The sequence below is a fragment of the Camarhynchus parvulus genome, chromosome 4 (genome assembly GCF_901933205.1).
Source record: "Camarhynchus parvulus chromosome 4, STF_HiC, whole genome shotgun sequence".
NCBI classification, from domain to species: domain Eukaryota; kingdom Metazoa; phylum Chordata; class Aves; order Passeriformes; family Thraupidae; genus Camarhynchus; species Camarhynchus parvulus.
The window spans coordinates 24823297-24967475 of NC_044574.1; the positions used below are offsets into that span (position 1 = coordinate 24823297).

General features: G+C 37.6%; 1 protein-coding gene across 1 annotated transcript; it reads right to left on the reverse strand.

Annotated features, from left to right (window-relative positions):
• Positions 1-12593: 12593 nt before the first annotated feature.
• Positions 12594-104971, reverse strand: KCTD8 (potassium channel tetramerization domain containing 8). The gene is made up of 2 exons (XM_030947453.1): positions 104078-104971; positions 12594-13914 (listed from the first exon to the last, which is right to left on the reverse strand). Exons 1-2 carry the CDS (start codon positions 104919-104921, stop codon positions 13454-13456), a joined length of 1305 nt encoding a protein of 434 aa, XP_030803313.1. The 5' UTR covers positions 104922-104971; the 3' UTR covers positions 12594-13453.
• Positions 104972-144179: the final 39208 nt, after the last annotated feature.

Consider the following 144179-nt stretch of genomic DNA (forward strand, 5'->3'; position numbering starts at 1 on the left):
GGGATTCTGTTTTAATAAGCTTTTTTTGATTTGGAAAATATTTCTCTGGTTATAAGAACCTTGCATAAGACTTCTGTTTGCGCTCTCAGGTTCAGCTATACCAGCTTCATAGCCCATTAAACTGAATGCCCCTGCTTTTATAGATGTAGTGTAAGGTTAGGGAACTCTAAAAAATATCTAGAAAACATATTAAAATCTGAAGATCAGAAACACTCTACATAGAGCATGTTCATCAGTCCATGTCTTCCAGCACCTGTGACAGCCAACACACTGTGTGCAAGGCCAGCATGCACAGCACAAAAGAGAAAGGAGTTAAGTGAGGCAGGAAAGCAGAGCAGCCAAAAGAAAGCTGCCCATTTAGCATTTCCTGATTTATATGCTCATATTGGGAACTCCTTAATTTAAAATCTTATTTGAAGATCCCCTGCTGAAGTCCCTGGGTGTTCCTAGAAATGAATGGAAACAGGTTTAAAATGGTAATCTTCATTGGCTAGGAATTATCAAATAAATTATTTGTATTTTCTATAGATAGGCATATTCTTTCAGAACACACATCTATTATAAGTCCTTTCAATTTGTTATTTACTGCCTGCTCACAGGTCAGGTCAACAAATTCAATTTTTTAATGTCTGATTTTAGGTCATTTAATTTAGGGCAATTAGGAAGTTGCCAGGAATTTCAGCACATTCCAGGTCAATTCATTAAGTTTTATAATTCTTCTGAAGTTTAAATTAACACTTTTCTGCCAAATTACAACTCTAATTAATTATCTTCTATGCTACTCATCAAAAGGACTCCTCCTATCTTAACCTGCTAATAAACGCCAGTGTTTATGAAGAGAAAGGTGCCAGATTCTCATTTGCAGTAAGGCTCATCACAAGGAATGACAGTAAAAGAGGCCAAAAAGGCGTGCAAGTTGCTTTGTCTCCAGTTTTAAAAACCTGTCTCTACTGATAGAATGGACAGTTTTTCTGACAGTGTCCAAATGTGCAAAGATATAAGATTTTGTGAGTAGAAAAGCAAACAGGCAGTGAATGACAAATGCTGGTTCTAGGATTTAGAACTCATTACATGTACATACACTATATTTCATTTGCTAAACTGTTCAGTTATTACAATAAGAATAAGGTTTTTTGTCAATAACCCTAGTGACATGCCTAATGCTCTCCCTGTTGATAAGACTTTTTAAGGCCTGTATTTTTTCTTCTACCAGCTCCACTGCTTTTAAAAGTCAGTCTCAGCAGTTACAGAAATTGAACGGGAGAGGGGCAGGGAAGTGATTTTGGTTTTTTTTGTTTCTCTGACAAACAGGTATTTCCAGAAGCATGCTGACATTTTATCATCTGCTGGACTATTGTATCCTGGAAGAAGGGCTATATTTTGTGGGTGATTGCTTCCAAGACACAGAGTTAGAGCTTCATTGCTGTCCTGTATTAGCTGAAGAAAATAACCTATTTGTCCCAAACAAAATTATTATGAGCTGTTTCAAATGCAAAGAAGTAGAAATGAGCAGTAAGCAGAACTGTCCAAGGCAGATATTTGCACAGCTTCTGTTCCTTGACCTGAAAAATGTAGAAAACTTGCAGGAAAGATATTACTTTTAATCAACCACAACTGTAATGACAGAGATGTCACTGTTACTCCTGCATTTTTGTGAATATTCCTTTATATTTTTTACTGCTTTAGTATTCCAATCTTAGTTCTCTTCCTAAGAACATATCTAGTAGAACAGCTGCTGTATGCATATCCACTGTTAAGAACCATGATGGCTCCCTGGGGAGGAGCAGGAATGGGCAGCCAGGACTTGTCCCCCATCCCAGAAGAGCAGCCAGGGCACAGGGACAGCCCTGGCCCTGAGCAGTGTGCACCTCCCTGGGGATGGAGATGGACAGAGGCCAGGGCATCAGTCCACAGAGGGGCATTTATAAAGAGGCAGACTGGCAGCTTTGCTTACAATCCACAAATCCTAAATGTCTGTCAAACTGTAGCTCACCTTCAGGTATCTGTCCATCCATCATCACCCACCTACCCAAATGCTGCAACCTCAGTACACACCAAACAGTCACACCCCAGGTCTTGTAGACAGGAACCATCCCCAGCTCATCTAGCAGAACATCTGGACAGTCACATCTGTCACATCCTGGAACTGCTTTGCTGCTCTGCATTTCCCTGAGGCCTACATTTTTATTTTTCTTTTTAATAGCTGTGAATGACACAGCTATTATGCTGCCAGGGGTGGCTCAGTGAGTGATGCTAGAGCTGAGCAGCTGTTTTCCATCATGAATCCGTGTCCAATTGCAATGCAACTGGTCAAAAGGCATCTGGTGAAGAAAGCACTATGAGCCTCTGGGAAAGGAGGGGAAAGGCAAGGTCTGTGCTGGGAAGCAGTTATCAGTTCTGTGAAAAGGTGGATTAATAAGAGAGAAAATTTTCTGGACCAGACAAGGCTGGCAGAACTCGGAAATGCCTCTCCTCCTTTTCCTACTCTTCAACTTTATTTCCTTCCGAAGGCATTTTTCTATCCTCCACAGCTTGTAAGGGATGAAATCACTGCTTCCCATTCCACCCTCATCATTGCCTTACTGAGCAGCCACTGCTTTTCTTTATGGCCTTGACTCCAGCCTCAGCTCCCTTTTGCAGACTCTCACAAATGGCACAGAGGTGGTCCTGGCCTCCCCACAGTGAATACGCTGATGATACCCACTCATCCTAGGAAAATCGTGATCTCTGAGCACACTGTGCCTGTTTCTGCTGCCTCCAGGATCCTCCTCAGCCTGTCTCACGCAGGCATTATGGCAGGCAGGGAGAGCCTGGACCCAGCTGGTGCAGGGGCTCTAGCCCTCCCATCCTGCAGCTCTGCTCCTGTAAGTTCAGGAAAAGCTGAGATCAGTTTATTGCCATCACCACCTGGCCTCTGCTTGGCAAGGGGCTGCACATCTGCAGGTTTCTGTGTCTGCTTGGATGTTGTTAAGGCTCCTCCTCTGGGGCAGCATTGCTGCATCTTGGGGGTTCATTGCATGGTTGATATAAGTTGCTGTGTGATCTTCCTCTGTCCTCTCTGCACTTCCCACTAGCTCTGTCTTATTTTTGTTCAAGGAGAGACAAAGTTGAATTCCAGCCCAGATTTGCAGCTGGTGTCTCTAGAAGAAAGCTTACAGAGGGAAAAAAACCCCCACAAACCAGTAAACAAATAACCCAAATTCCATGCTGAATCTGCAGACTATGCAGTTGGATTCATTCAGCCTTATAAGAGGTAGAGAGACTGAGAGGAGGTGAAGGCTGTAAGTGCTTTCTCCTGTGATGGGAAGAGCAGCAGTAGTTGCTCTCTCTCCTCCAGTGGTGTCCAATAAACTGAGAATTCCAGGTGGGAGCAATGATTTTAGCAATGCTGTGCAGTGCAGGAGATAGAGCCTGTCAAAGGAGAAAGAAAAAAGGAATTTGCTGCGATGGCTTAGAGAAAATACACTCTGCTACTGACAAAAAATATCCCTACTGCCAGAAATGGTTCTCTCTTTCAAAAAACTTTGAAAAAAAGTAGCTCATTTCCCCACCTGACTTGCATACAGAACAGCACAGCACAGAAGGTACAGATATGGTTATTCTCCACAGAGGAGAATGCACCTTTTCTACCATGCAGCACTGCACTTGGGTAACATAAACAGACTTGCAACATTAAATGTTGAAACAATTAATGGCAGCGATGGGTCAGCAAATTATTTCAGACAAGTGCCTTCTAAGGAGTCTGCGCAGCATCTTTTCAGGCTTTCCTTTGAGGAACTTTAGGTGGAACATCTGTTACAAAGAGCAGAAAATTGCACCTCCAGCCACCTACCCCAGTACTTTTGCCTGATGAATGGATTTGCAGAATTCAGCTGTGTGGCATTAAGATAGAAACACTCTGCCTTGAACCTCTGGAAATGTCTGGCTCTCTATTCTTAGAGGTAGATGAGCTTTTATGTTTCTTGTTAGAACTGTTTAACCAGTCTTTCTGAGGAACATGGTGCTCTTCCATCTACCCCTATTCCATGAGATAAGATTCCCTGGCTACCAGCTGCATCAGAATATTGCTCTGTACTGCTAGCACTTGAACTTAGAGGGCAGAAGGGTAAACTTAAGGGCTCAGTTTTAAGACATTAATCTTGCAATTGGATATCCATGGAAAAGAACCCAATTCATATGAACAGACCTTTGACAAAGCACAGGATCTTACTCAAACATTAGGCTTCAGGGCCAAAGCCTGTGAGGAAACACCCCTGGCCATTCAGGAGCTTTCCTGCCTAGTGCCACAAGATAAAACTTCTCAGCTACCACACACCAACCAGAATCCTCTGCAGGGGAATTGGTTATACATGAGAACCTTTTTTTCTATTTTGCATTCTCATTGTATGATTTCTAAGTTAGTTGATCACACAGTTGATGAGCAAACAATAGAGCAAACTAATTTGATAAATCTTACAAATACGGAGGTGTCAAAAAGGAAGATGGGAAATCAGGAAGATTTGGCGCAGGAAAAGCATACTCCAGACATGGCTTGATTTAATTCACAGGGGGTTTAATTGATGTAAAAACAAAAGAATATTAAGAGATTGTGAGATACTGTAATAAAATTTAAACAGAAGTATTCTAAGGAATACCACTAAGAATTACAATCTCTGCATTTATGTTACACTCATTTCAATGGTCTCAGTTCTTGTTTTGCCATTTTAAATTGCCTTGGGACAGGAGACAAGTCTTTATGCTTAACTGTACAGCATTAAACATGCAGCTCATGCAAAATGAATATAAAAGTAAATCATGACAGGCATTCTGGGATATTAAGCAAATCAACACATACCTACTGCGTAGTCATTGAATATGTGCGGATGACTGAGGAGCCTGAAGAAAATGAGACATTTTCAGACCTGTGAGAAAGCATCAACTGGATAATCCTATAAGCATGGGACAGCTTAAGACCCTGGTATCTTACCAGCTGAAAAGAATCCTTTGATCATTTAATATACAGTAAATACAAGATATAATTCTGGACATGGGCCCCGCATAATATTGCAGTTTTGCTGAAATTTTCTACCGTCAAGATCATGATGGGATGTAACACACATCCAATAAAATATATTTGTGGGAGTAATATGATCCATGAATTTACAGCTACACTTCCTAAGATGGGGCATTGATGCAGTTCTGGAGATGAGGCCCTTGATGGCTGCTATGAATTCAAGCAGGATCTCAGCTCCTGAGCACCAGCTAGGAACAACTCATTGGTTTGGGAGTCTCAGTTCCCAGGATGGCCATCAGCAGACCATCAAGGTAATCATGTGGGGATGACGAATTTAAAGCACATAAAGATCACATTGATCCCCAGGTACTTGAAGATGGGAGGAAACCACTCAAATCACTTTCAAAGCCATAGAAAAGTTTTTTTTTAAATTCTGTTCTTGACATAATTTCCCTCTCTTTCCTCCATGACATTTTCACTGTGTGTGAAGACTTACAGAGGGACACAGAAGGCTTTGGAAAACTTCCTTAGCTTTTCAGAAACACTGATGTACAGCTAATTTATTGAAATTTTGTATGTGTAAGAGTTCTTCTTTCTCCTGTAGCTGACAGAGCAGCATCATTACTTGCCACCTGCTGAGATGCCTATCACAGATTGGCTCAGACAATTGCTGTTTACCACTGTCTGGGATTAAGACAGACTCACAACAAGTATTAAAACATAGCTCTTGTCAGACAAACTTGATTCATTATTCCTTTCAAATGCACTAAAGAATTAGTGGAAGAAAGGAATGGGACAGCATAATAATTCCTGATTTCAATGTCAAGAAAGCATACTTGTAAATTAATTCAAATTGATTTGGAGTGGAAGTAGGAAGCTGTGGTAAAGATGATGATCAGTCTTATTGAGATGAGGGGAAGGGCATAGGGATCACTGCAAAGATAACATGAGTTTTTCAGAAATAAAAGAAAAAAAGAGTTACATGCTCAAGTCTCAGTAAATGCCACAGGGAATTTGAGATCTCTTTGTGCCTTTGAAGATCTTATTCATATGTTTTGCTTGCCATCTTCTCAAAGTTAAAGTAAATGGAATGTTCATGAAATTTGATTAAAAAAAAGACTCAAAAGTAATTAGAAATAGAGAGAAAAGTAAAATATGACTGAATATTTGAATAAAGCAGCCTGGTTAGAAATAATTGAAAATCTGGGCTGTATATTTCCAGGAAAAAGCAATGGGGCGAAAAATGAAAAAAAAAAGGCGACAAAATTTGCAATATAAAAGCAATTAATAATTCTATATATGGAAAGACCCCACCATGTTGCAGGAAGGGAATAATGTTTTTTCCTTTCTCTGTCCTTTCATTACTGACCAAAACTAGAATATGTGCATCCTCTTTCCCAAAACACTACTGAACAGTTGGAAGAAGTTCAACAAGAGTCATGAGACCTATTTGAAACAACAGTCCTTAAATTGGCATGGAAGCTTCAGGTAAGTGTTCACATAAATGTGGAGACTTCAGTGACAAAAATAGAAGTCAAACCCACATTTTCATCAGAGAGCAAGAAGGTGCACTTTAATTTTTCCACGGGGACATTCAGGACTGGCATCATAAAATCTGTGAAAGAGCAACTTTTTTCCTGAAGACTGGTCTTAGTTCTGCAAGATGGTGAAAGCAAGCTTGCCCTTGGCACAGGATACACAAGGGCCCCTCATCCCTCCTGCGACAGAGATTGAAGCATCGCGTGACATGTCCTAGAGGGACTGGGGCTTTCAATCCTTTGGGATGCCTCCAAATCCACAGTGGCATGGAGGACTACTCTTACCCCTATCTTCTATGAGCTCATTTCTCAACTGTGTGGCAGGTGTTCAATCACTCAGCAGCCACCTAAACTGCTCGTGTCAGAAGCTTACTAATGTAATTTAAATCAGGGGTAGGTATAAATCAGAACAATTCAGGGCCACATTGTCAGAGACTATTTTGTGCTGCATTGAAACAAATGCTACCTTCAACAGAAAAATGACACCATATGAAACACACAATTCACCTAAATAGGAAGAGAAACAGGGAATAAAGCTTTTAAGGGTCATTGATTGATAGTTTTCACAATTCCTCCTAGGACAAACTAGCAATCCAGTAGGGATGAAAAATATTCTATCAGGTGTTGCCTGCTCTCAAAACTTTACATTTACTATGTACAGTATATATTTATTAAGAAAACAATCTTTCAGCAATATATCAGGAGAAATCTAAGTTTGGAGCACATTATCAATTGATTGGTGTTAAAATAATGAATGGAATGCATGCTAAGCACATAAGAGGTAAGTGATAGTATTTCAGAATTAAATGTTGCTTTGGAATCTGGAAAATTATTTATTGCATATTTATGATTTCCATTCCTTCTATGTAAATTTAATTTACTTCTTGTTACCGGCACTCATCTATTCTGGGGTGACTGCTTGCTAAAAATTATACTGCACTGTAATTGAAACACTTAACATGCTCACTGCTAGAACTTCATCTATCTGTGGAGGATTATATGAACTAGGGTCTTAGAACGAATTCCATCAAGCTATTTCTACATTTCCCTTTTATGTATATAAAAGAACATAAAGTAACATTAACATGGTGAAGAAACAGAAACTTTAATAGGCAATACAACATAGAGACATAGATATTCCCACTATATCCATCTGGTCAATTATTGGTTTTTGTAATTCCTTTTTCTTATTATCTGAGGCAAAGTGATGGCCCAGTAAGAACAGGAAGAGTCCCTAGGGGAGGAGAAAACTCTCAAATACTTTTTCTGTTATATTCATCACTAACTGTATTGAGTCCATTTGTGCTTTTCCCCAGTGTGCCTTACACAACCTAATGCCTGCAGCTGAGGATCGCCAGGGTGCCAGGCTCCAAACAGATGGGAACACAGTCGGTGCTGTTTCTGTTCTGGGCACCATTTGTACTCTCTTTTCTCAGCGCCCAATTTCATGCTGTCACAAGCCCAATTTCAAAGAAGGAAGAGTTTGCTAAAGCAGGAGAGATTGCCATCTTCTGCTATGGTTCTACACACGCGAATACTGGGATTTGGTCCCACTGAATGGCTGTTTTCTGTGCAAACAGTAATGATCCACCAGAATAAAACAAGAATCCCACTTCAGATAGTGATGCAAGGTGTTTTGGTATGAAGGCAAGTACCAACTACAACAGCCTGCAACAAACTTGATATCCCCATGAATGGGTGTATGGTGTGAGGAAAAGCTCCCCCAGCTCTTGCCTCACCAGCCTCGTGCAGCCCAGCAGCACCATCTCTGAACTGGGGTGTCCAGTTTAGCTGCAGTACCAACACACAGCAGGTGTAGGTGGCCAACAGGACACTGACAGCAGCAGTGGTTCATTTATCAGTGAATAATGACTTTGTGGCTTGTTTCACTGGAGGACTGGTCTTTGCTAAAGGAAGGTGCCACCTGACAGTCTGAAACAGACCACAAGCTGTAGGGCAATGTGACTTTGCCTTCCAGCTTATGCTTTATAGCATCTTCTTGCCAGCAGTGATGAAGTTATTCAAACCAATAACACTGCCAGTGTGTCCAGCTTCCCCCACCAATTTCCAGTGTAGTCTAGTCTCTTCTGAATTTGAATACGTGTCTTCAGGCAAGAAACAGATAAGCTCTTAAATAAAAGTGACTCTATGGATGACCATGGTAACAATGAAAAAGAGAGGGGCGGAGTGTAAAATATGAAGCAGGGTGAAAGCCTCTTCTAGATAACAGATCCTGGAAAATGAGAAACTACTTGCTGGCCTGTAATATATAAGCTGAAGTAATGAGTGAATGTTATTTTTATGATGAGCCCATCAGTGGTACAATCCTGCAGAAACCTGAAGTATTCTTGATAATTTCTGAGCATCCCAAAAAGCCTGGTTCAGGACATGAGTCACTTGTAAAAGGAACTCAACATTGCCCTCTCGTTACTAATTTGGGTTTTCCACCTCCAGTAGGAAGCTTATTTTTAAATATCATTACTTGAACAAAGACAACATTAGCAAGTCAAACTATATTGCATAAGCACTATTTTTTTTACAGGAGGCCATAAAATTATGCATTTTATGCAATTTTTCATATTGTATTCATTCAAAGGAAATCAAAGTGAATTCTAAAATTCTATTTTAGAATTAATTTCAATTATTCTAATACTTAAACATTTTTGTTAATGCAATAATCCTTCAGTAATAGACTAGTCGAGCATGTCATTCTGAGCTTTGTTCACACATTTTCAAAGGTAAACATCACTGTATGGCAAAACTATCTCTAGTCCCCATAATTCAGTTACAACAATAAAAACTGCTGCATGTAACATTTATGATGAGGGCTTAAAACTCACTTGTCTAGCAAATAAGTATGAGCAATAATAACAACATTACTGTAGCATCAGATTCTAATTAATTACTCTCATTAAATATTAGCTTAACTGTGAGATTACTTATAAAGGAAGATTTTTTTTATCAGTTTCAAATGTTTAGTCTAGTCTATACCAATCCATATTTCTGACCATGTTAAATATTAAGAATTAAACTCATTGAAAAAACATAATGGATACGTATTCCACGTTGAATTTTCAATAAGACCAAAATGTAAGGAGCTGTGTTGATTTAGACAGAAAATCTGCAGAAGCAAGAATTCTATTGCTTTCCTGCCAGAAATATGCTTGCTTAATTTACATGTTAAATTACTTCTTTGTATTTTTTCTTATTTAATTTTTAAAATAATTTTTATCAAAGCAGTTACCGCCTAAACCTACCACTAAATCATTCACTTAAACTACTTAGTCTTTAATTACACTAAACAAAATTGACACCCATCTTTGAAAAGGATGGAAAGAGGATCATGGGAACTACTGACCTGTCAGCCTCACCTCTGTGTCCAGGAAGATCATGGGACAGATCCTCTTAGAAGCTGTGCTATGGTAGACAGCCAGCACAGCTTCACCAAGGGAGAGTCCTCCTGAACTTCCAGGGGTCTTCTATGATGGAGTGACTGCATCAGTGGAAGGGAAGAGCTACAGATCTATCAGCACTTACGTAAGGCCTTGACACAGTACCCACAACATCCTCCCCTCTGACCTGGAGAGACACAGATCTGATAATAAGAAAATACAAGATTATAAGAAAGACTTGGACAAATGCTTAGTAGGGCCTGTTGTGAAAGGAAAAGGCTTAATGGTTTTAAACTAAGAAGGTAGACTCAGACTAGTTATCAGTAAGATATTTTTTATGATGAGGGTGGTAAGACTCTGGAAGAGGTTTCCAAACAACCTGATTTATTTGAAGATGTCTGTGATCATCGCAGGAGGGTTGGACTAGATGACCTTTGAAAGGTCCCTTCCAACCCAAACCATTCTGTGATTATAATTGAGGATCAACCAATATCAGCATTTGGATTTATTTCAGGTTCTCTTTTTCCGAAAAACATTATCTTCATAAACTTCAAATGGAGTGGATATTTAGTGTGCTGACTGTCTCTGCTGAAACCCAATAAAACGCGCAGATTGCAATGGTAGACTATTCCAGTGCGTAACAAATTGAACAGCTGAAAAGAGAAAAAGAAGACTAAAATGAAAGAAGAAAAAGCAGCTATCATTGGAACATAGGAAGAACGTAAGACAATAGGAAACAATCAACCCTCCAAGTGCTTTTAATATACAATTCTCTTGTAACACCTGGGAGCCTTCAACCAACTGTAGCCATCTCAACACCCACAGCATCCACTGAATGTCTCAGCTTGTGTTCTCCCTAATTGTCTGAAAACTGTAGAATAATAATTACATAGATAGGGTTAGAGCTTTAACTGGGTGAAAAGTGTGACAGGAATTAGAGAATACAACTGAGGGATTGTCATGACCTGTGGTTCCTCCCCCCTCTTTCTGACTACAACACATTGGAATTTTTCACTCTGAAAGAAGGACAGTATACACTGTCTAATTCCATAACCAAATAATTTTGTCTTAAGATGACACTGTGGTTACCAAGTAGCAGTAATGTCATTCACCTGCCACATCACTCACGCCTCATGAACACACGGAAAGTGGTTATCAAAAGTCTTACAAGTACTTACGTATTAAAAACACATATCAACGTATCTGTTCTCCACAAGAATGAATCAATATGTTTTGAGAAATTTTAGGCAGTATAATAATAGAAAAAAATAGCTCATAAAAATATTTATATACTGACAAATTAAAACCAATAGATACGTGAAAAAATCACCTAAGCATTCCTCAGGCAGTCATTTCCTGGAATACTGAGAATAACTAGGAAGGCAAAGCAAAACCTCCAAATTCAACAACAAGGGTTACTAGGAATGCTCAAGATGCTGTCTATATCTAAAATGTATTATCCCAGGTGGAAACAGAGCTCTCAGTCTAACTTTGGAGTAAGTAAAACTAGAATTGTATCCACTGGAGGATAAGTGATGATTAAACATTTGGAAGCTTCATCAGGTAAAGAATAGGAATCCAAAGATTAGAAAAGATAGAAAGTAAAGTATAACCTTGTCTAAGAAGTATTAAACTTTCAAAAGAAAGAATGGGTCTTTGGGACCAGGAAGAAGCAAGCAAGGAACATGAAGGCAAACCTGAGATGCCAAATGGTCTCATACTGGTCTGCATCAGCTCAGACTAGAATTACGCCAGATGTGGTCCTTCAAGTTATTAAAATGTTGTCAAAATATGTTGAAGCCAACTATCTGAATAGGAGAACAACTAGTTAGATGGGTTAAGAAAAGAATTAGTGAATGATGTTGCTTCTAAAAAACTATTAGAAATTTTTTAAAGTGGCCTTTTAGAGGACTAAAAAGTAATACAGGTATCAGGAATAACCCTGGAAATTATAATTCAAGACGTCCTCTTTACTTTATCTAAAACCATTTAAAAACAACAAACCATTTTAGCTAAACCATTTAAAATTACCATAAGGTGGAAACCACCTATTCTTATACAACTGTGCAGTTTGTGCTATAGAGCATGTATGGAGATTAACCCTTCTAAATGTGGATGTGTACATTTGTGTGCTCACAGTAATAATTTGAAATCTGTAAGAACTCAGCAGCTCTTTTGTGAACTCCAGCAGTCCTTATCCATTTCAGCTGTGGCTGTCTGAACCACAGTTGTCTTCTTGGTGTTTCTGTAATGAGAAAGGAATTTATTTTCCCGTATCTGGGCTGAGATAACAGGTTTGCCATATAGAGCTGACTATTCACAGAAACTTTTCATTTGTAAATGTAGCACACTCTGCTGTGGTATTCTAAATTTTCTATTTCTAAGCTGATTTTTGTGAACTTGTCAAATTGGAACTGCTTTCCGCTCTGCTAGTAAAACGACTCAGTTTTTTAGTTCATCCTCTTCTGCTTCTTAGCATAACTCTCTTTCTCTTAGGGTCTGTATGGCAGTTCCAATTAAACTGCACTACCCTAAATATTTTTTCTCACTCTTGAGATATGTTTTTGTTTTGTTTTTTTATTTCCAGCAGAGTAGTTACAAAAACACTGAACAAAAGTAAAAACTTGTTTGACTCTATTTAAAAAGGAGAGGCAACAACAGCCAAGAAAATCTACTAGATGGTTCTTTTAATAAATACATTAAAGTTTCTTTTATTTTTCTCCATTTTTAGCGACTAACATAACAAAAACTTTCAGACCATCAAACCAGTTTTCACAATCTGCCATAAATTCGCATTTCACAGAAATAATCCTGACAAGCACTAATAGATGAACGTTGTTGGTGCAATAATAAAACAATATAAGGCATATTTACACCATCCTTACATACAGAAAGAACACTGTACACACAAAAAAATCACAGATCCAGAACAAATAAATTCAATCCCTTAGACATTTTACGTTTATAGGCTTGGTATCAAACAAGTAATTCTCCAAGCAACAGACAACCTCTTGCTCTTGTGTGATTTATGTGTAATATTGTGCTCATGCAAAATAGGTATTTGATTTATTGCATTAACATTGAGAGAATGTTGGGAATTAGTTCCAAAACCAGTTCAATTGAATTTTAAACCCTGTATGTCTTCATCCTTAGTAAGTCTGAGTCATTTTTAATGGTGACATAAAATGAGGTGTTAACTGATGATTGAGATTTTTTATTTGTTATGTTCCAAAATAATAATGAAGCTCAACAGACTGTGGTTCAAAAACCATCTTTCTTGACCATGCAATTTTTTTCTTTGCTACTATGAAGTGGTTTAGATGAGACACCTTTTGCATTTTTAAAATTTCTATCTTTATATATATATATATTTAAAGAAAAACATGTACTATCCAACATCCACTGTTCACAGAAAGAAATAAGCAGCAGGAATAGCTCTGGTGGCAGAGTTGGCCAGGAGGAGGACATCAGTAAGAGGCAATGTAACAAACATCAAATGCCTCAGAGATACGTCAGGAAACAGTTGATTACTATAACCCATATTTCTGTAAGAGTTCAGACTGCCAGGGACGTTTGCGCTCTGGAAAGTAATCTGGAATGTGGATTTTTTTAAAATCTTGAATACATTTTCTCATTTCTTCCTCAACGCTCAGCTTCTCACACACCTTCTTTTTGGAAAGGTTTGTTTCTCTGGACTTGCTAATGAGAGTTTGAAAGAGTTCACTGTTCCTGCGTTTGTCTGGCGCTGGCATCCACTGCACCGGGGCCTTCTTAGATGGGCGATCCAGCGTCAGAGTGTTTGGCTGGTGGGCTGTGGATGGCTGAGTGCTGGAGGCATTTTCTTGAGGGGTGCTCGCTTCCGAGTGGCTGTCACAGCTTGAGGTGGACAACTCGTTACAGGAAGTCCCACTTTCACTGCCCTTGTCCAAAACTTTGTCGTGCTTCCTTTCTTCATGGTCTTGTTTGGGGGAAACTGTTCGCTGAGGGGGCCCTAATAAAAAGTAGGAGAAAAAAAGTATTAAGCAAGCACTGCTTTACACATAAAACTGATCAAATACCATTTAGAAAAACATGATTCAGAATCTCAGCTAGCAAAAGTTGGTTTCATTTCCTTGTAGGCAACAAAAACTATACCCAACTGGTAAACAAATTGAAGGTCCGGTCCTCAAAATTCTCACTCCTAAAAATGTTTACAGCAAGAATAACTTCACTGCCTGTGTCAGAATCCAGGTAATGGAGCGTGCACGATGGCCATAAATTAGCTGCACTGGAAATCCTCGCACACAAGTTTAAATGAACTAGTTTGCTATTACACTGCAAGAAGTTTATTGTGATAAATTAGATTTGGTTGTATAAAGGAAATACTACTGTACAATTTGCAAGCTCTTCACTTGAATAAAAATATTCCAAGGACTTTGAATTTAATTTTTTTTGGAAGCTCTTAATTCACTTTCCCTGAACAATCTACTGATACTGTGCTCTGCAGATGTCAAGTCTGCAGAAGCTCTAGACAGAAAAAGGAGTATTAAACCTAGGATAACAGAGAGATCACTCACTGCTGACAGAGTCTTTAGGGTTTTGGGGTTTTTTATCCTATAATTATCTCACCACACTTCTTACTGTCAGTTGTTACCCAGACTTGGTGCAAGCTCAGAATTCAGCTGTACGCCTCCTGCTGCACAGGTTGGCAGGGAAAAGGAGATTATGAAGTTTTGGGTAAAGAGGCACTCTGCCACGGCAGGGGGAGTAGCCCACCAGCCTCTTGGCAGGCACTGCTCAGCAATTCACATGCATGAAAATCAGATCTAGGCTCTTATTCCCTCCATATATAATTTTTGTTTTGAAGTCTTATGCAGAATATGAATGTGAAAAATAAGTGGTAGCCACTAAATCTGTACAATAATTTTCAGTTTTGAAGTCTTATTTGAAAACTCCAGCTGTGAAGTGAAATGATGCTATGCTGACATCATATAAATGTCACAATCTTAATTTAGGACACTATCTAAAGATGACAGAAATATCTATGGAGTTTAGGGGTTTTGAAATGGACTAAAGTATTCACTAAAGAGAAAAAATTCAAAGATATCTAAGGATCTAAACGAAAACAGAGTGAGGATTTAGTGGCACTTGTTTTTTTCCTACAAATCCTAAAGGCATCCAAACAGGTTGGGTATCTAAATATCTTTTGAAAACTTGGTTATCCCTACAGTTTATCCAGACACCAGCATCAGTTTACTGCCATTGCCAGTACCAAAACTCAGAGTATGACAGCTCTACCTCGGGTCACAGGGACAGAGTTGCAAGATTTTTGATTCACTTAGCATTTTGTTGCTCAGAATTACAAATAAGAAATGCAATTACAATTACAAAAAATGCAGAAGCAATTTGAACACCCCAGTGGTCTTTTTGACAGTGCAGTTTTGTGACTCAAAGGAACCTAAGAAGATTGCAGTATTTTATATGAGACAGGGAAAAACAAAACAAAGCAACACACAAAGGAAAAGAAAGATTAGTCAAACAATAGCAGCATTCAACAACCTGCTTTTCTTTTGTTTTAGCCAGCATCCCAGGATGTTGTGCCCCATTTCTGTAGTCCATCTAGAGAAACCCATGAATAATCAAGAGCCAAAGAGAGACAACAATCCTACAGGGCTAGTAGTTACATTATGCAGAGTGAAAAACAGAAGCAATTTTCTACTTCATTATATTCAACCCAAATATTTAACACATGGCTGCAGCGATTTCCCTCCTCCTTCTCTTTCATAAGTTTGATCACCTTCTTAAATAGATTTACATGCCTTCCTTCTATTGTTGTATCTAGCATTTCATTTCATACCTCAAACGATTATATGAATATGCTAAATTGAGAGTCAGCTGGCATTATTGAACTACTCTGGCTTTGCAGCATGCAATTATCAAACTGAGTCGTTAATCAGACAGTGATTTCAGTATTGTTACTCTGATTTTCAGTAACATGATTAACATCAATATCTAATCTAGTTTACAATCTCAGCTTCTTCAAATATAACAACACACTCTATGACTAAGAAACTAAAGCTTTTTGTTTGCAGTACTCAGTAGTCTTTAAATCTCTTTCCTGCCCATTTCTTTTGCTGCAACTTCATATATCAAGATGTTATTTCTTGTTGGTTGCTTTGTACTTAGTTCTTTATTGGTACTCCTCGCTTCTCATGGGCTCAAACCCACAATGTACTAAGGACCTATTTCAGAAAAGCACATTGAAATACACCTTCAAGAATATAAAAAAGATCCATTTCCTCCTATAAGATTATTCAGGAGCATGACAGTAGGCAGGTATTTAAATGCTTTTTTGGATCACAGCCCTTAGGTTCAGTATCTTACAGCACTGAGTTCTGTATGCTCCACTGAGTTGCCTAAATTCACAATGACTTGAATTGAAACACAAGTTTGTCCCACATCTCCCCTTTTAAAAATTAACAAATCCTCCCTCACAAAGAATTCTTTATATACCTATGCACTGCTTTCTCAGTAGTGTGTTATTAACAGAAGCAACAGTTCTGCTAGAGGGGGGATTTTCCTCACAGTGTTTTCTGCCTGCTGAAACCCAATAGAATTTTAAAATATATACAGAAGGATCTACAAAAGATTTATTGAATTTTCAACACCAGGCATTATTGGATAAATTTAGCTACATTTCTAATTCAAAAATCATCTAGTTATTGACCTTTTTGCTGCCACACTTTTCACTGTGCCTCCTCAGCCATTCCAAGATAACACCAAAGACATTCAAGTAGTTCAGTCTACCTGAAACTACTTATTTTCCAGGAGTGCAGAATAGCTCTTAAAAACTCAGAGAAGGTATATTTGCTTCACTGTGCACACAGAATCATAGGATCATTTAGGTTGGAAAAAACCTTTAAGATCATCAAGTCTAATCCTACCCTGACACTGCCAAGTCCACATGTAACACTAAAAAAATCGCTGACTTGCAACCTGTCTCTCCTGCTCCTGTCTGTTCCAGGACCTCCACCAGCTGCTGGTTCCCCAACTTGGAGAGGCTGAAGTGAGTCACTGCATCTCAGTCCACTCCACCTCATTCTCCTCTGCAAAGATACAGAGGATACAAAAAGATTCCTTTTGCCCTCTCCACTGCCCAGTTCTCCAAACAGCTCCCAGGTAGCACTTCTCCTCCAGGCAGTTCCAACAGACACTTCTTTTTCCTATAATGGTCCTATCTGGCTGCGTCTCTCATAGAAAATTAGAAAGTGAGCTAGCTCTTTACCTGGGCTTACTCATCACCTCTGCTATGGTGGTATCATGGTTTAACCTCAGCCAGCATCCAAGTACCACACAGCCACTTGCTCACTACCCCACGAGCAGGATCTGTGAGAGAACCAGAAAGGCAAAAGCCAGGGAACTCATGGGTTGAGATACAGACAGTTCAATAGGGAGAGCAAAAGCTGTGCACACAAGCGAAGCAAAACAAGGAATTAATTCCCTGCTTCCCATTGGCAGGCAGGTGTTCAGCCACCTCCAGGAAAGCAGGGCTCCATCACATGCAGCGGTGACTTGGGAAGACAAATACCATTGTTTCCAATGCAGACCCCCTTCCTCTTTCTTCCCAGCACTTTACATACTGAGCATGATGTCACATGGTCTGGAATATCCCTCTGGTCAGTTTGGGTCACCTGTCCTGGCTGTGTCTCCTCCCAGCCACCCACACACCGCCAGTCCCCTCACCAGTGTGGCACTATGAAAAGCACAAAAGGCTTTGGCTCTGTGTAAGCCCTGCTCAGCAATAAAAAAAACATGTTATCTACCCTGTGTTCACCACAAATCCAAAACACAGTTCAAGCCCCTGGGAGGAAAAATCAATTCTACCCCAGCCAAATCCAGGGTAGCTGGGGGCTACTAGACTCCGAAATCTAATAGACTTGAAAGAATATCTCAAAGACATTTCTATGATCAGGAAGGCATATTATATTTACTTTGACTGTATTTACTCCTCATCTGTGTTGCTCTCTGTGCAGATTTTAGCCAACATTTCCTGAGAACCAACTAATAAAAGAATCACTCTCAATCGCTAGAAAATATGCATAGGAAATTATCTAGAAACTTATAAACTTAATTCTCTGACGTGAAAGCCTGTTTCTATCAGTAATGACAACCAAAACAGAAACCAGAAGAAATTCTCTCAGACTTCCTGGTCAAACAGTAACTGAGCAATAGAGCTCCAGTCAGAGAAAGAACAGGCCAAAACCACAGCAAATCATACAGTGGCCAAAAACTATTGGCTGAAAATTGTAACCATATATTTACATAAATTGCTGCAGATATTCATAAAGTGCAGTCTGAATAACTATTTTAACCAATTTTAGCTCTATCTCCTGCATCAGAGAAAAATACCACACTGGAAACATTAAAAACATAAAATAATGATATTCTGCTTGTCTATATTTCAGTTTTTGTATACATTTATTTTCTTAAATAATTGTACAGCAGTTTTAACACAAAAGAAATTATATTCAAGCACTGTTACCACAGAAGGACCTTGCCAAGAGATAAGAACAGGATGGAGTGATGACAGGATGGTGCTGACTCCAGGCCTGGTGGAGGAAGATCTGGTTAGCACATCCTGGGTAATGTGTCCAGGCAAGAATTCCTGCTGGGGCAAACTGTGTAAAGAAGCAACTTGTCATATGCATATCACATACGTGCATCAAAGATGACCCCAAGTTATGGGGCAGATGGTATCTCTGACCACCAATAATCACTGAATCCCCCTGCCAAATATGCCTCCATGGATACCTGGAGCTTGGATAGTAAAATAAGCCACCATGGTGGGATCTTGAGATAAGATAAACGTGGTTCTCCTGTCCAGGTGTTACCTCAGACTCAGGGGCAGGCTAACAAGGCTGGGGGAGAAGGATGTATCACTAACAAAGGACAAAGAGAATGCAGAATTTGGAGGCCACAGGGCAAGCCTACTCAGCAGTTATGTTGAAGTCAGCTCCAATGGGGTAAAAGTTCTGGCAGGGGGAAATTGTGACTGCCAACTCATGTCCCACCAACCCAAAAGAGAAAGACTGAGCATGGGACTAATTAGCATTAGAAGTGAGGAAATAATTTAACCAATAGAATAAGAGAACTGTGTAGACAATAAAAAGTTTTTAACCACCTTGGGACCCTCACCACCAAGAAGTCCAGGGTGTAGAATGGCCAAGAGGATGATGCTGGATTTATGGGTGGTGACTGTCTTCTGCTTGTTCTCTCTCTCTCCACTCCCCTTTCCTGTTTATATCTATATCTCTCTACCTCACATTTACTGCTAAATTAAATCTGTATTACTGACTTTGGCATATGGACTCATGTGCATCTTAATTCGGGCAGAGGCATCTCTCATCGGATCTTAACAGGCTTGTAGCTCAGAAAGTCAACTACATCCTGGGCTGCATCCAAAGCAGCATGGGCAGCAGGGCCAGGCAGGGAATTGTGCCCCTCTGCTCTGCTGAGACCCCACCTGCAGTGCTGTGTCCAGCTCTGGGACCCCCAGCACAGGAAGAACATGGACCTACAGGAGCAAGTGCAGAGGAGGCCTCAAGGATGCTCAGAGGGATGAAGCACCTCTCCTAGGGAGTCAGGCTGAGAGAGTTAGGGGTGTTCAGCCTAGAGAACTGAAGCCTCTGGGGAGACCTTTGCAGACTTCCAGTTCTAAAGGGACTACAAGACAGATGAGGAGAGGCTTTTTAGCAGAGCCTGTTGCAATTTGACAAGGAATAATTATTTTAAACTAAAGAGGGTAAAATTAGAAAGGAAGTTTTTGCAATGAGGGTGATGAGGCACTGGAACAGGTTGCCCAGAGAGGTGATGGATGCCCCATCCATGGAAACATTTAAGGGACTGGGACTGTTGTTTAACATTTAAGCTGGATGGGACTCTGAGCAATTCAATGCAGTTGAAGATGTCCAACCTTCACTGCAGGGTGGGGTTGGACCCTTTCAACCCAAATAATTCTTTAGGATTCTCCTTTCTTTGGTCAAATACCTGGTTTCCTGTATGCACAGTGTCAGATGCATGAATTAATTTCCTCACTCAGCTACTTTATTCCTACAGTGTCTCAAAGATAATTTTTTTTGTTTATAATTCAGTTTATTTTTACTGCAAAATGTAAAAAAAAGTTGTGAACATATGCATAGACTGCTGCAGTTAGCTATTTTAGTAATTACTGTGTTGAAATGAATAATGGAAAATCTTAGCTCTGGAGTACAATAGTTATAGCTGGATGCAAGACATGCAGATGAGTTGAAGATGATATAAAAAGGGTCATTTGGGAAAAAACCATAACCAACACTTTATATGTGTTCAATATGCACCACCTCAATCAAAAAGGATGAAATCTACTGGAAACATGTTATCTTTCACTGTTGTTTCAGAAAATATGCATAAAAGAAGTGAACTAATTTGAGTTTTATGAATTCCCTTGCTAGCACTATAAAATAAAGCCTGTTTGTTGATTTAAGTAAAAACCCAAACCAAATAAAAATCAAACCAACAAACCCAAAATCTTGAGTCTTTCTGTGATGTAATTTTAGTAAAAAAAAGTTCTTGAGGGTATTTTTTCTTCACACTTTCCTGTTTCTTCAAATGTACTTAAAAACCCAAACTCAGCTCTACTTGATAGTCTATTGAATTAATTAAACAATCCAATTAATTAAATCAGGTCATTTGAAATGACACAGTCATAAACAAAACTAACTCCTGCATAAGCAATACATGTTTTGTAAATATGTTATATTTATTGAGAATTTCAACAAACATCTTTAAGAACATTTTTTCTTTCAAGAGTATCTTCAAAAAATTGCAGCAAAATTGTTATCAAAATAATGATGTAAAATACTGAAACAGTAAATAAATTTCATGTTTCTAGTAGATTGAATAAAAATGAAAATAGGAGCGCAACAGGGTTTTAAACTGACAGTATATTGGATGGTTCAGGAACATAACAGCAATGAGAACAAAAGTTATTTTTATTTTTATCTGCAGAAGAAATAATATCTAATTCAACAATATTATTTGCAATTTGATTCATAATTTTTTCAGTATGTGAATTATACATGACTTTGTTTAAAATGTGATTTTTTCCACATTAGGAAAAGACATTTCACATAAGGAAAAGTCCTTATTTTCAGAGGCTACACGGGACCTTTAGTCTGGAACACAGATATGTTAAACCCCTGAATGAATTTCTCCTCCACCTCTTGTCTCAAAATTACCTTATAGACAGAGTGAATGTAAGATGAAACCTATTGTGTTTTATGATTTAATCTTTAAAATCTAAATAAAATTAACTATAATTAATATACAATTACAGAAAAGAATACTCATCTAATCTCACATTGATGACTTGCTCATCTAACATATCTACGTTTTTTATTACCTTTCACCAAGACTGGAAGTATAACATTAAACTGAAAGCTTAGAGAGAAGTCACCTGTGAAATCTGATGACAGATTATGGCTACTGTGGGAACACTTTCATTACCATAAGTTTGAGTACTTAATATCACACTTCAATGCTAAATTATTACCTTTTATGTCTAATTTCACTTTATTTATAAAAAAGATTACTTATAAGAGCTCTGAAAGGATAGCTCTAAACCCCTGACATTTTCAGTGGCATATTAATGGTATTTCCAGTTTTAGAAGAAAATCCTGTTCTTAAGAGCTCAGCTCAACACATGAATTCACTTTGAGACCTGCACAGGACTCAGCTGGACTCTTACCACTAGATCTGTAGGTTAAAACTGTACCTTTATGGCTGGCAAATTTACAAGGTGTTTCCTGACTACTGCAATCTGTCTTATTTATCAAAAATCAAAGCTAAATCCACTTCTTGGACCTAGCAGTAAGAGTTTATGTGGGTTCAACTCCATTCAGTTCGTCAAGAAAATTTCACTACTAAGTTTAGTTATCACAATTTACATCTCACTCAGTTCTGGGGGACAAGGGATGAGGGGAGAAGGCCATGTCCCATTGAATGTCTATTTTAAGGCTAATATGCAGGCCTACATATGAATTAGGTGGTGTGCAGTCCTCAGCTGTCCCTCTGGCCATGGATGAACTTCATCCATTATGAACACAACAAACAAACAGTGCTAAGAACCGAATATACAGTGTGAGAAATATCTAAATGCTCTTGACAAGCTCTGCTCTAGACAGCTTGCACTTATGGGAAAAATTGAAGAGCTCAGCATAGAAATTTCCACGAAATAAAACTCTGCGTAGGAGTCCTTATGCTGTGTGGCATCAAATTGCTTCAAGTAAAAAAGCATTCAGTTTCCAAATTGGGTTTCATCTGGTACAAAATTCCAAACCACTTCTTAAATTAAAGGCTTGATCCAAAGAATGCTTAGTACATAATAGCAAAGTAATTTTGAGAAAGGAGGATTGAAATTTAGCCTTTCCTATTTTCTTCCTCCTTTGAGATGAGTGACACATTGCTATGGATAGCCAAATGCTCACCCTTTCACATTTTTTGACCCAACTGGGTCTTGGCAATAGTCAATGCAAAGTAGAATAGCTTCAAAAAACCTGAAAATAATGTCCCTTTCACTTTCAATTACTTCAGGGTAAAGTATCCATTTGAAGAAGCAAGTTGACTTCCCTCAGGCATAAGGGAGAATTAGTATCTGTGAGGCTTTGACTTATTACTGTGCTAAGTTCTGAACTCTTGGGTAAAAGGCCAGTGCTGTTGACATACCAACTTCAGCACTTTGAGCAGAACCTGAATTTTATGTGATTTAGGAAAGCCAAGCATGTTGGCCTGCAAATGAGACTGCTACAGAGAGGCTTGTGAATCTCAGCAGGGCTTCTCTGACATGAATAGCACTTAGGTTACTCATACTTCATCAAAACAGTTTTGTAAACATGCTCTGTGTTCTGGCAAAACTTCAAATTCATATCTTCAGGCCATGTGAATTGGTTTGGCCTCACTAATAAGATGATTCTGAGCAGTGAGTCCAAAACTGCAAAAAATTTAAAGAAAGTTTTAGACATAACTGTTGATCGCATTTAAATCAAAGACAACACACTCTGTGACCTTAAGTTAAACAAAATTAATTTTTAAAAAAAGGTGGTTCATTCTAGTGTGAATGAAACAAAGACCTTATAAGAAAAACAGTTTAACAGAGAAAATAAGGTGAAAAAATACTGTCTCTTCTTGAAGAAAAAAAAAAAGAATTATTTGTATAACTTTTCTGTACTTTACTCAGAAAGCATATTTTTATCGGCCTCCCTAGACAATTCATCTTAAGATGAAACGATGCAAAATTACTGCAGATAGAATTTTAGTCCAAATATTTGAGAAAAAGCATATGAATATTATGTTCTAAAGAATACTTCACCACAGACTTAATTATCAATTTTGATAGAATACAGAACCCATAATAATAAGCTAAAGAAATTATGAGAAAATTACAAAGAAATCATGATGATTATAAGAGATGAAGGCAAAATATACTCCTTGATTACTTGGAACTGCTTTACTACATTCAGAATTTAATAGGACATGCAAATTATCCCACAATATTTTCTGTCCTCTACAAGCCCATGATGCATCTCACATGCTTTGATTTCAACCCAGAATTTCAAAGTGTGAACTGTACACCAAAGACTTCTTGATAATATTTCAGAGTACTGAGATTTTTAGGAGTGTTTATTTTCTACTTCATGGATATTTCAATAGGAAGAATACGTCTGTGATTGCACTCTTGATGAAGCCTCTTATTTAAATCTCCTTACCTGCCATGGAAAGATAAAAGACACTGTGTAGCGACAGCATCTGTACTGGGCATAGCTCCCACAGGGGAAATTACCCTTTAATAGTGTTAAGCTTGATGGTGTGTGAATGGTTATGTGGTACTTGAAGTGAATGAACCAATTCATCTTTCAGATTAGAGCCACATGCCTGTAAGTGATAAGTGCTTTGTCTCAAAAGAAAAAAAAAGAACACAACAACATAAAAATATTTTACTGTCACATTTACTACCACCTGATGTTAAACTAACTTCTAGAAAGGGTGCAGTAGAATGAGTGAAATAAATCAATGAGGAAAATTTCTTTGCTTCTTTCCAGTTAAGCCATATTCTCAATATTATCATTATTCATGACATAGACTAATTAATATATAGAGAAGGAACTATTTTTGTTATATGGAATGACAGAATAATAAATAACAAATCCTCTGTGCCCAGCCTGAATTCATGAGATATTTCACCTGAATCTTGTTTTGAACCAACACACATTCTTCCATTTGTTACTTTTCCAGCTCAGTTTTGTGCTAGCCCAAACAGTACTTAAATAGGAGAGAGACAGGGAAATTCTGACATAGGCAATTTATTGCATTCCAGTAAAACCAATGAAGAGATCACAATTTTTTATTAAATACATTAATCTGAAAATTCTGAAGTCATTCTGCAAAGTGTCTTGTCTAGGCAGATAAGCTAAAGATGACAGGAAAGACCACTGGTTTTCATACCCAACTGCAAACAGAGTCCAGTATTGAAGATGGTATTTTTATTTGTGAAGTTAGAGATGGCTATGACATTAAGGCACTGCTGGATATACAAGAAGAAAATGAAAAGTTTGGAATAGGAAAGTTTGGGATAGATAAGACAAGCTGAATCTGTAGCAAAATATTCAAAGTCAGGAAACCACCAATACTGCCAATATCCACTCAGTAAGTATTGTGCGTGACAGATTTAGCCATTTCTGGATTACATCACTAGGTCAATATTTTCCAGCCAAAGATGTCAAACCTCCTGTTTACCCTTGAAGAAAGCACTGTTTAGCAAACAGATTGCAAAATCTTCTGCAAAATCCTAGAAGCAAAATTAAAAAATCTATCCCAGCTAAAGGAATATTGTAAGGTCACCTGCCAATTTCCTAGCAGGCAACACAAACTTCCAGAGTCAACCAGATGGTTCACATTTTCTATGTTACATTCAGGGTAAATCATCACATTCTTCAGTGGTGGTTATATGCTATATCACTCTTCATTAACAGCAGAGCAATAGCAATAAAATACACCCTTTTTTTTTATTATACTAGCAGCAGTATGGTTGAATGATTTGACTATTTTAGAATATAAGTAATTTGATATAAAAGTATTTGACATTTAGAATGGTTGAATTTTTTTCTCTCTCCACCTATAAAAATATTTTTCCCTTTCCCAAAATCTGAAAATGTAGGTACTTAAAATAATTTTGATGCTTGAAGGAGAATCTCAGAATTGAATGCATTGGTATACATGACGAATGAATACAGCTTTTATAAAAACATGCTTCTTTCATAACTTTACTTGTTACAGTGAATAGGCCCAAATGCTTTATTTCAGTAACATCTTGGCAACATCTGGCAGATGTGCTTGTCATTCATTTACAAACTGTAGTCAGTTAATGTTCAGCTCTGAACTTGTATTTTTTTGACTCATTATTTTTGACTGGTTTTCAGTTAAGAACTAAAATATTTTGTTCTGACCATGAGCAATGCTTATTAGTTACCTTTTAGATGCAGTATTTTCCCTAAAAGAAATAGCTAATTGATATTAAATGCCACCAAATTTTAAATTTGGCCTTTGAAAGTCAGCAAGACTTATCTAGTGATGCTCTCAAAACACCACAAAAAGGAGTTAGTGGAATGATCAAAGGCAGGATATTTGATTGTGTTGCTATTGTAAATTCCCTTAAGGCTTTGGTGCTTCTTTCCTTAACTAGTGCTGGGAGTAAGTTTACTTTGCTATTGCCAATCACTTGGAGAGTTCCATGACACAGACCCGTCTTCCAGTTTCTACTTTAGCCCTTGCAGCTAAAAGCAGAAGTACCTTCTTTTTATTTCAACACCTAGGATACTGGACAGTACCAGAGAATCTCAGTGGCAAGAATGCTCAGTGTTTTTAAGCTGCTCTTTCATAACCATTTTCTTCATCTCAGATGCAGGCTTGAGTTACAAAAAGGAAAAAAAAAATTGATTAAAAGCTGACAGCATACTTGCAAAAGCTCTAAAAGGGCAGAAGCAACAAAAAGAAAGACAATCACTCCACATTACAGAAATATGTCCCAAATGCATCTCCCTCCCATGACTCACAGGACAAACTATAAATGACTGCTTAACCTGTGGGATTAGATTCTCAGTTCTATTTCTTATTCTATTTGGTATCCTCAGATAACATTCAGACAAAGTAGCTGTTGAGCTGGGGAGTGATACTGACTTCTATATCCCTGTTTATCCCTGATATAGGCCCCCATTCCCTGGGGGTCCCTCTGAGGTTGCCCACTGCTATCATTCCCCTTTCTCACCTTCCCCTTTCTTCTAAGAACATATTTATCTGCTGGTCAATCAGGCATTTCAGTCTGTAGTCAACCACATTACTGGCTGCTGCATCCTGCTTTGTAAATATTAATATTGGTTGGGCATCTGCTCAAGTGTGAAATAGTCTTTTAGCCACCAGGTCTGTGTTTGGCAAAGCCCTTATCAGACTTCTAAGCAATGTGAAGCTGAATCTCTTTCCACTCAGATAAGCAACACTCTTCTTTGAGCCACTAACATTTCTTTTTTCCTAAATTAATTTTAAATTCTCAGCTGTCAGATGTGGCTCCCTATGTGGCCACATAAATGTTTGTGCCAGAACAACGAGCACCGGAGGGACGATGGGAAAGTGCATTGATGGGAAAGGACTGTACCTCCCAGCGATGGCTTACAGCAATGTGAAACATGCATGAAGCAGTTACTCGCCGCCTTCTCTCTCACACACACATGTTAAATATATCGACTTTATAATGTGCCCAACAAATACAGTTTACTTTCAATAAAACTACACATGGAATGTAAAAAATGCCATCTCAAATAAGGTCTACCAGTCAGAAACATATTTCAGTGGAACTTCAGGGATTCAGTCACATCCACAATCACTGCTTCTCTTAGAGGTTGCAGCATGAGTTAAAGCAGAGGGAGAGTGACCAACACAAATTTCAGAAATATTTATTTTGACAGTTTCTTTGTAGGAAAGTTTATTCCTAACTTATTGGCACAAACTCTCCTCTTTGGGGATGGCCAGTGGCCTCAGATACCTTGTTCTAACAGTATGAGCAAGAGGAAAAAAAAAAACCAATAAAAAAGACAGGATCAACCATGATGTTTGTGCCTTGTTTCCCCATTCAATTCCAGATACTACACTAGCAGTTTTCACTGATAATTTTTATTTCTGTTTTGCTGAGTATCATCTCACATAACTTTTCTGCGTCAATTACACTGTCATTTGCTTTAAAAAAACAGGAAATCTTCATTTCTTTCTTCCAGCTCTTTCAATTTTCTTTTTTGTCTTTCCTTCTGGCATGCAAAATATGTGACTTCAGAGAATGTGTATAAGACATGACAATAGGAAGTTGTCAAAACACCACGCACTGTCTTTGGCCTTAAAAAAAGTCATATGTTAAAGAATTATTTCAGACTTCAGCCACCTTGGTGGCTGAAACAGAATGATAACAGGCAATAAGCAAGAGCAAAACAATGGGAAATGCAGACTCAGTAACGTTTGGTTACCAAGAATTGGGCAAAATTGGGCAAAAATCCACAGTGAATTACCCTAAGGATTGAAGCATTAAGACCAAAACAATTCAGAATATACTCAAGGTCATATTTGTACAGTTTATGCCTTTTCTTGCTGGTCCCTGGGATAACAGAAAGTTCTCAACCTGCAAGAATTCTGTGAAAATACCAGACATGCTTGCTGAAAGCTTTCCTTAAGTAACAGCTCTGGTCATCAGTGAGGTCCTTCTCACTTCAGTGTATGCAGCATGAAGCACATTTGAGACTTACATTTCAACTACAGCAGTGCCATTCCCCTATTTTATCATTCAGGTCTGGTACATGAAAAACTATAAAGTAACACAAAATTATACATGTGGGGCAGTCCATCCTAAACCATGTAAACACATGCCAGTAATAGCAACTCACTGTTTTAGATCCAAATTCCTAGATCACCCTAATGGTATAATTCAAAGCATTTGTTTAAAGCTAAGGAAAGTATGAATATACATGCAGAAAACAAAAATTATTTGTGATCTCTTTTTAAGTAAAAAAACCTACTCAATATGTAAGGGATAACGAATTCACTTTGCACAGAACACTTCATTTTGACTCTGCAAAAAGCAGAATAGTTTGTAAATCAGTTGTATGTTAAAGTATTATATATGCGTATGAACAAAGTATTATGACTATATAACATAAGCCCATAAACAGATAAAAAACCCTGGAGGATGAATTCATCAAATGAATTCTTCTTGGGAAGCAGTGAAACAACACAGCCAAGCAAATTGAAATCTGTTTGTGATGACAGTTGAGGTGGTACTTCTTTCCTGTCACCATCCAGCCAAAAAAAAAAACCAAAAAATGACCAGTGTATGTGCCTTAGGACTGGCAGGGGAGAACAATGTAACTTCAGTGACTCAGATTTCCAAGTGCAATCTGTACAGTGATATATCAGGGAAAGGGATATCTGTGCCCTGCTCATTTTTAGTATTCCCCAGAAAGGAACCTATGATAAAAATACTCCTCTCTTGCTATATTCACTGGCCTCAGTCTTCCTGTAGTGTAATATTTTGCTTCCTACGTACTTGTTTTTCCTCTATTTTGATTCCCTTATAAGCTAAAAAAATTTAACCAGCTTTACCAATGGTAGTGTATCTTTCCTATTCAGCTCTACATTGAGCTTTTAAATTCAAGGCAGTTACCCTGAACAAATTGGTTTTCTTGCCTGAAAATGTAATTTTCTTTTGCTTTTCAATGTCAATATTAAAGTCAGGGTTCTTCTGTCTCACTTCCCAAGTTTCTCCACCTGTAAAATGTAAGTTGTCCCTTCGGTAAAAAGCTTCAAGACCTGCTGCTGAAAATATTAAATGACAACTGGATACTAATAATTTATTAGATTAAATTGTGCTGGTTTCTTACAGAATAAATTCCAAATTTATTTTGGGGTTATAGATTAAAGTACAGCTGGACCAAGAGAAATTAAAATCAAACTATAAACTAGGTAACAGTTTAATCTCATGTGACTGTAGAAGATGTCCCTCTTTTATATTCTTACTATTTCTGGTCTGCTAATGTGTGTGGTATGCCACAGTACTATTGTGCATTGACAAATTTAGGAGAGCAAAGGAAGTCAAAATTCTTAGTAGAAAAAATTAATGGAAGCCCAGGGATTACAAATTTAGTTCTCCAGGATACTTCTGACTGACTTTGATTTTCACTCTACAGTCAAAAGTTTATTAAATTCTCCCTTCCATTTTTTTTTTTAACTTAGACTTAAAAATTGTAAACAAATGTTGATAAAAGGAAGAAAAATATGCTGATATAGAGTCCTACATTCTTCTCACAAGATGCTGTAACTTGCACATTTCAGATCTAGCTTTTGTGTGATGCTTAGTGTGCCCAAAGGGCAGAGCTTTAGAGCTGCCTGTATTCCAGGAAAGGTCACGGATGGCAGATTCGCACCGGCACGGACTCTTAGCGACAGAAGGAAAACTCTGATATATCCTTTTATTTCCCCATGCTCAAGCTTCAGGGATCCACAAGTGGGAATGGTGCCTGCACTACAGTGCTATTCCATTGCTCTAGCTGTGTGGTTTTGTTAATTATACTAACATGAATTAAGGGTCACAGTCTTGGCTATAAGTTCTATTTCTTTAGTGGAATTTTAAACTGGATTTTGTGAACCAGTCATGAAGTGCTTTCTGACACAAACATCACCAACTGTTCCTTGTGTTAGAACAAAGATCATTCTTCACAGAAAACTCAATACCTTTTTGACTGTACTTTTCAACCTACTGTCAATTATATCATTTATATTTTACACTCCTCAGTAGATGTTCATAATAAGAAAACAGAAAACACAGGGTTTTTTTTATTATCTAATCATAGTTGAGATATTACATTTTTTAAAATATATTAGGGTCAAGAGGACAATTGTTTCTTCTCTTGCTTAGGGTAGGTTTTGACTTCTTTTGTTTTAAGATATGTTTTTTCTTTCCAGTAAGTGAAATGCTTGTATTTTTAAAAAATAATGTAAAATAAATGAGGAAATCCATATAAGTTAAAGAAAAAAATCATCAAAGCTTTTAAGAACTTTCCACACTTTTGGAAATCACCTGTTTTTCTTCTTAAAACTACCTTTCTAAGAAAAAAAATCCATGTACTTAAAATACTTTAACTTTTGATGAAACATATTTCACTGAAAAAATATTACAGTGTTTTTTTGTGAACACAACCTGTGCTTTAAATATATTTTCCACATCTTGCATCACTTTACAGTAGTTTCTGACACAACTGAAACAATAATTCCACAGATTCCTTTTGTGATATTTGTCTGAAGCTATTTCAAAGTCTTCAAATGAAAGAATAGAAGGCAGAAAGTGGAAAAAAATGGAGTAATTTTAATGTGTATGATAAGGTAGTTAGAATAAGGGTATCTCTAGATTATGCAGCATCTGTGGTTAATACAGATGCAGTACTAGAAGTACAGATACAGAAATACATTCCTACTAATGGCAAAATATCATATAATATATCCATACAACAAAAAATGACACTTATTTCCTCAGCAGGTAGAGGCAGCCAATATTTCACAATCATCACCTCCTTTGCTTCCTACTGCTATTGTTGCACTCAATAATGAGATTTTCAGTTCTGCTATTCATATGGTTGCCTTTCTTATAGCACAGCTCAGATTCTGAACACAGTTACACTGCTGTGAATCCAGCTTCACACCAGCTGTGTTGATGAAGGTGCTCTGGTCTTCATCATGCTCACACATAAGAAGACAAGTCAGGTTCTGTTGTCTCTCTTATTCCTACACATTAACCTGGATATGTGCAGGACAGACATACTCCTACATTCAGCAATGCTACAGCTGGACTTGGAGGTTCTCAGCTCCCTTTTAGCATCTGCTAAAACCTCTTGGTTTCCAAAAAGTTGGAAATGTTTTCACGGCCATCAGCAGAAAAATTTGTTAGATTTATGTTCTGTACTGGAACTGTCGCGTTTCCCTTGCAGTTCATTTTTTATAGTTTCTTTATTTAGATATGTTTTTTAAAACATAGCTGTTAGAAAAGGATTCATAATTTTTAGATGATGAATTATTTTCTGCTTTGTAGAACAACCTCAGTAGGCAATCCAGGCACAGACACATGCTGACAGCTAAAAGCCTGGAAGCAGGGAAACTCTGCTAGAATTTGCAAGTGTTTCCAGAGTGAAGTGATAGCTGAGTTGAGTTTCTTAGGATGACATGCTGCACTTAGCTATCTAAGTTCAACAACATACGCCTAAATCTTCTCTTCTTGATGTGGATTTCAGTTTTACCTTAGCTGGAATACAGCTTAGAGATATTTGCCACTCTCCTGTCATGTAAGCAATGAAAAATTTCAAGTTTTATCCTCCTCATGTTTCTTTGATAAGGACTTTACTAAGCACATCAAACATTTCAGTTTAATGATAAAGTACAAGCAAAAGCTTATGGCTGGCAAGTGAATGGGTGACTGCAAATGGTACATGCAGTATCTGACCTGAGACAGAGCTAACAAAAATAACACTGGGTGAAATCCACACAAAAATCCTTCTTTAACCAGGACATAAGTGTCCACAAGAGTGTGCCATGCTCCTTTTCTGCCCTGCCTGCCACTGCAGGTTCCTCATGTCACTGGCGGTGCCTGTCCAACGCTGCTCTGATGAACATCCATGCAGGACAAGGGGCACCTGCTTCCTGCAAAGAGGTCCACGAGGGTGGTGGGGCCAGACATCCTGCTCATGTTTGACACATGGCTCAATGTGCCAGGTCAGCATCACCCAAGGCAAGAGCTCTTAGGGAAGGGGTGGGAGCTAACACTCTCTAGGGAGAAGCATCCATGCTGACCTCAAGACAAGCTGCAAACCTGCTTCCCACTGCCTTCTGCTCAGGGACACAAGCTAGACCACCATGTCAGTTATACTTATTATTTTCACTTGAGCATTTTTTCAGAAATAAATTAAACCCTTGCTTGTATCAAGGGACACCCTGAGAACGGGCTCAATTTATAGAGAAGTAAGTATTGTCTGATGTGCATGGCTTCAAACAAAAGAAACAGTGATAGTCACCGAATGTCAGTCTGCAGCATTAAACCTGCCCCCTCTGTGAGCAGCATGTCTTTTCAGGATTAACAATTTATGAAGTTAACGCACATGTAAGTATGCAGCCGTCCTTTTCTATTTTTAATAACCAAAAAGAAAATGTCACCAAGTAAAGGAGAAAAAAGCTGTTTCTCAGTTGGGACTGTACAGAAAACAGTGGCAGAGTTATTCTCTGTGCTGTAAAATGGTACTAACCAATTTTATCATAGAGCTTAAAAATACCAGATAGACCAAACAATTTAAACTCTCTTTATTTTGCTTTTACATTATTATTGAAGTTTTCTTTGAAAGAACTTATTTTAACTTGGATTATAAAATGATTCTTACTCCGTGTGTAGCTTTGTATAAAAAAGCATTAAAAAAACCTACTTGAGATATTTCACTATTTAATTGCATTTTTTTTCTGTTTTACACAAGACTTAATACAAACAATCCCTTACTTTTCTGGGCATTTATGTATGAAGAATCTGTAAGTGCTTTGCAAAACTACATACATGAAGGAAAAGCATTCAGTGTTTAAACGCAGTAGTCCTCTGAGGAGGTTTATATGTAAATGTGTATTTTTCTGCTCGCCACCAATTTCTTGGACTTTGGTAATGGATGTGCTATAAATACTTTGATAGGAATAGAATCTGCAGCTGCATGGAAAGATGAATTTTGAGCAATAAATATTTTGCTAAAATATCAGTACAATTTCTCACTCATTTGAAAAGTATTGTGAAACTTGTGCAGTAATGATCTGTAAAAAGCCAGACAAGAAGAGGACTTATACAGGAATACAAAGGTGGCCACAGATTTGACTACATGGGAGATGAAGATGAAAATTGAATCACTGAACTAGAGAAAAGTGGGTTCTTTTGTTCAGAATCATACTTGAGATGAGTCTCATTTAATATCTGTAGTGATGACCTTCGCAAAGAAACATGACGCAGAAATGTGGTGACACAAAGTTGTAAAACATTACAAAAGTCATACTGAAAATGAGGTGATGCTGAAGATCTAAACAACAGAAACAGGATGAAAAGTAATGGTACAAAAATGCATCTTGGAAATTATCAACAAGAATTTCTTCTTTAAGCATCTGTGTGGATAGAAAAGGAGAGCAAAGAATTGGTTGAGTTAATTGATCATAGCTCCCCTGAACAAAGTAATACAGTCATTAAAGAAGAAGTTGTATGCAATTCCAGAACATAACAAGTGAGGAATACCCAGAAGGAAAAACTGTACCGCACTGCAAGGTACAGGTAAGACCTGACCTAGAATACTGTGTTTAATTATGGCTTCTCACACTTATGAAAGACAATTCAAATTAAAGAAAGTGCTTCTAGCTTTTTTCCTCTTTTTGTTTTACTATTTTTTATTTGAAAGTCCAAAAGAAGAAAAAGCAATGAAAACAGAAATGACAGTGTTTGTACAAAAATAGGTTGATTTTAACCAATTGTGAGTTCAGAAGCTTTATAACAAGCCAGAACAACAAGGTTTTGCAGTTTGATTCGTTTATACACATGTGGCTGTTTGAGATAGTACATATTCAGTAAATTGGGAATTGCCTTCCAGACACATCTATGATGAGATCCTCAAATTAGCTCCAGTTTTGGTTAGGATCTGCATAGATAATTTTCTTATAGGTACTTCTCAAAATCATTTGATAAATTAAGGCGAAAGAAACGAACAAAATCAAAACCACATTTTCCTTAAATTGCTTGTGTTGTGGGCTGACAGATTTTCTTTCTGGGAGTTGCACACTTAGAGCTTTGCAGCTCAAACCCACTCAGTACACCAGTGAGGGCACCAGGCAGAATTAATCTTTCCCCCCTTTGCCCAACATACGTTGCCTACAGTGCAATGCACCAGCTTACAGAAAAATGAATGCAACCTGCTTTCTGTCATGACTCACAATGAAGCTGGTCAGTTATACAAAACCCAGAATTTTATAAATCCTGCATTCTGCCCAGAAAAACAAACAAAAAACCCCAACCTAGCAGGTCTTCCTAGGAATGTGTTCTACAGCTGGAAGTAGCACAGGCATTGTATACATGGTGCTACAAACATGGTGATTAACAGCCAAGCTCTCAGAAGAGCATGTGGAATCAAGACACTGCGCCATTCTGACAAGACAGGGCTGCAAAATATTTTGGATGCAGATAACAATAATTTTCCAAACCAAAAAAATATTGCACAGACTTTATACTGGTAGGAGACAGGCTGAGACTGTGTGAGAAGATCTGCTAGATTGAAACAACTTTTATCATCTATTTAAAACTATATATGCTGCTCTTGATCTTTTGGAAACTGTCTTAACAGCTCTGTTTATGTGTAATGATAGCAGATCCACCTTTTAGTGAAACCCTGCCATCATAATTGGAGAGTATGTACCCAACATGCTGTTGATTTCATAAGACTTCATCACTTCCTTGGCTGTCAGTCTCAGCAATTGCAGTGTTATGTTCCTTCCTCCCACACTGTAATTTCTTTAGCACAGGGCAGGCAGTGGAGCATGATGTTTATGCTGCTATCTCCACTGCTGCTGCTACTTCATCGAATGCATCTGTGATACAAGTTGCTCAACCATTATGAGAATAATAATGTATTATGAAGCAGGCTACTTAATATGCTAGAATTATTCAGTAATGGTATTTTTAATGAATATTTAATTTCCATCATCACCACAATTTGCATAGAGCTGCCTATAAGTCCCAAATAAAAACAAATAATTGTAATCCAGAGTCATTAGTGCTACAGTTATGAAGTCAGCTCATACATATGAAAACCTTTACTGTTTCAGAAAGGTAAGTCTTTTGGGGTTATGTTAATAACCTCCTTCCTGAGCTTATCTGCATTAAGGATCAATTACTGTGTTTAGAAAAAATTGTATACTGTGTTTACTTCTGGGACAACATGTAACATACTTGTCTCCTTTGAAGGTCTCAGCAGCAACTGCATAGAATATTCACTGCCACCAGACCCTGAATATCTGTCCATTGAAGAAGAACATTTAAACTTTCTTCCATATTCCTCTTGAAAAACACACATTTATATTTATACACCTGTGCTATGGTTCCAGGAGGGAAACTTAAGACTTAAAATCCCTTTGGAAGCCAAAACAACATACCTTTTTTGTAATATATTTATAAGGCAGATACCTGCATTGGCATACACCAACACGAGTGGTCATTAAGAGGAGCAAAATTCGAGGGACATACATAAACAGCAAGGGCAGACACTGTCTGATAGATTTTGCTGAAGGGGGACAAACGATCTAAAGTTTAAACTCTCTACTGTTCCCTTTGCACCTCTGGAAGAGGTTATTGCTCCCTGAGACAGTAAAGAAAATAATGTGCTGGCACCTCTGGTGCCTCAATTCACAGCCTGATAACCAAATCTATAAATAAAACAACATTTCAGTGTTGCATTAATAGATATCCCTTTTGTTTGGTTCTGACATTGTAGATCAGAGATGTTCCTTTTATCAGTGAGATACCATGTATTTCTAATGTAAACAACAGTGCAGCCTTTTAATTCATATTTTAGAAGTTGTTTTGCTCAATAATCCTGTAGTTCATAGATAATATTCTTGGTGAGCAGGTTTCCTGATATGTAGCAAATATTCTACCCATAACAGAATATATGTAATATGATGATTTTATATTCTCTATAATTTCATCATTAACACTTACTGAAAATTAAGAGAAAATGTAGATAAGTATAGCACCTAATTAATTAGCATCACAGTGTGTGCAGAAAACACGACATAAATGCAACATATCATATATACTATGGAAAGCTATTGTGGAGATTATCTCTTATGACTTCTATTGGGACACTACATATAGTATACAAGATTGTGCCCAGGTAAAGTAGTTTTCATTGATTTCACTGATATCAGTGCTGTTATAACTGTTGAAAATATCCATTTGGACTTATTTTTATTTTTCAAAATTTAGGTAGCCCAGTCCCCCATTCACTACTCCGCACAGTGTCAATTTTCTTCAGCCTACAACCTAAATTATTGGAATACTGTGAAATCTTTGAACTGTGGCATAAGGCTGAACTGTGCAAAGAAAACCTCTACAGAAAAATACATGTTAATAAATAAAAGAAAACTCATAAAAAACTCTACCGGGTCAAGGATTGGCCAGATGCTGTAATTTTTGGCAGTGTCCCCTGAACAATGATATGCAATGTCAACAAGCTCTTTTTCAGACAGTGTTTGGGCACAGCTTTAAAGAGAGTGTGGGTCAGGGTCTGTTCTCACAAGGTCAGTTGCACATGGCCACAGTGGTTTTGGGTGAAAAGATGTTTAGTGTATAAATGGGGACCTTTTGTTTCAGAAACAACTTGGGTTTTTTAAAGTTGGTACAAAGAACACAGTACAGACAGCCAAAATTGACTTAGCACTTGCTTCTGCTTAGCTTTCTTCTATTTCTTTGCTGAGAAGCCTAAGAAATAGTTCATGAGGGATCAAAACCACACAACCTAACTGGTGTTGGACAAGCACTTCTGCCTGTATCTGCTTTGCTGTGTTCTTCACTAGTGACCAGCTGCAGAGACAGAGCTAACAGGCATTACATAACTCTACAGTAGCTCTGACACTGAGTTAAGCTTTCCATAACAGCCCCCATACCTTTAGTGCTGCAGCGTGCTGCAGTCCCTCTTCTGAAGTCTAAAGATACCTACAGGTACAAGACACTTGGGACAAGAAGTGAGGGAACAGTAATTTCTCCAGTGGTATCTCCAAATGCAACACATGTGCATCACAGTTTAGCAAGACATTACAGTTGAAATCATTAGGAGTTTCTCGTTGCAAAAGGGTTGGGAAAAAAGAAAGCAATTCTAGCTTGAATGCAGATTTGCATACAGGAACCTAATTTATCAAACTGTGGGATGTATTTTGGAAGAAGAGAGAATACAAATGAAGAAAAGGAGAAGCAAATTTAAGATTATTGTGCCTTGCAATTACATACATCTTTATGTCCTGTACTTATCTTCTGACATGTAGAGCTTCTATTTTCCAAATAAAACACCTCAATATCTTAATTGAAAACAAATATTTTGAAAAACAGAGGAAGAAGCATTCCCTAATCCTGTAAAGTGATATAAAGCCAGCTAAGAGCACAATAAGATAAGGAATACAGACTAATTGGTGATAAAATATCAATATTCCAATAGATGTATGCCTGCAGTCCATTAGATTTAATTAGGCTCTCTCAGCAAGCAATAAATCATGTAAAAGATGAATTGAGAAAGAAGTCAACTGACTGCTGGGAAACACTCATAGTTTGATGTACCAAGGCTAATCTTTAGAGTAAATTAAGAACTAGCCCAGACACGTTAAACTGAGAATTTGAAAAAAAGAGCAACGTCTAATATTAGTACAAGATTAAGAGATTACACAAAGGCACTGTTGATCTACTCAGGTTTTAATTATGATATCACTTACTGATATAATTAAAAAGTATTAAGAAAGACTCAAATGAAAGGAAGCACTAGACTGGAAAACTGGGCTGGTTACACACAGCCCCATTCTGAAAACCAGTAACAAATACTGTGCAGCACGTGGACACTGCAGCTTCACCCTGTTCAGCAGGGCTCCATGGAGCTGCCCCTCTGCACTCCATCAACTGGACCAAAACCTGCAGTTTACACGCTGTGCATGGAAAATGAAACACAAATGACCTGGTGGTCACATCTGCAGGATCAGGGCAGAAGAGCAGCAGGTGCAACACACACTGGCTGAGCACACAAAACCAAACAGGAAAAGGGAAGATGACAATGAGAAAATAAAAGCAGTAGTTCTTGCAGCACTGAAGAGTGAAAATGTAACATAATTTAATGCATCTGTTGGAATAAAAACTATGCTTTTTTTGCTGACATCAGTGATGGGATTTTATTTTTTCCTTGGCTCTTCTCAGTTCTTCATTAAAAAGATACTTGAAAAAGCTAATGACACTTTAAAAAACTTTAAAAGCATCTGAAATACAGAGCACATGAAGCAAAAGAAGGGGAGGTTTTGGGTTAATTTTTGGTGGAAGCCAAGGCACAATAGAAATAAGATGATACAAGGAAACATATTTTTAGATTTGCTCAGAAAGTAACAACTATTTTTTAAAATTGTTTTGTTTTGTTTTTGCAACCTAATCACAATAGATGTCAATTCTACTTATTTAAAATTGATCGGATGAAACTTGGATAGAACTGGCACAAAGTGCCATTTCCCACAGGACAGACCTTCTCTTGTCATGTGTAAAAAGCAATAAATAGTCTTCTTTTACTCAAAAGTGATGCTCTGACAGTTTGCATTATGCCTTGAGACAGGCATTTAGTTGCATATTACAAATAGAATGGGACTCAGGAGAGCAGAAGGTTGAAGACCAAGTTTCTATGATTTTTGGCTTTCAGGAAAAATCCTGTATTTTTCTAAACTTCTGCTTCTAATCTGCCCTTGTAAGATTTTAAAGAGGAAGGGAAGAGAGAGTGGAAAAGTTCTCCAGGTGTTTGTAGATTTAACCACTATTTTCCATTTGCCATTTTAAGCTGTATATTATTACTCTATGAAATTAGCTCAGAGGTAGGTAGGTTGGTGGGTAGCCAGGAGCAGGGATTTAGTCTCTTAGGTACAAAACCCTGGCTTGTTCCATGCTACTCCTCAGTTTGAGTCCATCCAAGTTACTGACAGCGAACACATTACATCAAGAATTATCCATCGCACATTTTCAGAGCTGCACCTGAGCACCAGGGCAGCACTAACACACATCAAGTGCATCACTTCTGGCATCAGACAAGCTTCATCAGCACTTGCTGGAGATGTGCTCCACTGCCCTGCGTAGACCTGTCCTGTGGGAGGTACAGAGTGTCCAAGATCCACTATGCCTTCAGCAGCTCATTCTTCTTAATTATGTTTTTCGTTAATTTGGAGATGTCCTTTTTATTTTCAATTTTTAGAAATGGTGGCATATCCATGCAACCTCTGCATGTTTGCTGTGTTTAAATGCACTCTTACTGTGACAACATCCAATGAGTGCACACAGCAAGGGGAAATTTGCTCAATGATTTCTTTTGTATTGTGCAGGTTTTGGTAGACTGGAGCCTTTCCCTGGCATTTTCTAATGAATAAGAGCTGCTAAACATCTATTTTTCAATAAATTTCCTGGTAAAAATTGGCAGGGTTTCCCCTATTGGGTAAATATTTCAGAAAGGTGTAAATCTCCACGTAAATTTATTTGTTGGAATTTTTTTTATTATTACCCCTTAGAATGTAATTTAGATGTTAGATCATAGCCTTCTGGCAGTACTAAAGCACTTACTGTTTGGATTCTTTAGTGAAACAACCCTCAACCCATCACTTAGCGCCTGCAACACACATGCAGCCACATCCTCAGACTCATACAGAATGTATACAGAGATAGGATATTTTTGGTAATAACTTGAAGATTTGTTTGATTAGCTAATTCCAGTTCAGAAGAGTTGACCTTGCTGTGACAGAGTGCTTCATATTTGTTCAGTTTAAAATTATGTACAGCAGCCTAGGTTTGCTGATGTGTTTTTGTGTTTTATTAAAGCCTACTAATACTGTCACATTGTGTAAAATAAATAATTTGCTTTATAAATTTTGAGAAAAGGACATCAAACTCTCACCCAAATTAGTCTTTGTTTCCTGCAACAACCTTGCACTGAAATTTTGACAAACCTACAGAACAAGAATTAATATAATTTGATTCTTGCAAACCATCCTGTACATTAATTTAAAAAAATTATCATTACAAATCTATATGTCTAGTGGAAATTGGTTATTTAAGGGAGAATTTTGCATTTAAATTTTGTTTCAAGCTGTTTGTATAGAAGAAAAAAAATGAAAACAAACAGCACCAGACATGATCAATACAGAATAAAGTAACCCAGCTGAAGAAGCACTTTAGTGATGGTTACCCAAAACTGCCCATACACTTCTGTTGATGCATACATGGAATCTTTTCATAATCACAGAAAAATAAAGTTTATTTGGTGTTTTCTCACACTGAGTCTATATTTGGACAATAAAGAGCATCTACCTCCCACATCACCTGTGTTGGTATCTTTAAAGCATTTGCTGGTAATAGAAGAAAAGCTGTTTATGCTACAAAAAGCTTGACGCTGAATGAAAAGTGTGTCTGTATGACCCAGAGCTATTTGGCTACCCTTAGGTCTTACCTTCACAATCCTTGGCAAGGCTAAAGTAGACATACAGGATTGCTGAGGTTAGAAAGGATCTGGGGATCACCCAACCCAAACTCCCACTCAAACCAAGACCAACTGCAGCAGGTTGCCTGGGACCATGCCCAGTCAAGTTCTGAGTATCTCACAGGATGGAGACTCCACAACCTCTCAGGGCAACCTATTTCAACTATGCCCACAATAACAGGGGGTTTTGTATGTTTAAATAGAATTCCTTCTACTCCCAGTTGTGCTCATTGCCCCTATCCTGTCACTGGGCACCACTTGGAAGGATCTGGCTCCATCTTCTTCACTTTTTCCCAAAGATATTTATAAAACATTGATAAGGTAAATTGAGTTTTTTATTCTCCAGACTAAATAGTCCCAGCTCTCTCTGAGTCTTCCTATGTGACACTTGCTCTAAGCCTTTAATAATTTTTGTGTCTCCAGTATGTCCATGTCTTGCTAGTATTGGGGAGCCCACCACAAAACACAGCACTCCAGATGTGTCTCACAGGGCTGTGCAGCTGAGCAGTTCCCAGTAGGTATCCTGGATATTCAAGTATGGAAGAGGCCTGATATTGTCTTTTTTCAAAAGAACACCTTTGAATCTCTTGATGTTACAGGAGACAATAGCTGGTTCACTGGGGACTCTGAAACAATGCTTAACAAGTGTGAAGATGCAGTCATTAATAGATTTTATTCTGTATCCTGCTCTTTCATTTGTTTTGCAGTTTGATTGAATTAATTTCAAACTAAATTACTGAAAGCATATTATACTTCTTTTACCCATGTTGCCTAAATTCTGTATCACTGTGGCAAGAAATTTTAGATTCTCTGAACTAAGCAGAAAAGGTACGGGAGCGGGGCACTACTTTTCTTACATAGAATGGGAATCATCTAAAAGTATCATACAAACAACTTCCCAAAATTGATAATAACTTGTTATTACATTTTCTCTATCAAGAGCTTTGCACAGGATCCTTCCAGAGAGAACCATGTGAAAAACCAGAAACGACTCAAGGAAGAGCTGTCAAAGCTACCCAGGTAACACCTGAATCACACAATCACAGTTAATGCTTCCCAATCACCTTCTGGGTTAGAATGTGGCTTACTGAAATTATTTTTAGAAGGAGCTGTGTTGTGGGAGGAGGGTGGGTGCACACTGCCCCTGTGTCTAGCCTGATCTGACTCTCATAGTGAGGATGAGTGCCTGGACTGTAGCCTGGCTGAAGGCAGGCAGTGAAAACCAGGGCACACAGTGGTATCAGCCAGCCTCAGGGCCACCCTTGGGGCACAGACACGGAGCCTTTGCATCCCCAGAGCAGAAGATGCACCCAGAGCTGCCATTTGTGCGAGAGCTTGGACAGGAGAGAGAAATGAGAGCTTCACTGACTCCTTTCTCATGGAGATTCACAACATAGTTGGCCACCAAAACAGCAGCTTCTTACCATTTTTTGGGCTGCTGGAAATTCATCAAACTTTAATTAATGTATGTTATTTTTGGGGAAAAGGGAGAAACAGATTATTTTAATCTCCATTTCCAGTATGGAACACGGGAAAGGGTAGAATATATAGGAGTGTTGCAATAGGTTATTACCTCAAGAACTTAACAACTGCATACATAGGGTCAGAGTTACTGTGTCTACTTCAAAGATTTCTGTACTTAGTATACTCTCCATTATCTGTGCTTTCCTTACACTTTCCTTCAGATAAAGAAGTAAAATGCATTGATACTTCTAGTAACTAACAGGTATAAAGCAGAAAAACTTCTTTCAAATTGTCATTTCTAACAAAATATTAAACCATTTGTAAAAGACATGCCTGATAAACACAAAGATGAGGAAGATTATGTATTTTCCTACCTGTACATTTCTGTGTTTCATCAGAAATTTGTTCTTCAGGAAAGAATTCAAAGTATCTCTGATTGAAGTATCTTTTTTTGCTATCTATCATACCATGTGTCACTGCATCATGGCCTATATGGCATTACTACTATACTGTGAAGAAAAGTGATTTATTTACTAACAGAGGAACATGGGTAATAAACATCTATTTAGAAAATGGAAAATAGGTGACTGAATTCAGCGCCTATTAGAAATATTTTGAATGTTACACATACCAGTTCATTTCTTTTATTCATCGACTGTTCATCCAGATAATATGAGTATGTTCTAATGAAGCTAAATTTAACACCTCTAAGTGTTCAGAAAGAAAGTGCTTTTCCTTTGGGATGCATATTCATTAATTTTTTCTACCTAACTACTAGCAGCATCCAGACAAATTCCATGATGAGAAATTGATACTAACCGTGTGTGGCATAAAGTTGGTGATTTGTGACTGAATACTGATTTGAGTTTTGCAGATATGAGACATCAATCTCCCAGTAGTGGATCTTCTATAAGAAGCTAAAGAATTCTGAAGGTTAGTACTTTCTGAAGTTCAGCAGATTTTAAAGCTTAAAGAATTTTTATTTTTTTAATTGTAGGGTACAGGAAACCCGAAGGAGGTTTTTTAGGCTGGATGACACAAATCAGGCTGTGGACCATGACTTCAAAGTTCTACATACAAGGCTGTATGTACTTAAAGATCACTGTTGCCTGTCTCGAAACACAGCCAAGGCTACAAGAGGAACTTGTCATAAGATAAGCCCTGACAGCAGGAACTTGAGATAAGCACAGCTAGGAGAAATTTTCAACAGGAAGGCACTAATTCCAGGTCTAGCGGATGTGAGGTCTGGTTAGCACATTCTGGTTAATGCATGAGGCAAAAAGCTCCCACTGTGGCAAACTGTGGGAAAGAGAGCAACAGTCTTTGCTTAAAAAACCGATAAATTGAAGAAGTAAGAAATCTCAGTCCCTCACAGCACAAACCAAGAAAAAATAATATTTAATAACAGCAACAACTAAATCTCCTCTAAGGGGCTGATAAACTGTCTGATAATAGAAACTTATAGAATGAATCCTAGTGAGCTTAAATTACTGAATCTATGAATTATGAATTATAGTGAATACTATCTATGAAAAAAAAATCTAGTGTCCAGTAATAATAATTTGGTCTCCTCCTCAGGAATATTACAGTTACTATGGTTATGTTCTGGATGCTGAAAACAGCAAAATAATAAAACCTAATTGGACTGAAAGGCAAAAATGCTAAGTCTTTTATTATAACAGCTGAACTCAGTAGCATGAAAAGCACCAACATATCCTAAAGGCATATTCTGGAAATAATTATTTCACTTCTGTATAAAACAAAGTAATTAAAAGTTCTTTTCAAATGATTTCACTTACACACACTTATCCATTTCATTCCTGCCACTGTATTGTGCCAGTAATGGGTAGTGGCAATCACATGTTTTCTGTTTCCATTTAGATGCAGAACATTTTCAGCCTATTTGATCAGATTGTGTGAAATACAACCTTTTCCTCACCTGAAAACCATGTAATCCCAACAGAGAAGCTTTATCACCCTCTCAAGAAAAAGAAATGTGCTTGTCCATATGCTTGTCTTTGATAGCACTTGGTCACAATAGGATTTATTAATGAAGAGTCAGAGAACATCAGTCTCCTTCTAGACCACTGCAGATGCGGAAATTACGCTCAAAAATCATATGCTTTTTGGAGTCACCAAAATGCTTAATTCTGTTTCTCCCCACTATTCTACTGGTTGCCAGAGTTCACTCGCCGCAAGAAAGCTGTCAGGAAATAAGAATATGAGTGGGGAAACAAGTACTGAATCTCTTCTTGAAGAGTGGCTACAAGTGAAAGTAAAAGGTACTTTGCTTCCTTCAAGATCAGGTTATTAATGCAGTACTAAAAGAGAGTTTGAATTTTCTGCACAGAGCTCCAAATTCTAAATTCCCTGTTCTTTGAATTCCATGAGCTCCAGTCATGGAACAATCTCTCCAGAACAGGAGAACACGTTTCTTCAGCTATATTTGCAAATATACATCCATGTGAACAAAAAAAACAACCAACCAAAAATAACCCCACCTTTTCTACCTGATGTAACCTAATAGCAAACACGACTTACAGACTCAGCTGTCAGGCTGACTCAAGCAACTTTGCCTAACACACAGGTGATGCTCAACACTGCAAGGTGATGGGGAAGCTGCTATTAAGAGATCAATACCAAAGTCAGCAGTGACTTCACTGTGATGCAGAAGCAGAGTTTATCTTTAGTTAATTTAAAGCTACCAAGATCCTATTCCACTAGACATTTAATTACATGTAGAGCTGAGCCCAGGCTCACACCAAAGTGTTCCTTGAATAATGCTGTGAACCTCACAGCTACAAACCCTGTCTTGCAGCCAGGGCAAGCAACAGCAAAGACTGCAAAAGAAAAAAATGCTATTCCTGGAAGGAGGCACTGAAGGTGTTAAGTTTACTAGAGCAATGAAGAGAGAGATAAATCTTGCAGTTTCATCTCAACATCTTCAGTTTGAGAGACAGGGAAAAAAATGAATTTATCCTGAACTTCCTCTTGCTCTTCTTTCTGGTGCGGAAGAAACAACTGTTGACTTCAGAGTGCTGATAAATGAAGGAGTAGTTAGGTTGAAGTCTCTGAAATTACACTTTCTGAAGTAAATTCCAACTTGTATTGCAGTCGGAGGCAAAAGAGCTGTCAGAGAGATTTACCTCTCAAGAAGCAGTGCTTGGTAGGATGGTAGATCAAGTTTTATGTTCTTATCAAAACACATGAATTCAAAACTGCTTTACACTTTAGGGATGAAAATTTATAGACAAAGAATGTTTAAATTATCATAAGTAAATAAAAACCATAAAAGATGAATAATTCACTTTCATTAATGCTTTAGGCTGTCTTTCTCTTGAGAATTCATTCAGGAAGAATAGCTATTTGTCCACTCCAGCCCAGTACTACTGAATTGGTTCTTACTATTCAAGCAGTAAGGAAGCATCCTCTCAGATCAGCCAGTACAATCAACTGTCTTTTGGAAAAAAAATAAAAATCATTAGTGCCAGTTTGTATGGGCAAGTTTTACAGAGCAAATGAAAAATTGATTTTTTTTTTCTAAAATTCTAAATAAGGAAATTGTCATGTACAATTTATAGCCCAAATGATCAAGTACTTGGTAGACAGCTCTAAAACAGTGTTTCCAGGTCTTTCTCAACTTAGTTTTCCTGATATCCATTGTACCTCAACCCCAAACACAGAACAGTCTTTCAGATCACCAACACATTTTCTCTCTTAAGTCACAGTCTTCATGAATGCCTACTGCTGCTACCTCCCCTTAAGGAACACAGTCAATACATATTCAAATTATATTTTAAAAAATGAATTCTAAGCCAATATTCACATAATCAAGCAGTTATGTAATTTTACCAGCTCAAGAAATGTATTTTACTTCTTTCTATAAATTATTATCATTACTATTAATTATTATTATTATTATTATCTTTAAAGAAGGTCTAGAAAAAGTCACTAAGTGGCAAACTTCAGAAAGTCTCACCATTTTTATTTATAGTTAAAAGCCCTGATGGCTACAGGTACTGTAATCATAGAGTCCAATTAATAAAACTCTTTTTATCTCTTACCAAAAAATATTATGGCAATTTTTAGGAACTTCATTCTACGGAGGAATATTAACAGAGTGCATGATTTTTGGTCTGTGAATTCATCTAAAAATAATTTTTATTGCAAGTGGAATGAGACATATTTCACATGTTCTGCTGTACCATGAGAGGAATAACATTATAAAGGAAAAAACATATACACCCAAGGAAATAATTTCCTAAAGAGAAAGAACAAAAAACCAAACAAAAGCCTCAAACCATTAAAATAAAACAGGTATTAACTGAAACTTAGACAGGATTATATTCATAACTCTTGAATGGATGATTCTGGAGTTCATTGCCTGTAAAGAAGGCAACAAACCACCAAAAGCCCAAATACTGGTATCTCCAGCAAAGCCAAAGTGCTATGAATTTGTTACTATAGAAATAAGCCATTAGATATTGATTTTCAATACACTATATGACTTGCAAATTTTCTCATGTGAAGCCTCCCTGTAAGAAATCAAGATAGAAATCAAATCACTAATGACAGACTGGGGAATTTCCCACTATCTCATACACACACACACACACACACACACACACACACACACACACACACACAGCACCTGTCACCTGTGTTCTGAGCCAAAACCAGGCAGGAACTGAGGCATGAGAGGAGCACACATCCCAGGTAAAGAGCTTTGCTGACAGAGTGGGCATTCCTTGAAAAGCAGGCTCAGCACATGCTGCAATGCCCAACTCTGAGCAATGTTTGGATCAGAGGTTGCTCAAAACCTGGGCTGGTTTCATCTGCATCAGCCTGAAATGCAGCACCTCTGGCCTCAGAGGGGAAACTACCCTGGCACAGAGACCACCTGCAATAGGGTGTGCAGACTAGAGGCTCTTTAATGCATCTTGCAGGGGCCTCAAGCTTCTCAAGTACCTGAGTCACCACCAGCTGCCTTTGAACAGCAGCTTCTGAAAATCAGCACCTCTACCTGTACAACTTTCAATACCAAAATACACAGTGGTAAAGATTTTTCTGTCAGAGCAGTTATGTGAGTATTTCTTCACAGAAGATTAAGAAGTCCCAACTGAACAGCAGCAAAAGCTATAAATGGAGACCAAGATGTTAACCCTAAAGTCTTCTTATGCTTTATTTCACTAAAGTCTTAGTATTTTTCTCTTCATTTTATGAGAAGATTTATGTGCACTCCTGAAAAAATAATATCATTTTCAGAAAAATTCTATCTTTATCTACTGGAACCAGAAGACAAATAAATTTTAAAATACTAATTACAGGAAGAGAGATACTAGTCTAGATGCCAAATCAAACCCAAAAAAGCAATAGGGGCAGATGGCCTGAAATAAGAATACTTTCATGCAATGAAAGATCTCTTTAATCCTTAAAATGGAAAAACCCCTAGGGTTTCTAAAAGTTTTTGGCCTAAAGAGTTATATTTTTAATGTGTTAACTACTGGTGTTTTTCTTTATACAGTGTTCAGCGTAGGTTGTAATGCATTTTCAAATATCTGTATGCTAAAGTGGGAGAATACTTTACTGAAAACATTTTCTCTGCAGTAAGAGGTTCACCACCACTTCATTGTATTAAAAAAGCTCCACCTCTGAGAGCCTTTGTTAAAACTGCATTTCCTTTTTGGTAAGATTTCCTATATAACTTCTTTTTAACCTCTTCCATTTGGTGACATCATATTAAAATTGCAAAATATGTCATGAAGACAAGGCAAGATGCATTCTTGAAAATTCAGGATTTTCCCTAAGAAATGTACACAGTGGATGGAGGCAAAACATAAAAGAAGACCACTGTTTTCTGTGTCCAGCTTGGGACAAGCTTGGGAGAGGTAACTGATCCTTAATACAATGGAATAGAACGGTGTAATATTTTTGTTAAAAAGCCATACATTGCTAGAAAATCATGGCCTAGAGATTTTCAAGCTTTTCAATCCATACCATATGGCTCTGGATTCCCAAAAAACTTCCAAGGAAGTTTTAGGTGAATCCAAGTTCTTATCAGGGTCTGAAGTTTATGACAGCAAAATCTCCATAAATAAACCCCAATTTACAAGTCCTGTTATATTAACTAAATAAAGTTAATAGAAATTACAACTGCTTGCTTAGCTAGGATCTGCTCTATTGAGTCCTTCCATCTCTTGAAACAAATGGCTGTGATGTGGTAAATATGAATCAAAAAGGTACATGACTGTTTCAGATAATGAGAGGGTTTAAATGCTTAAAAAACCTCAACTGATCCTGTGACCTCAGGTATTTGTCTTTTCAGGACTGAATCCAGCATGTCTAGAAAAGCTGATTCAACTCCTACCACCATCAATTGGCAGGATTAGGTGAAAATGAATACCTGGCAGAGATATTTTGTTTATTTTACATTATTTCCTTAAACATATATACATAAACAAATCACCACAGCTCTTTAGAAAATAGGAGGTTTCAATATTGGACTCAGAAACTGACTTCTTTGACCTTATTTTGTAGGGAACAATCCAGACAGTATAACCTTGCTGTTGGCAGCATTAGAGATGAAGCTGATCTTAATTCCAGTTAAAGTCTTGCTTGCTCTTTGATCACATGAAACAAGGTCAAACTTATTTTACCTGAAGGTGTACCCTGTAAAACTCAGAAAAGTGCTACAAAGAAGCAATAGAATCATTCATAATTTAAATGACAGCATGTTTTATACAAAGGACTGTCAAGGAATATGATAAGGCTATGAAGTAAATTGAATAGAATTCAAGGAATCAGTTGAAGGTGGTAGAGCTAAATGAGAAGGATTAAAATCATAGTTAAAAGAAAGGGCACTGGAAATGAAAGTAGTTAGAGACAGATGTAAAATCACTTTAGTAACTGCCTATCATATTTCTAGTATTTTACAAAGAAAAAATAATTGCCTATTAGGAGAAAATAGTTATTAACAGCTTAATGAAAAAGAGAATGGAAAGACAGAAACTTGAAGAACAAAAACACTCAATAAAGAAGATGGGGCAGCCTGCAAACACACTTCAGTTGTAAGTTGAGGTCCTTTTAGTGATTGATTGAAGTTTTCTTACTAATGAAAACATTTAGAGCCTCTTACACAGCTCACATTGCCTTGTGTAAATGTCAGCATAAAGATATCATGCCAGTGAAAATGGAGTAGCTAAAATTCTGCTTTTCCCACTAATTTCTTCAGGATTTTTTTGTGCAATACTCAGGAATATTGTCTCAGGTGTTTTATTTGACTTTTTAATGGTATATAAATCAAATTCTTTTTCCTCTCTCCAATGCACGCACACATACAGCAGTCTTATAAAACATTAAAACAGCAGAAGAAATAATGTAATGTTGCCCAATTGTTTATCTCAATATAAAGCTTTATGCTCTAATTACCAGCAAGCTTATAAGAGATGAAAATAAAGTAGGGAAAATGAGAAGACCCACTGAAATGAAGCCCTGAGACATCCCAGGTTTCTATCGGTATCTGTGCCCCTGAAATGTTCTTATTGCCTGGCAGTATCTCATTAAGATGAATGGGTCACTTCACAAGTCTTTGGAGACTTTCTGAAAGGGCATAGAGACATGAAAGGGAGAAATAATAGCATTTCCATTCTGCATAATTTAATAGATATTTACTGGCATGGCAATCAGGTGGTTTACATTTTAAAAAATGACACAGAGAACCAGTCAAGTTTTTTGAGATTTTCCACTTTTCCTGAACAAGCTTTCACACTTGAAACACATACACCCTTTTTTTGTTCTTTTTCTTCTAATTAACTAGCTTAAAGTTTCAAATTCTTGGCAGTTAAAAGCTCCTATTCATATTGGTACCTCTCAAATACAGCTTCATGGCAGGTAAGTGCTAACATACCTTCAGTGTGTGTAGGTTTCTGTCAAAGCCTGTTAATGCAGCCCTCTTCCTTTTTAGTACAGGTGTGCCTAATGTACCTTCTCCAGCTGCTCTGAAAGTTGTTAGTTTGTCTTCAGAGTTCACACTGACTGAAATAAAAGTAACCCTAAAAGCAGCAGGATAAGCCTGCTATTAGCCTAGCTTAACAGAAATTTCAACCTGATCAAAGAAATGGGAGTAGGTAGAAAGACATGGTGTTAACTGAAGATCTGGTATGCCTCCAATTAGGCCAATGTAATTTCCCAGGGAGCTGAGTAAAGGCTTAGACAATTTAATGTCAGTCTCCTGTTCAAAATTTGCTGAGATGGTACACTTCATCCACCACATGGTGGGGATCTAGCCAAGCTCCTTCCCCCTTGAACCAAACTGCCTCATGATAAGGTAAAGTTTCCCTTGGTGCCCAAGAGAAGTGAAACAGAGTCACTGCTGCATCTGCTCCTCATCCTGTATGGATTCTTTCTCTGCCTTCCTTCAAGGAATTCTAAAAGTCAGTCATGGTGCTATGCCTTCACTGCTGGTTAGTGGAGATGAAGGATTTTAGCAACACCTGCCATCTTATCCAACACCTGTAAAGGAGAAGAGATTGGTTAACCCCACAGCTAGTTGATGGGTAGGTATCCATGTGATGGAACAAAACTCTTCCCAATAGAGACAGACAATGTAATAACATGATGTAATCTTGTAGCAACACCTTGGGAAATTCAGGCTGGACATTGGGAGAAACTTTCACACAGCCCAAGCTGCTCAAAGAAGCTGTGGAAGCCTTTCCTTGGCAGTTTTCAAGATTCACCTGAGCAAAGCTGGCTGAGCTGTGAGGTGGGTGACTGTCCTGCTTGAGGGAGCAGGCTGGACTCGATGACCTTGGGAGGTTCCTGCCAACCAATACTCACAACATTCAGTGAGCACTGTACACTTAGAAAGGCCAGGCTGGATGCCTTGAGGCAACAAAAGGAACTGAATCTGTGGAAGTGCCAGATGGTACAGAGGTATTTGAACCTGCTCCTTATCTGTGGGACCTTTGGGATTATGGATTTATCTCTAACTAGGTCTTTTAAGCATATCCTGATATTCTTCAAAGAGTCAAAATGGTCTATTAACTTTGTTAGCATAATAAAGCTTTAGCTTTAAGGAATCTGTAGCTTCCTTAGTGGCTTTGAGAACATGAAGTCTATATTCGTCTCTCACATCTTTAAAATAATTGCCAATGCCAAAGTGTGTTACAATGCTAAAAAGTACCAGAGAAGCTTCATTATCCTGAATTAGAATTTTCCATATCCATATTTTGACAATTACTTGATATAACATAGCAGACAAAGCCTCAGCTGATAATACCACCATTTGATGGCATATTTATCACTATATTAAATTTGCACAAAAGCAATTATTTAAACAGCTATATAAATAATAGGTTAGCTGAAATTTATCTATATTACTGGACATTAAAACTTTTTGGCATTTTTAGATTTGCTCTGGAGGATCAAGTCTCAATACCAGAAGATTTTGTGACATACACTGCAAACAAAAATAAGGAAAATGCAGAAAACATATTCTGTATTTTACAGTTATTTCAGGAAGCATTTAAAAGATTCAGATTTTTCTTGAAGCATTTTCAGTTAATTGGTAGTATTTTTAAAATAATCTGAAGAAGCTAATATGTTGTGAAGTTAGATGCTTCATAAAATTCCATTTCATAAAGAAAAATAATCCACAAGATCATTTCTCTTATTCTACTATTTTTCTTCACTAATTTATATTTTGCTCTGGAAATCTACAGTTACTTTTTTTCTTAAAAGAAAGTGAATTTCAGCAATATTTTTTAGTTTATTCTTTTGAGTAAATAATTTTTAAACTGATCTGTAGTGAAAAGCTGTTCATGCAAACAATTTTCCAACTAAATTTATTGAAAATATCACTTGCTGTTATGAAAAAGTGTTGTTCCCAAGGCCTACATTCCAGCAGTTTTATAAATACAAATTCACCTTACATAAACTCCAAAGAAATATTTTAAGAGATACTTTTAAATTATATTTTACATAGAATGTTTTTAACAAATGGGATTTTTTCTCATCTCCCAAATCTGATACAGTATTTCTAATACCCAAGTATTATTTTTTTATTAAAATACAGACTACATGAAGATTGCTCATCAGATCTGTTCATTTTTTAATCACCACTTCCAATGTATCAGTCTTCTCTGTTAAAGAACTGAAACAAAAAATCAAAATATGCACATTAATCCAGTTCGGTTTAAGGCACCTTTGCCTGATTAACTGTTAGACTAGAGAAATTAGCATGCCTTAAGCAACTGAAGAAACCTTTCATTTTAAGGACACAAAGCCATATATCTATGGACAGTAATTTAAAAAACTGACAGTAACATTGTAAAGCCAAGGGACACTGTTTACTAAAAGGGTGGTTTTAGTAACTCACAGATAAAGGAAGCAAAGTTGGCATTATCTTTTCTTCCTGTCTTTCAAAAATTCTAGTGAAAAGAACAGCTCATATGGAGCCATTTAACTTTTCTTTTCCTATGTTGATGTCAGCTTTGCAGTTATACTTGGCATAACAGCTTTGATTAAACATTTTATATAATTGTAAGCTTCCTGAGGGGACTCAGAATGGAACTATCAGGTGCTTGGGTTACATTCCAGATGGCAAGAGATTTGCTCAGCTTCACACTCCTCTTCCCACTGATGATACTAAACCACAGTGGAATTCATTTGCAAGTAATTCCAGGAACCATCAGGCTGAATTTCAAAGAATTAAAAAAAATCAGCAACTCCGCTCTTAAAACAAAGCAGATGATTTGCAGTATCTGTTTTATAAACAAGTCCAAGGCTTTCCCTTGAGTAATTTTTAAACCTGAGTCTGCAAGGGCTAGGTTCCAAAAGTGCTGCTGTTGCACTAAGGTGACCCGTGATCTGAAATGGCTTTCCAGAGTTAATCCTTTCCCACTCCTGATCTGATTGTAGCTAAATGGATACTTGAGTCAATAACCTCTAGAAGCAGACAGGTTTGGTAAGGGCATGCTGAGAAGTCAGCCCACAATCAGGTTCATTTGGGCTACCATCACAAATGGCCACCACTTAGACAAACTCCATTTACCACAGCAAGTTAGCTTCTGCAAGCAGCTGGGAGGGATCCAACCTCACCTGCAGAAATAGCAGTACCAAGGCACACCTTCAGGACATTCAGAAACAAACCTGAGGACACTGCTGCCCTATATTCTAGGAAGCATCAGATGTGGAGGGCTTGGAGAACAATCACAATGACCACTCTCAGAAACCCCTAATGCACCTGGACCTGCTGTTTGCCATTTCCCTGTTTCCAGCAAGCTGTCAGTTGTTCATACTTGTATCTCTGTCTGCATACATGCAGACAGAATGTTTTAAAGTGTGGTTATACATGAATAATGATCGAACTGGACTGGCTTCAGGAGTTTTTCTATCCCATTAAAGTGACATCTAGAATGGGACTTGAGCACTGTGGAAGTATTTCCACTCAAATATTTCATCCCAAAATATTTCATCCCAAAAATTCTCTCTGGCTACTGAACACTCCTAAGGTCACTATTCTGAGTTCAGACCCAAGACCAAAGCAAGACTGCTTCTTGTCATGCACAAAACTGAACCAGGCTTAACTAAACGCCTGCCACAATAACTAAATACTGAATTGAACTTTGTCTCATTTTAGCATCCTAGAAGACTTTATCTGCTGGATTTTAGGCTCAACACCCAGCAGCAGACTGGCTTTCTGCTTCCCATTCTCAGTAACACAAAGCTGTGACAGCTTGAGGATGCCTGAGGAAGAACATGCAGCCATGGGGAAATGAGTACTGGTTTTGTATTTCATCAAAAGACAATAACAACAATGATGTGATTGTCCCCCTAGAATACACTGAAAGAGTGGTTACAGATACAAAGTCAGAGGAGAGGAGTTTGAAAAGATACTTTTTTCTAACCTGAAACCAAAGTTTTGTTTTGTGTGTGGAGCACAACTGTAATGCAGAATGAGAACTGAACAACTACAAGGAATTACTGGCTAAAAATAAAGGCTCATCAGAGAGTATGTGCAGATTCACTCAAAGTTAGAGCAACAAGTAGCAGAGGTGGTAACTGCAGCAGAATTAATGCCTGATTTGTTGATCCCAATTCCTTTTACTCACTCTGTATTATCCACTTTTTTACTGCTAACAAGGAAAGGTAGAAGAGCAAATACACAAAATTGTATAACTTGATTCTTGTCAAAAGCTACAGAGAAAATGGAATACCTTGGAATGGGCTTCCCTGTTCTGCAGTAAATCATCGTTTTCAAATGAAGATTCATCAAAATACTGTCAGAATTCATCATCCTCTAAAAAACAATCAAGGAATTTAACTGTGGGTAGTAATTTGAAAAATTAACATCAGTAATCTAATGTTGGACTGTCTTAGGAATGTAAGGTATGATTAAGTAACTCTTGGATGTCAGGTTATTTCAGGACACAGTTTTTTCTATCCCCACTTTGTTCTGAGTAAGCAGAATATAGAAACATTGCACTGGAGCATCTCAACATAATAACAATATGAACATGAAAAAATTAATTTTGTGGAATGACCTCTGCTTTATTATCAATATAGTTTGCAAATATTCCTTTGACTGATGGGATGTAAAAGTTAAAGCAGTATTTCACTATAAGGGATTCTTTGAATCAAAGAATTAAAAGTAATGTGAAACAGAATAAAGGTCAGATATATCTGACCTTGAAAGATAAGAACAAACTGCAGCTCTTTAAAGCTTCTGAAATCATAAAAATAAATTTAAAAGGAAGGTCATAAAGGATTTAGTTAATTTGCTTATGAATAACACTTTAATGAAAAGTAAAACTTCTGGTTTATCACATGAGCAAAATGTCATGCCTGAACTATATCACAGATCTAGCAACATAAATGAGAATTGAAAAGAACATTCTTTCATCTCATATATATAGAAAAACTATTAAAAGATGTAAACAGCAATATATAGGTTTAAACATTTTTTCATTAAAATATTGCTTGGGAAATAACATTGTAATAATAGGAAAAGTCACATAAAGTTAATTTAAAAATTAATATACAGCCTAAAGATGTAACTTCAATTCCATTTTAAGCTTGAACCCTGTTTTAAAACTACCATGACAGGCATTTAGAAGTATTTTTTTATGATACTGGTATTTTTGGTGTAGTTATATTTAAACCTTAGTTCTGAAATTTGATCAATCAGTTTGTTAGAGGGTTTTTTTAAATATTAAAATAGTAGTCCTGAGTTTGAATAGAGTGAAGTCTTCAGGACATAAGCATCAATTATAAACCACTGTTCTGACTGTCCTATTGATTTAAAAATAAAAGTGGAAAAAACATTCAAGTCATAGCATAGTCTTATGGGACAGGAAGCAACCCAAAAGCAGAGCTACAAAAATTACTATTTTATGCCACTTCAGAGACCTGAACTTGTAAAAATTCAGAATCCATTCAAGGAACAACTACTTGAATTTAAATAACAAAGGATTTTATCTTCTGTAGCTCTTACAGAAATCTTTGTGCAGGAGAAGAGTCAAAAATGGACAGTACAACATTAGTCAGGAAGGAAATCTTCAGAAACACAATCCCACATCACTTCTGCAAGGGATGATTTTGCTTACAGTTCACTTGATTTAAATCTACTCATTTCCTTTTCTGTCCTCTACTTAGAAAATTCTTTATAAGACAAGCACTTTCAAAAGAATCTCGGGAATCATTCTCTTTCCATAAATAAAACTGCCAATAAATATCTCATACCTGCTACAAATTGATGTGTCATTATGTAACATCCCAAATTTTGGAAAGTTACATTTCAATGTCATAATGTCTGAGATTACTTGGATGTTCATGGACTTCTAATCTGTCAATGATATAACAGAAAAAAGTAGCTATTATTACTCTGTTCATGCAAAATATTAATCTCAGTTCTTATTAGGGTAGAAGTACTCATAAAGTAGAGACAAAAAAATCAGTTTAAGATATAGTAATTCTTCACATAAAGCTATTTCTGGAACCTGTGAACTACATAGCTATTCATAGTCACATTTTGTCCCTGCCAATACTTGTCACAAAAGTATTCTAGGAAAGCTCAGCTCAGAGCAATCTTCATAATTTTTATGAATTTATGTTTTTTCAGTCCTTCTAAAATGCTGCAAAGTAACAAAGTTCCTCTATTCTTCTTGAATGGATTAACAAATAGGTATTTGGAGAGGTTTGAAAGCATGTGGAATACCAGGAAGTTAGGATGACAGGATAACATTATTTGCAGCTATAGTGATATTACCATACTGATGTCTACTTAAGAAACAGCTTTGTCATACTGTTTAAGTACTTATTTAAACAATAAATACCTGAAACACCAATAATTTTTAAAACCTTAGCCATCTATTGCATGTATTCTACATTTTTAATCTAGCAAGGTCTCCTCTGTTGAGTTTTACAACCTTCTCCCTGCTCCTGAAGCAGAAAATAGGACTATTATCTATGGAGAGATAACATGGAAAGTTCCATCAAGAAATTATTTATCACGTGAGTAATTTTATACATAGGTAAAATAGATTCCTCCTTTTCTAAGAACTGTGAGCAATCTGAGGCCAATACTGCCTGCCTGGCATGCTAGTCATTACAAGTAATCAGAAAATTTGTAAGGAAAGATGCATTGATGATGACACCATTTTAATGCTTCCATTTTTTTTTTTTCTTTTAGCACAGACTTGTATTGCCTGTTACTTTTAGATGTTTCAGGAGACACATGTGAATATTTCAAATAAAAATGTGGCAGCTTAGAAATCTGCATTACATATGTTTCACAAAGCAGTTGTGGGTCTGATGATGGCTGGCTGCATAGAGCTGCAGAAGGGAATAAATGCTCCTCTTGTGCACCCCTCTGGGAAGAACAGCAGCTTGGACTCAATAACACACCTGTTCTTTCTGCATTTTTGCCCCGAGAGAAGATTCTGGACTGATTGAAACATACTTGGGAAGGCAGAAGGATGTGAATGTTGTGGTCTCTTTCAGCACATGTTCCTTAAGGTGTATATTATCTGCACACTGTGCCTTTCTGAGGTCACTGAAAGGACATGGATTTTTCCAAAGGAATCTAAAGGAAAAAGGAAAGTAAATTGGCATGCTTGGTTTGTTAACATACTGTTCCTTGTAACAGTCAAGTGTAAATACACCTGACCTTCCCCTTTAGCTTGTTCCTCTGTAAAGCAATCAGAAATAAAAGTAAATTTCCAGGTACACTAAAACAGGGAAATTTTGAAGATGATGAAAGAGGCAATTTTTTGGTTTCTGACTGAATGAAATAAGGGGAAAGTCATCACTTCTAAATATTAGCATAGTACTTACCCTGAAGGCAAATGAGACAGCTCAGATCGACAAAAAAACCCTCCCACAGCAACCAGTAAAAGCAGGTTTGGCATTTTTAGGACAGAGGTTCTGGGACTGCCTACACAAAAGATTCATCAAAAATTTACTGAAGCTGGTAATAGGGCAGCTTTTTCCTCATATGGGACCAGAGTGAAAATCCACAAATATCCAAACCTTTCTAAGAAAGGCAACAATGTACGTTTGTTTCTGAATGGACTATTGCATCTGTATCATCTTCATATGTCAAAAATAATTTGATTATAACAATTTTTACAATGAATAGAAAGATTTAAAAGACAAGGAGAAAATACAGCGAAGTGTAATACAGCCAGGAAAGGGAGAGCAAGGCACTTTGGGATTCTATTTTAGGGCAATGTTTTTATTAATTAATCTCACAATCACATAGCATCTGTCAGCCATGGAAAAACATTAAGGAAGAATGAATGAAAATTGTACTAGAGAGAAAAAAATAATGCATAATAAGCTGATTACAAAATTATCTCCTGTAGACCCTCAGAAGAATAGTAGTTTGAATTGTACAAGGAACAAACTAAATGCGTTCATACAACCTGTGCTGGGAGTGAACAGAGCCACATCTGGCTGAGACAAGGGAAAAATGCTACCTGTGCTTTTATTCTCATGGGCAGAACAGACTGACACTATGGGTGGCTGAACCCACAGAGCTAAATATTCATTAGAAAAGACATGCATTGCAAATGCAGGTAAGCCTCTTTTGACACAATGAACCATTTGCAGGTGTATGTTTCCCAAATGTGTTCATTTTTTTCATGATTCAGACAATTTAGCTGGATACACTTTTACTGGGAAAAAAATAAAGAACAGACTGCCTGGACTGTTTTTGCTCCTCATTTTTGGCATAAGTCTTGGAATCAATAAAATGAAATAAAGAATCAGAAAACAGAGAATGGTTTTCAAGAGGTACCTATCAAAATGCATTCTGAAATTAAGGTTTAAGATGTGCATATTCCCCTGTATAGACCTCCCCTGTATAATAAATAACAGATACAAGTAATGGGATTTTGATATGAAATTTAAACAACAAACATTCTAAAAGTATTCTCAAGTCCCAAGAATTTTCACATGCAAATGGAAATTTTCTGTGTAATTATGTATAATTAATATTTTGACACAAAAATCACAACAGTAAAGCTTTAATTTATGGAGGTGTTTTACATTTTACTTGTATCGCTAACCACATAACTATTCCCTGTGCATCCCAGAGGTCTCTAGGAATCACCTTTTAATTACTTCTCATTTACTAAGAACTACAAAGAAGGTTAATGTTGCCCTTTCATATTCCGTGCACTTCCTTTTTTCAGGAATAGAGAGTGATTTTAGTGATTTCCTTCAGCTGAGTCCCTGGCCATATTGCTGTGGTGTGTGGGTATCCACAGTGCAGTGCCAGAAGGATTCCCACTGTCAGTTATGTCACACATTGATTCTATACCATTAAAAATATACAGCATCATTGTCAGCTGAAGAAGATAATGAACTGAAAAGCTCCAATGCATTCTTAAAGGATGGCTCTAGTAAAGGACCTCTAAATCTCAGTAACTGCTATGTGGTTATGACCAGGAAAACTGGTTCCATGGACTAAATCCATGGTGACATGGTGGTGAATGGGACTGCTCAACTGGCTCCTCTTCCTTTCTGCCAGCTAAGAACAGCTGGTTTATTTTTGTATTTCTATTCTCTTTATTCTCTAATACATTGGATATCAAAACATATGGGAAAAACATTTCCTTACCAAATCAACTATTAAAACTGAAGTTGTTTTATTTGTCTTGGCCTCAAATACAAAGCAGATAAATTTCCCTTAATTGCACCTGAGGAATTAGAACTGTGCTGCTAATGTGCAATTCTGCTTTTAACGTACTTTATCTAATGATATTTAAATGAAATATTTGGTGTGCACTTTGTCCCTAAAAATCAGGCTTATTTTTAATTTTCCAAGATAAAGAAATACTAGTTTTACATTCCATTAAAAGCAGTCATTGTAGCAGACAGTTTCCAGCTGAACACTTCCCTCTCTGCCTTGGTGTTTACATGTCCCTTCGTGTATGTCTGTTTTCTTGTAGCAGCTCAACATTTCTCCAATCTATGGTATATGCCACAGCAGGTTATCAAGTACTGTGACTTGGAGCTACAAAGGCAAAAAAGTAAAAGATAAGGAAGTTCTTGTCTGTATTTATATTTCTTCTTATTGCATTCTTTCTGTATTTCCTCTTTCCCATCTCACAAAATCATAATAAACTCATCATCCACCCTGGGCCCACAGATGCTGGGAAGCAGATAGAAGCAAACCAAGGAGTCTCAGGAGAGGCTGTCCCCAGACACGCCATCAGTGTTTCTGTCCAACAGGCCAACACTGCTTGGCACAAAATGCTTCTGAGCCACTTCTGCCATAGAAAAACTCTACGTTCAAAAAGGCTCCCATGAGCTCTCATGCAGAATTCACTGAGGGTGTTGAACAAAATATAAAGGAGTCTGACTTAAAAATTACTCATGCAAGCAACTTGTGACTGCGTACAATGTTCTCCCAGCCAATCAAGCTTTCTCTACAGATCTTTTCTTCCATACAGATGAAACATCTTCCATTCCTAGCGTGATTTGTTTTGAACACCTCATTATATATGATTAAAAGTTTAATGATGTTTTGATACAAAAGAGCTTTTGCATAATTACAAGAAAATGACATGAAGCTAATACTAAATATAAAATTTTGTCTCTCATTCTATACATGAAACTTAGTTAAGCTTTTACAGAGCATCTGCAAAGGTTTCCATGAATTCTCCCAGTGTTTGCTTTGGTGTGAAGAGGGTTCATCCCTCTAAATTATGATAGCTGCCAGTAACTTGAAATTATTCACAGCTAATGACATAGAGGAAAGCCCTCAGCACTCTTGAGGTTAGAAGGACAGATGTGGTGTTAAACTGGTATTCTGTCAGCTGCGAAGGCATGATGCCTGTACAGACACTAAAACAGCCTTAACCTGCTAATATGCAATGATAGCACTGAAAAGTAAAGGCTCTGAAGCCCAGGGTTTAGGCCATCATGTTCTGAGAATCCTGTAAAAAGTGAAGTGGATACAGTTCCTGCTACAAAGACAACACTCTAGTACTCTAATAAGCTAACAGGTTACCATATGCAATCTTTTAAAAAATGACCACTTTCTGGCCTCAGTTATACTGCTACTGAGCACCTGTAACTTCCCTGTAATTCATTTGTGAGTAGTTTGGGCTTTTTTACAAGGTTCCAGAGTAGGTATGAAATACATCTTTTAAAGCATGTTATATAATTAGCAAATATGATCAATTTCCCAATAATTCCCATTAATTTCAAATACAACTATTTGGTTCTCTACCAAAATTGGTTTAGAAAGCATAATCCTGCATATATTTTGACGGACCTAGCCACTTTTAAATCAGTCAGTTCAATCTGGATTTCAGGATGCTAACAAGACATCTAGATATCCATAGCAGGAAAGAAAGTGCTCATTGCTAAATATGAGTTCATGCTAGATATGAGTGCTCTGGTAACAAACACCTTATGTGTCACATCATCTACTGGTGACAGTGTCCAGCCATAGCTCTGGGCTGCAGATTTAGTGATCCCAATAATGTACAAGCTTTGTATTGGAATACAAGACCATGAAGATACTATGATAATCATTTGTTCCCTGTGTGCAACCTTGAGTGAACAGTGTCTCTGTCATCTACAGTCTCCCAGCATCTAAGAATTGTTGTAGGACTTTTCCCACCTTTCCCCTTCTTCCCTTCCCAGGAATGTGCATTTTGTACAATAGTTCTTCTTCCCTGAAATTGTGAAATTGTACAGTAAAGGAAAAGTATTTTGAATACAAGATATTACAAATGCACTACACCCTTAAAAAGACAAGTGAACTCACTGTATGAAGAAAGACAAAATGATGGTGGGACATACTGAGAAGGAAACTATAAAATCAGCTTTTTCTTGGTTGATCATTGTCTCCACATCCATGTGGAAACACCTGTTGCAATAAACAGACATAAAAGTATGTGCAAACAAGATTGCTTGCAGTTTCTTGTAAAAAACCTGCATTCTAAAAAAGTGATGACCAAGGAATGAAGTATATGATTTTACAGGTGACTCTTTTTTTTACAGTAATAGAGATTTAATTTTTTAATTTAATTTTTACCTGTATTGCAACTTGCAGTAAGATTGAGAATGTCTCTTAAGGAGAATCCTCAGCTTACCATGTAGGATACCTTAACTATCTAAAACGGCCACAAAAATCACCCTTTTCCAATTAGGGTTGTTACAAGTTCTTTGCAATATTTCCATAGGTCTTGAAATTACAATTATGCATTAGAGAAAGATTGTAAAAAAGAACCTACATTTTCCTATACATGAATCATTCAGCTGAAACAGATTTTTTGTTCCATTCATAGATGCAAAGTTTAGCAGAAACCACCAGGCTGAAAACTTATACATTAAGAAGAAATTAAAAAAACAATATGTAATAGTACCAGCCAATAATGCCTTTTAAATCATGTCCCAATGACAGCAACCTTACTACAGTTCCTCAACACAAGCCAAACATTTCATCAATAAAAATTACAAATCTCATATCCCATTTAATCTTACTACTCTTATTTACACTGTTTTATAATAAAGCCATTTCCTTTTGCTATAATTTTTCTAAAGAAGTGAATGATGCTTCTTTATGATACATTAGATACATGCACTGTATTTTTGTTTTCCATTATGTTAGTATTTTATCCTGAAATAATGCCCAAAGGCCTGCTAGCAGGGGACCGCAGATGGAACTTTATTCATTTTAGTGGCTGCAAAACTTTCCAAAGTAATATATGCCTTGTTCATGTATTCATCACTCAGCTCTGATGTATGCTGACTAGTTCTCAAGTTAGAAACATACCTACACAGAAATGGAACTGAATATACATTCTCTTTCTAGTAAAGATTTACTCTTCTGAGAGGTACAAAGGAAGCCCTGAGACCATTCCTTCAGCACTGCTGAACACTGCCTGTGAGGATGTGATCTCAGTGTCTATGAAGATCCTCTAGACTTTGAAGCTAAAATAGATGTTTATAATTAGTCAGAAGAAGAAAAAAGAAGCAATCTATTACATGTCTGAATAACCTAATACTAATTGCCAGCAAATGAAACCAGCTTTTTCTTTTAATGCCTCAGTCTTCTACATGTTCACCATAAAAAGCTGAATTTGTGGTACTTGAAGGTCAAAGAAACCAATTAAGAGCAGTAGAACCAATTGGACTCATTTTGACTCAGGCAAGGACAAACAGTGAAACAGTAAATGCTTTGATGGGAACCTCAGCTGGAGTAAAAGGATATGACATGTCATTACAAAGCACTGAATATGGCACTAAAGTTGCCAAGAGAAGGAGACTGGGTTCCATTCACCTTGGCAAAAATGGGAGGATCAGTATTGTGCCAATTGGAGATTTTAGTTTATTTCCACATTTGTCTCTAGAATGAAATGAGCTGATTCTGTGACATTAACAGAACATTCAAATAAATTTTAATTAATTTGGAAAAGTCCTATTTTGACTTCAGAACCTGCTGGTTTTTCTGCACTTTTCATTCATCACAGGAGTTTGTGACAAGTTGAGTTCCTCTGTGCTCTTTTATAGGATTGTGTGTAACAGCCTTGATTTTGAGCAGGTTTTCCGGAATGCCATTTCTTAAGTTTTATATTTCCTTTCCAAGAACTTTTCTTAATACTGTTCTCTTCTCTCTATATATCCAGTTATGTTTCCATGTGCATGCCTTCCTGAAACCCCTTAGTTTCAGAAGCCATATGAATATGGTTGCTTTTCAAGTAACTTTCAGTTTAATAAGAATTTAAAAATTTCACAGCCGTGTTTGCTGTTTCAGCTTGGGGCAGGCTGCTTGAACTTTCCCACACAGACCTCCTGGATTATACTAAACTACAAGTAGGTTCTTCATCCCCTTAGTGAGGAAAGCCAGAAGCAAAAAGAGAAGGAAAAGACAGAAAACAGAAAAAGATGCCTGCAGCTAAATTTTACCTCTTGTTGCTTTCAAGCAACCCAGCACAATTTCACCAAGGTTTTCAAGGGGGTGACAGGTAGCTGGTATTACTCACGGCTCACTACATTGTCAAAAAAGCAGGGGGGAGGCTGAAAGCCAAAGAACTGTAGCACTAAGAAAGGTTAATAACATGACAATTTTCAGAAAAAAAACAACCTGAGCTCTAAATTTTCACTACCTTTGTTGCAACTTAAGACAGTTTGCCAATTCTACAGAATGAGAGACATCACTAAACACACACCTCCTCATCTGTTCTAGTAAAATCGAAGAGTTTCTCCTTACAGGTGTATCTACTCTCTAATAACTACTGTTCTTCCACAGCGGTTTGCCCATTTTGGATTATGAAAAGATTGTGGAATATTTCAATTCTCCATACAGTGTTCAGAAATGATTTAGCTATTGTAATATATTTTAACAGATGGACTTATTCAATAGCTGAACGTTTAGGTTCTATCTCCCTTGTGAAACATAAGGGAATATAAGTCCACAAAGGTGAACTGTACTTAATGGCTAGTCTAGGGAGACAAAGAAATTTTATACAAATAATAATAATTCCAAGCATTCAAATTCAAAAGACAAGACCACAATCATAACATTGGCTTTAAAATCTTGAAAGGAAGAAGGGAAAAGGATTCATTGTCTTCATTTCATCCTACTATGGTGAACTTGTCAATAATTTCTTTCTACCTTACAAATGCCAGTAACCACTTTAAAATAAAATAATAATATTAATAATAATAACAACAACAACAAGAAACAAAGCTTAAATTCTGAATTATAAGGTGAACCCAGGAGTCTCCTTGAAAGTTTTTGAGAAAGAATACCAAAATTGAGTGGTATATGAGGATTCTTGGTAAATCAAGGAAACTGTCATAGAATTTAGAGTAGGTAAAATGTTACATTACTTGATTTTTTTAATGAGGAGATATATTCAAGTATGTTATAGGGTACTAACTGTATGTGGCTTCTAAAGACAGCATCTCATAAATAGATATCAAAACACTTCTTGACAACAATCAGAATCAGTACAGCTACTTCACAGATGTAAAAACTGGAACAGATGGAAAAACCAGGACACAAAGGACTGAAACTACCAGACAAAGGGAGCAGCCAGTAAAACCCCTGCATTGACCTTATAGCTTAAAAACCCAACAGAAGTATTCCTTCCCCAACAATATCCCAAAAGAGGCATTTCTACACTTACACATTTTACTCGTAGACAATAAAATGTCCAAGATGAACAAAATGCAGCTTGCTGTTATGTCTAGTATTGTGCAATTTTCTCATTCTTTTTTTTTCTAAAATTCCTATTTCTATGCTTAGCATCACCACCTGGTAAGAGCCATTGCTTGAGGGCTTCAGATCTGACCTAAACATAAATACTTGCTCATTTTGTCTTTCTGAATATGTAAAGCTTTCTTAAATTAGAGTGAAAACATACCAAATAAATTCAAATTGCTTTGACTCTGTCTTTGACAACCAAAAAATTAAGTAAAGGCAAAGTATAAAAAGAGAAAAGAAGAAAGGATGATTTCAAGGTAATATCAATGTCTTTGCCCTATGAATGGAAAAAAATCAAGGGGTGGCATATGATTAAGTATAGTTTACCAAGTACAACACTTTTGTTGCTATTTACTGCAAATATTTGGCAGTCAGCACCTAAATTTTATGATTTAATCCTGGGAAGACTTATGTGCAAACTTAAATTTACTTCAATGCCTAAAGTTTATTGTGCACATAAATCTTCAGTATCACATCTGAGTCATCCATTTAATCCTTGTGATATAAAACAGTGTGCCACCATATAAAGTAATGCATAACTCATTATTTTTGGAATAGGAATTTTGTCTGGGAAGATCACTCTGACTACATGGAATAACAAGGCATCATTTCCAAAACTGCACAAGAACACTTCACATGGGAAATGCTGGACATGCAAATAATGAGATATTCAGAATTACAGCTCATGTTTACAAATCTCAGAGACTTCAAAATACAAGATCATTTGGATGATAATTCACAGATTACAACTCTTGCCTCATTTTGACCTCTCACATACGACAAGCTATTATGTTTTGAAAATGAAAAAAAAAATTTTTGAAACGAAGCATGGCCCTATAAAATAAAGCATAAAAATCAACTTATACTTGCAAACGCTCTGAACTGGAAAAAGGCTGTATTCACAAACAGCTTCCGTTCATTATGGAGCATGTTTCTAATTTCCTACTGCTGACTCACAGCAATTAAGCCAGAAAACATAGTCAAGATAGAAAGACAGGCAATTCACTATTGGCAGATAAGCTTATTCACAGCGTGAATTTGGCTCTCAGGACGAGAAATGAGGTGTCACAAAATCCTAGAAAAGCAAAGTTTCGGTGAATTTTAATTTAAAAATTACAGCAAATGGAAAGAGGTATATGGAATAATTAGGCTGACAACATTATGGTTTTAGTTACAGCAGGCATAGCAAAAACAGGCAGCTAAAAACAGAAGGAATATAAAGCCCTGAATATTATTTTAGTGATGGAATAATCTGTCACCGACATCAAAGAAAATGTTTGGGTAAAAAAGGCATTGCTCTGACAATATTAAGCACCACATGCAAACAAAGAAATAAACAAACCAAATGTAAAGTTACAGCAGACCAAAGAACAAAAGAATCAGAGTCATAAATGAGGCTTTTGCATGCAATCTCATGAGCTAAGTATTCAGAGACAACAAGTTTTCAATAGCAGGGCAAATACGCATGAACAGAGGCTTGGTTAATACTCTACTATAGTAATATCAGGCATATTTCAAACACATAAACTTCAATAATGAGTTTTTATCTCTTTTATTAATTTAAACCAGCTGTGAAACTAACTGTGCTCAGTACCAAATGAGAGTTCAGAGATGTTTCTCATAGTCAATTGCAGCCACTCATACAAGTGTTTGCATAATGCCACTTGACACCTGGCTGTAGAACAACAGAGGACTCCCAAATCCCCAGGGAACTGCTGGTAACCAGAAAGCTGGGATAAAACACTGGTACCATCTTCATCACAATCTCACAAGCACAACCATGGCAAGAATAAATAGTGGAAAGAGCTACTTCAACTTTTTCAGCCATCTACCCAAAAGTTACTTGTTAAGTTCTTTATCTGTATCTGCAAAGGGAGGAGGAGAGTGGGTGATCTTTAAGGTACATTCCAACCCCTCAACATTCTACGATTCTGCATTTTAATATATTCTCATCTGCAACCAGTTGCCAAGACATGCACTTTTCATAAAAAGTCTTTTAAACTGTGAGAGAGAACACCTTGCTTAATTTGCTTCATACAGCTAATTCTTCAAAAGTCACTTTGTCTTCTATTTCCAGACCTGGCTTTTTCAAAATAGGTTTAGTTTTCAATGAAGGGCATTTCACAAAGGAGCAAATGCCCTGCATGTTACTGCTATTTCAGAACACCAGCAGTACAGAGTATTTATGTTTTAAGATCAACATGTTGAAGAACACCAAGGTTAGATCATGTTACAATGGTCCTTGCAAGAGCTGCTGCCGCTGCATTCATCATTAAAGCAAAAAGTGCAAACTATTGGTCTGGGCAAGCCTTCCAGCACAGATGGGCTGCCCCAGAAGGCAGGGATCTTCAGCTAGCTGAAACAAGATAAAATTATTTTCCACTTTGCCCCTGGGCATTTAGAACCAAACAAAAAAAAATCAATCTTTGATTGGTAGTTAAGTGAAGAAACACTCGTTACTAGCGGAAACACAGGACAGGAGCAAACACTGTGCTTAGTTTTCTAACTAAAAGTAGGTGTCTGAAAAAAGATGCATAAAATTTACATAACTACATATATAAGACTAGAGTTTAAAAATATTTTTACAATCAAATGCAGAGAGTGTTATAAATTTTTTTCTTATGCTGGTGATGTTAATGTCCTTCACCATCTTCACGCCATTTAAAACTTGGAGTACATAGCAACATTGTAAAGAATTTGGCAACTATTTCTCATTCTCAAGGTCAGATGCTTATCTATAACCACAATACTTCAATCAGCACCATTTCTCTTTAAGAATAAATATCTCAGACCATGGATTATCTTTCATAAGATGAAAAAAACCTGAGAGTAGGAAATTCCATGTCTCCTGCATTGTATAAAAGCACTTCTATCTCCATCTTTGAGCATTATTTTTTCTCTTCTACTTTTCATGTTGTCATTGACCAATAAAAAAACTTAATTCTAAGTTTATAAACATGTATATTTAGTACTCCTTTTCATTGTCACAAACCTTATAGCATTTCATTTTCAGCAGAAATTATAATATATTCTATTTTACATGAGCATTCTCCAATGAAAGAATTTCAGTATCAGGGGTTCTCAGAACTCCAGACAGGAAATTACAGAGACAACTGAAGACTGAGATCCTAATGTTCACAAAAAGAAATTTTTATTTATTCTTATTTCTTCTAGAAGAGGGGTGTACAGAGTCCCAGCTAAGGGTCAAAAATATCCTACCAGTCCAAAGATGTTCAACATTAGTAAATTTCATAATGGTTAACAAAAAAAAAGGCATACCAGCTCAAAATCATTAACTTAAGCCTAACTCAATTATCAACATCTGAATTTTGATACTGAGAAAGTGTTTGATATGAAGTATTCATGAAGGAGAGAAAAAAAAATCCTGCAGATAAATTATGAATTATTTTCTCAGCTCTTTTTCAGGACACCAAGTGACGTTCTTTGGTGTCTCCAAGTTTCCTCTGCTTTAAACATAAAACATTATCATATTTTAAAATTTCATTATCAAGTCATAAAGATATTACAAAGGATCTGTGAATAATAGTTACTTCAAGAGTTTTTTTAGATAGTTAAAGTTTAATGTTGACTTTAAAATGAATAGTTTTTTTATTTGCCAACAAAATTGTCTACCTTTTCCTGCTCAAGTTTCTTTTGGACAAGATATAATAAATTATAGGGAAAATACATAGTTCGCAAAATTATTTCCCAAAGTGTATCCACACATCTATTTTCAGGCTTCATGCTTTGGTGTACCAGTATCTACATTTCAAATATTAACAGCCAAATATTTTTTGCACATTTATATACAAGTAAAGGAATACCACTATAGGATCATCAGAATTCATACACCTTTCTGGGCATTTGCTATTTGACATTGATCTTACCTATTCTTCACGACTCTCTCTTTTGCAGCATAAGCTTTAAGGCCACGTGTACTTCCTTTTACTACATGACACCTTCTGCCAGCAGATCTTAATTTTGATACTTTCAAACTCTGTTTCTTATAAATGGTTAAACAGCTCATTTTGTATTGCAACATTATAATTAGTTTCATATCACCTCTTAAAAACATTTTAGACCTATTAAAAATTACAGTTTTATTCAGATGCAGTTTTAATTTTAAGAGAATGAACTTAGCCCCAGCTGAAATCAAGGTAACATTAAAGGAGGTCATGCCATTACCTTAAAATATAGATTGTGCTGGTTTTGGCTGGGGTAGAGCTAATTTTCTTAACAGTGGCTGGTGTGGAGCTGTGTTTTGGATTTGTGCTGAACACAGGGTTGATGACCTAGAAATGGTTTTGTTATTTCTGAGCAGGGCTTACACAGAGCCAAGGCCTTTTGTGTTTTTCATAGTGCTGCACTGGTGGTGTGTGGCAGGCTGGGAGGAGACACAGCCAGGACAGGTGGCTCAAACTGACCAAAGGGATATTCCAGACCATGTGAGATTGTGCTCACTGTATAAAGAGGGGGGAAGGAGGAGGAAGAGGGAATGTTTGAAGTGACAGCATTTGTCTTCCCAAGTCACCATTATTTGTGAGGAAGCCCTTCTCTCCTGGAGATGGCTTGAAATTACAAGTGAAGAAGGTCCTATGTGAAATGTGATCTAAATGCAACAATATCATAGCTCCAAAGACATCGATTTGCACTTGGAAATCTTTATTTCAATTCATTAAAATTGCATCTATATATCTAAAAAACAAATTATTGGGGTGTGTTTGAAAAATTGCTTCTGGATAAATAGTTTAGATATTAATAATATATTATGACTTCTGTTTAGATTTTGTATATTGTGTTATGCATTAGTATTTCTTAATTATGTTTTGGCACCAGCAAGTAATTAATTTTCCTCATACTTTTTATTTGAAAGACTTCAAGAACCTTAAGGCATTCTGCGAAAGCTTTGAACTTTAGATTTCCTTTGTACTTTCCATTTTTCTCCCTATTCTGCTGGTTCATACTTTAATTCTGAAAAACATTGCAAAAAAGGTCACAAGTGAAAAAGAGAGCTGTAGCAGTACTAAAATAATACAGCATCCGAGTAAACAGAATGAAAAGTTAATCTTTATAAACACACTTTATGAAGGCAACAGAAATTCTTGTTGAAACAATTCAGTAAATTGGTTTTTTAGTTGCACTGTTAATCACTAGAACTTGCATCTCAAATCTGAAGCTACTATAGAATTGAACAGCCTTGGTATTCAAGTTTTCTAAACCATGAGTTAAATTAATTTTGAGTCATCTAAGCCCTGATGTGTTTCAAATGTCCCCAGGTATCTCATACTTTCCACACAAGAACCTCTTTATTTATTATAGACCTCTTGGAAACAGAAACCATTAGTTATTCTCAACTAGGACTGTCATTTCATATATAAACAAGTAAAATCAGCCAAGTACCTTGAGTTTAGTCTTCTAAAAGGAAAAGGCCACTAAGTATTTCAGACCATTTCCAGACAGTCAGAAGTACATGACACCCATGTGGAATAATTAGGTTTCTGTAGCAACAATTCCACAAAGCATGTGCAATGTCTTCCTAAAATATTGTTATTTAGGAACAGGGTGTAGTTTTGAAACACCAATGGCAAGACTTGACATCAGCCTAATTTATTGTAAGGATCACTGTTTATGATACACTTAAGGTTACATTGTGTACTACCTCAGTTGTATTTTGTATCTTCTTTAATTCTGTAGTGTTATTTTTCATGCAGAACATGCGTCCAGCTGTAGCAATATACTGGTGTTGTTAGCTAAGCATCTAAAAAAAGCAGCGTCATTAATATCGACAACAGTAAATTGTTTTCATTAATTTATTAAAATATTGTAAAATTTCAAGAATTACAAAAGGCAATTAGTAACCAGCAAATTTATCTATTGCAAAGAATCTCTCTCTTCAGTGCCAGAAATGCCATAAGTGCAAAGAAATGACATATGGTCATAAAACCAGACAGGCTGATAGCTGGCAACTGGGTAAGTGAACCGTAAAAAGGACAAAGTACAACAACCTAAGTCAGTACTTTCCATGACAGGCTGTCGGTTCCGTTTCTAAAGAGATGCAATGACTAAAGAAAGAAAGCTTAAGAAAAATCTCAGTATTGACAAATGCAAAGAAAGAAGTAATAGCAGTAGTGGTCATGATGGACTTGTTGATTTTCTCTCTGAAAAAGACATCAGATTCCTACATAGTCATGGAAATGAAAGCAGAAGGCAGAAAACTGTATGTATGCATAAAAGACCACTTAAACTATATGGGGTATAAATATCCAGGTAAGATGCCATTACTGCATATGCAAAATATTGTTTCTGAGCCATGACAACATTCTATCACACACAGCTCCTCCCTGTGAAGGTGATTTTGTTCATACTACTAACCACCAGAAGCTGCACTTGTTTGCTGCTGGCTTCTTCACCAAGACATGTCCCACTCCACAAATACAGCCCTGGGGCTCTGGTAGGAAGAGTGCAATCCTGCAGAAGAATGAGCAGAATCAGTAGGAGTGTGCTCCTGGGAGAAGGAAGCAGCAGTCCTTAGAACATGCAGCAAGCACTCACAGCCTGAAGAGTTGCTCCAGTCACTGAAAAAGAGCTCTTGGAAATTGGATCAGTGTACCTGAGATGCATTGAGCAACTCAATATAAGTGCTTCTGCACTTTTAATTTGATTTCCAAATTCAAGAATAATTTTGAAACAAGAGAGAATCTTCCCAAAATAAACATGCTCTTGTTTCAACTGGCCACATTTACCGTTATGGGCACTTATTGCACCTGATGTATGGAAGAACAAATTACAAGAAGACATCATAGCCAGTTTTCTGTCTAGACATTTCTATCTACATCCTCTGTCATTGACTGGATATTTCAGTTCCACAAATTCAGCAAACTGGTAAGGGTACTGCTGCTTCCATTGCTGAGCTGTGAGGAATCTGAATGCTGCAACATTGGCCATTCCTTCAACCACATGTTGTGGGTCTGCCCTTCCTCTGTGCAGTAGCTCAATCACCATCCTTGTGATGTGCCACTGCAACATGCTGCTGGATTGTGCCATTTCCCCTGCAGCAAGTCTGGATATTCATTTCCCTCCTTGGCCAATCAAGTCCTAGAAATTACCACCACATAGCCACCACCAGAACATGTTCTTCCTGAATATTAAGAGAAAAGAACTGTTGGAAAAATTATTCAGAAGAAAAAATCATGTCACTATATTCTTGAAGAGATGGTTGTTGAGTAACATTAGCCATGTTACACCATACCCCAAAAATTCTGCGTTTCAGAGCATATCCAGGAGAAAGTGTTAAATGAGTGAATCACTCGACTGATTACTGTGTGTGAGACGCGAGATGCTATCCAAGAAGCTGTTGTCTCGAATCTGTATTGATGCCTCTGTGCTTTTCAAAAAAGAACACCCAGACTGTGGCACATTATTACTTGAAATGAGTCAAGATCACAAACAACTAGTGCAGCAGTCTCTGCTCTTTGTCTGGTGTGACTAATGAATTACCAGGTCCTGTCATATCCAGCAACAGACCGTCATTTCTAATGAATTAGAGGACTTTGCTAGGAATCTCACTCATTTAAGCTTCAAATGATCAGGCTGAATAAATGATGTAGACAGTTAAAGCTGCCTTACAAAGAACTGCCAAGGGAGACCAGCCAACGAGACTTGTCAGATCCCTCATCTGTAGCAGGTCACATCCACAGCTGGGCAAAGACAACCTCTGAGCAGCAGTACTACAACACAGACTGCACTTCTCTCTCTGTTGAAGGTGAGGGATTTTATTCCACCACCAAGCAGCCCCCATTCACAGTCCAACTCTCCTTACTCTCGTTACTCAAGAAAGACACAGTGCTGCTGTGCTTGTGGTACAGGGGGACTTGTAGTCTCCCAGAAAACTTGCCCAGTTGAGGGAGGTAGATATATTTGCAGATATGTGCTACATGTGCATGTTATAGAGATGGGTATTACATATAAGGAGAAGGAATGTGTATGTACAAGAGAGACTACAATTTTGGTGAATAGAATGAAAGCTTACACAGCTTGCAGGGAGATAATAGAAATACAGATGAAAGACTAAAATCTGGATTTAAAGATTGTCCCAGAAACCTCATAGACAGACAAGGCAGTAGAGGCAGGAAATGGGAAGTTACACATACCTGGTACGTGTATTTTTTCATGCTGTGAGTAATTGTACAATTGCTAACCATCTCAGTGGTGGTGTAAAGCATGGAATAATCCTGTATTTGAGCCTCATTGAGCCTCATTACTGCTCTAGTAAAACAGCTCCATGTATCTGCTGCAGAGACACTGTCATCAGTGGACAAGGTCCTGGCTAAGAGGGAACAGGCGAGAGATGGGAAGGTTTTATTCTCACTACTGCAGGAAACCTGTCAGCATGTGCACTGCAAGTTTCAAAGAATCTAAGAGTGTAGGGAAAGAATTTTAGGAAAATTAATTTCTTCATATAGTTTGGTTTAGAGGAATGAAAGACTGTCCAGATAATTTGCATCCTTCTTCTGTACTTTTGTTGAGTGTGGGAATATTCAGGGCAAAGATGGCAAGAATGTTGTCTCTTCTTAGTCCCACATGCTTTTCTTTCAGCAAGGGGCCTCTGACAAACATGCACTGGTGAGAGATACAGTTTTCAGCCCCATATATAGTTTCAGAGCCAGGGGGGATGAGCAGAGTTGAATGCTGAATGCATCCCTCAGCTGTTGGCAGGCAGAGGATTATTGCACGCCCAAGTAGACAGAAACAGCAGACAATTGCAAATCAAGTCATCTGTGCAGAACCCTGCAGCAGGCTTGAAAAGTTGCAGCTAAAGGTGAAGATATGAGTACAGAGAGAAAGTGCAAGAAATAAGAAACAAAAGTCATTGTTTAAAAGGCTTGCTATTGATGGTAGCTTTTGATAAATTTATATCTTCATTAATTTTATCTGGGCTGCTTCTAAAGACTGGGAAACTGGTTCAGGGTCCTTAGAGCTCTTATTCCAACCCTGCCTTGTCCCTCCTCTTTCTGTTCTGTTTCTCCTATTCCTATCAGCTTGGCCGTATTCTGTATGCTTCTGGTGACATCATCAAGGTGTGGAGCTCACCAGTCTGCCAGGGCAGAGTCCAAAAGGTGAAGATGATCAGTAAGAACACAGTACAACCCTCACTACATAACTGCTGAGACAGAGAGCTGCACCCTTGCTTTCTACAGCAAGAGTGCAGTGTTTTGTGCAAACTTTACAGGCTTTTAGCTGCTTCTGCATTTCGGTGCTCCTAAAGGATGAGGTTTGCTCCAGATGGATGCCCAGATCTCTCAAGTACATCTTGTGTACTGTAAAATTAACCTGTCTTGTCTTGTCTGAAGCAGCTGCATAAGGATCAAATGTAGCACTCGACTTGTGTGGATTTTAATTGCATCTTAGACATCTAATTTCCCATCTTACAACACAGAGACATATAGAGGCCACAAGAAGTTGGAAATACTCATGCTGGAAATACTCACTGTTGAGGACAGTGCTTGAAAATTGATCTTAATGGGAGAGAAGGGCACAGGAAGGTGCAAAATATTACACATGGGAATGGAAAGGCTGAAGCTAGAAGAGCAGTCCCTAATGCTGACAGACTGTAAATAGGGATGGAAGAGAAAAGGCAGATTAAACAAATGGGCATAGATGAAAGGCAGCTGGTTGTGCCTGGGAAGGATGATGATTCAACAGCTCAGTGCTACTCAGCAAGGGACAATCTTTGTGAACACACAGCTAAAGTGAACTTATTATTTATACTAAAGCTGCTTGAAACAAGTGTGAAAATAGGTCACAACTTCAACAGCCTAAAGTACCATGGGAAAAACAAGCAGAGCATGTTCTTCTGTGAAGCAGAGTCAGAAGTCTGAAATCTGAGCAGCTGTATGAGTGAGAATTACCAGGGAAGTGCTCTCAGAACAGAAGTATCTTCACTCAATTCTCCTTTTTACATATAGTAATTTGCTAAAGATCATGACGGATGCATCTAGGAAGTTGAAGACAAGTAAGGGCAGAAATTTTACTTGTGGTTGTATGCTGTTAATGAGAAATCTTGAAAACTGAAGATTTAAATATGAAACACCTACTTATCTTTATTGCCATATGTTTCAAAAACAAATCCAACCTATGATGCTATTAGCAACATCAAAGCTTTTGAAATTTTTCTGGAAGAATTACATTTTCCATTTGGCTCAAAGACACAGAGGAAGGCTTTTCAAAGCCCTTGGGAATATATCACAAGAACAGTTACATATATTAATAAGAAAATGCCCTGGCCTTGTAACAAAAAGACCAGCTTGCACATTATAGCCAAGTCCAGAGGGACATATGCAGGTGGGCTGAAATACAGGTGGACTAATAAGCAAAAATACTGATACCAGCTCATTTCCATTTCAACAGGAGCTTGATATTACATATTAATGAAAAACTTGGAAATCTTTCAAAGAAAAATGTGCTTGGTATTTCAAAAGCAGCTATCATTTTAGCATATTGTGTGGAACTAAAGGCCAGAGGAAAAGATTACTTTTCAAAACGCTCGCTCTTATTTTTTTTTTTCTTGCTTAGCTACTCCCCAGCAGAAATAGTGGAAATGTAGATTTTAACCTTTCAGATATGTACTTCACATGATTTCACTGATTGTAATGTTACACTTTCATATTTCTCTGTCAGGCAGTTGATGACAGTGATGAAACAAACAGCATTGCATGATTACAGGCATCAAGCCTTTGATTGACCAAGGATTCAATTATAGACATTTCACAGAAAGAGTACGAAAGATTGCAAAGCTTTAACCTGGTAGGTGAAGTCATGCTGTGCAGTGTTTTGACACACTTTCCATCAGGAAAGTAATAAAAAAAATGTAAAGCTTTTTACATGGACTTGGTGAGATCATATATGGACTATAACTCAAACATAAATGGCCATGCTAAGTACTTGAAATATTGGCCTTAGAAAAAAAGACAGTTAAAAACCTATGTATTATTAGTAAAATATACAATTTCATTTAAAAGCAATGCAAGTACTTCTCATAAGTAGATTTCCATTAGACTACTCCCAAATGACTCTGTCTATTATAGTCTATAAATAGAATGCCAACTCACAAGACAAAGACTGGATTTTGTGCTTGAGAATCAATTGGTTCAACAGTGCCAATGATGCCTTCTGTTATTGTTAAATATAGTTCACAGCCAAAAATTACATATGTGAACATATGTGTGGAACTGGCATTCCAAAATGCACCGCATGTTATGGTGAAGAATTGGAAACAACTGATGATAAAGTTTTAAATTCTGAATGTAGATGTGGAAATGTCACAAAATGGGACTTGTGGTGAAAAAGAGGTGAATAAAACCACATAAAATTTAAATCTCACACTACGTCCTATTTATTGCAGAATGCATCTACTCCATGCAAAGTTCTGAAGTGGACAGTCAGGATTTTTGTGCAGAAGAACCACATTACAGGAATGCTTTAAATTCACCACGTACCAAAGGCGCAAAGCAAACAAAATGTCTAAGTAAATAGTAGTAGGAATGTCTTTTTGACTCTAGAAGAGATAATGAATCCTATCACTAAAACACAGCAGTAAGCCTCATTTTAAAGTCACATGTAAGTTAAAACTTTGAAATTAGCATTTTTTATTTCACTCCTACTCTTAATATAGTCTCCTAGCAAATTGGTACATAAAAAATGTCAAGAGAAAACAGCAGGAAACCATCAGGTCTTCCTTATACACTCAGACTGATAACCTGGGTAACTCAAACTCAAGTATGATGCAAGACAAATGCAAAACTTGGTCATAAGAATACACTGCAAGTGGGCAGAGGGAGAAGGGCAGTGTTGGTGATGAGTGTGGAGTGGTGAAATCCCCCAGCTGGCACCCGGCAAGCAGTCAAGAACATACTGCACACTCAGGCTGGGCATGTCTGCACTCCTCCTGAAATGAAACCAGCTCATGCAGAGCCAGCTCCAGTGTCTCCTCATCCACAGCAGACTGAACCCTGAGTCTGAAAGATCTATCCTTGGATAATCAAGAGCTGACTGTATCTGGATGAGCTCAGCCCATCCATTAAACACATCACCTCTAAGAGTAGCTACAACAAACAAAGGGAAGCTTTTCCTTGCCATATGCTATTTACTGAACAAGGTTCAAGTGCTCGAAATCTCCAGTGTGTTAGCTGCTTGTTCAGCTAAGATAACACTTCTCATAATGATTTTCCCAGTATTATGGATGTTGCTTTAGCCTGTCATTTTGCTACTGTTAGTTTTCAATTTTTTACAAAAGCTCAGCATGGAGAACTAGTTTGCTCTGAAAAGACTAAAAGTACTTTTCTTCTTTCCTTTTTTTTTCTCTTTCAAGCACTTAGGTTTATTCATGTAATTCCTCACCTGTGATTTGATTCTGCAAAGCACTACAATCTCCAGTTTCTCACATGTTTAGTGTAGCCCTTAAAAATGCTTTGCAGATTTGCATTTTATTCTCTGATTGCATTACACTTTATTTAAAGGAAAAGGTAATCTCACATATTCTAGAGATGGTACGAGCACTAAATCATATATTGAAAGTGCATTAAAATCTCAACTGTGATGGACTAAACAAGTCTGAAAATAATATTACTAATAGTCACCAGGAGAAATAAGACTAATTGCTGGTTTTTACCTTCTCATATCATTGCACTTTCATGGTCTCTGATGACAGACATTGCTGTCAGCCTACCTGTTTAGCTTCAATCATAGGATCTAGAAATATTTTTACTATAAACTTTGGGAACCACTATGAAACACACAATATGACTGAAGACTGCTGCTGAAGTTTCAGCTAATTTAACTAAATAGTCTTTTAATGTTTTTATTTACTCCTGGGAAAAGCAGAATTCTGACAGACTATAACCGAAAGTGCTCATTTCACTCTAACATATGCTAAATTTATAACTTCTCCTTCAAACTACTAATTTTTAAAAAAATAATGTAATTAGTATCATTCTTGAACTCACCAAGAAAGCATACTTTGCTTCTAAAACATTCAAATGTTCAAGAATTCTATGCAGCTAATTATCTTGAATCACTACAATAAAGTTCATTAACAACAATATCCAAATTCAAGGAAACAGGCTATTATGTAAAAATTTTAAAATATATTTGAATTCAGAACAATTTAGAGCCAAATATGTAATGTAAAATCATTTTAACCCCAATGTATGTAGTTGTATGGCTGCCATTGTTAAAAACACAGTTAAAAACATAATTAGACCAATCATTTTCTACAAAGAAATATGCTGCTATTATCTCAGTGGGAGATAACCCTGGCCTTTAACTTGAAATAACCCTGCAAGTTACCTTCCTGATAAACAATGCAATATTAATATCACAGCTGGGAGCAGTTTTCTGAACACTCACAGCAGGTATCAAATTTGTTGCTTAATTTTTGTCAGAATTGTAGCATCTCTTTCTAATGAATATCTTTAGCATCAGGTAAGAGGAAAAAGTAGAGTTCAAGATACAATTAAAGAAATTTCATATTAAGCTAAGGGACAAAATTATCCACAGAGCAGCAAGTATTAAATCATGAAAAGCATGAACGTAACAAATTATTCAAGTGACATTTTAATGGTGTGATTAAAGATTCTTAGTTACCAGTAACAGAAAAATAAGTGTACAAAAATTGAAAAAAACCCAAATACCTGGGGGAACCCTTGTGTCTGTGTTCAGCTATATTGAGATTCCAAGTCAAACTGCATGATTTATTATGGTGTCATAGATAAATTTCTGGAGGGCCTGTTGCAACAGGACAAGGGTAATTGTTTTACACTGAAGAAGGGTCAAATTAGATTAGAGATTTTTTTTTTATCATGAGGGTGGTGAAACACTGAAACAGGTGGTGGATCTCACAACACCCAGAGAGGTGGTGGATGCCCGGTACCCTGGAAGCATTCCAGGTTAGGCTGGACAGGCTCTGAGCAACCTGATTTGGTTGAAGATGTCTCTTCTCATTGCATGGGGGTTGTAGTAGATGTCCTTTAAAAGATCCTCTCCAACCCAAACTATTCTACGATTCTATAAAAAAAGAGATCTCTATTAAAAAAAAAATATATCAGTAACAATATGAAGCACTTTCTAGATTCTTAGAACTCAAGAAACATCACTTTGACTAGAAAAGGACAAAAGCCTGACAGCTATTTCTTCCACTTTGAACACCACTAATCCCAACCAAACCATTCCACACTTCTTAGTATGCACCAAGGTGAGAGGCTCTCTTTTTGACAAAAACCACGTTATTTGGTAACAGACTGAAAATCAAACGTAACATAGATGCATAGTAGGCTACTGTGCTCAGTTATGAGATTATTCCAGATTGTATAACCAAGGAATTATCTTGAAAAAAAACAAAAACAAAAAAACCCTGTACTTACAGTAAGATTTCCATAAGTAACATAATTGTCAATTAGGAAGTTGTAATAAATGACAGAGAGTGTTCTGCTGTTCTTTACTCTCAGCTTAATCTTACCCACAGTTCATTCTGGCATTCATTGCGGCTTCTCTAACCTTCTGCTAACACTTGAGATACAAGATCAGGAGTTTGGCCTAATGAAAAAAAAAATCAAAACAGAAAACTATGTTTCCCAAGGAAAAACAAAACTGCACTCAAAATTTGAAAAATATTTGTTTTGTGTTTGATGCTTATGACAATCACATTGTAAGGAATTTTCTTTTACAGTATTTAGTTGTTTGGAGTTTTGGGGGGTTTTTAAAGTTTCTTTTCCATTGTTTCTATAGTAGCTCTGGCAATTTCAAAGAGCAAGGAGATTTTATAGCTACAGAGTGCTCAGCAGTTTATGCATCCGAACAGTCAAAAAGAAACTTCTGAAATCCCAAAGTCAGCAGCTCTTATCTACATTTCCTTTTAATTCTACATAAAATAAAGTGAGATTAATGAGAATGTCAGCTGTCACACCTGTCAGTGTTAAATGCTGATGGAATAAAAACATCAAAAGTAGAGCCTGTGTGTTATAACATATTGATGTTCTGCTACACAACCAAAAAATGCCAATCAGTGATTTTCTGTTGCCTTTCACAGAATCCTTCCTCCCAAACTTCTTTTGTAAACTTTGCTGTTGAGGTAAGATATATATGTTTACATGCACACACATACACAGATATTTACATATATGATGTCCAGAAGTTATTCTTAAATGCATTCCCCAACACTAAACCTTTATTTTTTTAACAAATATAGGTTTTCATTCTTATAAAAATAATTCAGAAAATCCCCAGTGAACAATGGCTGTCAAAACATCTGCACAGTATGACAAACAACAGTGGATCTAAAGCTAGATGAAAAAGTAGCTGGACTACCCCACTCAAGTAGCCACTAGAACTACATGTTAAAAAATAGTTTATAGAAAGGGAAGGACTTGCACTGAGGCCACACCTCAAATCCTGTGTATAGTTCGGGTTCCCCACTACAAGAAGGACATTGAGGAGCTGTAGTGTGTCCAGAGAAAGGCAACAGAGCTGGGAAGGCTCATGAGGACCAGCTGAGGCAGCTGGGATTTTTTGGCCTGGAGAAAAGGAAGCTTTTTTTATCACTCTCTACAACTACCTGAAAGGAGGCTGTAGCCAAGGTAGGATCAGTCTCTTCTCCCAGGCAGCCAGCAATAGGATGGGAGGATGTGGCCTCACGTGAGGCCAGGAGAGGTTCAGGTTAGACATCAAAAGAAATTTCTTCACAAAAAGGGTTATTAAGGATTGGAATGGACTGCCCAGGGATGTGGTGGAGTCACCATCCCTGCAGGTATTCAAGAAATAACTGGATGTGGCACTTAGTGCCATGGAGTAGTTGACAAAGTGGTTGTCAGTCTAAGGTTGGATTCAATGATCTTGGAGGTCTTTTACAACCTAAATGATGCTGTGATTCTGTGAATTTGATACTTAAAAGCAAAAAAGAGCAGCTTTGCATTTACCTTGGCACACTGTCCCGTATCTCTCGGTTGTGAGGGTTGCAGCATGGTTGCAACATGGTGGTAAAAAGACACAGCTAGACAAGAAAAAACACCCAGAAACAGAAGAGATCAAGAAAAACCTTCCCAACAATAGAGGGTTCAGACAATTTAACAAGCTGAGACCAAAAGATCATCAAAGAATCAAAGTGGTGTGAAATGTAATGGGGTGAAATGTAATACTACTACCAAGTCAACTGATTGCTGCACTAATGACAAGAAATTTCTCATCTGAAGAAAACAAGGCATGTGAAAGACATGACCATCTTAATCAGATCAAATAATGTCTGCATGATTTGGCTTTGTAAAAATAATGAATGTTATCCTAAAATGTGTAAAAGCCACAGCAACAATAAAAACTCATTAAATGTAATGTATACAATTCTCTCTTTCTTCAGAAAATTAAAGTTAAACAGAATCAGATGCAGAAAATAAATCTAGTAGTGATCAGAGAAATCAAGTAATAGCACACAAAAAAATCATATCTTGTGGATCCTAGCAAGCCAAAACACATAAAATATCCGATTGTTCTTTTAGTGGAAGAAGACCTATGTGAACTGTAGCAGTAGCAGCACTTAAAAAGAATAAATTGTCTAAAGCAGAGGCTGGACATTTTAAAGTGTTTTCTAACCAAAAAAAGTAGTGATAGTGAACAAAGTGATAGTTCTTAAATTCATGCAGATGTACATTTATTACTAATGCAAAAGATCAGCTCTTTAGAATTTGGAACACCACTCCCACACTTGCATCCTACTTTCCTACAAGCCAACTAGTAAAGCTGGAAGTTGCATAGAGAGAACAGTAAAAGAAAAAGCTAAAGGTCCCTCAATGGGTTACTAGAGGAAATCTCTTATCTTCACCCTTGGTCTTTAAGATACAGAATGTATTCTTAAATGAGGATTGAGAGAAAAAATAATCTACCTTACTCAATTCTGTATGATAATTGATTGCTTTCCTATAAAAGGAAATGCATTATTATATATAAAATTAAGATTCACTACTAACCTGCAGAACAGAAGACCCAGCCTGTGATAAGAGGAATATCCATCACTCCACTCCCACACAGCCACATTAGAAAGACCTAAGAATCTCTAATCTTTGCAGACCACATTATGATATGATCAATTATATTTTAGCTCACAGAAATAAAATTATTATTGTATGCCATTAATTTAAATACTCTTTAAAGCAAAAATGAAGCAGACTGAGACTGATTTGTGGCAGACCTCAGTTAGAGCTAATCCTTCATAGTCCTCCTCAGCAGAACTACTTAAGCAGCCATGAATGCGTGGGTTTATGGCTCACTGCTGTATTTGTACCAGGAATTGGACCAGACCCAGAGTTGTTACTTTACAGGGATTGCACTTCCAGAAAACAGAATAAGGAGCCTCCTTACATCACCAACTGGGCAACAAATATTAGCAGTTTTGTAGGGAGAATTGTAGGGGGGCACAGTAGGTAATCTTATCCCCCAATGAGTTGCAGCTGGGGCCAATTAAGAACCACACCTGTAGCCAATTAAGAATAAGTGGCATAAAAGAGAAGAGGCGTTAGAGGAGGAGTTAGAAGGCTGTCACAAGGAGAAGGCTGCTGCAAGGACCAGGAGAGTCCCCCAGGAGAAGATAACCCCAGGAGAAGATGGAAAGCTCCTGGAGGGTTGGAGAATCTCAGAAAAGGGTAGACCCCAGGAGAGGGTTGGAGAATCCCAGAAGAGGATGGACTCTGAAACTATGGAATAGAACTGTGTTGTAATGTATTGTTGTAATGTATGAGACAACACAGTTTTGAAACACAAAGATATACAACACCAATAGTTAAGGAAAATAAATAGGTTTTCAAGCCTTACATATAATGGTATGTTTTTCATAAAAGAACTGTAACAACATGAAGCTAAAGGCTGCAGCCCTCTTCACTAGGCTCTTCCATTAAATACAGTAATTTAATAAAACTTCTGTGACAACACAAAGCCAAACTTCCTTCATCTGCACATCACACTGACTGCTGCCTGTATTGCCATGACGAGTCAGAGCCCAGTAATACGTGAAGCAAAATTCATTATGCCAGATTGATCTATTCATACCAGATAACAGGAGCATGCAATAAAATCAAACTTTTGCAAATATTCTGTACATGTTACTATGGAAACTTAATAGGAGGTGTTTTTTTTTTTTTCCTTTTTCTTGTCACACATTGTAATTTACTAGAAAATCAAACAATGTCATAATATCACTTAATCATTTTGGTTGGTAAAGACCTTTTCTTAAAGGTCTTCTCTTCATGAAGTTAACCTGACACTGCCAAATCCACCACTGAGCCAAGTCTTTCACGAGGATTCAAAATCTTTTGTAAGCTGAGAGGAGGTGTGAGGTAGCATTCATTATTTATTTTCCTAAAAACCATTATAGTCAGAAACAAGTTCCACCCTCCAGTCAGGGAAAGGAGAATTACACACTCAGAGTACAAATTCAGCAACCCTTGCCTAAGGATTTTTGGCAAATGCTTCAAATAAAAATTAACATCACCCCCAACTTAAATGATTTTAAAAATGCAAACAAAAAGGAGGAAAAATACATGATATGTGGTTTAAGAATGGAGGAAAATCTATAATGTGATTTGGGAAGAACACACAGGAATTGGGGTTTTGCCTCCTCATTGCGTCGAACAAATTTTCTCTAGCTGTTGTGAAAGATTTTTTAATTGCTCTCCCTGATACAGTAAATAAATAGTGACTGGTACTAAAAGGTATAGATTAAAGCTAATGGAAGAGAATGTTTTAGGGTGGATGTTTCATTTTACAAGACTTAATTCCACTGATACTTTAAATGTCAGAAAGGAAAGTGAGTACACTAAGACCCAAAATGATAAATATCAGGCACGTCCATCAAAGTCCAACAGGAATGTACTTGTGACTCCACCATGTTCTGGGTTTTGTATTAGCAGTTGATCAATTAAGTCATTCTTAGCCATTCAGAAAATAAAAATGCTTTCTCTCACCTTGCCTTACTCTTGTTTCCAGCCTTCTGTGTCAGCCCTGACCTTTTGTCTCTAAGAAGTATCTCACAACCCCTCCTTGGACACCAGCCTGCTTTGCCTATTCCCACCCCAGGAAGAACAGCACCACCTCAGCTACCCACTGTATCCAAATGTCAGAAATAGAGATCTGGGGAGCAGCACAGCCAATGACAACACGCAGCATCCCAGACTGTAACAAGCTTCCAAAGGAAGAAAAGGAATAATTTTAATAGTGGCAAACAAGTTCCACAGGACCAGCCATTTTGAATATTTAAACTAAAATGCCAGATCCGTTTTTGCCTTCTGTCTGTATACACTGCTGTGATCATTTCAGATAAATATCCTGTGTCTTTTGTTGTTGACTTCTTAAGAAATAGCATGATTGAATATGATGTTCCCTTCCCCCTCAGACAACTCCTTTTGAATTTTAATGCTTCATGATTCTCTTGTCATCTTTGTAGAGAACAGTATTTTCCATAAACACTCACTTCAATATAAAATTTCACAAAGCTAAAATGGCAATGAGGCAATGCTAAAATTACATACCTAAACTGGAAAATCAAGTCCACAGGACACAGTACAAGTAATCGAAATAGCCAATAGATGTTTAATTTTTAGGATAGCTTTTAAAATTCTTTTAATAGAATAACCTTCAAGTTGAGTAAAATTGGCCATTTTCCCTTTTATTTCTTAGAAACTTTTTAAAGATAAGAAAATTCATTACACAATGATGTAGCAATATTAGCACAGATACCATTACATTTCAGTTTACAAGTTATTGCCTCTAACAGTAGGAAGGACATCTACCTCAGTGCTTGTGCTCCAATCATGAGACAGCACACTTACATAAATTCTGGTGACTTTCTGAAATGAGGCAGAAAGTTTAAAAACCAAAAAAAGAAAAAAATATAGACTCCAACATCTTATTAGCTGCTATTTATTCATTTGCCTACTTTTTTTATGCGTGTCTGCCTTAAGAAGTAAAAATGCTTAGAGCTTTATTACTTGTGCACTGCAAGGCCAGCCACAATTTACCACATGCACCAACTTTTGAGCAGTATGCTGTACCAATCCTCAGGTTTCCACACTAAAAAAGTGACATAACTGCTCCACATCTGAAGGAAACAGGCACTTGCTAAATAAACAAAAAAGACCCCTACAGAGATTTCAAGAGTAGCCACAGCCTATATGGGAAACTAGAGGGCCAAACTTGCCTTGACTTAGCTGGTGCAGGCATCTGCAAGAAAACATTCACCAGAGAGCTGGGTTGGTGGGAACTTGGACATCCCAAGGTATCTTGCTGCCCATCATCTCCCTTTTAAATTTCTTAGAGAAGTGGCTGCATCTGATGAGAAAGTGTCCTTACCATCAGTGAGGGACCTGCACAAGCTGCTGACCAAGTTCACTGACTGTGAATAAGCCAGGGCAGCTGAAATGACAGCGTGAAAAATGCTGATCTGGCTATTGTTGTAGATCCCCCAGCAGAACATAGTCACAGAGCTCTGCAGACTACAGAAGAAGTTTCTCACTTCTCCAGTTGAATCTGAACCTTTTCTCTAGCAAACAACTCAGTTTTTTTTCCAGATGAACTGAGGATTTGAATCTACAGCAGCAAACAAAAGTAGTAAATAATTCTGAGTATGCTGCAGAATTTTACTCATAAATGCAATAAATTAAATCAGCATAAACAGTGAAATTATGTAATTCATCCCCTATTAAAAAAATGAATTGAAAGAAAAAGAAGGAAGCATAGCATTTTATAAAGAAAATACCAATCTCTTGTTTGTATTGTGCCACCCAAAGGACTTGCATTTATTTAAACCAGCATGTGACTGTAGGAAGCAACAGTTAAGGAATGCCAACAAGGGAACCAGCTGTTTTCCATATGTGTGGCATGATGGAAATGAGAAAACAAAGACAATTAAGAAACAACCAAAGCTGATGTCTCCTAAAGGTTTTAATTTTGCTACAGATGAAATAAAATGTGATAGAGTGGACCAAATGCACAAATCCCACAGTCTTCAACTGCTGGTAGAACAGTGTATTTCAGTCAGAAGAAACTGTACAAGGAAACAGAATTTTTCTAATTAACAGTAACAAAACCACCAAAATGCACACAAAAGCCCCCAAAACTGAGAAAAGAAATGTAAAAGAAAAACAGGTTCACAGTGGGAAGCATAATGATTTAATTTATAAGCCTCTGAAGAGGAGTATGACCAACATGACCCAGCAATGCACATTCACAGCCCAGAAAGCCAACCTCATCCTGTCCATCTTGATCCTCCCTCCTCTTGGAATTTCTATCAGCTGAACGCAACTGGAATCATGAGTGGTAGTTAATGTTTTTTCTTTTCTGTACCTTTTCTGTATTTTTCTTTTTCTAATTACCTCTTCCCAGAATTCTGAGTACCATTTTGAGAAATCTAAAGTCAGATAGGCTTGGAGCCTATGCTTAATGGGCTACTCTAACGTTCTGTGGAACATTAACATGTTTTAAGTTGATTGAACATTGCTCAAAAGCTTTTGCCAAAGTTCTCTGATTTTCTAAGTTGCCAGTAAAGGCTTTTTTTGTTGTTTTGACCTCTTGAGAGTATCTTCTTGGTGTTTCTCCCATGCATCTAACTCAGAATATGTAAAGAAAAGTAATCCCCTTCTAAGTGTCTCATCAAGTGACGTTTTAGTGGCCTTATTGCCTGTTGGAACAAGTCCAGAACCAAGCTGATCACAGGGCTGGAGCACCTCTTGTAGAAGGACAGGCTGAGAAAGTTTGGGTTGTTCAACCTGGAGAAGAGAAGGCTCCAGGGAGAACCTTATAGCACCTTCTATTACTTCCAGGGGACCTGCAGAAGAGCTGGAGAGGGACTTTCTACAAGAACATGTAATGAGAGGACATGGGGAAATGGCTTCAAATTAAAAAAGGGTATGTTTAGGTAAGAATGAGATATTGAGGAGAATTTTTTCCCTGTGTGGATGGTGAGAACAGGTTGCCCAGAGAAGCTGTGGATTCCCCATCCCTGGAAATGTTCAAGACCAGACTTGATGGTAATTTGAGCAATCTGATCTAGTGAAAGGTGTCCCTGCTCATCAAGGTCACTTCCAATGCAAATCCTTCTGTAACGGCAAGAGAAGAAAAGAAGCTGTATATGTCCAGACAAAAATCAGGAAGACAGCAGGAGTACTTAATGAGTATTTTGCAAGAGTATCTGACAAGCAAAGCCATTCAAAATTTATTAAGATTATGATTAGGATGCTTCTTCGAAGTCCAGTGAGTCAGAAGGATATCTTCCAGGCAATGGATGGAGTAATTCAAGTGCAATCTACAAAACTTGATCAAGGGGATGGCATAAAAGCTGCAGTGAGAAGTGCTAACATTAATTTGGCATGAGCGGCAGCGCTCCTGTTCCTGTGGTGAAGTTACATTTTTAGAATCAGAAGGAGGCCAAGGAAATAGTGGGAAGGGGAAGCAGCAGTACAAACCCATGAGCAGTACTAGCTAAAGAGAACATCCTGAATGTTTTCCTTGTGAATGCCTGATTATCAGAACTGGACAGGGTTGGCATTCTGTTTGGGTTTGTTTTTCAGGAACACAGCCAGAGTAAACCCAAGGAAACAATCTAGAAGAGCACAATGATTTTTTAGGAAATAGAAGTTTTAATCAGAAGTGTTTACATTTAACAAACAAAGGTAATCCTTATGCTTACAAAATCCAATTCTTGAAGACAAACCTCCTGCTTTCAATTAAATCATGAATATAAGTAAAGACCAACCATTTGGGTGGTTTGAAGCATCCTGGCATTCATTTGTTCTTCAGATTCAAACAGAACACATGAGCAAGATAAAAATCTTCTACTAGAGTGAACTTCTCTCAGCTTGCATGAAGAAAAAAAAAAAAGGGGTTTCCTGGGGTTCCTTCTGTTTTGCAAAGTGCTGGGCATGGCTGATTAAAAAAAGAAGGGGAAAAGGAAATGGCTGCAGAATGGCTACAGGTATCCAGTGGGCCTCCCTGCTTCTTGAATACTTTCTATAATCCAGTCTTGAAAACTGAGTACTTTGGAAGACTGAAACTCCTTGTACCAAGGTAAAGTCCCAGTTTTACCATCCACCACAAGAGGAAAGAGAACCAACCACAACAGAACACAAAAACAATCAACAAGTAACATCCCCAAGTTCAAATTTCTGCGTAATACTGTCCATATAAACAATTTTTTCTCAAACTCTGTGTTATTCTTTCTACTGATATGAAGAAGCCTAACTGGAAGGCAAGTTTCTGTTTTATGAAAACCTCTGAGGGAAGATACTTATATTCAAATTCAGAAAGAAAAAAATCCCTGTTGCAAAATGAATAGGTACATCCCTTGACAATCTAACCTGGCAGTTAGAAAACTCATCTGGGAGGTGGGAAGTCTATATTCAATCATTTGTTCTCTCTGATTTAAAGAACTGGCAACTTTTACCTCCCATTTAACAGCCCCAAGACTAAGGCTCATTTTCCCACACCAAATTCCAACTTAGAACCATTTGTTGCTTCCCCTAACTAGCAAGGATTCATCTAAGCAGTACTATCAAATATAATTTGAATTGCATTTTTATAGTAAGCCATCTGCATCTTTTGCTCTGGCAGAGTTATGTAATAAATTATAGACAGGACTATCACTTTCTGTGACATGCAAAAAATGACAGCAAATAGCAGCATATTTTGAAAAAATATTCAGTTTCTGTGAATATTGCAGCAGAAGACAGATAAACATCTATTTGGCCTGCATTCCTTCTGGCAGTATTAATGAAATTTCAGCTATGGCAGATCCAGTAAAAAAGTAAGAGAAAATTTGTTTTCCTGTATTTCAATTTGACTTTATCCAGCTCATTCTGGAGGGATGTAGCAAAAAAAAACCCCTGAATAAATAAGGTAGAAAATGCATGCAGTGAGGTCCCAGGAGCCACCAAGTTAAGCTGAATTTTCTTTAAGAAAATGTATTCACGGCCGTATGCTTCCTGGCCTCAGGCAAGAGCCTTCCAGATTTTTAAATGTTTAACTCCAATGAAAAAGGTGAAGGTATTGCATCAAATTTTCCTTTGTGAAGTATAAATTGGACAGAAACTTAAAACCATCTTATTTTTGAACGAACCATACAATGAGAATACTGTTCATAAATTTTACAAAGAGAAAATGTCTTTGGTAAGTGTTGATTTTCTAATTTTTTGGGTTTTTTTCAGGCACTTTTACATGTTCTTCCTTTCCTCTATTCCTCATACAGTCAATCAATCCTATGTCAGGTGTCTTCTTTTTTTTCCTATGCCTGTAAGGTATTTAATTTCTTCTGATAATGATATGTCTATTTCTTTTATCTTCTCTGCAGAATCTCTTGGTATTTATTGTTATAAAAACTGTCCCCTCTTTTCAGAGCATTAACTGGAGTTTTCCTTCATGAAGGTTGAAAATATGAACAATAGAGACAGATGCTTGCTTTAATGATCCTCTGTTTTCAAGGACCTCATCCATAAATTTTGAACATTGTTTACTAATTTAAAATTGAACTCCAGCTACTAACTTCCAGCTTTTAGCCTTCACCTATTACTGCCACATTTACTCTTCCAGAGCCCATTTGCTTCTAATCATGGTGTCCCTCAATCCTTATTCCAATAACCTTTTATTTAAGATACTTCAAGTCAGCAAACTTCCAGTTTTTCAACTAACACACAATCCAGGAACTGCATCCCAGTTCATGGGTAGAATTATGAGCTCCAGCACTAAAACAGCAATATCTAGGTGCACCCCAGCACCTCTCAGCTCTCCACCACCACCCCTCCAGCACTTGGTTTTCTTGGAAAGAGAAAGAAGCTGTGTTTTCTCTCACTGATTTCTCAGTATAGACAACATATGGCTCAAAACTGTGAGGCAATCTGCTCAGAGTCTGGCTGCACTCTCAGCTCTAACTCAATACAGCTTTTCAGTTGAAGTTTCTATGCATGCAATTCCTTGGGGACAGCACTGAAAGGCAGCCCCAGTTCATCTCACATCCAGCCAATGCAAGCCTGGTTCGATCAGCTTGAATAGACTTCCATTTGTACAAAGAAAAAGGAAAAAAAAATTGCATTTTTCTTTGCCCATCCATATGTGGCTCATCAAAATCCAGTCTCCCACCTGCAATTCTTTAAGCTATGTATGTAGAAGGAAACATGAAACAGAAGGATTTCTTTCCCCCTGGATAAATTAAATCAATTCCCCTGTCAAGCACTAGTGCTAAGGCACTGCCATCTAGTGTGGAAAATCAATATAACAAAGAAAGAGGAAAAACAGAAAGGAAAAAAAAAATACAAAGAGCATTTACAAAAAGGCAGATGAAATTCTATTGACTTCCATCAATTTTGAATACCCACTCATGGTGTTCATAACATTCATCATTCAACTTTATAGTAAAGCACAGAAGCCCTCCCTTCAAAGGAAAATCCCTGACCTGACAGGCTACAATGGATTCCATTAGATGGTACTGCATCATGTCAGACAAACTCAGCAGAGCCCTTGGTCCCAACAGCCTCATTTGGTGTAACTCTGTGAAACTAAAATTCTACAGTATTTAATGGTAGGAATCTCTTGGTAGAAAACAGCCTTTTCTTAACTGCCACACATTTTACTGCAAATTTACAGTTTCAAGACTTGATTCTCTAAATCATGTTATATGGAAAGCACTGCAACATAGCAATCTACAAGACCAGAAAATCCGAAATTTTTGGATTTTGCCTCTTTGTGTACTAGCTGAAGATTTTCTCTTGTCTTCCAAACATTCCTTTCCATGCACCCCCAGTTTCCTTTGTTCTATGTCCTGTGAAATTACCTACAATTGTTCAATGAACATGCAAAGGATTTGACCTGTTTCGCTTGGACCAGCTTTGAACAGATGAAGCTAAGTACACATGACACGAACCAATGGAGCATAGATTGGATAAATTTACAAAAGTTGCAGAGCCCTCATAAAGACCAGTGATTATAAATACCTTTATATTATTTAGTATTTCTACAACCTGTTGTAATCTCTATATTGCTGCCGTTGTGATCAAGAATGTTAAACACTTGATTAACACTGTTGCCGACTTCTTTCCAGAACTGTAGCGAGAGATTTTTATGTATTGCTGGTACAGATATTCTGTATCATCCTGAACAAAATCCTCTCTAGAATACAAGCTACATCAATGACTGAAAGTTCACATAACACAAGCCAAAGGGTTTTGAATACCGTGTCACTTGAGTTTTGATTTATATTTAATGTGGACACAGAGGGACAGACTAGCTGACACCATCAAGACATCCAGATGTTCTCTAAGTGGATGCAGGTGAGCTCCTAACAAGGCTATCTGTACCAATCTGCCCAATCCCTCCATCACAATAAATAGTGATGGAAATACACTATACCTTAACAACATATGCCCCACCTAGAAGAAAAACTTTTGAGAAAAAAACATATTAGTAGGCATAACTGACACAATTTCACTGATATTGAGTGTTTTGACAACCTACAACTGACACAAGAACTTAAGATCTTTTTATTATGCCGCTTCTCTATGATCATGTATCTATATTTAACTATTAGGTGTCAGCCAAAGCAAACAGTATTTCTGTTTTAGCTTGTTGTCATAAGGGAATTTTTAACAGCACAAAGAACCTTCAGCTACATCGCTTCAGCAATCTTTTCAGTAATGTGGGAAAAGCAACAGGAATATCCAACATTTTTTTTAATATGATCCTAGTAACTAGTGCCTCATGTTCTATTCTTTCATTGAAATTCCAAGGAAAAAATGTAAACTGTTGAAATATCCTGATAATTAACGACCTTGTATTTACTCTATGCATCCATTCCACAGTATATTGCTAACAACTCCATGTTGTTCATATTTCCTTTACTATTATTTTTAATAGTAAAAAAGGCTACCAAAATAATCCTCCTCAGCATTTTTGCAGTTGCTACATAAATTGATTCAAGCTATGCTAGGGGAAAAATACAGAAGCTGAAAATCAGCAGCAAAAAATTATATCACAATAAAGGAACTCAAGACTGATCAAAATGCAGAGAAACCCAAAGAAATCAGGCAGCCTGTCACCTTTATGAGAGATAGCACTAGAATCTCTCTAAAGAATGACAATAAAAATTATTTTAAACAGTGGTGATTTTCTAAATTTGTGACAGTTCTTTCTTCAAGCAACATGTGATCAACAATGACAGTGCTATCCAATAAGTAGTTTGATTACTTTTTCAGATACTTTCTTAACTGTAGCATATTTAAAATTCTATGGCTTTGAATTTGGGCCAGAAAGTCCTACAAGAAACTTTATCCTGAAGCAATTGTTTCCCTTTTAATAGGACACACTGATGTAAGTAAAAAGACAACATAAAGCTAAAGCTTTGAAGTTTATGACTTTGAGAATGATCAGAATTTATAGCTTTCTTGCATCTACCTAATTTACCTGCAGCAATTCACCTCCCCTTTTCTGAGAAGTGTTTTCAAATAGCCAATGTCAATGTAAATCACATCAGAGAAGAGAACCAGAAGATAACTTAGGAGCAGGCCAACCTCCAGCCCAAAAGCATGGTCAGTTATGAGGTTGGATCAGATTAGCAGGGCTCAATCCAGAAAAAGTCCTGAAAGCCTCAAAGGACACACAACACACACAGCATCACTGCACAGACTGTTCCAACACCTCCTTAATGGAGGAAATGTTTTGCCTTTCATCAAGGAACTTTTAAGTCTATTAGGAAGCTTGAAGGCTGAGTTTTATGTGCCTACCATATATAACATTTAACACCCTTAATTTCCTGATCCACAGCCCACAACCATATACCTTTTTAAACTGAAATTATGGCAACATGCTCTGGACCAGCAGTAATTGTCTAGTAATTTGCAATAATCATGCTACATGACTGCTTGATAATAAATAGCTTTTACTAGCATTGCTTTCACCGTTACAAACTGACCCAGTTGAGAAAATTAATGAGTGAGAGTTAACCACTGCTAGAAAGCAAGGTGAATTTTGATAAAATGTCAATTTCTGGATTGCAAAACCTACGCTACAACCATATGGGATAAGGAAGGAAGGAAATAAGTGTGGTTTATTACCAGTCATGGAGGTGATAAGAAAAACTAAATTTTCCAAAGCAGCAGTCTAAATTCAAATTTTTCTATCCCTGCTGCTTGCCTGGTACTCAAAGTGCAGATGGAAATTTTCACTGAACTTGACTGGATTTTCTGAAAATACATTCAAGATTGAAAGCATTGATTTAGAGGTCAATTTTAGTTTCATATTATTCTCAAATGGGGTTCATTACATGGTTCATTAAAAAGGTTAACTATTTTATTTTTGCTAGTAATCTCACTATGATGACCGAGGATAATCCTGATTTCAAAATCATGTATTAAAATATTTTAAAAAAACAAAGAATGTCTTCTCAGTGTTCAGAATATTTTTTCTGTGTTCAGAAAATGCAGCCAAGCAACCACTCCAGGTTCCTTTGTACCTCTATGCATCATGGTGACAATACAAAAAGTCTTGTGTACATAATTAATATTAATTATGAATGAAAAAATTTGCCATAGTCTGAAAAGCAAATAATTTTTTCCCATTTTTTAAATTTCTCTTTTTTCTGTGCTATAGCAAGTTTTTTAATTGTGGAATGCCCCACCCTGACTCAGTGCTCTGGCACTGAAGCACACCTGTGACTATGGTGCCTGGCCAGAAGTCATTGGAGGATGCAGCTCCTGACTTATTTTCTGGTATTTACAGAGGGCAGCCATGGGAAATATACATAAATAATATAAATATAGATATATACCCATGGGACACCCCCAGGGCTGTACTCACCCTGACAGACCCACTGGATTTCCCCAGCCTGCCCAGGACCCATTCCTGTTCCTCATGGCCTTACACCCACCTTGCCAAGTGCACCCAAAAGCACCATGAGCCCCACGTACGCTTTTGGCAAGGGTGACCAATGCTCACCTTGCTCCTAAGTCCATGTCAGACCCCTCAAACCAGAAAAGCAAAAACCATCTTCATGAATAAAATCTGCATGGACTTGCACAGGCCATGCAGCTTTTATTCATGGCATCCCTAGAAATGGGATTTAGGAAGGAAGAACTGCCAGGAGACAGTAGCTGGGGAACTGATTAGACAGAGAGCATTTAACCTAATCTCCTCTGCCACCAGCACATTCTGCTTCCTGTCATTAAATGTGATCACAGATGCAATTATTTAGGGGCATAATTCCACAAATTTAGACACCAAACTACTTCAGCTACAGGTGGAAAAAATAAATGCTGAAAGTAGAGGAATAAAAATATGAGTGTTGTTATGACTGGAGGCTGAACTACTAGACAGCTAAAAGTCACAAGAAGATATAAACTTAGCAGGTTATGAGGTAAAACTTCAAAAATTCCAATAATCTTCAAGTATCCAAATAACAAACAATTCTGAAAAGTTTTCCCTTCTATCCTAAATAATTACAGGGTTATTTTGAAGCCAAAGGATGCCATTATCTGCTACTCCATATGTTTTAGGGGGAACAAAACCACACAGACTGTGTCTCTCCCTGTCTATAAGATTTAGAGAGGTTATATTCACTTCCTGTACCCCAGAAACCAACTGACAGTGTGCAGATGAGAAATTTACATTTGCAAGCTATGACAACATTAAGATAGGTAAACAAGCACAGCTTTCTAGGAGACTGATAACAGAAAACTGAAATCTATGGGTCCTGGGAAAGTAGAAATTCCAAGCAGGATTATTAATTACAGTTGTCTTAGCTCCATTCCTTAAGGAGTTTTGTTTTAATCTTTAAATATGAAAAGGTTTAACTACACATAGCTCTTGTCCAAAGAAGGGGTATTTCAATGGTAAGTCAAGCAGAAAGGCAGGTGTGGGATTTGATGCCAGAATTTTGAAATTAAGAGAGGATAGAAACAACTTTGCTTGAACAACAGTCCCATTCTATCTTGCATCACAAATAGCCAAGTTATTTTGTTCTTTCTTTTTTCCCCCTGAAGTCCATGTAGCTTCAGCAATATTGATCAGCATTTGTATAAAGCTGTATAATGGTATTTTTAGAAGGACAGAATGAGTGATATTTATATTACCATACACTGGAAAGAGGCAAAAATAGATGGAAAGGCAAGAGTAGCCATGCCTCTGCTTTGTTTCAGAACTGCTCAAAAGCCACAGTAGGCATTAACAACAGAAATAGTAACAGCTGTCTGAAAAGAACAATACTGGCAAGTGACTGCCTATAAAAGGGTGACTGTGAGAAGAAAGGGAAAGAAAATGTGTTTACTAAGAAAAGCTAGCAAAAAGTATTGTTTAGTTTTAATCTTTCTCCACTGTATTATCTACACATTACACTAATTAAATTGTTGGCACTCAATTTTACTGATTTATTTTATCTGCCTTCTAGCCCTTCTGTAGTTGATTTTCATATTATTTTGTATTCATGAGTTTCAATAAGAATGAAAAAGCTTGGATTAAGAATCAGAGTGTTAGAGAATAGTTCTGTATACACAAACTGGACATTTGTCATTACTCTCATAGTTTTGCAGGTATGGTGGTTTTAATGATGATTTGAGTAACAAAAGAGGGGGAATCTTATTTAATTTAACTGTTAGTAAGAGGTTATGAAATTAACCCTTTTGCAGAAAAAATATTTATATAATCACGAATATATGCAATACTGGGTCTTTTTGCTCCTATCATTAAATAAAGAGTTTTACAGATCCCAGTGACATACATAAAATATTCACTAATACAAAGCTTTTGGAATGATAGTACACTTCCAATAACTTCTGTGGAATGCACTGACATAGTTGTAATACTTGAAGGATCCTCTGAAGATCTACATTCAATAAAATATAGAAGAATTTCACTACTAACTTAAGTTGCAGGAGAATGTTTACAACAGAATGTGACAAGAGTCCCTGAGCACTAGTACTTCTCTCTTTGGGAATATTTGTTAATACTACCAAAGGGTAAAACCCAGCAGGCATGAAAGACAAAAGATACAAATGCATCTGAAGGTTATTGTTGTTCGCTTATGCAAAAAATAAAATACACTGACTTACTTTCCAAATATTATCTTTCTGCTCATACAAAGAGAACATCTCTATAATTATTAAATACAACTGAACATATGTTAGGCAAAGACTTGGAATCTTTTCTTTCATTTATAAAAGTCAATGATGATGTTGATTTTTCCCCTCAGTTTCCCAGCCCACACCTTCTACCCCTGAAGAGGTGTGCAGAATACCTACTTCAGTGCACTGCTTGCCATGAGCAGTTGCACTTGTAACTGAATTGTTGTCTCTGCATTGAGTTATTCACAGTATTTTTTTAAAAAGTATTGTACCATTCCCATCAAAAGGAAGTATTATTTTTTATTCTATAAGCTACTCTAGTTTTCTTTTTTTGCCAAGTGCATGTCATTGGGACAGAACCAGGTCAGGTACGGGGTAGGTGACTGGAGCAGTACAAAGCCAGCCCAGGGGCGGTGGCAGTCCCCAGAGGCCACAGCCCCTGTCTCTGCACCTCCTGCTCAGAGCCTCTGCCACAGGGTTCAGGTGTGTTAGGAACAATGGGAAAGGGCACAATTACATTTTGACCCAGCTGCTCTCAGCTGCAAGGTACTGATGAAGGAATCATTGCGCCAGCTGTAACTCAGAGCAGTCTTCACACTGCCCAAGGCCAGACGGACCCCGCAGCACAAGGAATGGGCAAACACACTGTTCCAGACTCCTGAAGGAACAGCTCCTCTTTTGAGCAACTCTGGGAAAGACAGCATAAAAGTAACCTCACAAAGAAATAGTATCTGCATAAAAGTTTTTAAAGCGTTGAATTCATCTTGTTGCTAGAATCATGAAGCTCATTAACACCACCGTGATTTTTGCTGGTGAAGTCCCCAAAATATTTAGAGCTGTGATGATACAAATGAAGTTGCACCTTGCAGCAAGATGCACCCTTTAGTTTGTCTTCTGAAGCTACACTGTCAAAATGCAACAAACATAGTAAGTTTAGCTACCACAATCTTATAAAATGCAACCAAAATGGAAGGGCATCAGTTTTTAAAATTGCCATAAAAATTACAAATCATCACTACCTAACTCCTGACAGGATTTTGTGTATTAGAAACAGTTACAAAACCAAATTACCACTCATGTAGTTTGAATTTCACCTTTATGTGAGGGACTAGCACAAGGCTATTTCTTGCTTCAGTCCCAGTGAAGTTGCAATTTTGAATGGAACTTGATTATTCTCAGTTTCACACACTGTTGGTCCTTATATATATGATTAGTTCTATTTAGGTCAAAGAAAAAAAAACAAAAAGGAATTAATTCTCTTAATATTCTTGAATTTATATGAGGTAAAAGCTAAATGTGCAATTACTGGCTTAAAAATAAAAAAAATTTTAAAAATACAAAGCATTTAAATGAAAGTACTGAAATTCTGCTGAGAATCATATTTTACACATAGGACTTTTTTCTCCTAACATTTATTCAATATATGAATTTTAAGTAGAGTATAAATTACTTCTTCTGAAAAAGAACATGCAGTTTGATCAAGCTGGAGTGAACAACCTCCACAGGAAATCCATCATGAAGCATTTGATTTGCTAAAGCAAAATGGAATTTGCCTAGTAATATTTAAGGATTTTCCACTGGACTTCCAGTGGCTTGGTTTATAAAAGAACTATGATTTGAGTGGCATTAGTACTCCACATGCTTCAGGAAAAAAAGCATGTCCTGTAAGGAGAAGTGAAACAAAATCACCCTTGGATATAAAAATAACATCAGTTTCTTAGGTTAGGATCTCAGCTGGTATAGTGCCTCCAACTTTTTTCAATCATAGTCAAATAACCACCAACAAAATGAGCAGTCTGTAGTGTGAAAAAGCCCTGCAAACAGAACCACGGCCAGCTTACCTCTGTAACAGACTTCTAACAGTAAAGTACTCCAAACCTGGAGAAAAAATCTGAAGAAAAATCTGGGAGCCGATACAGAGCAGGGCTGCACCATTCGCCTCTCCTGCAGCGTGCGACACCCAGGACCTGCTCAGCTGCTGAGACGATGTAGGACAACGCTGAGCTGGCTGCAAGCTCCACTAAGCACCTCACCAGTCTCGAGCTGCCCAGGACCCCAGCAGGGTGAGATGGACACACACCACCCTGTGCACTTTCCTTCTTGACCCATCTGGGTATTCTGAGCTCATCCTTACACTGAGCAATAAATTCTTCATTACTTCTGGCCAGAACACAAGCAATTACTTCTGACTGCTTTATCCAGGCCATGCTGGTGTTCAGCTGGACCAAGAAAAGGACCTTTCCTGATACTCTTCCCTCCTCACACCCACAGGATCTTACTTTTGACCTCTGAGAGAGCTGCCTGAGCAGCTTTTAACTTCTGGACATCTGTGTGTGGAACTATGGCAAGAAAGGGGATAATGTGACAATCAATGAGCAACCTCGTGATGCAAATCTCAGTGAATTTTTGTTTGCCACACAAATTCTCACCACAGTGTAACAAATGTGGTATTTGCAGCAAAGGAGAAGGCCAGCCATAGTGAAATACCAGCCATATCACACCGAGAAAGCAAACATTGCAAAATATATTTTATTACCAGTAATGTTTTAATTTTAAATCATCTGCCTGGAATAATATTAAAAGAAAGCTTTTGTATGCATAACTTCTGTGCTTGAACAGTAGATAACTAGAATTTTGTGTTGATGCTAAAGAAAAAATAAAATATGATTTGCTCATCTTACTGTAAAAAAACAAACATTTCCCAGCAACTACTGTCATAAATCCTTGAAAATCTATGAAATGATCTGACGCCAAGAAGTGGTTCTCCTGCAAAATATTACAGATCCAGCAAAGTCAGCTTTTCTAACACTGTCACTTTTTCCCCCAAGTAATCCACAAGAAATACCAGTCTGGGATAATATCAAAACCAGTGTGTTTCCATTTCCTGACATCAGAAATAACAGCTGCTTCCATCAATTCTTGCTTATTCTTTATCTAGCACTGATCCTAGTATATAATATCCAGGATAGTTGATTTTCTTAGTTAATCCCTAATTCTATTTTTTAAATACGATGCAATATTTTCAACACTCTGCTCTAAATATTTAAAAGGCTCCAATGCTTAAAGTATGATTTTACTGTAGTAAAGTCAGAAACTGGAGACAATGGATAAAATGTGATCACAAATCATTGTATTGAGTTATGCATATTTTGAAGGAAGTGTAAAAAAAAAAATCAAGTGGTTCCTGGCATAGTTTTTCACTGCAGCAGTGTCTTTATATCAGCTGTAGAGGAATGCAGGTTAGTTTAATTTTTTATTAGAAAGTCAAATCTGTTCAAAGTTCTTTTTAATCTCATATTTTTAAATAATTCTGAGATAAAGTCTATTGGTTGAAATGATGACTAACATCAGAATACCAGTTTCAGTAGACTAGATTATCACACATTATATCAAGTGGCATCATCAGAGTAATATTCTTATATTATTAATTATGACTGCACACTTCGATACATCCCTTTGCATTCAGGAACATATATTTTGGAAGAATGACAAGATAAGAAGCAGTCTATTATTTACTTAATTTTAAGCTGTATTAAGAGTTGAGCTGAAATTATAAGATGGAACATCCTAAAGTCCTGCACCAGTTTTCCAAAGTCAAAGGACTGCCTACAAAATCTCTCTTTAAAGGGCTTTGCTCAATACTCCTGTCAGAAACAACATTCTAGATCTTGAAACTGTTAGAAATCTGAAGCTTTTCTACACTTTGCTTGTGATACTGATTTAATCCTTCACATCACCTCACCACACTAAAAATTTGTACTCTAATCTTTGATGCTCTTGTTCAGGTTCAAAGTAAATTGTCCCAGTTTATCTCCATGTGCCGCAGAGATGCAACTTCCTTGGTCTCATTTTTCTCCTTGATGTCTTACATATATTTATTCCAGATTAAAAAACTCCACCAAAGATGCAGTGATGGATGGAGAAGAGCTTGACATGGTCACAGTAACCATTTGCAGGATGGCTCTCACACCACTCTGCCCTCAAAAGAGCAGTTTAGGGTTATGTGCCAACCCACCAACCCCTCACTACCCCAGGGGATGCTGAACTGGATTTGGCACTTACAACACCTCAAAGTATTTTACGTGCAATGACACAATCAATGTTGGTTAGGTTTCATTGTTGTTGTTGTTGGGTGGAGTTTGTTTTTTTGGGGGGGTTGCTGCTATCATTGTGTTTGAGTTTGTGTTGATTTTTTTTTTTCAAAATACCATACTGCCTCCTAAAAATTAATTTCTTCCAACTGCTTATTCCCCATCTGATTGCAAAATTATTATCACTTGTTTATGACAATTTCCACAGCATCCAGTGTAATCTCAAAGTGCTGTGACTTCAAGTAGAAAATAAGCACCATAAATCCATGCTAATGTCACCTGTTATAAAACAAAAAGAAGAGAAAAGGAAAACAGAAACTGTCATATGTGAAACAGGAGTGTCAACACAGAAGGCATGTCAAAATTTTCAGGAATATTACTGTATTCTTCTTATAATAAAGATGTCAGTTCAGCACAGTAAGCTTTCAGCTGAGCACAATACTCTCAACACCCCTAAGTCACATTGCATAGCAGATGTTAAAAGCAAAATCCATTAGGACTAATTAGATTCTACAGAAGAAAAAAACTAGTAATAGCATGCACAGGCAATCTTGCATTACGCAACAGTACTGAGAGATGAACCACCAAAAAAATCCCCTCCAAAACTTTAAACAAGTAAATTTCACCCTTTTCTCACAAAGATGCAAGCTAACAGATGTTACAGAGCTTGCAGCCACAGGAAGGAGCAAGGTCTCCTGTCTCCAGTTAGAAGCAACTTTTGTGATGGCCACGGCCTACTGTACATCAACAGGTAATTAATTAATCTGTCATCCTCTATGGCCGTGTGAAACTAAGCAGCAGAAGAGTTTGAGCATCCTTCCCAAACTGCATATGCATCTCATGTTACACTAACCTGACCCAAGTCATCCTCATGTGTACTGGGGTGAGAGTGTTAATAGCATGGAGCCAAAAAAAACCAGTTTGTGGTACTCTCTGATAGAGCCTTTCACTACCACATAGAAGTTTACTCCCTTAACTGACCATTAAGAGACAGAGACAGGATTTGTAATAGACATGTGGAACAGATCTATGAGCACTTTCCAGAATTGAGCCACCAATGCAAGGTACAGGCTAAATTCTGGCCATGTACTAACTGGGTAGACAAATGAATCTGTCATTGCATACATGATAGCTCAAATACCACTAAGGGCAAAGAACTTAATTTTTCTTTTTATAGGATTTATACATACTAAGAAGGAAATCTGGTTTTGTATTTGTCATGACACATTGCCAAAGGCTGAAGTGCTATTTCATGGTAAGCAGTGTCAAATAACCTCTGGTTCCTCAATGAGAATTAGTCTGCATCTATCCCTAGATATTAAGCAGTTCATAAATGAGTTTAATGCATATGCAGTATCCCAGGTGAATTTGATCTTCCAGAATGTTTAAGAATATAAAGTAATTTCCTTTTTTTTAGAAAAGTGATAAATGATCATTTCAACTACCAAAGTTTGAAAGATCCTAGAAACAGACCTGAAATATGTTTCACAAACCACAGATTAAAACTTTGTCTTTCTTTAGTAGCTCTTGGGTAGAAACTCATTCAGCTACTTATGGCCTCAGAAAACAAACAGAATGAATATATCCTCATGTATGTTTCCAATCACCTTACTATCTACCATTACTAGGAAACAGAATTGTCCACAGTCCTCAAGAGAAATGGTGAAAAATAAGTTTACATGACTGTTATGGACTTGCAGACCAACAAATAACACAGTTGCTGTTGGTTGCAGCTGCTCATGCTGTGAATAACAAATGTAAATGCAGGAACAGCTTTTTCCAGTGGGATATAAAACTGGGTTTCTTCTTTGTTAGCACCAAATTAAGTCTCAGGCACTGTCCAAAACTGGAATAGGCTCCCTGAAGTCTTTCGTCTTGATATTTTTTTGCCTGGAAAACACAGTCCAGGGCTGGATATGAGAGCTCTTGAAATCAGCAACTTCCCACCTAAAACTGCTTCCTCTTCAGGGCTCATGGGGACATTTGGCAAAGAATGAAATGAAAAGCAACTGCTCTTCTTGTGTATTAAGCTCTGCTCATGAGCAAGGAAGGAAGGTGGCCGTGGCTAAGGCTGTTGGAGAGCTCCTAGCTCTGATCCCTCTTGTCACTCTTGGTGCAGAGCACAAGGCTCCCAAGGCTCACTCTCCCTTTGATGGATTCTTGTGCAGCTGTCAGGCAAGGCAGCAGCACACACACAATCCATCCAGGGCATATTTTAATTATTATTATAATAAAGTGTTGTTTTATCAACAGTCTCCATCAATTGGACATTTAGTCAGACTAAAAAAAAAAGACAACAAAAAAACTAAAGCATTTACTTCAGGCACTGTTTCACACGTTTCTCTTCCCATTTTGGTGATTTTCTTTAGTGTTGTTTCCATCTTGCTATATTTCAGAGAAATGTATCTGATCATAAAACAATGTATAAAGTTGTTATACAAAAAAGATTCTAAATGCATAACAAGCAACCAAAATTAAAGTATGCCCAACATCTTTTCAGCCTATTTTTATCTTAGCCAATTTTTTGCATTCAGAAGTAAAACAAAACAAAACTGCCACCTGAAAAATTAGGCAAAACCATAAATTTTCAGTTAACTGTATCAATTTAAGTAATTAACTAACTATTTTGCTTTTCACTTCAGAAGCTTGAAGACCAAAAACCAAAACAAAAATCATGACATACATCCAGTTCATCCCTGGCATTATTCCAAATAAATCAGTGGTATTACACTGGGGATTAAGTTGGAACACTGATGTGAATTAGAGGACTGTTCTACACAGCAGCCTCATCGTAACATACACACAAAAAATAACCAAAACATTATGAGCATCACAAATGCTCACGAAAAAAATTATGCACCTTCAAATCCATTTATAAGCAAGTAGTACATACTATTTCAAGGAAATTTTATTATCTAGAAAATAATTATGTCGAATTTTCTGAGAAAGAAGGTTTAATAATCATGTAAAATACTTGATAGAATTCCACCCAGGAGAACTGAAGCTCCTCTAGAGCTCAGATTTCACATATCCCATTGAAATATGACCAGTGATAGGTTGCGCAGTTAATCTTCAAAAACTGTTTTAATCCAGTTTCAAAGATTGATCTGAGTACTCAAGTCTGCTCCTATACAATACAGAGCAATATAAAGTAATGAATTTCTCCTCCCAGCAGAAAACTATTCACATTTCCCTCCTCTATTAAATACCGTGCCTAAGTCCAGTTTTGCAGGGCAAACAAGTTGCTTCTGTTCAGCTGCCTAACCAGTGAAGTTAGTCAGAGGTTGCATCTCCCACCTCACCACAGAGGCAGGCAGATGCTCTGCCAATTCATCCCTCCTTTGCTCAGGGAGCGTGAGACCACACAGAGGCAGAAGAGAGAAGTGAATGCAGAACACATCTCTCTTCTGCCGGCTCGCTCGACTCACATCTGTAATGTTTAAGGCTGCCTCTGCCTTTCGAAGACAAATCTCTGCCAGGGGATGGTGTTCTCGATCCAGCTGCAGTTTCATGACCCAAACCCGCTGCTCGGCCAGTGCCCTACATAGCACTACATACTTTGCCAGATTGAAACTCATTCGTCATCGCTCGGTTTTCCTATCTGCGAGTGACCCGAAACCTCTAAGGCTACCCACAGCCAACCAGCGAAGTTGCTTACGAGCTGTGTAATGGTTATGGAGCGGTTAATTTCTCTTTTCCAATTTTCGTCCACCTTGGAGCCAAACACTTTCTCGCTCCTCGGGAAGTTGGCTGTGCCCTCGCTGCCCCTTCCCTCACGGGGACCGTGCCCAGGCGCAGTGCGCTCCCTTGAAGGAAACGCAGCGATAAAATATTAAAACCCTTCCTTGCTCGGGCATCTCTGCGTCGCCTCGCCGGCGGGAGCACCGCAACGCTCCGCGCCGGAGCCGCGCCCGCACCGCGCACCGTGCCCGCCCAGATGGGCAGGGACACCCCGCTCCCGAGGTCATAGCCCCCCGATCCGTGACCAGTGACCCTTCCCCCGGGACAGCCCGACACGTGGGGGCTGCCTCTCGGCACTGAAAGGCGGGATCAGCCCAGGCTGCCCCACGGAGTGTGCGTGGGGAAATGCTCCCACGCCGCGCTCCGGACGGGGCAATTTAGGCAGTCCTGTCCCGCCCCCCACAACGCACAAAATGAAATTTGAACTATGGCGGTGACAGAGCGGAGTGAGGGGAGACGGGGCAGCCCCCATTTCTCTCCAGCTACAAGTTGCTTTGTGACAGCGAGTGCTCTGGGGGTGCAGCTGTACTTTAGGAGCACCCGCCGGGGACGGGGGCGAGGGGGACGGCACCGGGGCGCGGGCAGCACTTACTGAAGAAGATGTACTCTGTGTAGCTGCTCCAGATCTTGTCGTCCCTGTACTGGTTGATGAAGGCGGCGGTGCCCGTGGAGTTGCAAGCCACCATGTGGAAGCCCGCCTCGGAGAGCCGGTCGAAGGCTTGCTCCAGGTAGGTGAATTTGAGGTAGAAGCGGGAGGTGTACTTCTCGGGGGGGCGGTCGGGGTCACGGCTCTCGTTGAGGGTCTCTCCGAAGACCTCCTTGGCCAGAGCGATCCTACCGCACACCATGATGCGGGCGACGCGGCGGAACTTGGCGTCCGCCTGGTTGTCCCGCACCGTGGTGTAGGAGCCGCGGTAGCCCACGGTGAGGAAGCCCGAGCGCTTGTCCAGCGCCGCCCGCTGAAGCCGGTCGCTGCTGCCCTGCGAGTTGCTGTCCTCCAGGTCGCTCTGGCAGCCCTCGTCGTTGAGAGAGCTCTGCTTGGTGACCTTGGGCGACAGCAGCTTCACCAGGTCGCCCAGCTGGAAGTACTCGGCCTCCCGCAGGAGCCGCTCCTTCTCGGGGAAGTGCTCGGGCAGCGCCAGCTGCTTGTCCCGCAGGTAATCCAGCACGTACCTGAAGAGGAAGCCGTCGCGGTCGATGAAGAAGCGCGCCCGGCTGTCCCTGGGCAGCTGGCGGGCCGCCGCGGGGCCGCCCCGGCACGGGGAGAACATGGTGGCCAGCGTGCTGTCCGGGACGCTGAGCAGCGTGGAGTGCCTCGTCACGTACACCTGGCCCCCCACGTTCAGCTCCACCACCTCGGGGAACGGCGAGCCCGACGGCCCCGATACCATGTCGCTGATGGGCAGGATGCTGCCGCCCGCCTCCTTCAAAGCCATGGCTGCGAGCGGGCGGCCGCGAAGGAGGGTCTCCCTCCTAAAAAAGCCGGCCTCCCTCCACCCCTCCTTCCCTCCCCTCCCCTCCACCCACACCTCCCTTCCTCCTCCTCCTCCTCCTCCTCCTCCTCCTTCTTCCCCTCCTTCCCCCGCCGCCCGGCGCGCCCGGAAGCGCCTGGACGGAGCCGCTGCTCCGCCGCCCTCCGGCGCGGCAGCGGGCGGCAGGACCCCGGCCCGGGCGGTGGGACAGCCTGGGCTGGGCTCTGGCACGGCCCGGCCCGAGCGCGCCCCGGCGTTGGCTGCTCCGCCCGGCGGGGCGCGGGGCCCGCAGCCGCGCTGGCCTCGGCGCCGAGCGGCCGCCGGAGCCGGCTGCCACTTTGCCAAGCGCTGCCGCGCTGCCGGGCTCGGCCCAGGGAAGAGCCAAGCCCATACCGGGCTCCTCCCCTCGCTTCGGCTGGCTGGCTTCGGTTTGAAATTAATTTTTTTCCCCCCCTTGAAAATCTCCCAGCCTCCCCCAAATGCCTCTGCCTGTCTTACACTGTCGCTCCGGTCGGCACCTGCAGTGCTAGAATGATGGTCGTCCTTCCAAGAGTGGCATCCAGCAGAATGCATATGACAGCATTTTTGCCCATCTTTCCTCTATCAGCATGCCTTTAATACGAGCAAAGAGGGCATTTAATAGAGGGCACAAAAGAAACCAGCGTTCTACTGTGCTCGTGGCGCAAATCTAATGGGTCCTGATGGGACACAAATGCTTTTTTTGATGTTGTGAGGATTCGCTATGGCAAGGCACACTGGATCTTGATTTTCAGAGAATCTAAGCATGCTCTCTAGATGACGATGGAATTGGGGTGATTCAGAGCAGAAAAAAGTCAGCTGCCTTTAGGATCCAGATGACAGACACTGGTTTGGAACACATTAGTGTCTGGATTCTTGGCTGTGAAGCACCTAAATTTCTACTATGTTTAAGCAGTATAGAGTTTTAAATTTTTATCTGTTTCTAGTGATAGCCACAGCTCACCTGCATCCAGATTTCTGATGCATGTATTTCCAGGCTGTGCTGCTGGAATATATTAGAGCCCAGATTTGTGCTCATGCATTGGCTGAGAGATGTACAATTGCATTTGTCAGAAAAACCAAGGCCTAAACCTGACTGTGTTTCTCTGACTACCAGTGCCAGCCGTAAGTGTGACTGTTAAGCTGGATGTTTCATACATGGGAACATTTTAGCTTTTATTTTTTTTGTAATCCTTTAAATCATGAGGGTTCAACCATTAATAGTGCCACCTAGGCAGGAGCCCAACTTGTTCTTCATTAAAACAAAAGTGACTTCAGGCCTGGGGGTAAAAATCATCAGCAGGTAGATAGCTGCAGTTTGTCGCTTCCTCACTAGTGTGCTGTGATCAAAATGACCAGTCATCCAAAGCTTGGTCAGGGTCTTTAAACTACTAGCAAGGACTTCTCTGCTTTAAAGCAGTAACATACACATCTACAGCACTTCGTCTGACCTGTCTTAGATATCTCTTTCAGGGTGGAAGGAATCAGTCCATGGTGATACTTTCCTCACTTCATTTGCTACAGACTAACCCTAAATTTGTGTTTAGAGAGAGCTCCTTTAGCTTTTACATGGCTAAATCGAGAAAAGACTCCTAGAAAATTAGATGTGTTGTGCTTCAAACATAAGAATTTTGTGGAAGTTAAAGGACATGCGAACAAATGTGCAGGAAAGATTTCTGCAGTGCCCCTTCTTAACCATTAACTGAAACCAATTAATAGCTTTGAAAAAAGAAATAACTATAAGAAACAAAGTAAAAATTTGTCCCTTTCCTTGTTTATTTTGTTTGAAATGGTCTTAAAGGCCAGAAAAAAACATTCAAACTGCCGGGCAAGAAAGAAGGGCATCATTGTTTATTGACAATTTTTGCTGTATGTTTCTGTAGGTGTAATTCCTTGGGATATGAGAGAAGTCAGTTTTCATCGTCTTGTTCATTTCTGCAGGGGATATTGTTTCTCTTGAGGATTCAGATGAAATGTTTCTGCTGATTTTTAAGAGGACAGATTTCCTCTCCACTGTCTTTTGTGCAATATAGAATAATAGTTTGCCCACGTCTAAGACAACTCGCTCCAGAGTATTGCATGGCTGTGACACTGCAGCACCACACTTACGAGCAGCACTGAACTGTTCCTATGGTCAGAGTGGTGCCATTAGCAAGAGGATAATTGCATTTGGTTTTCTCCTCCAGAAGCCTGCAGCTGCAGCAGAACTGTATCTTAAACATTCTCTCTGGTCACTTGTGTTTGCAAGGATGTGAAATCTAAGAATACATAGTTCAACAAGGTAGAGTGAGATCACTTGCCACACAGAATTTATCAGGGTTTGTAAGTTTGCATAGAAGTCATGCATAAAACAAATATTAGTGTATTATTTATGGAAGTAAGAAGTTTCTTCTCAGGATTATCAGTGAAAGAAGGGACAATCTGTGCTACATTCTTTCTAGGCTCAACAGCCACTGTGACACTTGAAAAATCCATACACCAAATGTTACAGTCACTTCTGTACTATGCTCCTGCATGCTGTTTATTATTTGGTCAGCTCATGGTTTCCTCTGTAAATAAGCATATGCTAGGCCCATCAATGTCTTTGTCTGAGTTGATGAAAATAGCCCATATAAACTCCAAAGGTAATTTTTCATGACAATGGACAGAGAGAACTTGTTTGTACTCTGTGGGGTAGGAGCCATCTTCTTACAGGTCTACATTATGTACTGTAGCAGCATCCTGCAATGCTGTTTGAGTGGAGTCTAAGGGCAGTATGATGGAGAAAAGTAAATCTTTAAGTACATAAGTAAATACCCTTAAACTTCAGACATGTAATGGTTTCTGATGCTTAAAGCAAAGAAGGAAAATGCAGGTGAAAATCTGTCATGGTCTGTTTCTTTATCTGTCAGGACTGTTTTGAGATTGACCTGAGGAATTCATGTTGGAGATTCCCTTAGGTAGGCACATGTGCCAGCAGCAGGCAGCAGCAACAACAGTCCTTTTGGAAGTAACCTAGAGGGGCACAGTCAGGATAAATTCCTCAGATAAAAATCTTCTTTTCCCTGTAGTCCTTCCTGCCCTGGAGCCAGTTGGTGTGCTCGTTTGACCAGTCTGCATGATGAATCTCAACTAACCTGAGAGGATCATGCTGAGAGAGGGGAAAAACAGAAAAGAGGGTCAGGAAGATCGTCTGGACCACATCATGTCGATCAGCCAGGTCATTCTAATGAAACATTCATGTAGATAAAAGTATGCATTTACTGCTGCTCAGACAGTTCTAAAATGGAAATTAGGATGTCAGGAATTAATACATTTATTTGGCTTACTGCTCAGCCAGGTTGCAAGGTTTTGAACTGATTTACCCAGGTAAAGGTAAATTTTTTACATATAAAAATGCTATACTAATCTCTTGTGAAACTGTATTTGGTAAAATTGTTAAATAAAACAGCGATTCTGAGAAGGAGAGAGGTGAAAGTGAGAGTTTTCTTCATGACAGACTTGTTTTAAAGACACTCTTGAGTATGATTAAAAAAAAGAAAAATCATTCACTAATACAATACAAGGTGATTGGATAACATGAAATAAAGGATACATAACCACTTTTCAAATTAAATTGTAAAAAAAAAATCTTATTTCTCTATGAAAATGAGCAACCAAGTAAAGGATAATGTGTAGTAAAAGAACACATACTCCCTTAGAGAGAGAATGATAAAAATTCTGTTATCCCAGCAAGGGAATAAATTAAGTGAACTTTTCTAGTAAGGAGAAAATTCTTTGTCCTGAGCTGCACAATCAGGAAAGAAGAACTCCTGCAAAAGAAGTTCCAGATGATTACTCTGAGCAGGTCTGCAATAATTACAGAAATCACCTAATAAGCATTTAAGATCATTATATTGTCTTTCAAACAGTCATCAGCACAAAAACATATATATTAAAATTGTAGCCAGGAATGTGAAAAACTGCCAGCAGAATCATATTTCCAACCCTGTTGTACTCTGGCCCAGAAAGCCTACAAGTCTTGGCCACTTTCACAATTTCTTCTTTCATTTTATTTGTCATTTCTGTCATTTTCACAGATATTAATATTTTCCTGTTAAGAATTCTTCCTGTTAAGGTCTTACTTGCTTTTCTGTTAGCAACAAAACATCATTCCAAAGTACTGATTTTTCTAAAGACTTTGAGCTTGTCTGTTTTCCATCCACCTACCAGTCAACACTTCAATACATATGTTCTCTTTGTTCCTTATTAACTCATTCAGCACATTTTCCTTCCAATCCTAAGATTCATCCTTTTTAAACCTTAGATGTATTTATATGTAACATTTCATTATTCTGAAATGATTGGAATTCTGTCCTACAAGGATTTAGAAATGTTTGTATTTACATTGTGTTTATATTGTAACTATATATAGTTAATTATCAGAGTTAAAGAGAAGCACTCATACACGTAGGTGTGCTGTGGCACTTTGTACATTCAGGGCCTAAACAACATTGTATACATTTGGGTTAGGACTCCAGATTATTTAAATCCCAGTTGCAGTACTGGGATTTAAATCAGAAGAAATTAGCCTGTAGGCCTGATTCTGGGAATCTGGGAACTTTCTTTACAGTCTGTAGTTATTTATAGCTCTAATTTACGTTGCATTTGAAACATAGCAAGCAGTTATTAAGGTTTTAAAAATGATGAATTCTCAGGGAAAAAAAAAAGACCTGGTGAGAAGTTTTGTAAGCCAGGTTAATCAAGAAAGAATTTAGCAACTTTTGCTTCCCAAGGACTGGAAGTTTTACTCACTAATAGTTAATTTATCTGTTTTCTGACAGTATTTACGGAGGTTACCACTGTGAAGTCAGCTCTGTCTTACTGTGGCTGAAGTGATTTGTTTGAATTATTCATGACAACAGCTGCATTAGCTTTACCTGACAAGTTCCTCAGGTCGAGAGTCACTTTTCACTTATGAAAGTTAAAATGATGCTTGGGCTTTCATACTGTAGCAGTTTGGGGTATTCCCTACTAAATAACTAGTATTCTCTGCTAACAATACCAAAGTGAAACTAAAAGAAAGATCAACCCCAGGAGTTATAAACCTTTGTTAGAACATTTCAACTGTATTTTTTTACCCAGACATATATGAGAATAATTTGATATTTTATATTATTGTGTTTATTCCGTGAAAAGTGCACAATTTCTTTTCATCAAAATTAGCACTCAGAATTAGCATTCCAAAAATAATTCGTTCATAGTTCCTTTTCAGAGCAGAAATGTGTCTTCTATGTAAATTTGCACTAGCCTAAATCTGACTAAATTCTAACTTCAATGTGTCAAACTCTGCATTTAACATATTCTGCCTATAAACACCCCCATAGCAAGAATCTGTTCACTTGCTGTTAATTAGGCCTAATAGCCTGAACAGTTATGCAAGTGTATTCCAAGTATGACAATGACATTTTTCTCACTTTTCTCAGTGTAGGCTGTATTTAGCATTTGAATGTACTATTTTTTTTCCTTCTTCATTCATTTATCTTTTTGAAAAAAACATCTTTTAAATGTTGATCAGTGTGAAGTCATTTCCTCAGAAGTACTGCTTATTGATGTTCTGCTCAGCTGCTCATTTCTTTCTTATTCTCAAGCAGCAATTTATCAGAGCCTGCCGAAATGAACAGCTTGACAGAACATATATATATATATATATATGGTATCATATGGTTTCCTTATAGTGAAGTTAGGCTGTATTTCATTAATACTTTCTCACTATTAAGACATTTAATATGGTTGCTTGCTATAGCAACAGTTTTTATGCAATTACACACCTTTTTGCTGTCATCAGAACAGGGTATCTCATATTCTCTCACTGCCACTTCATTATGAACCTAAATTGAATGAAATACAGAAATCTCAGGTAGTGAGGACATGGATGTAGTGGCACACACTTGTGCTGGAGCAGTTGCAGTCTGAGTCTAACTGTTTTGTCAATAAAGGTTTTGATTTTTCTGTGTTTTGATAGAGTCTGCACAATCACAGCTCCTTTTGGTTTCAGCTTCTGTTTGCAGTGTTCAGGAGTTCTGACAAGTAGGCACTTAGTGTCTGAGTGGGTATGAATCTACAGTCTAGCACACAGAAATGAATGCAGAGTGTTTATTTCAGGAACTCCCTACAGTAGTGCAAATTATGGCTTCTCTAAATTCAGTACAGATTTTTGCTGTTTGCTCTAGGTTATCTAATTTTGGAATAGATGATCATAACAATCTTTTCCTTCTTCATTAATGGAGAAAATTTCAAAGAAAATATAATGCACAATGCTTTTCCAGTTTAAAATTATGCTTGAGTTTCTACATGCACAAAACCAAGAAAAGTAATTGTTTTGGTAATATCCTAATTTGCCATGTTGTATGCCAATGTTTCTGTTAGTTAAGTGAAAAAGGAAGACGTGTCAGTCAAGGTTCTGGTTATGCAAAACACTTAAGGCCACATCTAGAACAGAATACTGAAAAGCCTTTCCCGATTCACAAAATTTAATATGACTGAGGTGCCCAAACAAGGGGTACTATTTTGGCACTGGACATACAAACATTTTTGCAGTATCTGATGAGCCCTATTGCTTATGATGAGAGTACTGATTGATGTAAAAAGTATGCACATGCAATGCAGGATCAGAGATTATATTAAGTCTTTACTTCTGTGTTTGTTATACTGATGTTTTGTTAGTCAAGCTTAAAACAATAATTCATAATGTTTTAGAGCTTACTGTCTACTCACATCCTTCACAAGAGGCAAAATAGCATAATGAAATACGATTATTTGTTTGTAATTTCCATATATTTTTATTCTTTCTTTTGTACTTATTTTTTTCCTGATGTTCCATTGTAAAACCAAATCAGAATACAAAGATAGAATTTCTTTGTCGTGCAGGGGGCTGCATTCAGAAAAGAAAGCAGCAGAAGGTGTTACAATGATAAATTAATGATAGCTTTAAAAGAAAAAAGTATGGAAGTGACAAAGCTCCAAAGAATAGCACAGTAAATTAGCACATGAGAATGAAAAAGTCAGTAATACTAATAACAATGTGCATTTGATTTTACAGACAATCAAATTGTTATCACTATCAAAATAGTATTAGACTGTAAGGAAAAAATAAGAAAGTAAAATTCATAGAGGTGTTTGCCTCCCACACTTTAGAAGACAATAAAATAGACAAAAAATAGACACATAACGCAGTTAAAGACATTTTGGTTCAAATGCTGTACCACATTATTTTCCCTTACTGTCATGTTGATAGTTTGAGACTGGTCTGTGTTGTAAATGACAGACTTTTTTGAAGAGTATAACTATATCTTAAAAGGAAAGAAGTCAAAACTACAGAAGCTTCTCATACTTGGTCGCACAAAGTGAAAGCTGAGAGGAGTTCAATTACTGTGCATGACTACGGTATGAGTTCTGAAATCCTGAATGGCCAGGCTGGCCCAAGGCCAAGTAAGTTGAAACTGATCCTAGATACATTTATGCTGACTACGGGAAGGAAGTCAGTTTCAGAAGAGGGGGTTTCTGACCCTCATACTCTATTGCTAGAATCAAAAGGACAAAAAACAAAAAAAAAAACAAACAAACAAAAAAAAAAAAACCTGAACCAACAACAGCCTCAACAAAGCAGCCTTAATTTGTTTCAAGATGTTTCTAGGAAATAATAAAATAATAAATTTGATTTCTAGCCCAGTCTCATATTCCTGGTTTCTCTGAATTAGAGCACCATATGTAGATACAGGGCTACAGTGTTCCTGGCGCAGCCAAATTTCTGGTCATAGGCACTGGTTCTCCAGGCACCTGCTGCAAAGGAGGAAGGACCAGGTACTGGAAGGACCAGCCTGGGGTGATGCTGTCCTGGATGTAAGAACAAGGAGGAACTGTCAGGGCTGAAACAGTGACTAAGACCCATTATTGTAGTGATGGGTCTCTAATCTCACTTTTACCACTGACATAAGTCTAGAAACTTTTCTTGTTGCCGTTGATGCCCTGGTCACATTTAATTCTGCCAGGGCATTACCTTTCCTAACCTCATTGCTGGCTGGTAGGACAGTCTGTCTGTGTCCCTCCAAGGCTACCTGTCCTTGCTTCCCCCCTTTGCCTGGGCAGCAGCCTTGGCCTAGGTGCCTGTAGCAGACTCCCACTATGAAGTCACCTCTCCCTGCCCTGTATTTCATCCTGGATTCTCATATCCAACCTGTAGGCTTTTGCCTGGCTCCTCTTCCACTCCCAGGGGGAGCTCCAGGCGCTCCACCTGCTTATTGACAGAGAGTGTGACACCCTCTCAAGCCCTGCAAGATCAAGGAGCAGATCCTCCTGGAACCTGTGCTAAGGCACTTGGAAAATGATGAGGAGATTGGCCACAGCCAACATGGCTTCGGTAAGGGCAAATGGTTCCTGACAAATCTGATGGCCTCCTGCAGCAGGGTGACAGTGTTGGTGCATAAGGAAAGGGCAACTGTCATCGTCTGCCTGGACTTGTGCAAAGCATTTGACACTGTCCTGAACAACATTCCTGTCTTTAAACTGGAGCTATGTGGATTTGGTGGATGGACCACTTGACTGATGAGGAATTGGTTGGATGGTCACACTCAAGGAGTTGTGGTGAAAGGCTCAAAGTCCAAGTGGAAGCCAGTGATGTGGTGTTCCTCAGGAGACAGTACTGGGACCAGCACTGCTTAACATCTTTGTTGGTGACATGGACAATGGGATTAAGTGCACCCTCAGCAAGGCTGGTGACAGCACCAAGCTGAGCATGCAGTCGACACACTGGAGGGAAGGGACCTTGACAGACTTATGAGGAAATAGATGATCTTTGAGGTGTCTTCCGGTCCAAACTATTCCATGTGATTCAACCTCCCTGTCTCTTGTGAGACTCTTTCAATAGCTGCTAACCCCTTCTCATTCAATATATCAAATGGGGAGGAAGGACTTCTAGACATTATCTGAGTGCATCAGTAATTCAGTTTCTTAGGTGTTGTAGTATTAGAAGAACGTCTTATAGTCAGCTGACTCTATTCAAGCAAACTGTAATCTTACCTTAATGTGGCCTCTCTAACAAGTACATACACAGAGAGGATGAAAACAAAAAGAGTAAATGTAAGCAAGGGTTTGGGTGGGTTTTTTGTGGTAGAAATGTGCTATATGACAGATTAATGGGAAATAGATAGACATTAATATACAATAATGTAAGCTCAGTTATAAAAGGATGTTAAAATGAATATATAAAAATGAAAATATGTTTAACCAAGTAGATGGGAGGGTGAAAGAGCTAGTCATATGAGGAGAAGTAGGCTATTATGGTCACAACTTAAATCTGGCTTGAAGATTACATTATCTGGGCTATTAAAAATAACAGTCACAGATTAGATGAAATCAGCAGAAATGTGAAATGAAAAGTTTGTGAAATGGGAAACCTTTGCCTTCCTTATGAGCAGCAGCCATCAGGAATGAGACCACTTAATTCCTTTTCACTTTGGGGCAAAGGAGAATGTAAAAAAATGTTGTAATACCAACTTAAATGAGCCAGAAAATGCAATGTGAAGAGGAAAAGTTTGGGTTTTCCTTCCAGCTGGTCCAATCCATGCTATGAGAAAAGGCAGAGAGGAGTAAAAACATCCCCTTATGCATTCTCTGCCATGGCTGGTTTTCACATAGTCATTGACTTGCTTGTTACTTGAGTGAAAAACAATTGTGACCTGGTCATTCCTAAGGCTGCAGTGTCATTCAGCATTGAATCTGAATTGGTCTCAGAGAATGAACTGGCTATACCAATATGCTATATTTTACCTTCTCCCAAAACAAGAGCTCAAGTGTAAAATGACTGAGTAAATTAAAAGGCATATGGAAAGGTCAAGAGAGCTGTAGGAGTAATGAGAGATTTTCTTAACCTAGTCATAGCTTTGAGAGACTCAAGTGGAAGAAATTAAGCTGGTAGTATATATATGGCAATAAAATACAGACACTATTTTCCTACATCATAAGATTCAAAATAGTTTTAGCACAAATACTGCTGAGAATTACAAATCTCACAAATATGAAGAAAGCATGGAAGATGTCAAGCATGAAGATGAAATGAAAAGAAAAAATTGAGGTAAAACAGAGATGAGTCCTATTAAGCATCAAACCAATGTGTTCAGGAACTAATAATTAAAATCCAATGGCTTGAGGTACTAGGGAATACAAAAATATTTCAATGATTGAACATACTAAAGGTACTTAGTGCTTCAAGTAGTGTAGTATAAGTGTAACTACATATAAGTGTAATATTAATACCAGCACTAATAAAGCATTAACACAGAATTAAGAAAATGGCCAACTAATTTTAGATTTGACTAAAAAATGTTGTCTTAACATTGGTTCCAGTTTTATAAAGTGCACTTCATATTATAAATCATGAAATATTACAGGTGTTGCTCATTTTTCCATCTGCTGGAAATTGGGATTTGAAGGATCATATTTCTGAGGGCTTGCTTTTTTAATACCTAATTTATTTATTCTTTGTGTATGTTGCAAATGCATCTTAGACTTGTCATTGACTGCCTGTGTTCTCTCAGCTCCTGGGGTCAACACAGCAAAATGACTGCTATGGGGTTGAAGTGTACTTAAGACTAGGACATAACTCCTTGCAGGTGATGCTGATCACAAAAGGTTGAAATCACTACTTTAGCTGAATATAAGATCTATCTTCCTCACACCAGTCGCCTACTTTTATAATCTCAGAGCTTTTTATAATGAAAAATTATCAAGTAAGGCCCTCAGTTCTGTTGCAGTAACTGAATTGGGGATGGAGGCAGAAAAAAATTCAGTACCATTTTTTATTTTTTCAGACTGTGACCTACATGAATAATGACCTACATGAATACTTACATGCTTTTTCTTGATTTAATTTGGATCTGCCTGGCTGATGACAGGTTTTGTTTGCATGCACAAGAGCAACGTCACCATTCCAAAGTGAAATATATCTTATTTCTAAGATGCATTATAGAAAAAGGGAATTTTTCTAAGGCACGATAGGGTAAAGGAGCATATTCTAATTACTTAGCCCAGAGAGTCTGCATTGCATGTAAATCATAGAAGAATTTGGCCTATAGAGCCATGTTTATCTCTGGGAGAAAAAGCACATCTTCATCAATAATATCAAACCAGCAGTGAGTGGGACCAAATTTTGCATGTGTGGAGGGTGTGTTCTCAGCCAATTTACTCATCTTTTAGGCACTATGTTGTAAGATATTATTAGGTTTCTACTACATAGGTAATCACAGAGGCTGTTTTTCATGAGGTAAAGAGGCTGGCTGCCATCCAAGAATTTTTTACTGCATTAAAAGAAAATTTGATGATAGTGCTAAATTCACATTATCTGTATTGAGAACATCCTACCTAGGAGCACACAACACTATTTTAACAACTATATCCAAAGGATCAACACCTTTAAACTCTTTTACTTGGAAAGAGGTAGAAACAAAAGACCTTTTTTTTTTTTCTTGAAAGCTTTTCAGTTTAGCTTTCTTATGGTTATGTTTAGTGTTACCTAAGTGATGATAATGGTCTCTGAACATACAACTTAACTGGCACTAGCCAGAGCTGACTCTTGAGGAGAGGCAATAAATTATGTGTTGGACCAGATGTATTCCTAACAGAGCAGTACACCAATATATTCTCATACTGATGAGTAGGAAAACTTCCTAAATAATTGATTGAGACTAGCTGATCATTGGGAGGTATATTTGTAGGGGAGATGGTAATTGCTTTCAATAGCATGGAAGTCACCTTGAAGAAAGCACCTTTGTATTCCGCTGATCTATATGACTTACTGTATAGAAACTAAAAAGGAGAATACAGCAAATTAGATCAAGAGAACAGAAATTTAAATCTTAGAAACTTAAAAAGCAAAGAAATAAAATAAAAACGTAGCTTCCCTGAAATCAGCTGCAGAATTCTCATTTACCCTGATGAAACTTTGCCTGAGAAATCTAGAGTTTATCTCATCTAGAATTCAAATTTAAAAGAAAATAAATCTAAGTAGACAAATTCAATGTTATTATAATGCAGAGCAATAATATAAAATCTCTAACCTGATATGAAATGACTTGCTTTCCCATCCTCAGCCTTTTCTAGACCAATGCTGGCTTGAGGGGATTTGTTACACTTGGATGAAATATGTAAGACAAAAAGCTAAATGAATCATGCAAAAAAAACCAGTGAAAGTGCTAGAAGGTGCAGAGGGAAAGATTGCCTGTTAGAGAATTAAACAGAAAGGAGAGTGGAAATGACTCATTTTTTGTACATGTAAAAATATCACCTGAAACAAAAACCTCCAGTTCTATAAAAAATTACTCCAGAGACTTTAGGAAAAACTAGTTTTAAATGTAGGTTTTTTTAATAACCTTTTTTTAAAATAGAGGTTTATATCTGATCTATGGCTATTAATGATGAAATTCTCACATTAAAAACCAGTACTGGGCCTGTGTATTCCTTAAATCTCACTTAAACATTGCAAATTAGGTGTGAGACAATAAAAGCTGTGCGTTTTGTGAATAATGCCATGGAGCACATTTTCCAGTTTTGTAATAAGATTGAAATACAAGCAATTATTTTCTTCAAATGAGCAGTGAAATGCTTTCTCCATGGGTCAACCATGTCCCATTGTTTTGTTATCACCTGCATGCTTTAGACAGATACTGAATTTCATATTCAGTTGCTATACTGCATAGACTTTTTATTCAGAGACTTGTCTGAATAAGGTTACATTTATATTCAAATGACAAGTTATGATTCATATTTTAAAATTTTGTTTGATAATGCTAAATAGCCTGATTAGAAATATATCATTATGGTACATTATGTCAACCAAATCTTTTAGGGACAACAATGAAACTGCCTTTAATGTTTATCTTCAGTGACATCCAGAAACAGAGACTGAAGCCAAGCATGATCATGCCGAGAATGGAAATTTGAGGACTTGTCCTCATTTATAACAAACACACCCAGCTGGGTGCACAGCTGCTAACTAAGGAGCAAAAGCATCAGCTTCCTGCTGCCTTGGAGGGCCTAATTACAAAACCCAACTGGACTGGCTTTGAAAACTACAAACATAGGCTCAGGATTAGTTTAAGTGTAGTCTGGAATACTGTCAAGGTAAGACATCTAACACATCATCATGTCACTAAGTAGGGATATTTTATACAGATCCAAAGGGCTATTAAGTGAAAATAAAGTACTGTACTTCCTGGGGTACTTAACTTCAAAGTCCTAACTGACCCAGTTTGCCTGATCTCCTTTTACAATACCTTTAGGAAAAAGAAAACAAAAACAAAAAAGAGCACCATGCCAATCCACAGGTTCTTCTTCAAAATGGAAGTCCAACACATAAACAGAAAAAATGCCCTTTTCAGTCCAATTTATTTAGCACATCTCGTTAAATGAAGATCTAGAAAATCAGATAAATACAATGTATGAGTCCATCTTCCTTATTCTTGTTGTATAATCCAATGTTATGGTGAACTGGGAAGCAAAACTGTCTTCACTATATTTAGATATTATTGTAATTTCACCAAAGTTTTCTACATTTTGGAATATTTTAAGGTAGTACAGGAAAAAGATTTCATAAAAATTAAAAACTGAATTTAATTAGTGTCTAGTGACTTACCAACAATTGTGGACCAGCCATTCTAATGGGAGGACCCCAATTGTAAAGTCTGCAAAAAGTTTCCTTTGCTTTCTGTGCATCATAATATTTTAACATGGGGCTTAATATCTGTCAATAAACCTGTATTTTAGATAAAATTTGTCTCCCAGACTTGGTGTTAAATTACTTCATTTTACATTTCCTCTTCCTGATAATTTATTCTTTTTTTTTTTTTCATTTTTTCCTAGTTTAGAATACTGTTTCTGAGAAACACTTAAAAATGAAAAGTTCCATTATTGTACATATATTGTACTGTACAAAAGAGTGGGCAAACCAATTAAAATCCAAATATGTCACTTAAAGATTATAATATGAACTGAATATATTTTGTCCTAAGAACAGATCCTGCATACATTCTTAAAATATTGGTAAATATCAATTTATCAGTCAAGTTCAATTATAAAATTCATCAATCAAGTGATGACTGAATGGTGTAAGATGGTAACACAACAGGAGGATGTGTGAAATAATGTGCAAGATTCTTTCTGCATTTCCTCTGATATCTGCCTTACCTGTTCTCCCATTCTGCAACTTTATCTGCTGTCACTCCTTGCCTTACCCCCTTACTATCTTATCTTCCTCAAGTTTCAGGGATCTTCCACTTTTCTATGAAGTGTCAGGAGACATTCTTTAGAAGCAACAGGTGAAAATTCCTTGTCTTGCTTCTTTGCTTAAAAAATTGGAGCAGGTTGTTGTAAGAAGGGCAAATCCTTGCTCTGTCTCCCCACTTCCTTTTGCACCTGCATGGAAAGGACAGTTGTCCCAGAAGAAGAAAATAAGTTTCTCTTTTCTTAGTACAGACTGATAACTTCATGACATATGAAGTCAGAAAAGCTAAAAGCCTTCTCAGATACCTTTTAATGCTCTTTGGGATTACTTTGTCTGGTATTTTACCAAACAGTGAGGCATGCAAAATTTCAAGGAAGGAGAGGAGAGTTTTCTACTTTCTTTGTCTCTTGGAGCATTTTGATCACTTCTGAGTTCTTTGACTTCAACAGTCAGATGGTTCACTAGTAGAAGACAGAAATCTCATAGGAATTCATGAAGTTCCATTGCCCACAATGTCAAAACTTTCACATGACTTGTAACGTGTTTTTCATGCATTCTGCTCTTGGGCAGCTGCAGGAGAATATCACATTCAGACAAACTAAGGAAATGTTTGCATGCCAGAGTTCTGTTTAAATGAGATTCATATACCCCCAATCACATCCAAAGGATAGCTTGATCCATGTGGATTTTTGGTATGGGGATTTATAGTCACCATGGCTTTGAAAAATGGACAGCACTAAGATAGTATCTTTAAAGTGCTTATGTTGTTTTCCTTCATGTTATATCATAAGGTCGTGGCAGACAACAACAAAAGTTCAGGCATCTGTCTTTCAGACAATTTAAACCCTTTGCTATAACTGTCACTTTTAGCCTCTCCAATCACAATTTTGTTTTCATTCCAAATCAGAGTTAAAGTCCAGGTACTTGTTTAATTTGTACAGCTATCATTGAAGGTTACAATTTTTTCTTGCAGTCTGCTTCCCAGTGTGTTTTTCCTTTGTTACAGTAAATAAGAAATTAATTTTCTTAAACACTGTTTTAACTTCATTTCTGCCCCATCTTCCTGTTCTTGCAGATGCTTCCTGCACATTCTGGAGTGCATTAATGCAGGTACCTCCACTGCTCAACCTTGGACTCCTGGAGGCTGAACATGGCTGAAGAGCATGTGGGGAAGCACCTCCAGACTCAAGCAGCTCTGATGAACAGCCTGGAAGTGAAAGACAAACTGTTAAATGAAGGAGAACATTATTTATCCTTCTTCTTAGATTTCTGCCATCATATTACATTAAAAGAAGGTTCAGGACTCGGAAGCAAATGCTGACTGTGACAATGCAAGGCACAGATTTTATATGCATTTGCAAGCGTGTTGCATAGGATCAGAGCATAAAAGCAAGTTTAATCTTTTTTATTAATTTATCACCTGCAAATCTGTTTTTTATGTGTGTATAAAGATTCTATTATCTACACTCTAGGCATCAGCTTCCTAGTGATATTAATGAGAATGATGTAAACTTGTTGTGATTACATTAATTTAGTTATAGAAAAACATGTTTCCAAGTAATGCAACAGTAGTTTTCTAGGACTCACATGTACCCTTTTTCATCAATAGATGTGCTTATGGTTTACAGGAACATTAGCTAAATACAAGATAGTATTTATTTAACATACAACATGGACAATTCTTTTTTTCCTTAGTATTTTAATGACGTGGAAAAACTTCATTCTGATTATGTAATACACCTGCACCTCATTGAAATGTTCTCATATTGAAAATTTCCTTCTACAGAAAACAGAACTACAGATGCATAGTGGTTGTTTTCAGTGACTCATCTATTGCTACTGGTTTCTAAAACTGTCCATTTGTTATTATCTAGAGTTATAATTCCTTAACCACACCTTATATCTCTGTTGTTCTAAAGTTCTGCTAATTTAGAATCTTATTTTTTCTGTAGATGGAGAACTGTAAATTGTGCAGCAGGCTCAGATAAATTTTTACCTGTTGTTATCAGCACAGTAATGGTATAGGGGGAAAAGAACTCAGGATTAGACCAAATCCTAACCATTCAGGTGTTTCTTGCTTATTTAATGCAGGAAATAACATCCTCACAAAATCCATTTTGTACCTGCCAGATGATATTTCTCTGATTCATGGAGGAAAGTCCATGTCTTTTGTCCCCTCTTTCATACAGACACATTTATGGCAATCTTTCATCTTATTCCTAATCTTGCAAAAAAAAAACAAGGCAGCGATTAAAAGTTGAAGTTATAGGGAGTAGTTCTTCGTTGAGTCTAAGAAAGGTTGTTGCAGCAGCCAAAAGACACATGCCTATACATCACAGAGCTGTGCCACATCTAGCAAAAGAAGCTTGATGCTGCCAGCTTCCTGGTAAAAATCCCTTTTAAATCACAATAAAAGACTAAATCCCTAGCATAATACTTTCTGAAAAGAAAAATACAGCCTGCCAGTATCCTGCCTTAGCCGGGAGGTAAGGAAGATTTCATTCACTGTTTATCAGTGTTTATGCCCATACCCTTTCTGTACAGATGGAAATGTAGTGAAGCAGAAGCTATTTGGGAAATAGAAGCAGGCTGGCAAAGACTTACAGCAAGATATGAAAATAAAAGGCTCAGTACTATTTGTTAGAAATGGCAATGCAAACTAGCTCCATATCTGGAAGGAAGGCTTCACTTTTTCAAGTGCTGTTAGCTTGTGGGTTGTTTGTGGGTTTTTTCTACAGTTTCTAGTCTTGAATACTTATTAATAAGTGTTCTTAATCAAATGGCTAGTTTATATTTAAATTACATAGGAATGGAAAGTGGACCAAGGAGGAAGAAAACTAAGGTGTCAAATTACTGTGTCTGAAGGTTTGTTGAACTATTTTTAAGTGCCAGTGTCACTGCTGGTTCTAGCATGTATTCTTCCGGCTCCTGTACTAAAAAATGAGCTTGATGTCTCCTGAGGGATTGAATTTTTTTTCTATTAAATATAGGATATTCTGCAATCTTTCAGAAGTGTGTGTTTCAAAATATTGGAAACAATAATTGAAATAATTAAATGCTCATACCCAGACATACAGAATACTTTTTCTTGAAGGCTAAACAAATCATGGATCCATAAAACGGGCAAGAAGAAAACCCTCAGACTCCTCTATATAGGTCTACAGTCTTGAGGTCAGTGCTTAGAAAAGGCAGCTAAGCTTGACAGGAAAGCAAGAAATGAAAGAAAATATATAGACATGCTCCAATCCCCAAGGTATTACCTTCTCTGCCCTTCCTCCACTTTCCCTGTACTGCCAGAAGGCTTACCCTTGTGCACTGCACTCTAGTGCTGATCCAGGACTCAAACTGCTTTTTTCCAGAGGAAAGCCTGCTTAAGAGAGGCTGCCTTTGCCCCTGGCACAGAAACTCTTCTCATCTGCATGGATAAAGTGAAGGGTTAAGCTGAAGTAGTTAAAGCAGTCATCTTATTTAATTAAAACAAGGTGAAAAGCAAAATGAACAGAGACTGAAGCATGTGGTTTAGAACAGAATATCTCTGGAGTCCCTTCAGCCCTTCACAACTAAAACATCATGACAGATTTTAGGATTTTGGAATCTCTCCCTTTCTCCTACTCTTCCAGAAAACCCTTGATGTTCCATATCAGGGAAAGTTTATAGGTAGTCTAGTCTGTCCCATGCCAGGATTATGTTCACTGGTATTATACCAGTTTTCTAGCCACCTCCAGAGCAGCAGCTTGTTTTTTCTCTTAGTCAAGGATATTCTTTTACTGGCAAGAATAGTATGAAAAAAATACTGCAGTATTTTCTGTGGAGACCAGGCAAAAAAAAAAAAAAAAAAAAAAAAAAAACCACCCAAAACCTAGTCAATTTAGTCTTCCTTTTATCTGTTCTTTGTCTCAGAACCTTGATATTTTCTTGTCCTGTACCAATTAAATTTTTTGCCAGACTTCTTTTTCCCCCCTTGAATAACTTTTTTTTTTTTACTTTTTAGCCAGGTATCTTAAGCATTATTTTTCTAGATTATTGGGGCATCCTCTAATTTCTGGTTTTTTGCTGTGGTAAATCAACTTTCACTATGCATCAGTGCAGTGTTTTATTCATAATACAGTGGCTACAGTCTCTGGCTATCTAGTAAGATCATCAGTTTTAATACATCTCTTTTAAGTGATTTCTTCTTGCTGATCAAATAGATGGAAAATAATAACAGGGAATCAAAAGACAAAACCAATTGCAATCTGTATTTCAAATGAAATGAGAATTGCTAGTAAAGCACTTCTGTGTATCTGAAACTAAAAAAGTTTTAATTAACATGGGAATATGAGGACAGCCAAGGATGAGCAGTAATTCTGAATCAAACCTTTTCTATAAAAATATTAGTTATTGCAAGAGAGTATAGCTATAATCCAACTTTGTCAATATATAGAAAGATAATATTAGGAACAGTTAATATGTGGACCTTTGCCAAGATGTTCAAGATTAAATTTCCAAATCTTATTCTCTTAGCTATCTTTAAGTACTCTGTTCTTTGCAAAATATATTTCTATGTATAATCCTGCACACAAGAGTGACCCTGTGGCCATGAAAATTTTGGTCATTCTTTTTCTCTCAGAAAACTTTGAACAAACTACATTCTGCTCAGAAGTGTACATGTACACCTGCACTGTCCTCTACAGTATATGTAAAAACTAAGAATTTGTACCTTAACGGCTAAAATAGAATCCAGAGTATTACCAGCATCCCAGAGTCATATAGTGACTTGGAATTTATCAGGTGAAAATTTCCAGGACATCAGTTACTGCTGCTTGCAAATACAGATGAACATATCACATCACATCTTTTAGAGTCCTCTCATAGATAAATCTTCCATTTCCTTTTCACAGCAACAAGACATTGGCATCTTATCTGGTGGCATGCAATGAGTTATTTAATATGAAAGCAATTACTACTACTACTTCTCTTTCATTTTCATCAGAAAAGCCCATTGTTTGTAGAAGAAATTCTTGCTTTAAGCCACTAAGTTCATGCCCTCACCTTTAATACTGTAAATTTTCAGGTTTGCTTCAGCCTAGGGCCAGGTATTGAATACAATATTCCAGTCCTTCTCTAAAGTGAAAATATTCCTATCTGATGTCTTCGCATTTTGTAGCAAAAATCGTGGAAGTACTATCAAAGTTGCAATACAATCAGTATGACTTTTCTTATACAGATGAGATCTCCAAATGGGGAACTTTTATTGCTGCTTTCTTAATTGCTGCAGGGTTTTTATTCTCTTCAAAAACAGTGACAACTGAATTCAACAACAGAAAACACTCTCACATATCAGGCTGATAGTTCTTTTCAAGTCTTCTTTCAAAATTTTTCCCTGTATTTATCAAAATCAGTAAAATTTCAAGATGAGCCATCCAAATAACTTTCTCACTACAGATGGCTTGCTGAAAGTGCTCATTTTTTCCTACATAACCCTTCTATGTGAGAAAGCCAAATCTGCCATAGTACTGAGGACCGTGCTGTCTCAGGTTTTGGTTGGGAATGGCACAAATAAATAGAAATTGTGAGAAGGCTTCCAAGAAGCACTGAGTTACAGGTGAAAAAATACAGCAACTCTTTGAAATATATAAAGTAATTCAAATAATATCCTAAACTCTCAAAACTTGTTAGCCCTCTTTGGCTATCTGAAAAGTAAATCCTGCTAAATCTCACATATGCCTGCAACCACATGCAGAGACTATAACAAAGTATAACACAGATTTTTCAAAATTTTTTTTCCCCTGGGTTCTTTTGCTTCTAGTATTATCTTTCTCCTAGCATTTCTTTAGATTAGCACCTCTGGGGTAGTTTCTTTAGTGGTAACAACAGGGAGAGTACTGTCTCAAGGTGGAAATAGTAGCCATTTAAATAACACACTGCTTACAGCTGCTTAGCACAAACCCAGGTAAGATAACATAGTGGTTAAATTCCCCATAGCTATTACAACTTGTCTGCATTTATGTTCCATTCTAAATGCTGAATAGAGTCCTCAGGACAAAGCTGAAATGTTCATTCTGTTGCTTAGATACTACTTTCACAGGCTTCATATGAAAAATCTGTGTATACAGGCAAATAAGCAGATAAGTTAATAGGCTGAACCCGCAATGGTCAAACATTAATCACTCCTTTTGTACTATCTTTTGTACTATATTTCAGTGTGGAAGAAACAGGTGTGGAATGCAGAGAACACTAACAAAATGTAAAATGAAAATATCCATGCTTTGCTGGGATGCCTCCTTCATGCATAGATATTTGGGGCCACTCTATCCTAATGAAACAAATTACATGAATCTGCATTCATTTGACTTACCTTTGTGTATTTTTGCTGTATAGGATACAGAAATTAATATCCCGTTTGTTTACTTATGCAAGAGTCACTTATAATTTGTGACATTGCAACAACAGATGAAAACCAAGATCATATCTTAAAGTTAGAAAATCACCTTTGTGACATACACTATGGTCTTTGTTCCACAACTGGGAGGAGTAAAATTTGAAATGGTTCCAATATTCTATTCAGAATGCCCAAATTATATCTAGTGAAAACTGCTTTACTAAAAATAGATGCTGTTCTGCATAAGCATTAGATTGGTTCCTACTATGCCATCTCCTCAGTAGAAGGAAAAAAATAAGAAAAAAGAAAAAGCAATTTTGGTATGTGTTCTGCTCTTCTAATTAATTTGTTAATTTTTTTTTAGCACCAATAATTTATGACTTGGAGCAACATGCTCAACAAACCAGGTGTTATGTGAAAGCTGGCAGTTACAACATCAGAATACAACAGCATTACCTATTATGTATTTAAGGTGATACATACTAGTCTTGTGAAACACGCCACAAATTATAAAGCATTTTGGAGCAAATCCATTCTGCTCTGCTCAGCAAAATGAAATTGCTACACAAATTACTGGTTTTGCCTTTTGTTATATTTTTTTTGTTAATCCCCTGCAAGATAAGTGTGTACTTTCATAGGCTTTGCATTAAGGAACAATTGTGAAAGCAACAGAAACAGAGCAGAATTAAATACCCAGATTCAATGCCCAGTACCTCTTTGCTGGAGGGAAGAATATATAGCAAAATAATTCTAAATTAGAAAACAGTTATGTTTTGTAAACAAATTTTCACTCCTTGAACTAGATTTAATTGGTTATTTAGTTCCGCCTTTAGCATTATTTTTATATCATTTCGTCGTTTAGTTCATATAATTACTGCAAAGATTAAAAAGAAATCAGTCAAGATATTTAGAATGATAAATCAATCTAGCTATCCGCATTAAATGTACTTTCCATCAATTTCTACTATCAAAGAGTATAAACTATAAGCTGCTAAGTACCCCTTCTAATGCAACTTCAAGATGAATAATTGTGTATATATATAATTTTTTATTTTTCTGAACCTGAATTTTTTATCTGGCAGGGACATGGTAACTACTGACAGAATTACCGGTCTTTAAAATTCTTCTGTAAAGAGTTATTGTAACAATAATGACATTCCTTACATTATATACTGTCTACAAAATTATCCTACAGTAGATTATAATTTTCCAGGCATGGGTTTTGGTGAGAGAGACTGAATTTTAATGATTGGTTTCTATGTTTGCTTTTATGAAATGAGCCATGCTCAAATATTATCATTATAAATATGCTTATTAAAAAAAAGGAACTTAATCTTCTCACCAAGAATCATGTCTCAGTAGAGGTGATCAGTTGTTTGGGTTCATTTTTCTTTAAAAGAATATTATTAGATACTGTATTTTCGTTAAATACCATGCTTGATTTTTTTCCTCAACTTTTCCCTGAAATGTGTTTCCAAACTTTTTTTGTCTAATGAAGTCAGTGGTTATTTAACATCTATTTTCCACTAAAAACCAAGAAAACAAATTGTATAAATCAAGAAAACAAAGAGAAACCAGCATTTAACCAAATATTTTGACAATTTATAATCAAACAAAGTCATATTATGAATTTTCTGCTGCGAATCAGGTAACATTCTTTAGTTCCTTCCACCTGCATGACACAATATCTACCCTCCTTTTTGCCTCCCAGCAGCCCCTTACAGTGTGCAAAGGGATGCATATTGAAAAAGGGATGAGGGAATGTTTCTACAGAAAACCAGTCCAACAATTTGATACCTATAGGCTTTCCAGAATGGAGAGGAGTCATTTAGGTACCTAAAATTTATGTACCTAAATTCCTCACCGGAGGGGAGTGCAGAAATGGGAGGGAAGCATCCAGTCAGCCTTCAGGCCAGATGATCCTGGTGTGCCATGGAGATCCCTGATGCTTTGGGTCAGGTACTCACCAGGGCAATTGGCAGCTCCCTCCTGGCCAGTCCCTGCAGAAATCAGAGTATTCAAATGCAGGGAACTCGTGCTCAGGTCTTATCCTGGCACGGAGTCAGAAATCCTGGAGGGCACCTCTGACAGCAGGAGGGCTGGGCAGGGTTCCCATACCCCACAGTGCAGCCATAGCCTGAGACACCTACTTGAGTCTTCCTTCTTCTGAACTTCTCTTTTCAACCAAGGGCTGGATCCTGTTACACTATAAAAGCATCTATTTCGTGATAAAAGGTGAGGAGAAGTAAAGTCATCCTTATGGAAGTTAATTTGATATTTAGAGTACCACAGTGAGAGGCAGCAAGCTCATTACAGCACACCCTCCCACTGCAGGCAGAGCCAGCATGGAGAAGAGGCTCTGCAGAGGAGTGACTTTATGCCTCTCAATATACTGTTTTAGTGATGGTGTAGGGGCACATCTTTTAGTGTTTGAAAGAATTATATCATATATATATATAAAATTGTGGTTTCCTTTACTGTTAATTAAAGCAGTTTGATGCCTCAGCGCTAGATGGTTCCTTTCTGTTTTTAATATAAGTGATACAATATATAATACTGGAACTATCATAAATACAGGTACTTCAATTCATAACTTAAAATCAGTAAAACTCTACTTTTAATCATAAAAGCTGTCCTTCAAGAGCTCATAAAATGGTCATGTCATGTAGATATAATGAGGGGGATTTTAGATTATTATTTTATTTAAACATTTATTTATTCATCTGTTCATTTACTTGAAAAACATTTACTCATGATTTTATTCTTATGATTCTTGCACCCATCATGAATAATGAAGCTGCATACATAGAAAGCTGCAGTTCAGCAAAAGTATGTCAGCATTTAAGCATGTGAGTTGTCATTTTGAAGTCACATGTATTACTGGTCAAACCACAAGGAAGTACAAGTGATCTCAGGAGAGCTTCACCAATGGTAGAATTTGCTTGAGATGACTGGGTAGATGTTTCGGCCGGCCCTTCTGTGGCAGGACAATAAAAAGGCGATACAACATGTTTGATATATTTTCTTTGGCCAAGTAATAAAACTATTTTAAAATTATTTTTTTCTACTGTCATGAACAATCTGTTCTGAAGCTCTATGTCCTTGAAGACAAGAATCTTAAGAATTCACCATATGGCCTGAATTAGATGGATTCATGTGGAATAATTCAAACCATTTACATTAGTCATCTGCTACAGGAAAATATACACATATGTATGATGGAGAGATATATTTTCTACCAGTGGAATTAGGCATCAGGACTGACTTCTGAAGGGCATTCCAGAATTCAGGGAAGATGTTTGAGGGCGACAATCTCAAGGCTTGAATGAATGCAAGCATACAATGGCGAGGAGCCACAGCCAGCAGCAGTAATTTCCCAAGTTGAGAGAATTCAATGAGGACAGAGACAGCTGCTAATATTTTTCTGTTATTATTTTTATTTATTCATTAAAAGAAAAAAAAAACAACAACAATCCAAAGCAAAAAGCAAATAAGGAAATAAGAAACTCATTATTTGTAACCAAACACAGGTCTTAGTTAGTTGGGTTTAAGTTCCCAAACTAACCTAAGAGCTTTTTTGTCAATCTGGGGAAATCTAGAGTAGATTTAGAAGCAAAGTCAATGAACTTTTGAAAATGATCTTCTGTTATATATGATTTAGTACTCTGCCTCCATATGGAAAATCAACCTAATGTTAAGTGAATTTCAGTATATCATTGCATCTTGTATATAACCTTCTTGTCTCCATTAGAAACTTCCTGATAATGTGTGCACTGACATCTGATGTCTATGAGCTGGTATGGAGTCAATACTCCTGGCGTGCTGACCAAAAGTGAGAGATAAGAATTCTGTTCATGCAATAGGGAATAATCTTCCACTGCAGTAAGGAATGCATCTAGATTGTACAAGATTGATCATGCATCCCAGCCTAACCCTTTTAAGAGTATGCACACAGGTGGGCAGCCCTACCATGCAGCTACATTAACAAAACAACACCACAAGAGGTTATAGGAGTTCTACAAAGAGCAAAAGGGGGGTAATGCACATGCAGACATCTAATTCTGACAAGGCTGCATTAACAAGATAGCAACATAAGAAGTTGAAATGAGAATTATGATACCAGGAGGTGGTCACTAACTTGAAGGAGTTAAGTAGAAATTACCAGTGCAAACATCAAAAATGCTGAAGAGGTATAAAATTAGGGACAACAAGATAAAGTAATACAAAAAGCCTGTTTATTTGGGAGTGGATGAGAGTGGTAAAGGGAAAAAACTGAGAAGCTGACAAGGGTGAAAAAGGGAATGTAAGCAGAAGTGTGTCATTTAACTAGCAGTTTAGCAGTATCTGTTGGGTAGTCTTCTGTTGATCCCACTAGGAGAAGGCAAATCAATCTGTTATTATTCTGATAATATGGGTCTGATTTTTTCTGTGGTGAGTAGGGGTACTTGAGTAGTTTTCTCCAAAACTGGTGAAGGAATACATGAAGAGGATGGACCAGTCCTAGTAGCTATGGTACTGAACTTTTTAGCAGAATCCACATTTAGGCTTAGGCATTGAAGCTCACAATAAATAGACTTACAAAGGCTAGAAAGGCAAAGGATGCATTTCTAAATGCTAAGAAACACTCACTACGTTATGTGAAGTTAAATTCAGTATTCAGTATGTCTGTTAGCTGCCAAAACTGCTTGTCACTCACCTGGAAGTAGTGAAGGCACATATTTACTCAATCCTGTAATGGTTATATGGGATGGCTGAGACTGAGATTCAGTTCTGTTCCTTATTTGAATTAAACTCACATCTTCCCCAGCATAGTAAGAAATTATATCACATGGATGTCTCCTGATCTCTTTTGGGATGTTTTCTGCAAAATACTTCTAAAATTACTGGATCAGATTTGATGTCTTCTATTTATGCCTAGAAGCTTAGATAGCCTCACCAGGGTTATAAGGAAATTTTGAATTCATAAGGTTGGAATGTGCAAGCCCCACTGTCGAACCTCAAGTACATATGTGGGATTTTGAATGTGTTCCAGTTATAATGCTAAATACTCCAGGTACATTGTCTTGAGTACAGCTTACTTTTGGGTTGGGTTCATAATTTTTTGGAATCTGCAGGAATTTTGCAGTAGTTTTATACTTTGCTGATTACAGCTGAATGTGTTACAGTCATTTTCTGAAACAGAAGACAATATACAACACAGAATTTTTTGTACAATACAGAAGCTCAGCATATGCTGTTTACAGTTTTACATTACCTTCAGTATCTTAAAGCTCCAGCAACTGATAGGTGCTTTAGAAGCCCTGAGAATTTCTGGGCGTTTGTGGTTTTAAGTGGTCTATGATTGTCCTGCTGTGAAATTACAGAAACAGCATACTTTGTAGCAAGTTCCATTTTAAGTTTTCCCCCTTCCAATTGTAAAAGCAACCAAATAGCAACACTTTATTTATTGTCTACTAAACTAAACAGTTGTAGAATTACTATAATGTTCCCAGTGGCTTCCATGTTGCTGTATACAAGCTGATAAAACTGAAATCTTCTCATAATGTCCTGCTGAGACAGAGGCTTGGGTTTTGTGTTGATCTGAACATTTTCTATATAATTTCTCTCTTGCTTTTCATTCTACTAACAATCTTTTGTGCTGCTTGACCACTTCCCATTGTAAAAGCAATCTAATTTCAAGTGTTCACTAACATGTGGTAATTCTAGACTCATTAAAATTAGACTTCTTCAGATATTTCAGTGTACTCAATGTTAAACTCTTATATCTCATCTCAGATATTTATTTTACTCAAGTTATTGGCAATTTTGCAAAAAAAAATCTACAGCAAAATGTTGAGAATTATCCTGATGTTAGAGAACAGAAGATGTATTCACAGGCCTATGGTGTATGTACCAGGAAGAGAAGTTGAGATAACTTAGTTTCACAAAGATAAGGTTAAGGAGCAACCTAATAACAGCTTACTGATTTCTGAAGAAAGATACAAAAAATGCAGAGACAATCTCTTCTCAGCTGTGGCAAATGGCAAAAGAGGCCAGGTTGAACATCAGAAGAAACTTCAGAAGGAGCTTGGTGCAACACTGGAACACCCATGGATGATGTGGACTTTCTGGGAAGTTTTCAAGATCTGACTAGACAAACCAATGGCTGAGTGCTGGGGATAGTAATGCTTTGATGGGGAGGATGCACAATGTGCCCCTCTGATGTTCCTTCCAAACAACATTTCTCCAAGGCTGTGATGTAATTCTGTCCTTCTCCCTGCTTAATTAGTGGAAGTGCATGTTGAAAAGTTTTGTGGATTTTTTTTCTAAAAATGGATGATTATGTTAATTGCTAAAATAGTTTAACAGAACTTCATTTTTTTTCTACAGAAAATAAGCACATGCATGAAGAGCAACTAGGCCTCATTGTACAGTAAAGCTTCAATCCATTCCTTCCTTTTTCCTGTGAAAAATATGGTGATGATGGAAAGTCAGAGACAGTAAATTACCTACATGGAGCCTTAGGTTCTAAAGGGGATATGGACTGCAACTCTTAAAGTCTTGGACATTTATGAGGGATGTATTATTCCCTACCCAAAAACCTCTTTTGCTTCTTATCCTTCCATTATTCAAGGAGCATGACTGAATTATTAGCCAATGATTATAATTCCTTTATTATCTAAAACTGAAATCTTTATGCCTCCTATTAAAGAGTGCAGGGAGACAACACCAGTAAAGCAGCGTTCAATGAAATCCTTTCATGCACATTCACACCCAATACAAACTACTGAAGCAGATGGAAAACTACCATAGGAATATATTCTCCCTCCTTTCTTGCATCCACTTCCTTCAGCCATATAATGTAATATTTGTTTTTTCTCATAGAAGAGCTACCTGCAACAATGCAGCCAGGGGTATCCAGCACTTAATGGCCAGGCTCTGAGCCCACACTGGTGGGAGCAGTGTATGTTTGCTGCTGTCTATTTTGTACAAGGAAGATGTGCATATGATGCATTATTTTTAAGATTCACGTGCAGAATGAAATAAAACCTATGGGAAGAAATCAAATCTGGCATTTACCAATATAGCAAAAACTATCAGATTAAATAATTAATTTTTCATTGGAGTAATCTATATAGTTTGTGCATCAAACCTTGCTTGGGAAAGTGATTTTACAGCCATGATTTATGGGATCAGTAAACAGAGATTACCCATCATACCTATCAATTTTTGCATTGCATTGATAGTTTACAAAAATAGCTTTAAAAGTAAGTAGGGTATACTTCATGATTCCCTTAAGAATATGTATGGACTTGCTACACAGTAGGTATCTCCATCTCCAAGAGACCTTTCAGAGCTTTAGCAAGGAAAACTTTTGGATCCCAGTCGAGTTCTTCAGCGTATAAGTCTGCTGTGCTAAATATGCATCTCATGAAGAGAAAGTTGGGTACTGAATAATGAGGCTACTGCCCAAGCCTCAAGCTTTCTTGGACTTTTCCCTATAAATTTCTGATGAATTGGTAAAGCTGCACTAAAGAAATAGATTAGAAACTGACTGATCCCCTCACAATAGTGACCTCAATTTTGTAGATGCTAAGAATCACAAACTAATCAAACAGTCTTCTTCTTTTCATTAGAGACAAGCATTTTAATTTACTTCTGATTCGTATTTATTTTTTCCCAAGGACCTTTTTAGATTCTATCAACAAGTAAGACCATTTTCCCTAAGGTATATTGTGATTTCTCAGCTCCTGAAGCAAAAAAGATACAGAGGAGGCTATGGCATAAGTTAATTTATTTACAAGTACCTGCTTCTACTGATTAATGTTTGTCTGAACCAGAAAGAATCTGATTTTGGGTTTTGTAATTTAAAATGTGAAAGCAATTCTGCTAATACAAACTTTTCTTTCTCAGGCATGTCATAGCTATTTTACAGTCCACAGAAGGTAGCAAACTGTCTATTTTTTTGTCCTTAAACCTAACCCCTGATGTTGACCAGCAATATGATGTTGGCCAGACATTTCAGGTCTTGATATTCCTACAACCTACTCATTGATATTTGCTAATGATCTTACTCCAACTTTACTGTAGTACAACTCAGAGTAAAAGCCTATATTTTTTTGCACTAGTTTCCCACACTGGGCACTAGAATGACCTTCATTATCATCCTTGGACTTTTAGGGAGGAGTAATTCCCCTTTCTGCAAGAACTTGTGGACAAAATTGTATATTCTGCATCAGCTTGGAGGACAACATACTCAATCAATGCTCTCCATTACTCTAAAATGTAAAAAAAAAAATAATTTCCTTTGCCTTCATCAGCATCTGGTGTTTTCAACTTTAGCATGCCCACCTCCCCATTAATTTACCAGAAACAATGTCGAGATGAAGCCAACTTCAGTTTGATGATTGTAGAAATTCAACATAGTGAGAAAGCTGTGAGGAAGCCTATAGCAGAGTCATAAGGAAAAGCATAGAAACATAAAATCCTAAAGGAAACACAAGGAGTTGGAGGCCAGCATCTGGAGACTGGGAAAGAATGCCCAGCAGAAACTCATTGTATGTCTCCTTGACATAGCCCAGGAGCTCACTGAAGCCCTTGGATATCTCTTACATCTGTTAGACAATGAAGGATTGCTTTATACTTTGAAACCAGATATATTTTAATCACAGCATCTCTTTCTGCATGTCTAATTGTGTCTGAACAGTATGACAGAGTTTCAAGAGCATCCTGCACCATCAGCAGGATAAAAATCCTAAGGACTGGTCCCAGTCTATCTGCCAACCAGACTGATGAGCAAGTGAGAGACAGATTTCTCTTTGTTCCTTGTGCATTTTTCCAAAAGTTTTAATAATATCAGGATATGTGCTGATATCTATTATGCTTTATTTGGTGTACAATTTATGAACAGCTGAAATGCTATCCACCATCGCTACCAGGACCTTACATATTCTCAGTTTTCATCGAGAACAATAAAAGCTCTACCATAATGCCAGTGAATCCAGGGAAAGGGTTTCTATTGGCTTGGGTGGGGGTGGAGTAGTATCCAAGTGAGGTAGAAAATGATTTTCTCTGTTTTCTGTTTATCAGAAATTAATCTGAAGAACAGCTGACTTTTAAAGAATAAATAATCTAAAATAATGAAAATCGTTTATTCAGTGTAATTGCTCTGATGATATAGAAATATTCCAGCCCAGGATCTGACTAATTAGTGTGAAAAAAATATTTTGGACTGGCTGAAAAACTTCTTTCCTTTTCCTCGCTATTAAATTTCAGTTCACATTCCTTAATAATGGAATGTAACTTTAGAAAATGCCCCCTGCACAAGAAAAGGGATAAGCAAAACTATACAAGCACCTCTGAGATTAAGGCATTGACTGAGTTCTCTGTGTTTGTATTCAAAAGTATAAAGAATGGTGCAATTTCCTCTTCTCCATACTTCTAATTAACACTAAGCTATGCAATGTTCTTTCAGTGATCCAAGTTAACTGAAATTTGAGACATAGCAGCTTAAGTCAGCTTTGTATTCCTAAAATTGAAAACAGCCCACCCTTGTCATTTAATTATTTCTGGACATCTTACCTACTTGTGCCTATGCCTGCACCTAATTTGCATTCCACAGTTATTTGTTTTTAAATGTCATGCAGTTAAGCACATCTTGGACGTACTAAGGTAAAACAGCAAAACAATTTCTACTTCCTCAAAAGTTTTATGAGTTTTGAGATCTAATTCTCCCTCAAACTTCCAGGACTAAGGTTGTATTGCTGTTCATTCAGATGGAATGGAAATTTGTATCTCTATTTTGAACAAATATGAAAACTTTACCAAAAAAAGCTATTTGTGACAAAAACTTTACACCCGATCTATTAAAAAAAACAAAAAAACACTTGTGCATCTATTTGCTACAATGCATTATGCCCTATCAAGGACAAAGAAATTACCATAAATAGTCAGTAATAAACAGAATATCAAGAGCATATGATGGGTTGTAAAGAGTTACTGCTGACATGCACATTGGTTTGTCACAATGGACTGCGGAATATATAGTACTTGGTGGAGTTTACTGCAAAATATTTCTGGAATGCATTGGACTGATTACACAGTAACAGACTGACCAACAGAGTTAAAGATATTTGACTGTTTAAAACATCACAGGCTATTTATAAAATAAAGCCTTTTACGGAGTTAGCTCACAACTAATAAACTAATATCTTCTTGAGGTCAAAGATGCAATTTACTGAGCTCCATCTAATGGGGAACTGTGTGTTTAATCTAGTTCTGCCAGCCAGGCTGATGCTGCATAGCTGTCACCCATTGCTGTGGACAGTGATTGTGAGTTGAAAACTCAGGAAGCATGCAGAACATACTGAATTTTCTACAAGGAACTAGGACCCATCAGATATTGAGGATACTGAATGTCTGGGTAAGAGTCACTCAGTAGCCCAGACTCAGAGTCTGTATTTCAGCAGTATTGATTTTTGGTGGAGTCCTTTTTCTAGCAGCTGTTGTGGGATAGAGGAGCTAAATCTTCCTGAAATTAATCCTAGCTGACAGTACACTGGCCAAGGTACACAGGTGTGAGTGCTGGATGTAGATCTGGCTCACAGACCTCTAGTGCTCTGAGCTGCCTCACACAGGATGCATCCCTCATGCCAATAAACAGTGTAAATATCTCCCAGTCCTGCTGTAGTTTATGTCTCTCATATTTTAAAGCGACTCCTGAGACTCCTAAGCAAGGAATTGGAGCTGTCACATTTTTCCTACCCATCTTGGTCTTAAAACAGCTGTGTTTTCCACTCCTCTGGTTGCTCCTTGCAGGTTTTAATGAGGATCATCAAAGGAAAACACACACTCTGCCTGAGGTCTTTTTTTTGCCCTCCACACACAAGGGAGATGTGCTCACTGGGAGGGTGTGAGGTGTTTTACAGCAGCAGGGAAAAGGCAGAGGAGAAGCATATGGCAAGCAGGAGAGCATCTTGCTGGCTGGAGGCTGCCCATGTAGCTCCACCAGATTTTGTCATATTCCACCTTTTGTCATTAGGGCCACCCCATCTGATACGAAGCCCACTGTGTTTAAAGACCGGGGAATGTGCATATTGGGGACCATGTGTATGAGTGAAAAGAAAACTTGCTATTTTGGGAAAGGAGATTTCACCTGACTATTGTTGTGACTAATTCACTATAGGCTGCACCATCTGAGTGCTTGATTTTTGTAAGAAAATTTTAAAGAAACTAAACTCTTCTCACAGCATGTTTTTGAAATGTGAAAGTATCATTATTCTTGCTGAGAAGTCTCCGGGCCAGATGCTGAGAGATGCCTGTACCTAAAGGAAATCAGCAGGATATGTCACTAAGCACCTTTAGGACCCAAAGCCCAAATGTCTGCCCAGGATGCGAAATCCAGCGAAGTGCCCGAGTTGAACCCATATGGACTAAGTCTCAACCCAGTGTATTAGACACAATTCCTTTTTTTTACAGAAAAAAAAACCAAAAAACTTATCTCCTTAATTCATTGAACAGCTTGAAAAATTTTGGTAAACATATGTAAACAATTTATGTAACAAGTGATACTGCAGCTTCACATTGCCCAGTTCATTCAAATCTGAACACATGACATTGTGTACATAGGGATTTGTAGGCACAAAGGATATTATTACTGTTGCCATGCATTGTATTTGCATTGTGATTTTCCTTAAATGTGCAGCATTGTTTTGTTAAGCAATCAGAATGCAAATACCACTGGCACAGCTAGAATACATTCAAGTGCCCAAGTACACAAAGAATGCAAACTGTGCAGTAAAGCACACAAAGCCCAACAAGCTCATTAGTACCATACTGCAGTGATTACAGAGCAAAGTGCCTTCTGAGGTGCAGTAGTCAGGCTATACCGAGGAAAGGCTTTGCAGTGTTTTAATGCAATGATATTTTTAATGCAATGTGTGCTGCCACAGTAATCATATTTCACCAGCATAAGCTGCTCTCGGAAAGAGGCACTATTGTCTGCTTGTACCTTGCCTAGGTATCATTCTTGATTAGCCATTAGGCACTGCATAATAGCCATTAGGATGAGGATAATTATTCTAAGGATAAGAATTATGATTGGCCAGACCAAAGCCCCATCTACCTCTGAATCCCTTTTCTGATAAAAGTCAGAAGTATATTTTTAAGCAAAAAACACGAGAAAACAGGTGTGTATAGAGTGGTATGGCCTTTGAGATTCCAGCAATCTGCAGTTAGGATGTGAAAACTGTAACTAGACTCTGTGGGGATCCTCTAGTGGTTTGATTTGCTTCATGGTCTCTGTTGTAACTTTATGACTCAAAACCAGATAACCAAGATAACAGATAACACACATAGAAAAAACACCACACACTGTCCTTATATGCCACCTACCACTGAAAGATGGTGCAGGTCTTCAGTATAGTGATTTGAAAGGACTACTGAGGGAAAGGTTAAAGTTTTAAAGGAAAGTCACCATGTGACTGTCATGGTGTCAGAAACCATGTCAACGCTTCTTTGAGAGAGAGGATGGACTAAATGTCTTCCTGGTGCTCTTTCCTGCACTGATTTTTTTCATGAATCTATGATTATTCAGCTGCTATAACAGTTAGAAAGTTCTGTTTTAATTAGTCTGAAATAGGAAAATGTCTTTCATTGTGCTTGAAAAAGTAACACACATAATGTTTCATCTCGTGGAACCAGATGAAGACCTGTAAAAGTTGCGGTCATGTAAAGACCATAGCTCTTCAAGAAGCCCTAGCCATAGCCTAGGAACTGAACAGCCATATGTACATCTTCTGGCCATGAGCAGCACAGAGAAAGGTGTGATTTATTTTAGCAAAAGCATCTCTACATTATTCACCAAACAAAGGTTGTGGGTCTGGTGAACATTTCTGCAGAGCTTCTTTCTGCACTCTAGGGTATTCTTAGCAACTGATCTGAGCTTCCTCCTTTGCAGCAGGACCCATGCAATAAATCAGACTGGTGTGCTGGAAAGAGAGAATTTAAGTATATAGGCAGGGACGATGGTGAAGCTAACTGCAAAGTGCTCCATTAAACATATCACCTCAATGTCTGCCCTCAGAAATTCATGTCTCCAGGGTGATCTTCTCTTTTGAGAAGTGGTCCTTTCTATAAGGCAGGAAGCATTAGGTATGCTCATATCTCAGTCAAAGAGTTTCCTACACAGTGCCAACAGTTATTCAGCAGTGCTCATTATGCAGGTGAGCTACATCACAGCGCTGCTACTCTGCAACACTCTGCAGATCTCTATGCACCATGTGCACAATGTCTGAAATATAAGCAAATTTATGCTGCACTCATCCTTTTTGTGGTTATTAGTGTCACTTAGTATCATCTTCCTCCAGCAAATTGACTCACCAAGCAAAATGCACAAGAGCACTTTAAAGCAGGTCATATTATCACGCCTACTTCTTCTGGAGAGCCAAGTGTCATTACTACTTTTCACAAGGAATAACTGCCTAAACTGTTTCACATTCTGCAGTGCATCAACAGTGCTCTTCCTCCACTCAGTCTGCAGCTCAGAAGAGTGATGGAACAGTAATGCATGTCTATCTCATTGTTCTACATGGAGAGATAAAATCTAGTGCTCACTTTATGCCTCTTTAAAAGTTAGGGTAATTGTTTCTGGAGTCTTTTCATCAAGATATGCAGTTGTATATCACCTCTAAGCCCCTGATCATATTTCAGATGTCAACAAGGCATTTGCATTAAAATTACTGTGTTTACTCAAAAGGCATATTAGAGGTTCCTCTCTCAACACTACTGACTAGATGACATATCCCAACTGCACAGTTAATTCCACAGTCAGGTGTAGAAAATAAGGACTAACAATGGCCAAGTGCTGATAGGATTTTACTTCCAAAATATTTTCAAATTATTCACTAGCACTGTTTCTTCCTCTGTGTGTATTTTCTAGAAGGTAGATGGAGTATCAAAGAAATACAAGGGTGCAGACTGCTAAATGGTAAGATTATGACTAAAAACATGAAATGGAACCAGAAACTAGAAAATAAAATATCAGAAAGAAGCATTTTGGCTAAGAAACAGAATGAGAAGAGGTGCTAAGGGTCAAAATTGAGAACAACCAGCAATTTACTAAGCTGAAGAGCAAAGCCAGAGCCCAGTAAAACTCCATATTATATGTTTAGAGCTGAGATGAGAAGCTGACAGTGCTTGAGCTAGACAAAGTATGGCCACTCAATGTCCAGAGATGAGGATTAAAAAAACTTGAAAATAACCAAAGGAATAAAATTGTAGCCAGGGATTACATTATGCAACCACACATTGAGAGAGCTTCTTAAGCTTGGTTGCTACAGCTGTGTCTACTCAGAATTTTATGTCGGTCACCAGCCTTCTGAGACCCTGCCTGTGGTAGCCTAGTGGCTTTTTGCACTTTGCTCAGCAGTGCTTGTCAAGAGCCATCAGGAAAACCATCAAAGTACACACTTGGGCTCAGATCTCAGTGACTTTTGATGGGACTGACCGAACTGTGTGCTTTAAAAACCCACCCCTAGTTCTCTGCAAAGTGATGGCTTCCCACATGGTCTGTTATGCTTACAACTGTGAGTGTTTGGTGTTTTGTGACCTCCTCGCACTCATTATGACTCCACTTAATGTCATGGCAAAATAAGGGTAACGATTCTTTTTTTTTGCAATTGTAACTAAAATGCTGCCAGAGCAGAGGGTACGTGTTGGCTGAGGTCTTTATTATGCAACTATATGCAGATCACTGTGAATTGCATCGTCCATCTAGTTCAGTGATGCAGCACCAAGGTCACTGGGCAGTTTTAAGCTAATGATGCAACCATAAGTCTAATAAATGTGCTCAGTAACCACAGCAAACGTATTGTCATTGTCGCAGATGTTATTCTTTCAAAAGCACTTGGCAAACAACTAAAACACAGCCCTTGCGTTTGCTTTGACCTCTCCTAAGAATGCACCATCAGGAACACTGAGAAGATGAGATTCTTTAAGAAGACAAGTCATGGCCTACAGCTACAGTATTGGTATTGCTCATAGCACTCTTGCAGTTTGCTTAGAATGAACAGGCAAGAGGATAACTGAACATGAATCAGCGAAATTTTGACAGAGAGTACATTTTGGAAAAAAACATATCCATGAGTGATACCAACGCAGGTAGAGATCAATTTCTTATTACAATGATCTAGGCAAGTCAACTTTAATTATGCAGTTGATTTTTGCAGCCATCATGCTGCAGTAACCCATTACATGCTGATCCAGTTGCTTTTTCTTATCTTTCAGGAAGTACATTAACCAGGAACTGCATTGTGTCACCATGAGCTTTGTCATTATGTGCAGTGATTCCCCACAGGGCTTATCAAATGCTGCAATTGCTGTTTCTTTGGAAGGATATACATCATCTCCCAGGCTGGGTTCAACAGATGGTTGATAATATGCCCTGAAAATTGGCAATCTACTATTCAGAACTTGTTGCAGCTCCAGTGTCTTGCACCCTATCATATATATATATATATATATATATAATTTTTTTTTTTTTTTTACAAATGTCTATGGATATCATATATTCTTATGTTCATCATGTATTCTTATCTGACAGGCATGAAGAAGCTCACAATTGTCTGACCACTAAATATGCTCTTGACAATAAGGGAGAAAAAGGAAATTTAAAAACAAGCACAATCTCTTGAATTCTTGCTTCATTTATAATAATTATGGCTAGGAATAAAGATGAGTAATTCAGCCTTACTGTAAAATTCACTTAAGACCATTCAGTGAACAGAGAATGCCAATGTGTGAAGATGGCTGTTTAGCAAGGCACTGAAATAAAGTGGTGGCAAGAGAGGTCTAAGTCAAGACACAGAGCTGTCTTTTCTCAAACACAGTCATGAAATGAGGTCACAGTTTTGTATATAAGCCCTCTGTGGCTTCCGAGCTAAAAAACCTAGAAAAATATTATCCCTCGCTAATGGAGCTTTTTCACCAAGAAGCACAGCATGTGCCCAACTCAATGTGCTAGCAGCTTTCTGCCCTCAATTCAGCTTACCAACTGTTAAACCATTCAAGGTCATACTATAACCCATTAGAGATGACATGTGACAAGATGATTTTTGATAAAGAGTAGAACTTTGGTGCTACAGAAGTGGCCAGGGAGAGGAGGTCTCCGTATGCAACCTGACATTTTGTCAGCAGCTGCTAGTCAGATATAAAAACATTTTATTGCCCTTGCATAGTCAGCCACATGCTATAGTTTCCTCTCACTCATAATATGTTCACTTTCATACCCCCCTGCATTTAACTGCAATAGAACAGCAGAATGTTTACATTACAGCAGAATGCTGCATGCTTTTATCTAAGGGTGACCTTGAGGATGCCTGGCACACAAGAAGTGCAGTGGAAGGCAGGCAAACACTTTTTCTCCTACACCTCTGCCATACTGCCTGTGTCCCCCACTTATATAACCCTTTGAATTTACAGAAAGGACCTTCGTAAATGCCCATTTTTGTGAGTGAATGCACATTAAGAACATTTCATGTGCATGCTATGAAGAACATGAAACCTAAGACAGATTAGAAAACTTCACTCTCCAAAACCAAAATTATTTTTCCCTTTATGTTCTGAAGCTTATTTGTAAGTCTCATGAATATTTTTAACTCTTTGGAGTGGGAAGCCTAAATTAAACATCAGTAGGGGACCCATTACTATTTTATAATCCTCTCTTTTGCAAATCGAAAGCAACAGTTTGCCAATCTTGTATTTAAACTTTCATGGAAAGATATGAATGAGTTAAATATGAGGGCCCAAGCAAGAGAAAAATACAAGAAAGCTACATTGTGTTGGGAAAGCCTGTCCAGAGAGTCAGAACAAGAGCTTATTACCAAATATACTTGTTTTAATATATGTATTATACTTGTTTGTACTTGATCTTAGATCAAAATAACATTTATTTTTGATGAACTAACAGTTTGTGCTAGTGACCATAATATTTTTAGATTTAGGAAGTACACACAAGAATAACATGGTCAAAAGCATCACCATGGCTATGCTGACCTTCAGAATGGAGAGCTGGATAATAATGAGGAATCTTGTTTCAAAGAAGTAGAAGGACATCTAAGACAGTTAAACCCTCTCAGTCAGCACAGAGACTCCTGAAGGACACCAAAATGGGAGCACAGCACCAGAATGTACCACTTACTGGAAATCCCTTGGGAAGAAGGTAAAAGGAAATTGGCACAGAAAAACAGAAAAGCAAGGGAAGTTACTGGAATTAAGATTTTAGCATTCAAAATTATGAAGACTGGAATTAAGATCATAGCATTCAAAATTATGAAGATGTCTCTCAGTGAAGAAAAGGAAGAAGTTACAAATTCTAAGAAAACATAAAACTATAATTAGACTACCATTTGCTTTGTAAATGTTGTGGCAAAATTTCAAGGTGTTCATTTCCCCCATAAGTAATTTGACTTGTCTATGGCATCAAAAGACAAATTGATGGCTCCATTCACTGCTTCCCCTGCCATTCATATCATGCAGATCAGTATGAGAATGAACATAAAGTGCTGCAGAATAGAGCCATTTTATACTTGTTTTAGACAGTAAGAATGATAATAGGAAGTCTAGGACAAAAAGGGATCTACATATTTCTAAACCATCTTTTCTGAACTCTACAACTCATGCAGCCATATGAATCTGTCCCTATTCAGGTACGAGAATGCCATTAATGCATGGTAAATCAAAGTGCCTGATTTTTATATCCATACTCTGCAGTCACTTGACACATTTTTCTGTGCCTTATTACTGTCAGATTTACTCCCTGATACAGCAGGGCCAAATTTATCATGTTTACAATTGCTGATGTTCCAAATTCACACAATTCCCACTCATATGAAACTAGATCCTGCCTAGTTATGGCCACAATTTCCTCCAGGGTCATGCCTCCAATTTGGCCTCTCTGTTCCCATTTTCATAGCCTTGCAGTAAAGAAATGGATAAATGCAGCATTTTTCCATAAAGGAGTTGTGATTTTTAGAGGAATTAGCTAAGTATACAGTACCTTTTGTTTACTTCTCATGAACTCTAGTCTGAACCAGTTCTGCTGGAATTGAGTAAAATGAATTCCAGAATGGCTTGCATAAGTGTTCTTAAAAAAAACCCAAATCCAAATATGACAGCAATGAGAAATATTTTTACCAAAGGCTCTTGCAATTCAGGAAGAGAGTCACTAGCTTGAGGACAAACTGATCATGTAATTTACCTCTGAACTGAAAAGGATTAGGAATACAATTAATTTTGTGTATTCTAGAACAGCTTTGCCATACTAAGCTTCTGCCTAACTGCTTGCAGCATCAGGACCCTTTGTCCCAGAATCACTGGCCCACTGTCTAGGAAGAAAATATTTAAAAAATATTTTTAATATTTTTAAACAATTCAATAAAGAATTGAAAACAATCAATTGAGGATAATCAAGATCATAAGAATATGCATCAAGAAGAAAGGCACCATAAGACACTGAAGAAATAATCTGGTACCATTTATTTCCCTCACATTTCCATTTATTTCATCCATTTACTTTTCCTAGCTCTTTCTACACCTACCTTCATTTTCTCTTCTACTTCATACTTAGATTTTT

What these genes read in the sequence shown, in the direction of transcription:
- KCTD8 (XM_030947453.1), bottom strand. Translation starts at nt 104,921, where the DNA reads ATGGCTTTGAAGGAGGCGGGCGGCAGCATCCTGCCCATCAGCGACATG. An exon ending in CACAGAGTACATCTTCTTCA is followed by an intron (nt 13,915 to 104,077) that starts GTAAGTGCTGCC and finishes ACTTTTTATTAG; the next exon opens with GGCCCCCTCAGCGAACAGTT.